The following is a 144,179-nucleotide window of genomic DNA, read 5'->3' on the forward strand; positions in this document are numbered from 1 at the left end:
TATTGTTTTATTATGATTTTTAGCTTCTTTGCATTTGGTTACAAATAATTGTGTATTTTATGTGACACAAAGTAATATTTTGATACATGTACATATTATAATGATGAAATAAGTGTAATTAGTATATCCATAACCTGAGATACTTATCTGTGACAGGAACATTTAAAATTATCTCTTTTAGGTATTTTGAGATACACAATACATTATTCTTAACTATAGTCACCTTGCTGTGCAGTTGAACATCAGAACTTTTATCTCTTATCTAAATATAACTATACCCATTGACCAACATCTCTAATTTCTCCATCCAAACTCTTACCCCCACAGCCTCTGGTAACCACCATTCAACTATCTACTTCTATGAATTTGACTTTTTTTAGATTTCATATATAAGAGATATTATACAGTATTTGTCTCTTTGTGCCAGGCTTATTTCACTTAACATAGGTTCATTCATGTCTCAAATTAGAGAAATTTCTGTTAGTTTTAATCTTAATGACTGAATCATATTCATTTTGTATATATAGTACACTACCGTTTAAAATGTCCATTGATGGACATTTAGGTTATTTTCATATCTTAGTTATTGTGAATAGTGCTACAATAAACATGGGTGTGCAGAAATACCTTTGTCATATTGATTTTATTTCCTTTGGGCATATACAGAGTAGTGGAATTTTATAATTATATCATCATTCTATTTTGAGTTCTTTTTAAATTTTTAATATTTAATTTTTGTCAGTACATAGTAGGTGCATATATTTATAGGGTACATGAGATACTTTGATATAGGCATGCAATGTGTAACAATCACATCCTGGCAAATGGAGTATCCATCACCTCAAGCATTTATCCTTTGTGTTACAAACACTCCAGTTATACTCGTTTTTATTTTAAAATGTATAAATAAACTATTATTAACCACAGTCATGCTGTTTTCCTGTCAAATACTAGGTCTTTATTCATTCTATTTTTTTTTTTTTTACTCATTAACCATCCTCACTTCCCCCCACCCCTGACACACACTGAGTACCATTCCCAGACTCTGGTAAATGTCCTTCTACTGTCTATCTCCATTAATTTGATTGTTTTAGTTTCTAGCTGCCACATATAAGTGAGAACATGTGAAGTTTCTATTTTCATTCCTGGCTTATTTCAATTGTCATAACCCCCAGTCCCATCCATGTTGTAGCAAATGACAGGATCTCATTCTTTTTATGGCTGAATAGTACTCCATTGTGTATATGTACCTACTACATTGTCTTTATCCATTCATTTGTTGATGAAAATTAAGATTGCTTCTCAATCTTGGATATTGTGAACAGTGCTGCAACAAACATGGGAGTGCAGATATCTCTTTGATATACTGATTTACTTTCTTCTGCATCTATACCCAGCATTTGAAGTACTGGATTATACAATAGCTCTAATTTTAGACTTTTAAGAAACTTACATACTGTTTTCCAAAATGGCTATGCTAATGTACAATACCACCAAGAGTGTATAAGGGCTCTCTTCCATATATCTTTGTCAATGTTTGTTATTTTTCACTTTTTGAAAATAGCCAATCTAACAGATGGGAGGTAAAACTAATTATGGTTATAATTTGCATTTCTCTGATGATTAAAGACATTGAACATTTTTTTTCATATATCTGTTGGCCATTCGTATGTCTTCTTTTGAGAAAAGTCTATTCAAGTTCTTTATCAATTTATAAGAGTTGTATTTGTTTTATTGTTATTAAGTAGTTTGAGTTACTTGTATATTTTCGATATTAGCCACTTACTGGATATATAATTTGCATATATTTTTCCCATCCTGTGTGTAATCTCTTCACTCTATTAATTGTTTCATTTGCTGTGCAAATGATTTTTAGGTTGATTCAGTGTCTTTTGTCTATTTTTGTTTTTGTTGCTCAAACTTTTATAATCATATCTAAGTATTCTGCCCAATGCAATATTGTGTTTCTTTATTGTATTGCTCTAAAGAAATATCTGAGACTTGGAAATTCATAAAGAAAAAGGTTTAATTGACTGACAGTTCTGTAGCTTTTATAGGAAGAATGGTACTGGCATCTGCTTGGCTCCTGGTGATGCCTCAGGAAGCTTTAGTCATGGTGGAAGGCAAAGCTGGAGTAGTCATCTCATATGGTGAAAAATGTGAGCAAGAGAGAGAGTGGGGGAGGTGCCATACATAAACAATCAGTTCATTATCACAAAGACAGTACCAAGCCATGCAAGATCTGCTTCCACAACATAAACATCTCCCACCAGGCCCCACCTCTAACACTGGGATTATGTCCTTCTTAAATTTCAAAATATAATCATGCCTTTTCAATAGTACCCAAATTGTCAATGCATTTTTGAATTAACTCAAAAGTCCAAAGTCTAAGGTCTCATTTGAGACAAGGCAGCTTCCTTCCACTTATGAGTCTGTGAAATCAAAAAGAAGTTACGTACTTCCAAGATACAATGAGGTATAGCTATTGAATAAACATTCCCATTGAAATTGAAGAAGTCAGCCAAAGGGAAGGCCCTGTGCAAGTTCAAAATCAAATAGGGCCATAATTAAATCTTAAAGTTTCAAAATAATCTCCGTTGAATACATGTAATGCATCCGGGGCACACTCGTCAAGGGGTGGGCTCACAAGGCCATAGGCAATTCCACTTACATGGCTTTCCAGGTTTCAGTCCCCATGTCTGCTCTCACAGGTTATTAAGTGGCTGGCAACTTTTCCAGGTACAAGATATTAGCTGCAGGTGGATCTACCATTCTGGGGCCTGGAGGATGGTGGCTCCTTTCCCACAGCTCTACTAAGCAGTACCTCAGTGGGTACACTGTGTGGTGCCTCCAACCCCACATTTTACCTCCACACTGCTCTGTCAGATGTTCTCTGTGAGGGCTGTACTCCTGCAGCACACTTCTTCCTGGGGACCTATGCTTTCTCAAACATCCTCTAAAACCTAGGCAGTTGCTGCCAAGTTTTCTTTGCTCATTCACTCTGTGCACCTGCAAGATTAACAATCACATGGAAACTGTCAATGCTTGTGGCTTAAAATGTCTGAAGCAGTGGCTTGACCTTATCAGCCTGGACTTTACTGTCCATATAACTATCAATATTTTAGTCAAAATCATTTAACCAGTCTCTAAGAAGTTTCACATTTTCCCTCAACTTCCTGTCTTCTTCTAAGTCCTCCAAAGTCTTCCAACCTTTGCCCATTATCCACTTCCAAGGTTGCTTCCACATTTTCAGGTATCTTTATGAAAATAACCCATTCCTGGTACCAACTTTCTGTGTTAAGCTGTTCTTGTTTGCTATAAGGAAATGTCTGACACTGGGGAGTTTATACAAAAGTAGGTTTTATTGCCTCACGTTTCTGCATGCTATGCAAGAAGCATGGTACCAGCATATGCTCAACTTCTCATGAGGCCTCAGGAAGCTTTCACTCATGGCAGAAGGCAAAGGGAAAGCAGGCATTTCACGTGGCAAGAACAAAAGCAAGAAAGAGAGTTGGGGGAAAAGAAGAGATGTCATGCACTTAAACAACCAGATGACCATTACAAAGACAGCACCAAGCCATGAGGGAGCTGTCTCCATGACATAAACCACTCCCACTAGGCTCTACCTTCAACACTGAGGATTACATCACAACATGAGATTTGGAGAGGACATCGAAGCTATATTAAATGTCACACAGGTTTTTTTTCTGTTTTACTCTAGTAATGTTATTATTTTAGATCTTTAAGTTGTTGTTCTATTTTTAGTTGATTCTTATGTAAGGGTGAAATCAGGGTTCATTTTTGTTCTTCTGTATATGAATATCCAGTTTTCCCAACAGCATTTATTGTAGAGATTATCTTTTCTCCAATGTGTATTCTTAGCACCTTTGTTGAAAATCAACTCACACTAGTTACACAGGGTTATTTCTTCTAATCTAATCAATGTGTCTATTTTTATGCCAGTACCATTCTGTTTTGATTACTATAGCTTTGTAATATATTTTGAAAACCATTGTATGATTTCATTAGCTTTGTTCTTTTTGGTCAAGTTTGCTTTAAGTAATAGGTGTTCTGTAGTTTCATATGAATTTTAGGATTTTTTCTAGTTCTGTGAAAATTCACATTGGAATTTTGACATAGATTCCATTGAATTTACAGATCAATTTGGGTAATATAAACATTTTAACAATATTAATTCTACTAATTCATGAACATGGGATATCTTTTCATTTACTTGCACCTTCTTCAATTTCTTTCATCAATGTTTTATAGTTTTCAGCTTACAATTTTTCATTTTCTTGGTAAAATTTACTTATAAATATTTTTATTGTATTATAAATAACACTTTTTAAAAAATTTTTTTCTGGTGAGTTCATTGTTAGGGTGCAGCAACACTACTGATTTTTGTAAGTTGCTGTTTTATTTTGCAGCTTAACCGAACTTTTAAATATGTTGTAACAGGTTCTTGGCGGAGTCTTAGGATTTTCTATGTGTACATACACTGACAAATCCAAAAGACTCTAATTCTGTAATGGTGGTGGATAAATTAATTATATCTCTATTATATAGTGTAAAAGCAAAACTATTAAAAACAACCAAAGCTACAATAATTTGTTAAGAGGCACATATTATAAAAAGATGTAAAGTATAACATCAAAAACAATAAAAAATGGAAGGAGAGTAAAATTACAGAATTTTTCTCTGCAATCAAAATTCAATTATTCTAAACTTGAAATAGCTTGTTACAAGTATAAAATGTTTCTTGTAAACCTCAGGGTAACCATAAAGCAATATTTTATAACAAAACACAAAAGAATAAAAAAGATACCCAAACAACACAGTACAGAAGGCTATGAAACATCAAACCAAAAAAGCTAGACAGAAATTTAAAAAGACCTTAATAAAACAACAGAAAACAGTTTATAAAATGGCAGTAGTAAATCCTTACCTGTCAATAATTACAAAAAAAAAGTATATGAATTAAGTTTTTCAGTCAAAGGGCATAGTGTAGCTGAAGGAATAAAAAAACAAAGCCCAGTTATATGCTGCCTACAATAGACTCATCTCAACCTAAAGGCCACTCATATTAAAAGTGAACTGATGGAAAAACACATTAAAGGAAGACAGAAACTAAAAGAGATCAGGGTAGCTATATTAATTTATAAAAAAAGAGACTTTAGGTCAAAAACTTTAAAAAGGGACAAAAAGTTAATGATAAAGTGGTAAGTTCATAAAGAGGAACTAACAATTATATTTGCTCCCAAATGGAGTGCTTAAATACAAAAAATTAATAAATCTGAAAGGAGACATAGAATGTGACACAATAGTAATAGGGTATTTCAACACTCCACTTTCAGCAATAGACAGATCATTCAGACAGAAAATCAACAAGAAGACATCAGACTTAAACTACACATAAGACCAAATGGACCTAACGGATATATACAGGACATTTCGCCCAATAGCAACAGGATACATATTTTTCTCAAGTGCACAAGGAACATTCTCCAGGATGGATTATATTTTAAGCAACAACACAATTCTTAACAAATTGAAATAAAAAGAAATCATATCAGGTATCATTTTCCATCACAATGGTATGAAACTGAAAATCAATAACAGGAGTCATGGAAAATTCATAAATAAGTGAAACATAAATAATATGCTCCTCAACAACTGTTTAGTCAAAGAATAAACTAAACAGGAAATTTAAATAATACCTTGAGAAGACAAAAATGAAAACAGAACATACCAAGGCTTATGGGATGCAGCAAAAGTAGTTCTAAGAAGGGAGTTTACAACAATTAAAATCTACATCAAAAAAGAAGGCAGCTCTCAGATAAATAGCTTAACATTACATCTTAAGCAATTAGTAAAAGAAGAACAGACTGGCCCCAAGGATAGCAGAAGAAAGAAAATAACAAAGGTCAGAGCAAAAATAAGTGCAATAAATACTTGAAAAAAAATAGAAATAAGGAGAATAAGAGTTGGCTTTTTGAAAAGGTGAGTAAAATTGACAAAACCTTAGCTAAACTAACTAAGAATAAAAGAAAGAAGACAAATACATAACATCATAAATGAAGAATGAGACATTACAACTGATAATACAGAAATACAAAGGATCATAAGAGACTACTGTGAAAAATTATACGCTAACACGTTGAAAAACCTGGAAGACATGAATCACTTCCTAGAGGCATATAACTTACTAAGACTTAATCATGATAAGATGGGAAATCTTAATAGACCAATAACAAGTAAAGAGATTAAATAAAAAATGAAAAGTCTGATCAAGGAAAAGCACACATCCAAATAGCTTCATGGATGAATTCTAACTAACGTTTAAAGAACTAATGCCAATCATTCTGAAACTCTTCCAAAAAACTGAAGAGAAAAAAAGTACTTCCAAACTAATTTTACAAGGCCAGCCTCACCATGATACCAAAGCTAATACAGTACACTACAAGAAAAGAAAAACTGCAGGCTAATATTTCTGATAAACATAGATGCAAAAATCTTCAACAATATGCATATGGTCTCCAACTTAGGGTGGTTCAATTTAAGATTTTTTAACTTTATCATAGGGTTATGAGGATAGTATCTTCAACAATACATTACCAGTGTCATCATTTACCACGATCAAGTGGGATTTATCCCTGGGATGCAAGATTGGTTGAACATACACAAATCAATAAATGTGATATGTCACATCAAAAGAATGAAGAACAAAATCAACACAATCATCTCAATAGATACAAATAAAGCATTTGACAAAATTTAACATCATTTTATGATAAAGTCTATTAACAAATTAGGTAAAGAAGAAATATTCCTCAACATAATAAAGACTGTATATGACAAGTCCACAGCTAACATTGTACTCAGGAATTAAAATTGAAGGCTTTTACTTTAAAATCAGGAAAAACTAAGTATGCCCACTGTCACTACTTCTGTTAAATATAGTACTGGAAGTCCTAGCCAGAGCAATTAGGCAAGAGATAGAAATAAAGGACATCCAAATAAAAGAGGATGAAGTAAAATTATCTCTGTTTCTTTGCAACCACACTGTTTTAATTGCCAGCAATGACATGATTTTAAATGTCAGTAAAAGGCAAATATGAATTTTTCTTCAAGTACAACAAAATCAAGGAAACTATGTAGTTACTCATCGTGTTTTTCAAAAGTTTAATAGAAATTCATGAGACAAAATTAATAAAATAAAAATATAACTCAAGGCCTCAAAAATTTATAATGATTAAGCAATAGAATTATCTACATCCAATCTAATTTATTTACCTCTACTTATCTCCCCATTGTCCAAAGAACCATCATCTCAGACCTAAATTATTTCAAAAAAACTTCTAAATGCTACCCATGCTTCTTCCCTTGCTACTCTCACAGATGATTTTTTACACCACAGGCCAGTCTCGCTAAAACGTAGGTCAGAGAATGGTTCTTTGTTAAAAATGTTCAGTGTTTTTCTATTTCACTTTTAAAGAAACAAATACATTATAGATAAATTCTAACTAATAGTTAAAGAACCACCACATGAAAAATCTCACAGTTTTTAACATCTCTGAATTCATTAATTACTTCTTTGACCATGCTGGCCTCTCTTGAAAAACTAAAATAAAATAATGTTCTAGGCATGTTTCTACCTCATAGCCCTCTCACTTGCTCTTCCTGCTGTCTGGAACAATCTTCTCTCAGATATCCTCATGACTTTCCTCCTTATTAGATTCTCATCTTTACTCAAATGCCACCTTTTTGTTGCAGTCTTCCCTGTCCATGCTACTAAATTATCCTGCCCTTTTATCTTCCTTTTCTACTTTACTGTTTGATAGCCTTTATTCCATCAACTACACTATCTATTGCATTTATTTATTTTCTGTCTACTCTAACACTACAATATAATCTGCACGAGTATGTTCTATGCACTTATGTAAGTGACCAAATGGCTTAAATTTAGTAGACACTTAAATTTCAATTGAATTAATAAATTTCTTTGGTCCTCTCTAGTGTTAATATTCTGATAGCTAATAATATTATACATAATTGTTTTGTTGATGAAACTACCCTGTTAGACATGATTTTAAATTTATTTACATGTTCAGTCCTGGTAAGTGTTTAACACCAATATTTCTAATGAAAAATGCCCTTATTTGTAGAATTTGATGAATTCCATGGTGAACATTCTTTCACCATGAACACGGGATTGAGATAAAGTGCACAAAACTGCTTTTTATGAGCTGATGTTAGCACAAATTATAGCACAAATTGCATTAACTTATTTCTTGTGCTCAACCACCATGGGAGACAGGTGTTACTACTTTGGCCATTTTTCAAATGAGAAACTACAACACAGAGAAGTTAAGCATGTACCCAAGGTCACATAGTCAGAAAGGAATCTACCTGGGATATGCCTGGTGATTGACCCGAGAGCTTGTGCTTAGAAAAATTCAGCTATACTTCAGGCCTTTGATAAATTACTTTAAATAAAATTCAGGTTTTAAAGTGAAAAAAAAAAAAAAATCATAGCCATGCTTATTCTTTGAGCGTCAGTCAAGGACCTGTAAATATTTTTTAATTTTTTGACTATTTAAAAAATACGTTAGTTTTCCAAGCAAAGGGCAAAGACTGTGTGCTTTGCCTAGTCCATTTTATTTGCAGAACACTGAAAATATCTGTAAAAATGATAATACCTCACTCTGGTTAGCCAGAGCCAATTAGATTTGTCAGTATCAGTCTATATCTTATTGATCGAAACTGCAGGTAGTAAAAAACATTCTTGGTTTTCTAAGTGTTCTGTCTTGTTTTGGATTCCTTGTTAAATCAGAATCTTACTGAACTAGAAATAAGAAAGTTTAGACTCCCTCCTTGTTTTTAGGAATATAATGTACCCAGCTGAGTGGATTTCTATTTTTCAAAGGCACAATAATCCAGTTAAAATGCAGTGATCTTCTTAGGTACTACATAGATTTCACAATGTATAATCATTGCATTCAGCCACCAAATCAATAACTCTCATTAGAAAGCTGTGTTTCTTTTAATACCATTAATTTAGCCTGTTTTGAAGTCCTTATTAAGAATTCACCTAGCTAAACGATGACAGTTATATGGATTAGACAAACTTGCTCTATTGCCTCTAGTTCTGAAAATAGGTTTTAATTATCACATAAGATTAATTAAAAGAAAAATTTAATTCAGTATGACCTTTATTTTTTACATCATGAAGCACTGAGTAACAACATCTATATACTATGCAGATTATGTATAAAATCAATGAATTTATAATGCTGTATGGAAAACAGGTTTAAATCTAAACAAATGAACCTCAGCACTAAAAAATTAAGCAAATGTTTATTACATTATTTTGGATATTGACCTTTGGATACAGAAAGAAAACATTTTGAAGAAGAATCTGAGTCTCCAGATTTTATTTTTAGAGGAGTAGATACTTCTGGACACCATCTGGTCAGCCCATGGCATTCAAAATAAAACAGTGTTTGGAATATTGAAATTAATTATTAAAATGACAAGGAGAATTTTAAATTTTAACTTGCAGACTTGGGATAATTTTGACTATTCCTGGTATAAAATGACAGGGGGTGTATCTTTCTGGCAGAGTTTTGATCTTGTGAAACAGCTGCAACAGAAACACATGAATGTTCTTCTAAAAAATACATTTCAATCTCCACTTCAACTTACTGGATCAATATACATAAGTAAGACTCTTCAAACCTAGAATGCAAGGAATTAATTACACTGCTATTAAAAATAATAGAGTAACTAATTTCTTTCACATAAATCATTATTTATTAATTTTCAAATGGATTATACACTCACATTTTATTTCTTTTTGGAATTAAAAATGGATTTAGGGCCAAGATTTCAGTAGAAAAGAGGTTTCTTTGTAGAAAAAAAAAATTGCAGAAAAATATTGGTAAAAACATTGGACACAAAAGTGTTAGTAAAAACATTGGACGCGATAGAAACAGAAGTGTTAAAAGAAATAAAGAAGAAATCGGGGTGTGGAAAATGTATTTCTTCTTAAAAAGTATTTATAAAAGCATGAGATGCAGCTATCTTTACAAATAAATTAAATGTGTATAAATGGAGAAGACTGAACTATAATCCAAATAGTAAGTCTAGTGAAATTTGACATATGATAGATCAACATTTGTGAAAAGAATAGTTTAATCACAATACTAGGTCATGTCTCCTCGCAGTTTTTCTTTACATAGTTGAAATTAAGAGGGACAGCCTGGAGGATATTCTAAGTTTGGTTGGGCCTATAATCACAAAAAAATATTGATCTGCTTTCTCAGATGATGGCATTTTGGGTGCACACCACTCTAAGAAACTAATAATACAAAAGCAATAAATGTTCGTTTGTGAGATAGTATGTACAATTCTGATAGAATTTGGTCACCTATTGTTCATTGTTAACGTTAAGGAATAAAGAAACAGTCTATGGAAAGTTTCAGATAAAAACCAAATGATAGACTAAATATAAAGCTGAGCATTAGTGTTACTTGACATGCTCAGGCAACCTGCAATGTGTTATGAGGCCCTTACTTAATTTTCAGTTTAGATAAGAAAGTTAAATAAATTATCATTCATAAAAGTCATTAAAACAAACTTTACCCATGCATTTTCCAACCAGAATTCCCTGTAAAATTTTCATTATGTGAAAAAACCTGACGAATAAGAATAATGACTTTTGCCACAAGTTGGCACATTTCCCAGGCTTGAACACAGAGAACCTATCTATCAAAAGCTATGTCCTTCTACCCCCTTCAGTGAATAAACTATTGTTTTTTGTTTGTTTGTTTGTTTTTAAGTTTATTTCTCTCACATATTAACAAAGACTGAAAGGAAACAGTTGAAGATTTCCTTGGCAACTCTGTGATTATCGGATTATACTTCTTCTTTCAAAATGTCACTTCCAATTTCTGGACCAAGATGGCTGCCTGAGGGCTAGTCATCAGAGCTGCAGTATGATGAACAGGAAAGAAGAAAGGATGAAAAAGGGAGCATCTGTCCTTTAATGACTCTTTCACAATGTTGCAAACATCAAAGAGTGAACTGATCTTAATCCTTCAAAATAAACAAGAGTCAGGAGGATTTGAATTTGAATCCCAAGTCTAGTTTGGGAATATTTTATAAGACTAAAACAAAGTGTTTTATGTTCTGTGCCTCATTTTCTCTAGCTACAATGAAAATATAAAATGTTATATTATTCATCTTCCTTACTCGGGGCTAGAGGTGATAGCAAGAAGAGATTGATATGCACTTCAAATATAGACATGTGATACTGATGCTTCATACCATAACAACAATATTTTATGACTAATGGACAGAATAAATCCTTTGTCTTTCTGGCACAAGATGCATAACTTTAAAAGAGTGTCAGAGAAAAAAAACAACAACATTAGAATGGAAGATGTTAAGAACTATTTAAATGACTTTATAACCGTGTATAAACTTACTTAGACTAGGGATGCATTGAATTGTTTTAAATAAAAAATTTTCTTAGGTCAGAAGGGAAATCATTTTTGTGACTGTGTGAAAAATACATTCTAACATTGGATACAATTCCACAATTAATCTATTGCCCCTTTTCCTTATGCCCATTATATTATGTATGTGTTCTTGGCATTCAAAGACTGCACATGGTATTACCCTGTTTTGCCTATACTTTTAACACAATATATTTCAGGACCTTTTTACTGTGATTCTTCAGGATATTTCAAAAAGAATTATGAAAGATGGTAGACCTGCCTGCTGGATATCTATATTACTGACAATAAAAATTGGTCCTCTTAAATTTTAAGGAGATAAGATAATCTCAAATGAAATGTAAAACCAATAACTGGTGCATTTTTATCTGACATAATAGCTAAGCCACATATTAGAGATGAAAGTTAGAAATTAAAATGAACACAATATGGTCATTTCTTTTTGGGTGTTAGATACTCTTTCCTCAACAGAAGAGATGTGTTCTGGCCATTTATTGTGCGAAATGAATTTATGTTAAGTGAACCTTCCTTTCTGATAGAAAATTAAATTTTTTCTGTTGATTATAAAACAAGTTCTTATGGACTATTTTGTTTACTTTTCTTTACCCTATACCTCCTTCCCCCCTTGCCATCTGCAGAACCAAAAAACTCTAGAGAAGGCTTCTAATGACCTGAACCCCTTTAAAGAATGCAGAATAAAGGCTCCACTTACCCCTTTTGGGGTGTTTTGTTTGTGGAGTTTCACGGCTCATGGACAGATGATTCTTCTTAGGTCTAAATCTCTGTTTTTCTGTATTGCAAGACCTGACCTCTTTGGCTTGGGGGGTACCAGAGATAAACTTGCATTGTGAGAGGACTCGACCTTGGCATGAATAATGGCAGACGAGAGCTACAAAGTTACTCTGAGTAACTTTCTACTTTGAGTACAGTTTACAAGAAGTTGTTTAGGCCATTTGGTTTCCTTTCCTTGTCTCTCCTAGGAATTTAATCTGAATCTGGTTTGTCTATGTGTATTTGAATGAGAAACTGAACTGTTGTTTTTACAGATAAATGAGAGACAGTTTTCTCAGCTCCGAAGAGAAAGGACATTTGCTCTCTGCTCCAAAAGGCACCCCTGGGTGACTGGGAGGCTTGTGCGAATGTTGGGGGGTGGGGTGACCCCCACAGGATGTGCAGTGGCCCTGAAGAAAAATCCCCAACAAATATTAATTTAAAAAATGGCTCATCCAGGAAACGCATGTAAGGGCTGATCACCCAGCATTTTGTGCCCTCTCAGAGGTTGTAGACCTCTGGAGAAAGTGAGACATATAAGAGGGTGGAAATTACTCAGTGGTGACACACTGTAGACTCCTGTCCACAAGCAGCACACATTGATCCACTACACAAAAACTGTAGGCCACAGCTCAATTTTTCCTTTTATGAAAAAAAAATAATAATAAGCAGGAAACAAATAATCTAAGAATGAGGAGAAAACCAGGAGAATGACCCTGTCAGGACTCTGAGCTCAAGCCAAGCCATCGCATCCCCTGTGACTTGCATGTCTGCCCAGATGGCCTGAAGTAACTGAAGAATCGCAAAAGAAGTGCAAATGCCCTGCCCCGCCTTAACTGATGACATTCCACCACAAAAGAAGTGCAAATGGCCGGTCCTTGCCTTAAGTGATGACATTACCTTGTAAAATTCCTTTTCCTGGCTCATCCTGGCTCAAAAAGCTCCCCCACTGAGCACCTTGTGACCCCCACTCCTGCCCACCAGGGAACAACCCCCTTTGACTGTAATTTTCCTTTACCTACCCAAATCCTATAAAACATCCCCCCCCCAATCTCCCTTCGCTGACTCTCCTTTGGGACTCAGCCCGCCTGCACCCAGGTGATTAAGAAGCTTTATTGCTCACACAAAGCCTGTTTGGTGGTCTCTTCACACGGATGTGCATGACAGACCCCCTTTTGAGCACTCTGCATGTTTTATGTCACCTCTGCTTGCCCGAGTGAATTGGAATATGGTCATTGTTCATATTTACATTAAGGAAAAAGAGTCCTAAGGTCGACCTGCCAACTATAGAGGTTTTTGGTCCCCTTTTTCTCTATTTTGTTTTCTGCCTGCTTTAAATCTACTGTTACTTTTCTATACTGAGATAAAAACCACTGTTTAGACGTAACAGGTTTTTTTATTGCAAGCCAGCAAATTTGTATTTTATGGCTAAAACACTGAAGTCAAAGTTCTAGGATCTTTGTGTGTGTATGTGTATGTGTGTATGTATGGCTGTGTGTGCATAGATTTGAAGGCTTTTATAATAGACTTCTATAAGTTTATGTTTGATTGGGAATTAAATCATTTTAATTTCCATCTAGTTCACCAGACTTTCTCTTTGTACCTTATGATGTACATTTTGCTATCTGATTTTCACTTGAGCTGTTTCCTTTAATATGCAAATTTTAGACTATTTAGCTGACAACTGCTTACGGTAAGATAGAAAAAAAGGGGAAAAAGGAGGTCTTTATAAATCTATAAGATGTACTTCTCTTGACATGCCTATACATTTATATATTTATGTGTGTGTACACAGGATTTAACTACTAAAAATATATAAAAGAACTCTCACTAATTGGCTTTTGAAAAGCACTTAAATCAGATACTAAAGAAAAGAGGATAGTCAAATGCTTTTTCAAGTTCACATGACTTAAGTAAAATATTTATTAAATAAGCTGACTTTAAAATTATTGGCATAGCAATATTAGAAATGCCTCAAGAATTTGCCAGCATATATATCTGTTTGCATTTATTAATCAAGCAATTTCATACTTATCTCTGCTAAATACTGCAAAGTTTTGAGGTTTGGCATAGGGATTCCAAAACTAAACCCAGCCCAAAACAGAATGATCTTTGCTTGTGTAATGTTTAATAAATAAGAAATTGGTATTGGTTTAACTTTCAATGGGTATATTATTAGACCAGTTTAGTAAATGGTGTGCCAATATCCTGCAGAAGTAACAGTCTCCACGCTAGCAATTTCACAAGGCTCTTCCTCACCTGCAGATCACCTAACCCATGTTACTATTGTCAGAGGTGTTCAAACCAGAGTGACTCCATCTTGAGTGAGGGCTAGGAAAAATAAGGCTGGGACTTACCGGACCGCATTCCCAGGAAGTTAGGTATTCCTAGCCTCTAGATAGTTAAGGTTAAGGGAACAGATTGATAATCTTTACTAAACAGATCCAGACTTAGGGTCTTGATATCCTGATATCTTGAGAACAGAAGCATTCCTAATTTTGCTTTAAAGATAATAATAATATAAATTCTTGCAAAATATAGTATTAAGACATTTAATCCTTCATCACAAACCCTTGTAGCAGAGCACATCCCCCATGATCTTTTTTTATCCCATATATAAGCAATTTCCTCCTCTTACTTTCAGGAACACCCCGCTCTGTCTATAGGGTAGCTGTTCTTTCACCACTTTACTTTCTTAATAAACTTGTTTTTGCTTTGCACTGTGGACTTGCCCTGAATTCTTTTTTGTGCAAGATTCAAGTACCCTCTCTTGGGTCTGGATCAGGACCCCTTTCTGGTAACACTATTAAAACACGGAAAAGTATGGATGCTGCACCATTCACATTACCTGAACTTATTGGTCTGTTTTAAGGCATTTCTTGAGATTATGCTTGAATTTTTACAATTGGCTTGGAAGGGAGGCAATTGAAGTATGAAAGTGAAGTGTAAGAAAATACATGCTGAACTGGTAGTGGCCTGGCAATTGTCTGCTAACCATTAGTATATGAAAGGACCCTGCTTGTGTTGAGTCCTGTTCTCCTAATGTAAAGACTTGTTATTTGACATTCAGAGGTATCATCATTAGGACGTATTAGCAAATTAGTGTTTTTGATATTGACAAAAGATTATCGTGATGCTAAGACTAGCAAAATATTGAGAATTAGCTAGCTTCAACAAGTCCTGAAGTGAAGTTATATATGCATATATTAGTTAGCGTTGCTTTCAGGAAAATGAGTAAGTTAGATATTAGCCAGTTATGAATGTATCATTTTAACTAATGCAAGTGACATTACAGAGTTTTCAACTGAATACATGCTGTTGATATATTTATTAATATTTGAAAGTAGAATTTGAGACTATTTGATTTCCTGAAGTTTGAAATATGTTTTCATAAATCCTTACTGACAAACATGTGTGTGTCTAAAATATGTGTTTTAATTAGTTTAATATTTATTAATGTAACTTTTGACTATACTATAAAAAATCAAAGAGCACTAAAGTGCTTCTGGAGAATAGCAGTCCCATGTGCCACCCCTCCAGAGCAAGCACTTTTAAGTTTTATCTCTTGATTCATGTGTTTGCTTCCACATTTTTGGATAATAGCTTTGATTGCTATGTTTGCATTTTTTCTTTCCATATAATATGTATTGACTTCCTTTTTTGGTAGATGAGAATTTAGTTACCTCACTCTACTTTATCTCTTTTTCAACATTATCAATAGAATTACATTTCATTTTTTAAAAATTATTATTCAGTGGTTCATTTGTCAGGATTATGTAAATATTGCCCACAATTGGGGTACATAGAGTGCTGTAATTACATTTGCTTTTATGTACAACTTTTGTCATATCCCAGTGTTAACTTTCCATCTTTTTATTGGCCTAATTCAATTTAATTTAAACATTATTAAATATGTTAGATCTGTAAAAGACCTTTTAATATTATTTTTTCAGGCATTCAAACAAATGAACTAATTGATTCATTTCTTTTCTTTCTTTTTCTCTCTGGGATTTCTTCTGACATTCTCTGGTCTTCTTGATCTCAGCTGGATCTGGAGCTCTCTAAGATGAATTGTAGCTGACAATGACTTTCCTTATAAGTCTATAGGAAGCTTAATATAAGCCTAAAAAAGCTCATAAAGGGCTTTCTATATTAAGCACCTATTCTTTGTATTGCTTACCTTCTCTTTTCCTAATTTACTACCTGATTTTATGAAGCCCTATGTGGTTGGCAAAATTATTTGAAGGCCTCGAAGATTCCTGACCCCTTATTCCTGTTATTTATCTTGTCCCAGTTATTCAATCAAATTTCAATCTAGGTACTGCTGTGAAAGGATATGACAGATATATTTCAGTGTTTAAATCAGTTGATCTTAAGATAGGGAGATTATCTGGGTATGTCAGGCCTAATTACAAAAGCCCTTTAAAATCAGAGCCTTTTCTCCAACTGATCATAGAAAAGAAAGTGAGAGTTATGAAGCACAGGAAGACCTCAAATCAGTGTTGCTGGTTTGAAGATGAAGAAGGCCACATGCTAAGGTATATGGGAATACGGGCAGCCTCCAGGACATGAAAACAGGGACATTACATCTACTACCATGAAAATTTGATTTTTGCCAACAACCTCAATAAACTGGAAAGCAGATTCCCCCGCAGAGCTTTCAGATAAGACCAGTCTTTCTGGCAACATTGATTTCAGTTTCATGGGACCTTAATCAGAGAATTCAGCTAACTCCAGCCAACCCCAGTTCAGACTTCTCACCTACAGAAATTTGAGATAATAAATGAATATTCTTTTAAGCTGCTAAATTTGTGGTAGCTTATTATGCAACAGTATGAAACTAACATGGCATCAATCATCAGTTTCCTGAGATGATTTATAATTTCTTAAAGGCTTAAATCTAAATTCGATACTGTGTTTAATATCTTAGTTTTTACTTGTCAACATATTCCGTATTTGAATATCAAGATACATCTAATGGTCACATACTAAAATAGATTTCTCAGGTGTGTTTGAGGTGAGTACCTTTTTAATCACCTAAAATATGGTGATGGGGTCTGTATAGTGTTGATTCAACTAAAGATTACATGCCATCAAATGTACCTAAACTTAAACAAGGAAAAGTGGTAGCAGCATCTTGAAGATACTGTGTTACATTTTTTGTATACGTTTACCTATCATTTATAAATACCTGTTGTGTTCTAAACATCATGATATAACCTGTGAGGAAACAGAGATTAACAAGAGTAAGTGTGGACTCTAATGACCAGAATATACTTTGCTTCAGTGTTTTAATAATTATGCAAGCTTTTTTGAAGAATATGGAATGCATTGTATACTCATACCTTCTTTCAAAAAGTTGAGCAGTGAAAAAAACTAATCAAAGAATGTATAGTTTTGACTCTATAATGTTAAACAATCAATTTATTTTTTTTCTTACTAAATGACTTTGTTGGTGAAACGTAGCAGTCATATTATGACTTCTCTTGCTTCAGAAATTAATGAAAAACACACTAGTCTCCTGAACAAGTCATCTCAGATAACTTTAACAAATCTGTTGAAAATAACACCTTGGTTTTTATTGATATTTGAAACAGCATTGGATAAATAAATGCATAAACCTTGTCAGTTTCCCATTACTCTAAATGGAAAAGTTGTAAAACCACTCCTTTATATTTGCCACAATGGCAGATTTGTTCCATGAATGGTAATGCATGTTTTAAGGTATGAACAAAATTGATTATGTAACCCTAGATATACAATGGAACAGAAGGCTAATGCTTATGCTGATTCTGCCTTAAGTAAAATCCATCTGTTTACTACTGAGGTAGCATGCAATTCAGCTTTGTTTGAAAAGAACAAGGTAAATACTTGAGGCTGTTTTGTATCTGCTAATACAAAAGTGTAGGGAAACACACAGTAAAACTTATATTTTTAAGACACGGTTCCCAGCAAACTCTAAGTATTTACTGTCTCTCAAATGTGATCAACCCAGAAAAGCCACATGATAGGATACCTGCAAATCTTCCCATAAACCCTAGTCAGCAATCATGTGCATACAAGTATTGGAGACACTCACAGAGAAGCAACTGATTATTGAATTTTATGTGGAAGAAATTGAGATGAACAGTTAAAAGGAAATTTATATTAGATTTTTTTCTTATAGGTCTGCAGATGTTTTCTTTTTGAAGCATTATAAAAGCATGAAGCATAGCTTTGAAAATGTCATTAAAAATATGTTTCTGACATAATCATTTATTTCAGAAGAAAATGCTTCGTTCATATTATAGTTGATATTTTCAATGAGGTGTTTTGATCAGCCTTATCAACTCTTCAGTATTTGCCAAATACCCTCCACCAAAAGTCATGTTTCTTTTGTCTATACATAGCTCTATTAAAGTCTGGTAAATTTGTGATCAAGATCAAACAATATTTCATTTGTGAAACTTTCTATAACTGCTGTGTTTTCCTCTGCACTTGACTGTATTTGCTTAATCCTCTAACAGAGTGATTATTTCCTTTTTCCTTGCTATGTTTTTAATGATGTATATTTTCCTCAACTCGGTCAAATTGCAAGCTCCTTGAAAACAATGATATGCATCAGAACCAGAACCTTCATACAAGACTGACATAGTGGTGACTTCATAAATGCCCTGTTGAATTGAATCTTAGAAAGTAATCCACATCATCCATCAGCAAGGAAAGAACAATTAGTATATCTCGATTGAGGATCATTTGTTTCCTTAAAATTACCCAGGCAGTAAAAAACGGATGAGGCCAAGAGTGTTCCTCATAGTCTGCTAAATATAGCCACAACCAAGGGTTTCATAGAAATAGCAAGAAAAGCTCTTGGACACTTGAAAGAGAAGGAGAAGATACAGCAATGCAGGACTGAGGCTGATAATAATCAGCAAATTTGCAAAAGATAGAAATGTTTAAAACCCATAGATTTTATCTCTTTGAATTACTGTTTTATATTTATGTCTTATGTATTACTTACCAGAATGTTGTTCATATTCACATTATATAATATGTGAAAATACTTTGCGAAATTCTAAGGTTACACTGAAATGACTTCTATCATTATTATATTACCTAACCAAATATTGGCTTTGTAAACATCTCTTTCTGACTTCTCAACAATCAGTCCCCAAAGGAACAATTTCTTTTGTAGTATCCTGCTCTTTAAAAGCACCAAATTATAGGTCCATACTGTTTCACTGGCAAAAGGTCCCAAAGAAGTTATTAAACATCCCCTCACAGGAGAGACCCTGAAGAAATATCCGTTTGAAGTGACGGCAAACGTAATAATTGGCTTGGTAATTAAGGTTTTGTATTCATGTAACAAAGTTTTCAGTAAAGCATTTATTAGCATCTATCAGTACTTAAAGAGGAGTACTCTCAGTTTCAAGAAGACTTCACTGTTGTCAGAATATATAATTAAACCAATACATAATTTGCACCGTAGTATATAACAAATCTCTTTTAGAAACAAGACACCCTGCAGCTTTTATTTTTTATATTTCAGTTAAAATAATATATGAGTGGAAAGCCATTTAAGAATTTCCAAGAGTCGAGGCCGGGCGCGGTGGCTCAAGCCTGTAATCCCAGCAGTTTGGGAGGCCGAGACGGGCGGATCACGAGGTCAGGAGATTGAGACCATCCTGGCTAACACGGTGAAACCCCGTTTCTACTAAAAAATACCAAAAACTAGCCGGGCGAGGTGGCGGGCGCCTGTAGTCCCAGCTCCTCGGGAGGCTGAGGCAGGAGAATGGCATGAACCCGGGAGGCGGAGCTTGCAGTGAGCTGAGATCCAGTCACTGCACTCCAGCCCGGGCGACAGAGCGAGACTCCATCTCAAAAAATAAATAAATAAATAAAAAAGAATTTACAAGAGTTACATATACAAACAAATTCATACTGATAACACTGTTGCTTTTGTGCATTTACAAAACACAACACATTTAGTTAGTCTTCTGCCTGAAAATCCAGTTAAAGTAGCTTGTTATTAAAAATGTGTTTCAGGAGTTGCCCAGCTCCCTTATAACTTACAAAACTTAACCATTTGTTACCTAAACTAAAAAAAGTAGATCAATAATTGTTTTATGTGGAGGGAAGAGTAGTTTCCATGTTAAGAAATGATATCTAAAAGAATATATCTTTACATCAATGCTAAGCTCTGTTTCTGCATCTGTGAGTTAAAGTCTGTTAAAATTGCTTCATTATAAATGATTCAATGACTGAATATCTATGCAAGAGGGGAAAATGGAGTTCTAAAAAGCCACTGGTACATGCTGAACAGTTCAGACCACTAAGCAATCATTTTGCCAAACAACTGTTTTACTTATGCCAAATTTCTGTCAGGTTCTCGAGGCACACTTAATGTCTTTTTATTTTTAAAACAATTTTTGCTTTATTTTATTTTATTTTTTTAGGTTCCAGGGTACCTGTGCAAAATGTGCAGGTTTGTTACATAGGTAAACATGTTTCATGATGATCTGCTGCACCTATCAACCCATCACATAGGTATTAAGCCCAGCATGCATTAGCTGTTTTCCCTAAAACTCTCTCCCCCAACAGTCTCCCCCGACAGGCCCCGCTGTGTGGTGTTCCCCTCTGTGTGTCCATGTGTCCTCATTGTTCAGCTCCCACTTACAAGTGAGAACACACAGTGTTTAGTTTTCTGTTCCTGCGTTAGTTTGCTGAGAATAATGGTTTTCTTGAATTTAATACAAGAGAACTTATCTCAAGAGAAAATACGGATAACCTCTTTTGCTAAACAGTGAGAATTATGCAACAAAGACAGGGTTGCATTCTAGATATTCCAGGAAAGTTTCAATTTTATGATTTACGTAATTTTCAGATATTAGGTTTCCATTTGTGTTCAGCATATAGAACTGATACACCTCAACATTTCTCCTATTTTCTCTTTTAACTGATAAGAACTCAGAATAGTTAATTCAGAGTCCAATTATTGTATGCAATTATCTTCTATGATTAGTAATATCAAAGTCATCATTTTCATTTTCTTGATTTTGTTGTAACTGTATTTTTGATGATTCTCTTTTGCATTATGTGTAAATTTAAAAGTAACAAATCATTTTTCAAAAGACTCTAGGACGTCATAATAAATAACTTCCAGAATTCTCTGGAAATTTCCTGAACTCTTTTGTTTCTTGGCCTATTTAATAAAGGCTATGTACTTTCATAGAATTCATATTTCGTACTTTAATTTTAATCCTAGAATTTGGTTTCTCAGACTTCAATTAATGATTCCTGCAGGGCAGTAAGAAAGAGACAACCTCTGATTTCACAAAGTCATTGTTCTATTTGATGATTTGTTATAATCAAATAAGTATTTTTCAAAAATTTACTTATGTCTTTGAGATCTATAAGTAGATAAGCGGTGATGGAACTTAAACATTACTGTATACATTTGAACAAATATATTTCATTGCTAGTTAATAGTGTTAGGTTTTGTGTTCCTACCCAAACCTCATATTGAATTTTAATCCCCATAATCCTCACATGTCGTGGGAGGGACGTAGTGGGAGGTAATTGAATAATGGGGGCAGTTTCTCCCATGCTGTTCTCATGATAGCGAGTTCTCAGGAAATCTGATGGTTTTATAAGCGTGTGGCATTTGCCCTACTGGCACGCACTCTTACTCCTGCAGCCCTGTGAAGAGGTGACTTCCGCCACGACTGGAAGTTTCCCAAGACCTCCTCAGTCATGCAAAACTGTGAGTCAATTAAACCTTTTCTTCTGTATAAATTATCCAGTCTTGGGTATTTCTTTATAGTAGCCTGCGAATGGACTAATACAGTAAATTGGTATTGAGGTAGTGGGGTGCTGCGGTAAGGATACCTGAAAAATGTGAAAGCGACTTTGGAACTGAGTAACAGGCAGAGTTTGAAACAATTTGGAAGGCTCAGAGGAAGACAGAAAAATGTGGGAAACTTTGGAACTTCTAGAGACTTGGAGGCCTCAGAAAATAGGAAGTTGTGGGAAAGGTGGGAACTTCCTAGAGACTTGTTGGCTTTGATCAAAATGCTGATAGTGATATGGACAATGAAGTCCAGGCTGAGGTGATCTCAGATGGAGATGAGAAACTTGTTGGAATTGGAATAAAGGTGATTCTTGCAGTGCTTAGCAAAGAGGCTGGTGGCATTTTGCCTCTGCCTTAGAGATCTGTGGAACTTTGAACTTGAGAGAGATGATTTAGGGTATCTGGGGGAAGAAAATTCTAAGTGGCAAAGCATCAAAGAGGAAGCAGAGCACAAATGTTTGGAAAATATGCAGCCTGATGATGGGATAAAAAAGAAAAACCCATTTTCTGGGAGAAATTCAAGCCTGCTGCAGAAATTTGCATAAGTAATGAGGAGCCAAATGTTAATCACCAAAGGGGAGAATGTCTCCAGGGCATGTCAGAATCCTTCACAGCAGCATCTCCCATCACAGGCCTGGAGGCCTAGGAAGGAAAAATGGTTTCTTGGGCTAGGCCCAGGGCCCGTGCTTTGTGCAGCCTTGGGCCACCGCCCTCCAGATCCTAGAATGGTAGGTTAACCAACAACTTGTGCTGCGCTATGCACCTGGAAAAGCCACAGACACTTGATGCCAGCCAACAAAAGCAGCCAGGAGAGGGGATGTACACTGCAAAGTCACAGGTGCGGAGCTGCCCAAAACCATGAGAGCCCAACTCCTAACATCAGGGTGACCTGGATGGGAGACATGGAGTCAAAGGAGACTTTTTTGGAACTTTAAGGTTTAATGATTGCCCCACTAGATTTCGAACTTGCATGGGGCCTGTACACCCTTTGTTTTGGCCAATTTCTACCATTTGGAGCAGGTATATTTGCCCAAAGCCTGTATAGCATTGTATCTAGGAAGTAACTTGCTTTTGATTTCACAGGCTCATAGGCAGAAGGGACTTGCCTTGTCTCAGATAAGACTTTGGACTTGGACATTTGGGTTAATACTGGAATGAGTTAAGGCTTTGGAGGATTATTGGGAAGTCATGATTGCTTTGAAATGTGAGGACATGAGATTTGGGAGGGGTCAGGTGTGAATGATACATTTAGGCTTTGTGTCCCCACCCAAATCTCATCTTGAATTATAATCCCCATAATTCCCAAGTGTCCTGAGAATGACCCAGTGGGATGTAATTGAGTCAAGGGGATGGTTTCCCCTATGCTGTTCTCATGATAGTGAGGAGTGAGTTCTCATGAGATTTGATGGTTTTATAAGCATGTGGCATATCTCCTGCTGGAACTCATTTTTTCTCCTGTTGCCCTGTAAAGAGGTGCCTTGGGCTATGATTGTAAGTTCTCTGAGGCCTCCTCAGCCATGAGGAACTGTAAGTCGATTATACCACTTTTCTTAATAAGTTACCCAGTCTCAGGTATTTCTTTATAGCAGTGTGAGAACCCACTAATATCCTAGTTTAAATTAGCAAACATGTAGAATCAACTACCCCAATATGGTGAATCATAACTTTAGCCCAGATATTTCCTCTGAATACCAAGGACATGTTTCAATGGGCCTATTCAACAAAAGCCTATGTATCTTTTTCAAAAAGCTGCCTATGTAGCTTTTTGAAACATAGCCTATGTAGCTTATTCAAAATCTCCACTTGGATGTATCCAGGGCTTCATATGCTTAAACTCCTGGTAGATGCTATTATCATGATCATCTTTCTCATGTAGTACTCCAACAGTCCCCTAAATATTCTACCTTCCAATTTATTATCCCTGCAGTAACAGGACTGCCTTTTATTCAAATTGCAAATCTAACGAAACCTCATCATCATCTACAATCTTCTACAATTAAATAGCTTCACATCACTCTGTGGTTAAAAGAACAAAAATAAAAACTTTTGATCATGACCTTCAAGTACCCATGGCTTCCCCTTACCACTTTAGCTTCATCTTCAACTATTTCTCTATGATTTCTACTCTAGTCATGCTGGTCTTCTCATATGCCCTTGTACTTTGAAAGTTCCTGCCCACTATGGATTCTGGAACAGTCTTCCCTTCCTCTTTATCTTCTTCTTCATTCTTACTTTATAGATATCAACTCCATCAGCACAGTCCCAGAACTTCACCGCCCCTGAATTCCAAGGCTAGGCCAAAACCACTCATGACATCAGGTCCTTCTTTTTGTGGTTATTTTATTAATCTATCTCTTCTTATGAGATTTTAAGTAATAACATAAGGAATTGTGTCTATTTTTTTCGAAAAGTTGTTTCTAATTTCCAAGCCTAATGGTTGATTTATAGTAGGTATTCAATATAACATTCATTGGATGACTGAATTGGAGTTAATAGAAAGATGCCAATCATTCTAAATGTAACAATCATTCTAAATAAAAAAATTAGTAATGATGTTTAATGAAATCTTATTACTTTATTTCTAAAACCTAGCTCCTAGAAAATTGACACTAAGGTGAAGAGAAAAAATATGTTTTAGAAATATGGGTTTAAAGCGATGATTTGAATAAAGCATTGGGGTAAGCAAGAAAGGGTTTTGGATAAGTCCAGGATAACATGACAGGTGCTAGATATTTGGAGATGGAGGAATTCTAAATGAAACTCCACCTCTTTATAACTCTCTGGAGGCTCAGTTCTCTGTTGATGCTTGCAGTGAAACAGCATCCTTTAATAGCTATATGAATTTTTAAACCATTGAGTAATTTGTAGCAGCTTTCTGTACAAGTTAGTGGTCTCAGTTGTCAGTGGGTAAGACAAGTTCTACTAGCTTCTGTCTTAAAACATAATTTTAGAAATGAAAATTCTGGAAACTGTAAGTATTTGATGAATGTAAGTATAGCCTGGCTGAAACTCTAAGCCATTGGAACTCTGATTCTCCTTGAAGAGAAACTGCCATTTTCTACAGAGAATAAAATACATGGAGATTAAAATATGCTAGGTTGGTGATTTTAAAAAGCCATCAAGAGAATGAAGTTAAAAATCAAAGATGAAACAGATGAAAGCCAGACCCCTGACTCATTGGGTACTCCTCTCCAGGGTAGTTAAGATACCTGGATGGCCAAAAGAAAAAGCTACATAGGCTATGTTCAGAGAATGTGAAAATAGTATTTCTGAATAATAGGATCTTTCCAAATTGTATTTTATTAGTGGAAGTCTTGCATTAATTCCCAGTATTCTGCTTTCATCTATAATTTTCCCTCAGATGGCCGCCTACATTAAATAAAACAAATGGTACTATAGTGTCACTGACTGAGAACTGTGAAGAATTTGGGGATCTAGAGTTGGAAGAACTCTAATCTAATTTAATCAACATCAGTGTGCAAATATGCACATGGACTGAATTAGATTACGGTTCTCCTTCAGGTGTTAGCATTTAACCTTGGAAGGAGGGGAAAATGTGATTTTTAAACATTCAAGTATTCTGGGACTTCTTGAAGACTGTGAGGTATTGTGAAGCTTAGTTATAGTAATAAAGATATTGGTAATGCATTTGCAACTGTGATTTTGTAGAAACCTTGCAGACAAGAAGATACTAATTAAAATGTAGATATGAAGTCTAGATGCAAATACAAAAATTGCTCATATTAACATATTATCGTATTTAATAATGCACCCTAGTAAAGCATGGTTTTAAATGTTGAAGTGGAACAAATTACTTTTTATCATATGAAATAGTTTTATTTTTCATTTATTCCTTTACACTGAAAATACAGCAATTAAATTACACTTAACGATGTAACATAATAAAAATATTTCTTGCCTTTAGTTTGATACGTAGGTACAGATGGTTGTTATCCTTTTAAATAGTGTTCCGCTTTCTAACTCTTGCTTTGGCAAACACGGAAAATATTAGGAGGAAATGCCTTTGAGAATTACTATTATATAGTGTGAATTTTAGGACATGGTTACTAATAGAACTGAGCATTTAATTATAAGATAGCTGGTGATGGTAAGAGAGGAGAATGAAAAAAACAATCATTAATGTAATTATTTCCAAAATAGATAGAGATCATTAAAGTTTAGAATCTATTAATAATCATTTTTATTCAAACTTCAAATCTTATATTAATTAATTTTGCCTTTATTCTAGCTAGAATAGTGTAATATAGCAGACCCTTTCTGAATAATAAAATGTGGCATAAATGAGGTGCTGCCACAGCATGCATTGGATTAACAGAGGATAACTTGGGACCCTGACATCTTAGGCCAGGATAACAGATGCAGGCTACATTCACCTAAGTAGAGATGAAAACACTAATCATTATAGCCATTTGCTTTTAACGGATTCCTTACAGTATTTATTGCTTTTCTCCAAGAATGGCTTCATAACAAACATTATAAACACATTGCAGACCCATGGGAAAGATTTGCAGTTAAATGCTGTCTCACACTAAATTAGACTAACAGCTTCTTACTCGTCTCTAGGCTACCCCCCACTTTGTATATATACCAGCTCATCTCATGTCCTTAGCAAATACCGTTTATTTTTACACTCTCAGAATTATAATACATATGCCAAGATCAACAAATAGAGAGAAAGTGAGCTGCAGGTTCTTAGATCCAGACATATGATAAGTATTAATAATTGAGTACAACATTCCTTTCCACTGATCTCATCTGATCTTCATGCCAAAACCTTTCTCAGTATAGTATTCCAGGAAGCTACTAACAAAGGATTCAACCTCATATGTTGAAACCTCTTTGCTATTATGGGTCTATGCCAGTACTTTCAAGTCTCTTTGACTTTATAGCACATGTAGGTCATGAAAAATGTGGACAACACTACGCTTTAACAGATAAGGCTGCCCATAACTAGAGATCATGAATCTGTGGGTTAGAGACCACCTAGAATGCTCATGAGATACGATAGCTCAGTACCCACTTGCTGAGCTCTGACTGATCAAGGTATTGGCACAGTCTATCCAAAACTAGAAACAACACTGGCAGGGCAGGATCTGATGTCAAGTAAGGTTTTCTTTATTCTGTATTTGCTGTGAGTGTTATTAGCTGTCAAGCTGTCTGCATAATTGTAAGACAGTTCACAACATCACGAAAAACTTATTTTCCGAAGCCGTGGATTAGATAAAATAAGATCTTTGGATTCATTAATCTGATACAGGTATGACAAAGCATTCTCTTTTCAAACAATCAGTTTGTCTTAGAGATACCTACAGAATTTCTATTAGCATATATTTCTATCTACTTTAGCGCTAATGATCCCATTATCTGGCTATGTGTTGCTGTAATTGAAATTAGCCACAGTTATATCCATCATCTTAGCCCTCATAGTCACAGATAAACAATGCGGATTTATAGCAATTCTATGTTGGCATTAAAAAGGTATCCCTTTCAGTTTCTGCCTTCAGGTAAAATGTGTACTATGTGGCTTATTAATTCTGATGTATTGATTCTATATTCCTTTGAAACTTTTTTTTTTTTTGAAATTAGTATTTTGGATCTGATACTAACATTTGTTCTGACCTCAAAGTCATTTGCATTACCAAGTAGTATTTCCTCCCCATAATTTATGTCATATGTGATCTAGAAGGGGAGATATGTATTAAAATAATCATCTCATTCAATGCAGATAATAGTTTTAGAATATATCGACATGCTTTTCCTTACAATTTTTTGTATTCAGCTTGAGCCTTCCCCTCCCTCGACAAAGAGACACCTATTGTTTCCTGAAAGGAGGGGGTGGTGGGTATATTACGATTATTATATAAAGAAAGCAAAGACAGATAGTTTGGTTTTTAGATTTTGGTTCCCAAAATAGGGCACAGTGGGTATATTGGCTTCTTCCTCTGTATGGACACACTACAAAGGAGTGTTTGGCAGTATTCTCAGAGCAGGGAAAGTCTGACAGTAGCCTGGGGAAATCGAAATAATCATAAAGATTCCCCACATTAGCCAAACTCTGGAGCAACGAGGTGCCACACAGGTGTTAAGTTAGGAATGCCCGAGAAAGATGTCTTGGATCTGCATTTAAGGGCAGACTCAAAACAACCCTATTCATTCCAGATTGATATGGAGAAAGTTGCCAAGATATTTTTACCAGACCCCTAAGGGTTGGGAAAACTGGTAAATCAAAATTAGTCTAGGACTGATTAAAAGAAGTCACAAAATACAGAGATCTCACAGTCATAGGTCATGGCAGGAACATGAACTTCGGCAACATATATCTGTGTGGAGGACAAAATTTTGTAGGAGGTGCAGCCGCATTTCAGTGTGCACTGTCACAGGACAGGAACGGAGACACCTCCCTGAACTGGAGACCAGTAGATATTCAGAGCACATTCTGCAGTTCACAGGATTCTTCCCTAAGATACTAACTTTGAAATAGAGAATATGGCAGGCCTACTGAAAGCAGGAAAGGGCATCCTGATAGGGAATTTGAATGTTGTATTAAATCCGAAGTGTCAGGTCTATGTGAAACAAACACCAGGTAAAAACAAAATAAGACAAAAACTGTTTCAACACGAGTAAAACAAATCCTTTAAGAAAAAATCAATGGAGCTATAATTTATATGCCACCAAATGTATTCATTTTCAGTGTACAATTCAATCATTTTTAGTAAATTTGCAGAGCTGTACAGCCATTACCAATTCCGATGGTGAGGAGGGATGGAATGGCGGCAGGGAAATTAGCAATTAAAGGTAACTCACTTTTACAACATTTCAATCACTTATTATACATATGCGTAAAGTTATGCATATATACACAGATTACATTTATGAAAATGTATATATATAAACATGATCCTCTTCTGTAAAAAAGTGTTCATTTTTCATTATTTTATCAATTATTTGTATCATTCATTCATTTAATGATTTTTATATTGAGAAATATGGAGAACACAAGGTAGAATAAAATTGTCTTTCTGTTTAAGAATTTCACAGCTTGGTGTGAAAGATGGTCACAAAAACAAACAATGACAGTACATGATGAAAAGTTTTATGACAGATGAATTCCCTGGAATCCCTTTATCTCTTTCATACTCCTTACAGCTCTATGAAATAAGCCAAGCATTATGAATATCTACATTATATAGATAAAGACTCTGCAGACCACAGCAGTTATAGTAGCAAACATAGTGAGAGGAAAAACCAGAAGTTTTTATGTTTTTTGATACTTAAAACATTTACATATATTTGGCCTTAAAGACAGTAGATTTTCTCTACCGAAATGTAACCCAGTTTTTATAAATGTTACTGAGGTATGCTTTTTTTTTATTTTTTGGGGAATTTGTTATTATTTTTCAACCTACAATAATCTATTCAGTACTCCCTCTGCCAAATACTGTGCTAGCCATTGTGGCGCCTGCAGGATTAAAAGTTCCTTTGCTATTATCAGTTCTTATAGAGTGATGTTGAATTGTAGGAATGTGAGAATTTGGCTTCCTTACTGATTAGAAAGATTATTAGGAAACTTTCCAACCTGTTGGAGGCAAATGAGGGTTAATGCAAAAAGTTGACTTAGAAAAAGCTTTATTCTAATTCCAGCTTGGCCATTTTCTAGTTGTGTGAATTTCAGCAATTTGCTTTGTCTCTCTAAGCCTATTTTTGCTTTTACAATGGGGATACAAATAGCTGTCTAAGAGGTGAAAATTAAATGTTATATAATAAAAGTGCTCTTTATAGTACCTTCCTCATAGGAGGTGACTTCTGATTATTTTTAATGAATGCATTAGTACACTTAAATCACCTGCATATATTTCGGAACCCTCTAAGCGGTATATTGTGCCTTGATTTAAAAATAATAATAATAACCTGTAATCATAGCACTTTGGGAGGCTTAGGCCCAGCTACTCAGGAGGCTGAGGTGGGAAGAGCACCTGAGCCCAGGGAGGTTGAGGCTGCAGTGAGCCATGATTGCACCACTGAACTCCGGCCTGGATGACAGAGTGAGACATGTCTCAAAAAATAAATATACAAGTATAAAATAATAATGCAGTCCCTGCCTTCTGGCAGCTTTCATTTGATAAATTAAACTGAAAAACATTGTGGGTATGAAATAGGAAACAAGTAGACAAGTTACAGTGAGTCACTTAGAACTTGAGTTCTTCTTATAATATGGGTTAAAATTACCTGTTGCCAGGTTTAAGGTGAATGGTTTACCATACTGTTTTATTTCCCATGGTTTGGACTGAAATGTATCTACTAAGGTCAGGGAACCAAATATTAGCTTTAATTACTCAACAGATATATTAGAGAATGCCACAGATTTTTTACGATTTTCTTTAGCCTTTACAAGTCTAAACCTTGGCCTACAAGTCTAAACATGTGGGGATAATTGAGTTTTCAATCTAGCTGCTTGTATAATCCCAGCTTGCCTTACAGTGTAGTGAGAGCTCCAGGTAAAGAGCACAAGTGAGCTTCAACATTTATTCATTTTCCCCTCACACTGGGGAAACTCACACCAAGGGGTCAGATTCTTGCCGTCTAACCAATCAGATGAATCAGATGAATCTGCCAGTCAGATTCTTGCCATCTAACCAACCAGATGATCAGATGAATCTGCCAGTCAGATTCTTGCCATCTAACCAATCAGATGAATCACTCCTGCTCACATAAGGAGAAGCTTGTGAGAGGTAGGAAGAGCAACAATTTCTACCTACAGAAATTATTTTACAGCCTTCTATTAGGTGATTAGGTGTGCAAAGAGAGAGAGGGAAAGTTTCACTCTATACATCTGAGGTAGAAGTTTGATAAGAATTAATGAGGGTGTGTATAAAACGCCGAGCACTCTGCTGCCCATATATTACCTGCTCAGTCAAAGGTCTCATCTCTGGGGAAGAAGGGATTGCTGTGGGCTGTAGGAACTGTGAGGGCCTCAGAGAAGTCGTACTTTGAACTGATGAGTCAAACCTTGAGGAAAATGTTAACATAAAGAGCTTCTCCTGTCTCCGTCAAGAGACGTACCTCTCTAGTCTCCGAGGTAATTGAGGGGCTTGAACCAGTGGCCTTGGGTTAATTTCGAGCTCCAACATCCAGAGGTGGCATTTGTATTGGGTTACCTGACAATGACTGGACTAACTTCCCCCTCCGACACACACCAGCAGGTGACTGGGCCTCCCTGAACACCTCCTGATTCCTCTTCCACAGCCTAGCTTTTGAGTAGGACTTATTCCACAACTGAACAGTTGGAATTGCTTCTGATCGTATGTGCTGAACTGCTTAGCATTTATTTAATTCTCATTTCTTACTGTGTCCTTAAATCTCTCCATTCTTAACTAGACTAGCAGAAGTCAAGAGGGAGCACTTCTTTGATTGTCTCTACCCATTTCAAAATGTCAGAAGGTAATAAAGGGAGCTGTCTGAAGCCTGAGGAGCTTCTGTACTGTTTCTGACTGAGAAGTAGGGATCAGAGCTGAGCCTCAGGTATGAAATTATTTTCAGTCTCTGGCTTGCTCAGCCTTCAAGTTCTGTTCACATCGTGCCTTCTCAGACTATTAATAGAAGGAAAAGCTGAGGTGTTTTTGTTGTTCTTTGTTTTGTTTTTTTAAATAAAGTAAAAACAGAATGATCAGAACGTAACACTGCTGCTGAATGCACAGGAACCATCTTCTCAAAGGTCCTAAGAGTCAGAGACGTAGCATGATTTGGATTTTCTCCCATGAGGAGCATTGCTGATTTGCTCTGGGTCTCAGGATTCTCCCTGCAAATGTAGACTGTGTACACATCAGAGCATTGGCTGCCACAATCAGAGGGAATGTAGGAATTTCAAAGAGTTTTCAGTTTATGCGTCAGCAATTGCTGAAAACTCACCCTTTAAAGTACAGATATTACTAATTCCCTGTTTCTGCGCTTAATTGCTAATTATACAATCTGTGTAAATGCAAGATATGTGACTTCTCCAGCTCTGCAAATGTCCTTGCAGCTGCCTATACACTCAAATTAAAGCCCAATACAGCTGTCCTAGAGGTAGTTTTATGTGATTTCCTGAATGGACAAATTCCATTTTGAATGTTGTTTGGAAGTCTGTCCCTGCACCACTCCAAAGTCACTTACATTATGGTTCCTTTCTTCCTGTTCAGCATGTCTTCTCTTCCTGGATGAAGTGAGAAATTGCCATTTTGCTGTTCCTTGCTCACTTAAATGTAAGTTACACAAGACTTTTTAAAATTTCATTTCCTCTCAGGAAATGTTTTAAAATATCTAATTTATTTCTTTTGGTATCCATCCAGAAAAGTATATTTAGCTCTTTTTAATGCATTGCCTATATAGAATGTGATTTTTTTCTTGAAAGCCTTATTTCATTGAGTACAAACCTCCCTTTATATTTCTAGCACATTAACGTTATAAAAATTAGTACTTTCCCATACCCTGAATAATCCAGATGTCAGCAAGTGTTACCAAAACTTGGGCATATGATTAATTGGCTTGAGCCCGGATGACACACCCTGTGGCAGCCTAAGATACTCTTCAAGATGTTCACCAGTTCATGGAGACGTTTTAAGGATCACCACTGACATGGGAATCTTGCTCCAATGAGTCCTGTCTCTCTGTCTCTGTTCTCTCACAGTATCCATTCAAATATATAACACAGCTTCTCTCTTGGTTTTCATGAAACATACCACAAACTCTTTGGAAATGTAGTAGAGTTTATTCAAGGTTTGTGAAGGAAAAGACTGAGAGAAATAATTTGCATTTTCAAAGTACCAAAAAGCTTAATTTCAGTATTAGATATCTGTATTCTAAAAATGCTCACCAACCACCCATCTCTGGAGTATTTGCATAGACATTTTCATTCCATGCAGTTTCTAACCTCACACCATCATGCCATACTGGCTAGTTTCTCTTCTCTTCCTCTTCCCACTTCTCATACCCTCCATCCAGGATTGCATGGAGAAATCCAGATTCTTTGCCTCATGTTAGGCAGATGTATTTGTCTCTCTCAGCCTTGATTTTCAAGCCTGCATATCCAAACCTATACAGCTACGCAGATGTGAAAAATGAATTTCTAAGTAGAAATAGACAGGATTCATCTTTTTAGAGGAGACTTGTAGGTATAAATAATTATTTTTCTTTCGTTGTTTTACTTGCATCAACCTTTTGTTATGAGTTCTTTTATTCATTCAGCAAATACAGCTGTACCCTCATTCTCTGTATCCACTGATTTCACATCTTTGTATACAATTAAGCACAAATTGAAAATATTTTAAAACCCCAACAAAATAGCAATTACAGTATAAAAAATATACAGATAATAAATGATGGAGTACAATAACTATTTAAATAGCAGTTATGTTGTATTAGATATTATACATAACCTAGAGATAATTAAAGTATACAGAGAATGTGTGCGGGTTATTTGCAGATACTACATACTACACCATTTCATATAAGGGACTTGAGCATTCCTGGCTTTTGGTATCCACAGGGATCCTAGAAACAATTTCCCATGAACAATGAGAGATGATGGTATTCTTTTAATGCCTATTATGCAGCAACTTTCAAGTTAGCACTTGTTCTGGGATAAATTTGTACCTGCTAATAGGAGGCAGTATAAACATAGTAGAAGAAAGCCTTAGACACAGAGGAATTTGATTCCAGATCTGATTGATTCATATTTTCACTTATTCTTTCCAAAAACGGTTGATGTAACCTACTCTGGTTCAGTAAGATATTAGATACAGGGAATGCTGAAATTATTTAGAGCCCATACTCTCAAACATAGTGGAACAGAGTAGGGAAGAGAGATGCATATGCTGGACCGTAAACTGAGGAATCTGACCTCTATACAAATCAAGGTTGAATGTGTCTTTTTTTTTTTTTTCAGAGTCTGTGTTTACTTTTGACTAGCGAAGAGCTTTCAGAAAATTAATGTTTTCTCAAATGAAATCGATTGGCAGAAATCAGAGGGATAGAGGAAATTTACTCAACGCAGAGTTGACTTAAACTGTGGTGAATATTGACTTTCTGGGGTCAAAAATGGATGCATTGGTTTCTTTTTTGTTAACATTTAATATTTCCTGTTATTAATAAGGAAATGTTGCACCCTAAGTAAATTAAATCAAGATGGAATTTATAATTTCTTTGAAAACAATAAAATTGCTATTGCAGATGTTATTAGTCAATGTAATTTTGTCAGGATTATTTACTATTGATTAGGAAATAACCTGATGAATCATTTGGAAGGACGCCTTTTATTTTTAGCTTTGACTAACAAGAGTGTTTGACAGAAGCAAGTTAAAATAGTGTGTTATACTGCTATAGCTATGCGAATTTATATTAAATGCTTTATTTCAGTATTTTAGTATTTGCTGTTAATAAAGAAAATTATGAATCTGAACACATGTTAGTTGGCCTTTGAACACTTTATGAGTTTGAAAACAACTTCAAATTAAAGATACATTGGGATTTCATTGGGGCCCTTTGGGTCTTTAAAAATTAATCTGATGGAGCATGGTACAGTTAGGCCAAGTTTGCAAAGACATATGAATCCGGATCATATGGACCAAAACATTTGCTTCTAAAGTAAAATCTAATCTAGTTAGTTCCTTTTTCCCATGTTACATATGTCTGAATTTAAACAATCCATGTTTTCCATCTCAAAGATATGACGTGGCTTTTTTTTAAGCTCTGAATTGTTTCCACCCATTATCTTTTTAAAGAATTATTTGATTATGTTTCCCTTTTATTATAAAAGCACTATTTTGTAACTTTTAGATACCAATCTGTCTCCAGTATGAGTACTACCTCTTTTATGAACAACCTTTGTTTAGCTATTATATCTTATTCACTTATGTACCTATGTGCCTTTGCATATTTTCAACTCTCAATAAATGCTTTTTGAATAGAATTCCCATAGCTAATTAAAAGTGTCAGCTGTTAAAATGGACTTCACACTTCTTTCTTTTGAGGTGAACAATGCACGCTGGGGTCTGAGAAGGTGGTTTCTTAATCTCTTACTCTTAGGAGGATACCTACCTTTTCTTAAGTGCATACTAAGTTTCTGGAGATATATAGGATTGCAGTCCAGAAGCTGTGCTATAACTACCAATTCTCCTTAGATTTGAGTGAGGTTAACAGAGTTAAAACATGCTGTTTTGTGAATGCACCTTCTGCATATATGGCACCTTTCTTTATCTTCAAACAGGATCAGTGTTAGTAGATATGGGTTTTCCGTGAAGATAATTAAAAGCCATATAATCTCACAGGTATATATTTGGAGAGGTTTTAAAGACCACATCTCCAAATATATAAGCTTTTGTTTCCACAAAGTCTTGATCCACTCCTTGTGATTAGTCCCATTTTACAGCTGAGAGACATTAAGAGATTATGACTGATCCAGAATTCCAGAGCAACGTATTGAGAAAAATAGAAATAATACCTTGATTGATGTTTCTTAGTTTCTAGGAGAGGGAAATTATATTAATCCATTATGAAAAGAAGACAGAAGATAAAATTTAGAATCTATATCAAATTATTTATCTCTAAGTCAAATTTCATCTGAAAGCATATTATGTTCTAGGTGTTTGCCATTGGGACAATAAAATGTGTTTAATCAGAAAATATATTTTAAAATATTACTAGGTTGCTCAGCTGTCAAAATTATGTAAATAAAATGGTAAGTGCAAATAATTATAAAAATATTTAAATGTTCTTATATGACTTTTTAGGAAATGTGCTTCATTTTCTTTTTACACATAGAAATAAAATTTTCCTGGGTTCTTTGGGAATGTGATTGTTATAGTTACATATGTATGCATATTTTTTAAAGAAAATAAGGTTGAGTTTCAGCCTAAGCAAACTGCTGAACCGAAAAATCACTGTGAGAATTTTGATTAATATTCTGTAGATAATTTTCAATCTATTTTTGATATTTTAGCTTACACTTTGGAAGACAATTGAGAAAGTATTGTTTAACAAAGAGAAATTCATTATCCCAAAATTAAAAGATGAAGAGTGGAGAGTAGATGTATGGTTGACATTTTACAAAGAAAATACTTTAGAGTTAATAATTTCTTGCTGCCACTCTATGTAACACAGCATTCAATGATGGCAATTTGTTGTGTTTCCTGGTCACCGTTAAGCTATTATATTTTTTAAATTTTAATTATTTTATTATTTTCTGCCATGCTAATTGCTTAAAGAAGAAGAGCAGTGACTTGAGTGGTGAAATAAAACACAATGAAACACAGACAGTTTATTGTCATATTTCTAAATTGGAAGTAAGTGTAGCTGAATGCCTCTTATACAAGGAGTCAGAAGATTTGCAGTTGGTTTCACATTTAAAAACCTCAGCATCCTTGCACAAGTCACATTGCTTTTCTGACTTTTCAATTCTTCATCTATAAGAATAAATATAGACAACCGAGCAAGATGGCCGAATAGGAACAGCTCCAGTCTCCAACTCCCAGCGCGAGTAACACAGAAGACCGGTGATTTCTGCATTTTCAACTGAGGTACTGGGGTCATCTCTCTAGGGAGTGCCGGACAATCGGTGCTGGTCAGCTGCTGCAGCCTGACCAGCGTGAGCTGAAGCAGGGCGAGGCATCGCCTCACCTGGAAGCGCAAGGGGGAAGGAAATCCGTTTTCCTAGCCAGGAGAACTGAGACACATAACACCTGGAAAATCACGTAACTCCCACCCCAATACTGCGCTTTAGGAAACAGGCACACCAGGAGAATATATCCCACACCTGGCGGGAGGGTCCCCGCCCACGGAGCCTCCCTCACTGCTAACACAGCCGTCTGCGGCGATCTATCCGCAAGGCAGCAGCGAGGCTGGGGGAGGGGCGCCCGCCATTGCTGAGGCTTAAGTAGGTAAACAAAGCCGCTGGGAAGCTCGAACTGGGTGGAGCTCACAGCAGCTCAAGGAAACCTGCCTGTCTCTGTAGACTCCACCTCTGGGGACAGCCCACAGCTGAGGTCCAATAGGGAAAGCAGCGGGGGCGGTGCAGAGGCGAACGACTCTGTCTGACAGCTTTGGGGAGAGCCGTGGATCTCCTAACACGGAGGTTGAGATCCGAGAACGGACAGACTGCCTGCTCAGGTGGGTCCCTGACCCCTGAGTAGCCTAGCTGGGAGACATCCCCCACTAGGGGCAGTCTGACACCCCACACCTCACAGGGTGGAGTCATCCCTGAGAGGAAACTTCCAAAGGAAGAATCAGACAGGTACACTCGCTGCTCAGCAATATTCTATCTTTGGCAACCTCTGCTGCTGATACCCAGGCAAACAGGGTCTGGAGTGGACCTCAAGCAATCTCCAACAGACCAACAGACAGTCCTTCTGACTGTCAGACGGAAAACTATCAAACAGGAAGGACACCTATACCAAAACCCCATCAGTACGTCACCATCATCAAAGACCAGAGACAGATAAAACCACAAAGATGGGGAAAAAGCAGGGCAGAAAAGCTGGAAATTCAAAAAATAAGAGCGCATCTCCCCCTGCAAAGGAGCGCAGCCCATCGCCAGCAACGGATCAAAGCTGGTCAGAGAATGACTTTGACGAGATGAGAGAAGAAGGCTTCAGTCCATCAAACTTCTCAGAGCTAAAGGAGGAATTACGTACCCAGCGCAAAGAAACTAAAAATCTTGAAAAAAAAGTGGAAGAATTGACAGCTAGACTAATTAATGCAGAGAAGATCATAAACGAATGACAGAGATGAAAACCATGACACGAGAAATACGTGACAAATGCACAAGCTTCAGTAACCGACTCGATCAACTGGAAGAAAGAGTATCAGCGATTGAGGATCAAATGAATGAAATGAAGCGAGAAGAGAAACCAAAAGAAAAAAGAAGAAAAAGAAATGAACAAAGCCTGCAAGAAGTATGGGATTATGTAAAAAGACCAAATCTACGTCTGATTGGGGTGCCTGAAAGTGAGGGGGAAAATGGAACCAAGTTGGAAAACACTCTTCAGGATATCATCCAGGAGAACTTCCCCAACCTAGTAGGGCAGGCCAACATTCAAATTCAGGAAATACAGAGAACGCCACAAAGATACTCCTCCAGAAGAGCAACTCCAAGACACATAATTGCCAGATTCACCAAAGTTGAAATGAAGGAAAAAATCTTAAGGGCAGCCAGAGAGAAAGGTCGGGTTACCCACAAAGGGAAGCCCATCAGACTAACAGCAGATCTCTCAGCAGAAACTCTACAAGCCAGAAGAGAGTGGGGGCCAATATTCAATGTTCTTAAAGAAAAGAATTTTCAACCCAGAATTTCATATCCAGCCAAACTAAGTTTATCAGTGAAGGAGAAATAAAATCCTTTACAGATAAGCAAATGCTTAGAGATTTTGTCACCACCAGGCCTGCCTTACAAGAGACCCTGAAGGAAGCCCTAAACATGGAAAGGAACAAGCGGTACCAGCCATTGCAAAAACATGGCAAAATGTAAAGACCATCGAGGCTAGGAAGAAACTGCATCAACTAACGAGCAAAATAACCAGTTAATATCATAATGACAGGATCAAGTTCACACATAACAATATTAACCTTAAATGTCAATGGACTAAATGCTCCAATTAAAAGACACAGACTGGCAAACTGGATCAAGAGTCAAGACCCATCAGTCTGCTGTATTCAGGAGACCCATCTCACATGCAGAGACATACATAGGCTCAAAATAAAGGGATGGAGAAGATCTACCAAGCAAATGGAGAACAAAAAAAAGCAGGGGTTGCAATCCTAGTCTCTGATAAAACAGACTTTAAACCATCAAAGATCAAAAGAGACAAAGAAGGCCATTACATATGGTAAAGGGATCAATTCAACAGGAAGAGCTAACTCTCCTAAATATATATGCACCCAATACAGGAGCACCCAGATTCATAAAGCAAGTCCTTAGAGACCTACAAAGAGACTTAGACTCCCATACAATAATAATGGGAGATTTCAACACTCCACTGTCAACATTAGACAGATCAACGAGACAGAAAGTTAACAAGGATATCCAGGAATTGAACTCATCTCTGCACCAAGCGGACCTAATAGACATCTATAGAACTCTCCACCCCAAATCAACAGAATATACATTCTTCTCAGCACCACATCGCACTTATTCCAAAATTGACCACATAATTGGAAGTAAAGCACTCCTCAGCAAATGTACAAGAACAGAAATTATAACAAACTGTCTCTCAGACCACAGTGCAATCAAACTAGAACTCAGGACTAAGAAACTCAATCCAAACCGCTCAACTACATGGAAACTGAATAACCTGCTCCTGAATGACTACTGGGTACATAACGAAATGAAAGCAGAAATAAAGATGTTCTTTGAAACCAATGAGAACAAAGATACAACATACCAGAATCTCTGGGACACATTTAAAGCAGTGTGTAGAGGGAAATTTATAGCACTAAATGCCCACAAGAGAAAGCAGGAAAGATCTAAAATTGACACTTTAACATCACAATTAAAAGAACTAGAGAGGCAAGAGCAAACACATTCAAAAGCTAGCAGAAGGCAAGAAATAACTAAGATCAGAGCAGAACTGAAGGAGATAGAGTCACAAAAAACCCTCCAAAAAATCAATGAATCCAGGAGTTGGTTTTTTGAAAAGATCAACAAAATTGACAGACCGCTAGCAAGACTAATAAAGAAGAAAAGAGAGAGGAATCAAATAGACGCAATAAAAAATGATAAAGGGGATATCACCACCGACCCCACAGAAATACAAACAACCATCAGAGAATACTATAAATGCCTCTACGCAAATCGACTAGAAAATCTAGAAGAAATGGATAATTTCCTGGACACTTACACTCTCCCAAGACTGAACCAGGAAGAAGTTGAATCCCTGAATAGACCAATAACAGGCTCTGAAATTGAGGCAACAATTAATAGCCTACCCACGAAAAAAAGTCCAGGACCAGATGGATTCACAGCTGAATTCTACCAGAGGTACAAGGAGGAGCTGGTACCATTCCTTCTGAAACTATTCCAATCAATAGAAAAAGAGGGAATCCTCCCTAACTCTTTTATGAGGCCAACATCATCCTGATACCAAAGCCTGGCAGAGACACAACAAAAAAAGAGAATTTTAGACCAATATCCCTGATGAACATCGATGCAAAAATTCTCAATAAAATACTGGCAAACCGGATTCAGCAGCACATCAAAAAGCTTATCCACCATGATCAAGTGGGCTTCATCCCTGGGATGCAAGGCTGGTTCAACATTCGCAAATCAATAAACGTAATCCAGCATATAAACAGAACCAAAGACAAGAACCACATGATTATCTCAATAGATGCAGAAAAGGCTTTTGACAAAATTCAACAGCCCTTTATGCTAAAAACGCTCAATAAATTTGGTATTGATGGAACGTACCTCAAAATAATAAGAGCTATTTACGACAAACCCACAGCTAATATCATACTGAATGGGCAAAAACTGGAAAAATTCCCTTTGAAAACTGGCACAAGACAGGGATGCCCTCTCTCACCACTCCTATTCAACATAGTGTTGGAAGTTCTGGCTAGGGCAATCAGGCAAGAGAAAGAAATCAAGGGTATCCAGTTAGGAAAAGAAGAAGTCAAATTGTCCCTGTTTGCAGATGACATGATTGTATATTTAGAAAAACCCATCGTCTCAGCCAAAATCTCCTTAAGCTGATAAGCAACTTCAGCAAAGTCTCAGGATACAAAATTAATGTGCAAAAATCACAAGCATTCTTATACACCAGTAACAGACAAGCAGAGAGCCAAGTCAGGAATGAACTTCCATTCACAATTGCTTCAAAGAGAATAAAATACCTAGGAATCCAGCTTACAAGGGATGTAAAGGACCTCTTCAAGGAGAACTACAAACCACTGCTCAGTGAAATCAAAGAGGACACAAACAAATGGAAGAACATACCATGCTCATGGATAGGAAGAATCAATATCGTGAAAATGGCCATACTGCCCAAGGTGATTTATAGATTCAATGCCATCCCCATCAAGCTACCAATGAGTTTCTTCACAGAATTGGAAAAAACTGCTTTAAAGTTCATATGGAACCAAAAAAGAGCCCGCATTGCCAAGACAATCCTAGGTCAAAAAGACAAAGCTGGAGGCGTCACGCTACCTGACTTCAAACTATACTACAAGGCTACAGTAACCAAAACAGCATGGTACTGGTACCACAACAGAGAATAGACCAGTGGAACAGAACAGAGTCCTCAGAAATAATACCACACATCTACAGCCATCTGATCTTTGACAAACCTGACAAAAACAAGAAATGGGGAAAGGATTCCCTATTTAATAAATGGTGCTGGGAAAATGGCTAGCCATAAGTAGAAAGCTGAAACTGGATCCTTTCCTTACCCCTTATACGAAAATTAATTCAAGATGGATTAGAGACTTAAATGTTAGACCTAATACCATAAAAACCCTAGAAGAAAATCTAGGTAGTACCATTCAGGACATAGGCATGGGCAAGGACTTCATGTCTAAAACACCAAAAGCAACGGCAGCAAAAGCCAAAATTGACAAATGGGATCTCATTAAACTAAAGAGCTTTTGCACAGCAAAAGAAACTACCATCAGAGTGAACAGGCAACCTACAGAATGGGAGAAAATTTTTGCAACCTACTCATCTGACAAAGGGCTAATATCCAGAATCTACAAAGAACTCAAACAAATATACAAGAAAAAAACAAACAACCCCATCAAAAAGTGGGCAAAGGATATGAACAGACATTTCTCAAAAGAAGACATCCATACAGCCAACAGACACATGAAAAAATGCTCGTCATCACTCGCCATCAGAGAAATGCTAATCAAAACCACAATGAGATACCATCTCACACCAGTTAGAATGGCAATCATTAAGAAGTCAGGAAACAATAGATGTTGGAGAGGATGTGGAGAAATAGGAACACTTTTACACTGTTGGTGGGATTGTAAACTAGTTCAACCATTATGGAAAACAGTATGGCGATTCCTCAAGGATCTAGAACTAGATGTACCATATGACCCAGCCATCCCACTACTGGGTATATACCCAAAGGATTATAAATTACTCTACTACAAAGACACATGCACACGTATGTTTATTGCGGCACTATTCACAATAGCAAAGACTTGGAATCAACCCAAATGTCCATCTGTGACAGACTGGATTAAGAAAATGTGGCACATATACACCATGGAATACTATGCAGCCATCAAAAAGGATGAGTTTGCGTCCTTTGTAGGGACATGGATGCAGCTGGAAACCATCATTCTTAGCAAACTATCACAAGAACAGAAAACCAAACACCGCATGTTCTCACTCATAGGTGGGAACTGAACAATGAGATCACTTGGACTCGGGAAGGGGAACATCACACACTGGGGCCTATCATGGGGAGGGGGGAGGAGGGAGGGATTGCATTGGGGAGTTATACATGATATAAACGTTATGCACATGTACCCTAGAACTTAAAGTATAATAAAAAATAAAAAAAGAAAAAAAAAAAAAAAAAAAAAAAAAAGATAAATATATATTACTCTTACCTTATCTTCATAGCTATTGTTAATGTCAAATGAGTAATGGAAATGAATAATCTATACAATTGTAAATTAATAATGATGCGGTTGAAGATGATTCAAGGAAATTTTAACACTCTGTGTAGTGATCCGAATTTGGCTATTCTAAACAACTTTCTAATATTTAAGTTGTAAGCCATGCATATTTCATGATTTAAATATCAATCATATGTCCACTTATTCGGCTAATATTTATTTAGCACTTACTGTGGTCCAGGCATGATGCAAAGCATTAAGGGCTCCATGACCCACCTATACCACATATTATCATCTTCTAGTGGAAAGAGCTGGAGAGTAACCTGTGTGAATCTCATATTATTATTTTACCAGAAAAGAGTATGAACATATATGTCTACTTTTATATCTTATCATAATATCCTCTAACTGAAAAACTTATCCAGTAGTTTCTTCTCTATTTTGTATACAGGTCTTTGGCCTCATATAAGTAGGACATGGACCCAGGAGTTTAATAATCACTCAACTGAGTATTTTAATTAGGAATTAAGTAATTGTATTAACAATTTTTTGATTGAAACTAGATTGAGGGCAAAAATTATATAAATATGTGAGATCACCAAATACCTAGAGAAGTCCTGGGAATAACAGTAGATCAGTAAATGTGGAATTTGCATTTTAAAAAGGAAACTTGTCTGAGGCAGGTAGATCACCTAAGGTTGGGAGTTGGAGACCAGCCTGATCAACATGGAGAAACCCCGTTTCTACTAAATATACAAAATTAGCCAGATGTGGTGGCGTATGCCTGTAATCCCAGCTACTCGGGAGGCTGTGGCAGGAGAATTGCTTGAACCCAGGAGGGTTGCAGTCAGCCAAGATAGTGCCATTGCACTACAGCCTGGGCAATGAGATTTGCTAAACTCCATCTCAAAAAATAAAATAAAATAAGTAAAATAAATAAAAAGGAAACTTGTTTATACAATGAAGTACTTAGACCCTGTTATTTTTGCCCTGATATATTTTACTTAAAGAGTTTTCTAAATAAATAAATATATTTACATGTATATACATATGTATATGTGTGTGTGTGTATGTATGTACATCTCCCTTTTCAACTATATTCCACTATCTCCAAACAGTATGTCTAATATAGTCACTTGTTCTGTCGAGATCCCCATTGTTTTCTTGTTACAGCAATGTGCATAACTCTCTGTGATATGGAGCACAGAAAACTATAATGCTTCTGTTCAGTAAAAGTGGAGAAAGAAGCCATTTTAGGATATATATAGCACTAATCACAATGCCTAAATATCTTAATTATAAATAACATATAAAGAACAATGAAAAGGTAGAAGGAAAGAAGAAGGAAGTGAGGGAGGAAGGGAAGGGAAGAGAGAAAGGCAAACTACAGTGGTGTGTACAGAGGTTCATTAAGTGATAGGTAAACAGTGCTCCCTACTAAAACTTTACATTCTAGCCCCCCAAAATATTAGTGTGGCATCAGCCAATTTCATATCTAAAAAATTGTCTCAGTTTATTACTAATCATGCCAAGAAGCAAGTGTGTTAATAATTTATAATCTATCTTCGAGACAAGCTTTTACTGTTTTACATTATTTAAAATGATCTGTTTTCTTTGTTTGCCTGTTTATTTAATCAATTTAATTCTTATATATTATTCCAATTAAAACTTAGCTAGTTGACATTTAGTCATGTGCTATCCCAAGTTTGAGTTGAAGGATGGAATTTTTAATGTGATCCTTTCAATCATCCAACAAATATTTTTTATCACCTATACTTCCGGATACTTAGCATATAGCAGTGGAATAAAATGGAGGAAAAAAAATTATTATTGTTTTCATTGAAGTTATTTACTAGTAGGGGAAGTGACATGGTTTGGATCTGTGTCGCTGTGCAAATCTCATGTCAAACTGTAATCCCCAATGTTGAAGGTGGGGCCCGGTGGGGGTGATTAAATAATGGGGATGGATTTTGCCTTTGTGCTGTTCTAGTGATGAGTGAGTTCTTATGAGTTCTGGTCATTTAAAAGTGTGTTGCAGCTTCACCCTCATCTCTCGTTCTCCTGCTCCAGCCATGTGAAGTGGTTCACTCCCTTTTTGCCTTCTACCATGATTGGAAGCTTCTTGAGGCCCCCCCAGAATCAGAAGCCACAATGCTTCCTGTACAACCTGCAGAACCATGAGCCAATTAAACCTCTTTTCTTTATAAATGACCCAGTCTCAAGAATGTCTTTATAGCAGTGCAAGAATGGACTAATACAGGGAGACGTACCAAACAGATGAACGAGTGAAATATTTAAAATGTCAGAAGAAAATAAATACTATGCATACAAATGAACACAGTAAGGAAGATAGCCTGTGACAATGGAGTGATTTTAAGTAGGGTGGCCAAAGGATGCTTATTTGATTTAATATTTCAGTAGTGACTTGATGAAAGTGAGGAACTGACACGTGCAAATATCTAAGGTAAAATGTTACAGGTGGAGGACACAATGACTGAAGCTCCAAGGTGAAAATGTACTTGGAATATTGAGGTAAGGCAAGGAGGTGAGTCCAGCTGGAGCTCAGTAAGCGAAAAGGAAAAGGGAAGAGGTAAAGGCAGGAAGTCAGAAAAAAAAATTATATATATATATATATATATATAATATATGTAATATATATATAATATATGTTTTATATATTTTATATATATATAATGGGGATGGATTTTGCCCTTGGTGCTGTTTATAGTGACAGTGAGTGAGTTCTTATGAGTTCTGGTCATTTAAAAGTGTGTTACAGCTTCACCCTCGTCTCTCTTTCTCCTGCTCCAGCCATATAAAGTGGCTCGCTCCCTTTTTGCCTTCTACCATGATTGGAAGCTTCTTGAGGCCTCCCCAGAATCAGAATATATATATATATATATATATATATATATATATGTGTGTGTGTGTGTCTGTGTGTGTGTGTGTGTGTGTATGTTATTATAAAGACATCATCTTCTACTGAATGAAAGTGGAAGCCATTGAAGGGTTTGGAATAGAGGAATGATAGCATCTGACAGGATTTTACTTTTGTTTTCAGAGACAAGGTCTCACTGTGTTTCCTGGGCTGGAATGAAGTGGTGTGATCATAGATCACTGTAATCTTGAACACCTGGGCTCAAGCTATTCTCCTGCCTTGGTATCCCAAAGCTCTGGGATTACATGTATGAGTCACCATGCCTGGCCAGATCTTACTTTTTAATGTAATGATTCTGGGTTTTCATTTAAGATAGACTCAAGGGTAGTAAAGACTGAAGTTAGGAGACTAGTGAAGGGGCTATAGCAAGACATGGTGGTGACTTACACCAGTACCGTAGCTGCAGAAGCAATGAGAAGAATTTCATCACACTCATTCTTGTGTACGACACACACACACAATGTTTCAAAGATGACTTAAAGAGTTTTGCCTTGAGGAAATGAAAAAATGTAGTTGTCATTTAATAAAACATGTAAAATTTCAGGAGGAATAATTTTCTGGCATTTTGGAATGGAAATCAGGATTTGGTAGCAGTCATGCTAATGTTCAGATGTTTACAACTTCATAACGTAGTCTCTATCAACCTTACAAGTCATGTGGTATTGAACATAACTCTCTATCATCCTTAAGAAGCTTCAAAGCACTAATATTTTATAACCATTAATTTTTACTTGAAACTTTTTTGGATCAAATTTCGTACCGTTTTGTTTTTCTACTTTTCACACAGAACTCAAAAAATGTACTTTTAACCTTGGTAGTAATCATAGAGACTCTTGAATTCGAAGTGATACTAAACACCCACACTTCATTTGCATTCGTTTACTACCTTTACTTTTGCAATTTTTAATTTCATAAAGTGTCTCAGGACTTCCTATAAAGTTGTACATATAAAAAAACTCATATAATCACACCATGCAGAGATAACTATTGCTTTCATTCATATTCCTTCTTATCACTCCCTAATCCATTCACAACTCACACTTGTGTATATATTGTGAGAATGTTATATACCCGGGAACTGTACTAAATGCTTTCCATGGATTAGCTAGTTTAAGTTATACAACAGCCTTTTATCAGTCATGTTATTACTTGCAAATAGTGAAAGCAAACTACGTACTTTAAACATTTAAAAAACAAATTTATTAAAGAATATCAACTTAAAGATTTCCCAGAATTTGCAAATCATGCTGGGGTGCTGTACAGATGGACAATGTCCAAGACTGCAGGACATATTTGGTGTGATAGAAAGATCGTAATTGCTTCTGTGATTCACAGAGAATGCATGTGACACCACCAATTCTCCCAGCACTGGACACTGGATATTACCTCTGAAATGTTTGGATCTGCTTTCCATGGACATTCATACATGACAAATTTTCCTCAAATAGAGTAAGTGTGTTAAAATTCTGGGAAATCAAAAATACTACTGGAATGATCCATGTCTTAGACTGCCCAATACCAGTATATTAATTTTTTATATGCTTAAACCTTCAAATAACAAAAGCGCAGTAATAGAGACTCACATAAGAAAACCAACCCTTGATAGGCAGGCAAATAGGAAAGCAAGACTAATTTATTGTCTCTCCAAAAGAGGGTCATCCAAATTATTATTATTTTTATGTTAAGCTACAGCTCTCATCAGCAGGTGATTGTGATTCTTCTATAATTTCATTACAATGAATCTCAGTGGACTAAATTGGGAAGGTCACCACCACCAATGAACTCTTTTTTAAAAAATTTACGAGGGAAAAGAGAGGAGAAACACACACGCAGACGCACACACACACCCACCACACACACGCACACTCACACTCACAATAGTTAGCATAGCCAATCATATACAAGACCCTGCACAGAATCCATGCTGGCAAGGGTGGTGGCAGTCACCTCCAGTATTCAAAAGCATCAAAATTACATAGTAATTAGGTTATTAAACAGAAGTACCAAAATGTATAATAAGCACTGCTGAGGAGTGGGTTATATTTCTAGCTCTGAAATCTAGGATCCTTCACTTACATGTTCTGTGTGCTGGGGAAAGTTGCTTAACCTCACGAGCCTTCAGTTTCTTCATCTCTAAAATAGAGATATCAATAATATACCTATCTCATAGAACTATTATTGTAATAATATGAAATAATGCATGTCTCCTATTCAAATGTAACTTGTTTGTGAATTAAATTTCACTATGGGTATACCTGATTATCTGACTGGTCTGAAGAGGACTATGTTTGGCTGCTCTTGCGAGTAAATCAGTAACTCAACAGTGGCAGTAGCCAAATGAGCAATAATGAGGTGAAGTTTCAACAGCGGAGGTTGCAATACTCTACATGTTGTATATAACTCAGGATTATTTCAGCAAAAGAATTGTTATGCCTATAAAAATAAGAAAACAGATTTTAAAAGTTTTCTAGTGCAAAAATGCAAAGATACATTTTATACAATATCTGTTTTGCTTTTGTATTGTATATAATAGAGAAGTAGTGTGGGAAAGGGCACACATTGGTATAGCAGAAGCATTGGAATAATAATTATGTCTAGCAATTAGCAAGCATCTATCATAGTTCAGATACTATACTAAGCACTTTACATATATAATTTCATGTAATGAACATAGCAATTTTTGAAAGTTGTAAAACTGAATATTAGAGAATATAAGTACCTTGCCCTAAAGTACACAATTTAAAATGGCCATCTAACTTCTATATTATCATGGTAAATCAGGGCCTTAAGGATCAGATATGTAATATCTACTTTCTGCCATAGTGCATCTTATAAACTGCAAGACAAAGCAAATAATTATAAAATGAATAGTATTTTCACAAAGAAACAATGCCATTATTGAAAATTGTATTCTTTTTTTTTTTTTGAGACGGAGTCTCGCTCTGTCACCCAGGCTGGAGTGCTGTGGCCGGATCTCAGCTCACTGCAAGCTCCGCCTCCCGGGTTCACGCCATTCTCCTGCCTCAGCCTCCCGGGTAGCTGGGACTACAGGCGCCGCCACCTCGCCCGGCTAGTTTTTTGTATTTTTTAGTAGAGACGGGGTTTCACCGTGTTAGCCAGGATGGTCTCGATCTCCTGACCTCGTGATCCGCCCGTCTCGGCCTCCCAAAGTGCTGGGATTACAGGCTTGAGCCACCGCGCCCGGCCGAAAATTGTATTCTTAACCAATAATATGACATTGGAAATGTCATGCATATATATCAAGAATATGTCATAAGAACAAAGAAACCCTGACCATAAAATGTGCTAAATCTAATGGATATTAATTCATTATGTATTTGATGAATAATAATGCTGCTTCTCTTTTTTGAACTTAGAAAGGATCTTGAGGAATATTTTCAGTGGCTTCTGTCTCTAAGAAAACTCTCAAGTGATGAAAAAAAAAAAAGCAACTTCAAAGCTTTCTTCTTTCTTGATAAATGTCCTTTACTTTTGTAGTCATTTGGATCTACTCCATTGACTATTATTTTAAGTTGCTATGATAGCATCTAATATTGGGAAAAAAAAGAAAAAACAAAAAGCTTTAAATTTAGTGATTTAGAAGACCTAATTTCTAGCTTTGTCTCTGCTGGAAATTACCTATAATGCCCAAGCAGTATTGCTTCTTTTCTGTTCCTGACTTTCTCCATCTCTATGAAGATACTAGATTTGGTGAACTATAAAGGCTCCTTCAGGGATAGAACTTTCTAGAAACTGGTATAGCGTACCCAGTCCTTGGATATTGATCTAAGTTGTTGGAGAGCGGATGTTTTCTCAGTCTGGTTCTGTTGACTATTGATTCTTATTTGTCTGTTCTTACCACAGGATCAAATTATGAAGGGAATCTCTTCCAGGTTATATGACTTGCTTTGGTCATATCTAGTGTTTACAGACACATAGTATGATACGTCATAGTAAAATAAGAAGGAATCTAGATGTTCTGAATTCAAATCCTGTTTCTTCATTTACTGAGTGACCTTCAACTAAGTCCCTTAACCTCCTTAAACCTAGAATTTCCCATTAATATAACAGAGGGGATAGTTCTTTTCCTACAGGGTAATGATAAAGATTATGTGAAATAATGTATGAAAACATCTTGTGTGTATCTATTTCCTTATAATAGTTAGAGGCTGATGTAGAAACTCAAACCCAAGGGCATCTTGATAATTTGTTAGAAAGCTACTCCCTCATGGGACAATGTGCCTAGACAAAAGAGTTTAGAAGTAGGGTAGAGATGCTAATTAGCTGTCAACTGATTTTGAACTGATCAACATAACAAAGCTCAAATAGACTGTATTGCTATTATCAGTGCCTATTAATTCACTCAGAGGTTGTGAGCAAACTATAAACCTGCAAAGGATTACAGAGGATGCCTAGTGCAGTGAAGCCCTGTACTGAATGAACAAATAAGCCCCCAGGGAAACTTTTAAAAATTACCAGTTTCTAGAGCCGGTCCCTGGACATTATGATACAATAGATGAAGTGTGCTGGCTAGGAGTTTGCATGTTAAAGAATCTTCCTAGAATATCAATGAACAGCCAAGACTGAGGACAGTTGAACTGATCAGATTCCTCATTTTACAAGTGAGGAATATCTGGCAGAGGGAGGAAGATTGAGATCCCAAAGCAGGAACTTGAAAAAAGTTCTGATACTTAATCCTTTGTTCTTTCCATAATATCACATGGCAAAAGGCAGATAGCAGAGTCCGTGGTATTTCCTGCAAGCCAGGACCACTGTAGGCGGTACCCTGGCTGTCTATGCTGAAGTCAGGTTTATGTTCTCAGGCACATAATGCGAGCCATGGAGTGCTGGGGCCATTTGTCCGAGACAACCTTCTACAATGTCACATTACCAGGTTGTTAATAGTGTACACTCACCTGAGGTAGGTTGCCACATTAAAATGGAACACAATGACAAGGGAGAATCTAGATGTAAAATTGAAAGGGTCAGAAACTGCTCAGAAGTCAGAGGAAGAAATAAGAAGTGGAAGCCTAGAGGCGTTTTCTGAAATTGCCTTGGTATTTGATTGGGATTCTGTTTCTAGACATAGTAAAAGGAAACAAGACCAACTTGATGGTCAAGGTGCTGTAAGTAGAAGATCAGCTGGCTTCCCCAATTTTTTTGAAACCAGAAAAGTAGGCTGGGCATGGTGGCTCACGCTTGTAATCCCAGCACTTTGGGAGGCTGAGGTGGGTGGATCACGAGGTCAGGAGTTCGAGACAAGCCTGGTCAACATGGTGAAACCCCGTCTCCACTAAAAATACAAAAAATTAGCCGGGCGTGGTGGCACGCGCTTGTAGTCCCAGCTACTCAGAAGGCTGAAGCAGAAGAATCCCTTGAACCTGGGAGGCGGAGGTTGCAGTGAGCCAAGATCAAGCCACTGTACTCCAGCCTGGGCGACAGAGCTAGACTTCATCTCAGAAAAAAAAAAAAAAAGTAATAGGTTTATATGTATAGCAACTAAGATAGTATAAAGTTCATTACTAGAAAGTTTATATCTTGGTCAAATATATTTACCTAATAAGTGGAACATGAATATTAAGATACAGTATTAACAAAGTCATTAAAACTCATGATTTGAGAGAAACTAGATCTGTAGTTAGGGGCAACAGCAGTTTATTGAATGGAAAAATCTTTCCAACTTTTAGTTCTGGTTAAAATCCTTCTGGGGTAGCAGCTTTTTGTTTCTAACTTTAAAAAGCTCCCATACACAATCAATTGTACTATTTTATTCATTTTGTAATGTTTGACAGTGGAAGGACTGGGAATTGAAAGACTTTGATTGCAATCCTGACTTGCCATGGACCAATGCCATGACCTTGCAGAAGTTCCTTTTCCCCAGACTGGTCCCCATAGTACTCACTGGAAAGACATGATCTCAAAGGGCTCTTCAACTCTAAGAGTCAGTGAGAGCAAAGGTTTGGGCAGAGATGAAAATAAGATAGCAGGGTGCATCTGGGAGGTGGAGGATGGAATTGAATCTGATCCTAATGCATCTGCGGGGATCAGAGTTAAAATCAATAATGTATGCTGTTGTTTCTCTTTATCTTTTTTTCTTTTTTTCTCCTACTGTCTTTCCCCATCTATTCCTGCCTTTTTAATATTATGTCTCCTAACCCTAGCTTTAACTCCTGAATTATATTAGGATTTTGCTGAAGTTCATAAATTTTAAGCAAAGAGATGTAGAAAATTGTTAAGGCTTAAAATGAATTTCAATGATTGCATATCCTATGCTTCCTACTGGAAGGGAAAGAAACTTTTCGTGGAGTGGAGGGCAGGAGAATGATAAACAATCTGTGTCCTTCAAATTTCTATGAAAATGTGAAAGCATTCATAGGAAGACAAAAATAAAGTAGAAACCCTGATAATCCTTCTAGAGCAGTGCTTTTTCTTTGATGAAAGGCATTGTGAACCTTCACCCATAGAAACATTTCAAGCACAATTGAATGCATTTGTAATTTTTGAATCCTATATTTGAAAACCATTTGAAAGCCAAAGTACTAAAATCTAAAGAAAATGCTTTTCTATCGGCCTCCTATCATATTTTATACTGTGATAGTTACATAACTTGAAACATGGTGTTTTTAATGTAGTATTCTCAAGCAATTGTTCAGGGAACAAATACTCACCGTATGGTACACTGGAAAATGCAGCAGAAATTTTGAAATCAGAACAAATTGGACTGCAATCTCCCTCCCACTTCATAGGTAAAACAATTTTGGAAAATCACTAACCCCCTAGTTTTCTTACTTGCTTCTCGTGAAGGTAGAGTGTAATATATGTAAAAGTACTTTATGAAGAATACAGGTTATAAGAGAAGGGAAACGTGTTGTTGGCCCATCAGCTCCTCAAATGTGCTTTCATTGGGTGATAACATCTCTAATGTGAAACTGATATTATCTATATGTGATTACTAAGATTATGATGGAGGTGATTCTTTTGAAGTATCCTCAGTGCAGGGTTTGGCACAGACTGGTTACTCAATACATATATATTATTCTAGACTTTTTTTTTTTTTTGCTTGCAAAACGTTAACTTATGAGTATAATAGTTTAATTATCACATAATCACACTTGAGTTGTTATTCAGAATAATTTTGTCCTCAGCAAATAATCAGAACATTAATAGGCAATGCAGATAAAGAGTTTATGAGTGAATGACAGCAACTGGCCCAACTTCTTCAGCACTAGGTTTCTAATTATTCAAGCCTGCAGATTGTGCCATATTTTTATTCATTTGCACTGCAAAGTTTTTTTTTTTTTTCTGTTAAATCCTTGTTATTCGGCCTTGCATCATTTCAGTAAAATAAATTTCATTCCATCAAATTCATTAGATAAGCTGTGATGTGGGAAAAGTCAAAATTTATCTTCGCTGAAGCTACTTTCAGACAGTACCTTAAGCTGGGCATTTGAAAGTGGTGTCGGATAAACTTGGCAGCCGTTTCTTTCCACAGACATTCTTAGTTGAAGCCTTTGGTCTCTCTTCTTCACTCATGGGATGGTTCCTCTTGTCCTGGTTGCAGAACAGGGCTCCAGCAGTGAGGATTCTCAGCTTTTCTGTTTTACAGCCCTAGAGACTTGGCTGCTGCAGCTGGGTATGAAGCAGTGATTTTCACATGCCTTTTTCATCACTTTTTTCCTATGAGAAGATTGCTTTTGACATTCATTTTTAAGTTACATATCGTTTTCCAAGAATATATCTCTCACAAAAGCTGTAGAATGCCAGTAATAAATGTATTAGTAGCTAAGAAGCTCAGTCTGGAAACTACCTTGTCTGCTTTAAGTCAGAGTGAAATACTTCCAATAATTTAACTATTCTTAAACAATCACTTGATGTAATATTTAAATCTAAACACTAACATCTTCTGTGGTTTTTGATCTGTATTAGTTCAGTACTACATAGATAAAATGTTTGATATCTGTACCTGAATTTGATCTATACGAAGCCAGCATGAGAAATTGAAGGGGGGATTAGATACTTGTTTATTTATTTTAATTTATTCTGGAATATGATTAACTTATTTATTTGTCAGAATTGAATGTTTAAATGAATTGACTGATTGTACTCTTTTTTGGGGTTTCAGTTAGAATACCCTCAATCGATCGAGTCATTGGTCCAGCATCTTACAAGTATCATCAAAATGGCTATCATACATAGGAAAGGCAGTAAAGCAATGATATTCACCGGGAGCCCCTTGTGTAGATCAGGAACTATGTTAATTATTATATCTTATTTCACTTAATTCTTGCAATAATCTTAAAAGGTAAATATTATCCTAATTTTTGAAGGAGGCATTGGAAGCAGAGAGCATGAGTAACTTCCGCAATACTCTAGAGTCAGGATTCACACGTAAGTAGACTCCAGTCTACAGGAATGTGCCACAACACCAAGCTCCTCAATGACTTGTTTTGCTCTTGTCCTATCTTTTTTTTTTTTGAGACGGAGTCTCGCTCTGCCGCCCAGGCTGGAGTGCAGTGGCCGGGTCTCAGCTCACTGCAAGCTCCGCCTCCTGGGTTTACGCCATTCTCCTGCCTCAGCCTCCCAAGCAGCTGGGACTACAGGCGCCCGCCATGTCGCCCGGCTAGTTTTTTTTGTATTTTTTAGTAGAGACGGGGTTTCACCATGTTAGCCAGGATGGTCTCGATCTCCTGACCTCGTGATCCACCCGTCTCGGCCTCCCAAAGTGCTGGGATTACAGGCTTGAGCCACCGCGCCCGGCCTTGTCCTATCTTTTGTGCACTTAACATCTTTATCACTATGTTCAAAACTAAAATACAATTTTAGTGCTTATTTATCCAGTTTTATTTTTTCAAGTTAATACCAGCCACAGACCATTTTAGTTTCCCCATCTCTCTTTGAAAACTATACTTAATGGGCAAAAACTGGAAGCATTCCCTTTGGAAACTGGCACAAGACAGGGATGCCCTCTCTCACCACTCCTATTCAACATAGTGTTGGAAGTTCTGGCAAGGGCAATCAGGCAAGAGAAAGAAATCAAGGGTATCCAGTTAGGAAAAGAAGAAGTCAAATTGTCCCTGTTTGCAGATGACATGATTGTATATTTAGAAAACCCCATCGTCTGAGCCCAAAATCTCCTTAAGCTGATAAGCAACTTCAGCAAAGTCTCGGGATATAAAATCAATGTGCAAAAATCACAAGCATTCTTATACACCAGTAACAGACAAACAGAGAGCCAAATCATGAATGAACTCCCATTCACAATAGCTTCAAAGAGAATAAAATACCTAGGAATCCAACTTACAAGGGATGTAAAGGACCTCTTCAAGGAGAACTACAAACCACTGCTCAGTGAAATAAAAGAGGACACAAACAAATGGAAGAACATACCATGCTCATGGATAGGAAGAATCAATATCGTGAAAATGGCCATACTGCCCAAGGTAATTTATAGAATCAATGCCATCCCCATTAAGCTACCAATGACTTTCTTCACAGAATTGGAAAAAATTGCTTTAAAGTTCACATGGAACCAAAAAAGAGCCTGCATTGCCAAGACAATCCTAAGTCAAAAGAACAAAGCTGGAGGCATCACGCTACCTGACTTCAAACTATACTACAAGGCTACAGTAACCAAAACAGCACGGTATTGGTACCAAAACAGAGACATAGACCAAAGGAACAGAACAGAGCCCTCAGAAATAATACCACACATCTACAGCCATCTGATCTTTGACAAACCTGACAAAAACAAGACATGGGGAAAGGATTCCCTATTTAATAAATGGTGCTGGGAAAATTGGCTAGCCATAAGTAGAAAGCTGATACTGGATCCTTTCCTTACTCCTTATATGAAAATTAATTCAAGATGGATTAGAGACTTAAATGTTAGACCTAAAACCATAAAAACCCTAGAAGAAAACCTAGGTAAGAAAACCTATTCAGGACATAGGCATGGGCAAGGACTTCATATCTAAAACACCAAAAGCAATGGCAACAAAAGCCAAAATTGACAAATGGGATCTAATTAAACTAAAGAGCTTCTGCACAGGAAAAGAAACTACCATCAGAGTGAACAGGCAACCTACAGAATGGGAGAAGAGTTTTGTAATCTACTCATCTGGCAAAGGGCTAATATCTAGAACCTATAAAGAACTCAATCAAATTTACAAGAAAAAAAAACAACCCCATGAACAAGTGGGCAAATGATATGAACAGACACTTCTCAAAAGAAGACATTCATACAGCCAACAGACACATGAAAAAATGCTCATCACTTGCCATCAGAGAAATGCAAATCAAAACCACAGTGAGATACCATCTCACACCAGTTAGAATGGCAATCATTAAAAAATCTGGAAACAACAGGTGTTGGAGAGGATGTGGAGAAATAGGAACACTTTTACACTGTTGGTGGGACTGTAAACTAGTTCAACCATTGTGGAAAACAGTGTGGCGATTCCTCAAGGATCTAGAACTAGAAATACCATATGACCCAGCCATCCCATTACTGGGGATATACCCAAAGGATTATAAGTCATGCTGCTATAAAAACACATGCACACGTATGTTTATTGCGGCACTATTCACAATAGCAAAGACTTGGAACCAACCCAAATGTCCTTCAGTGACAGACTGAATTAAGAAAATGTGGCATATATGCACCATGGAATACTAGGCAGCCATTAAAAAGGATGAGTTCATGTCCTTTGTAGGGACATGATGCAGCTGGAAACCATCATTCTCAGCAAGCTATCGGAAGAACAGAAAATCAAATACTGCATGTTCTCACTCACAGGTGGGAATTGAACAATGAGATCACTTGGACACTGGAAGGGGAACATCACACACCGGGGCCTATTGTGGGGAAGAGCGGGGGAGGGATAGCATTAGGAGATATACCTAATGTACATGACGAGTTAATGGGTGCAGCACACCAACATGGCACATGTATACATATGTAACAAACCTGCACGTTGTGCACATGTACCCTAGAACTTAAAGTATAATAAAAAAATAAAAATAAAAAAAAAATAACAGTGGTTAGCAATTCCCAGTCTAGTAGTCTAACAAATAGATACCTTGTACATTCAATGTTTTATTTTACTTTTCATTGTGTTAAATAATGTTTACTAACATTCACAAATTTCAAATGAGGACAATTTAAAAATACAATTATCTCAGAGCGGAATTCCACAAAATTAGTCCTTCATGCTTGAGCTGAGTGACCTGTTCATGTACCAACAAATATGTCAGTGTCCATCTCTGAAGGGGAAGATTTCAAGTCTCAAAGCTTCTCACATTGCATGTACTGAGAAACTATACTTCTATGTGATTGTCTTAAAACTGAGTCCTACCAATGGAGATGAAATGGTAAGAAATGTATAAGTCCTCCTCAGAGACAGAAAGTACATTCCCACCCTTATCACTTCCCATAAGGATGACAATTATTATAGTCATTTTTATTGAACTCATATTATGTGCCAGTAATTGTGCTTTATATACACTCTACTAGCTGCCTTTTTAGGAAGTATAATTAACCTTATATTCTTTGATTCAGTAATTTCAAATGCTGAAGCTTACAACATTTGTCATTCAAAAAGAATCACTGACTGACTCTAAAGTCCATGTTTTTTCACCATGTTATAGCTGCTCCATTTAAATAAAGGTGAGAGGAGTTGAGAGATGTGTCTGCTATGTATAGCATCTGAGATTAAAGAAAATAAAACCACAGAACAACTAAGAAGTGTCCTTATATTTGTATATTCAGAATCAATCAGTGATGGTTTGTAAACATCTACAGATTTGCTTTGCTTCTTTGTATTGCTTGGGGTGTTGAGAGTTACAGTTTATAGTATCATGTCTTTTTTTTAAGAAAAATACCAATTCTGTCTTTGGAAAAAAAGGAAACTTACTTATAGTTTAAAAGCATCATTTCTATAAAAGCACATAGAGCTAGTTCCTGAGAATTTTCACTGATTTTGTGTATGACTTTCCAGAAAAGCCTTGTCCATTCCAATAGGTGACACAAGAAAAAGTAATATTCTGACATTTTCTATTTGCTAGAGATAAATGATTATTAAAATAAATTCACATTGTATTCATTTTTAAATAATTCGGTAATGTCATTTAATGTCAATTAGTTAAATCGTATAAGCTTATTTGTAACTGTTCCTTATATTTTAGAAATGTTAATCCATTATTATTTGTTCTTTTTACTTTTGAGGGTTTTATTTAACTTTTAAGTTCAGGGGTACAAGTGCAGGTTTCTTACATAAGTAAACTTATGTCATGGGGGTTTGTTGTGCAGATTATTTCATCACTCAAGTATTAAGCCTAGTACCCATTAGTTATTTTTCCTGATTCTCTCCCTCCTGCCACCTTCTGCCCTCCAATAGGCCCGAGTGTGTGTTGTTCCTCTCTATGTGTCTATGTCTTCTCATTTTTTCACTCCCACTTATAAATGAGAACATGCAGTATTTGGTTGTCTGTTCCTGCATTAGTTTGCTAAAGATAATGGCCCCTAACTCCATCCATGTTCCTACAAAGGACATGATCTCATTCCTTTTGTCTGCATAGTATTCCATGGTCTATATGTACCACATTTTGTTTGTCCAGTCTATCATTGATAGGCATTTAGGTTTTTTCCATGTCTTTTCTCTTGTGAATAATGCTGCAATGAACATACACATGTATGTATCTTTTCAATAGAATAATTTATATTCCTTTGAGTATATGCCCAGAAATAGGATTGTTGGGATGAATGGCATTTCCATCTTTAAGTCTTTGAAGAATCACCACACTGTCTTTCACAATGGTCGAACTAATTTACACTCCCACCAACATTGTATAGGCCTTCCCTTTTCTCTACAACTTCACCAGCATCTGTTATTTTTTGACTTTTTATTAATAGTCATTCTGACTGGTGTGAGATGGTATCTCATGGTGGTTTTGATTTGCATTTCTCCAGTGATCAGTGATGTTGAGCTTCATCGGATTGTGTGGGTCACATGTATGTCTTCTTTTGAGAAGTGTCTGTTCATGTCCTTTGCCCACCTTTTAATGAGGTGTTTTTTTTGTTTTTTTTTTCTTGTAAATGTATTAACTTTCTTACACATTCAGGATACTCAACCTTTGCTGGATGCATAGTTTGCAGATATTTTCTCCCATTCTGTAGGTTGTCAGGTTACTCTACTGATAGTATCCTTGACTGTGGAGAAGCTCTTAATTTTAATTAGATTCCATTTGTCAATTTTTGCTTTTGTTGCAATTGGTTTTGGCATCTTCCTCATGAAATCTTTGCCCATGCCTACATCCTGAATAATATTGCCTAGCTTGTCTTCCAGGGTTTTTATAGTTTTGGGTTTTACATTTCAGTCTTTAATCCATCTTGAGTTGATTTTTGTCTAAAGTGTAAGAAAGGGGTCCAGTTTTAATCTTCCACACACATGGAATCCTTTCACGATTGCTTGTTTTTGTCAAGTTTGTCAAAGATCAGATAGCTGTGGGTGTGTGGTCTTATTTCTGAGTTCTATATTCTGTTCCCTTGATCTATTTGCCTGTTTTTGTACAAGTGTTGTGCTGTTTTGGTTACTGTAGCTCTGTAGTGTATTGTGTGGAAGTCTAAGTGTCTTTGAAGATCTCTATGAATCTGAGTGCTTCCATGTTGGGCGCATATATATTTAGGATACTTAGATCTTCACGTTGAATTGAAACCTTTACCATTATGTAATGCCCTTCTTTGTCTTTTTTAATCTTTATTGGTTTTACATCTGTTATGTCAGAAACTAGCCTAGCAACTTCTGTTTTTTTTCTGTTTTTCATGTTCTTGGAAAGAATAGAATTTTCCTCCATTTTTTTTGTGAACCTATGTGTGTCTTAGCATGTGAGATGGGTCTCTTGAAGACAGCATGGCAATGGATCTTGGTTCTTTATCTAGTTTGTCATTCTGTGTCTTTTAATTGGGTCATTTAGCCCATTTACATTTAGTATTACTATTGTTATTTATGGATTAGATCCTGTCATCATGATGTTAGCTGGCTATTTTGCAGACTTGTTTATGTGTTTGCTTCATAATGTCACTTGTCTGTGTACTTCAGTGTGTTTTTTTAGTGGCTGATAATGGTCTTCCTTTCCATATTTAGTGATTTCTTCAGGAGCTCTTGTAAGGCAGTTATGGTGGTAATAAATTTCTTCAGCATTTGCTTCCCTGGAAAGAATCTTATTTCTCCTTTCATTATGAAGCTTAGTTTGTCCAGATATAAAATTCTGGGCTGGAGATTTTTTCTTCAAGAACATTGAATTTTTTTTTCTTCTGATTTATAGGGCTTCAGCTCAGAGGTCTGCTGTTAGTCTGATGTACTTCCCTTTGTAGGTGACATGGCCTTTCTCTCTGGCTGCCTTTAACATTTTTTCTTTCATTTTGACCTTAGAAAACCAGGTGGTTATGTGTCTTGTTGATGATCTTTTCATAGAGTATCTTACTGGGGTGCTCTGCATTTCCTCAATTTGAATGCTGTCCTCTCTAGCTAGGTTGGGGAAGGTTTCATGGATGATATTCTGAAATATGTTTTCTAAGTTGGTTCCATTCTCCCCATCTATTTCAGGTGCACCAGTCATATATTCAGTCTCATTACATAATCTCATATTTCTCAGAGGTTTTATTCATTCATTTTCACTGTTTTTTCTTTATTCTTGTGTGCCTGTCTTATTTCAGAAAGGAAGTCTTGAGCTCTAAGATTCATTAGTTTGCTTTGTCTATTCTGCTATTATTACTTGTGACTGTACTGTGAAATTCTTGTAGTGTGTTTTTCAGTCCTATCAAGTCAATTACATTATTCTCTATACTGGCTATTTTGTCTGTTGGCTTCTGCAATGTTTCTTTTTTATTATTTGAACGAATATTTATTTAAAGTTTCCAAAGTATTACGAAGACACTGTGCTAAGCTAAAGGTGGAATATGCAATATAAAAGCAGACATAGTCCCTGTCCTCAGGGAGCTTACCATCTTATTGGGGACACAATTAATCAGTAGGCAAATAAAAATAAAATTAGTGTCTTAATAGATAGCAAAGTCAATTCTTTAGGAAGAAATCATATTCTTCTTTAATTTTCTTTGTAATGAGATATTTAGTTATTTATTTAAATTTCAATAGTTTTGAAGAAACAAGTGTTGTTTCAGAAAGGTAGTCTTTAAGCACTGAGGTTCTTTCCTCCACTTGGTCTTTTCTGCTATTACTACTTATGACTGCATTATGAAATTCTTGTAGTGTGTTTTTCAGCTCTATCAGGTCAGTTACATTTCCTGGCTATTTTGTCTATGAGCTCCAGTAAGATTTTATCATGATTTTTGTCTTCCTTGCATTGGGTTACAGTGTACTGTTTTAACTCAGTAAACTTCATTCCTCTCCATATTCTGAATTCTACTTCTGTCATTTCAGCCATCTCAGCCTCAGCATGTTGTAAACACATTCTTTAATCCAATATATCATGTAACTGTAATATTTGTTTATAGTTGTTAGTGTTTGTTCATGAGTTTTGCAATTTGCATTGCTTAAATTCTTACTATGTGGTCAAAACTAGGTATCTCTTTCTGTATTAAATTTGACTTAGGTATTAAGCTTAAAATCCATTTCCCATCCATTTAAAAATAAAACCATTCATGAATATATTATCCTTGCACTTTAATAGTTTAACATTTAAATTAAATTTAATAACTTTTGAAAATGTCTTTTCAGATGTATCCTTAGTCATATATACATCATGTCTGAGGATGTAGACATGAAAAGTAAACATTTCTCAATATTTATAGCAATCTTTTAGAATATATATAAAGCAATTTTAAACTACAATATTTTTTAGGTCAAAAATTCAAACTCTAGAAATATATAATATATTCTCCTTGTACTTTAATGGTTTAACATTTAAAATAAATTTAATAACTCTTCATCAGATTATAAAAATTGATATGTAATCATTGTGAAAAATTCAAACAACACAGAGAATTATAATAAAGAAAGTAAAAGGAGCCAAAAATAGTAGCATTAAAAATTTTCAGTGTGTTGATAATGTCTTTTCAGATGTATCCTTAGTCATATATACACCATGTCTGAGGATGTAGGTGTGTGTGTTGTCCTAAATGCTCCATGCACTCTGCTATTGCCACCCCAAAATATGTTGTGGTGCCTTTTTATGTCAATTAATACAAATATTTTTCATTACTACCAACAGTTACATGGTGCACCATTTTATGGACTTGTTAAAATACATTTCATTAACCATCTGTTTCCAGTTTTTTATTATTTAGACAGTTATTTGATAAGATCATTTGTGTGCATATGTGTGTGCATGTATACCCTCAGCTAATTGTCAGGTTAATCCATTATTATATATTTCTAGACTTTGAATTTTTGACCTAAAAAACATTGCATTTTAAAATTGTTGCATATATATTTCTAAAAGATTGCTATAAATATTGAGAAATGTTTACTTCTAACATCTGCTTAATCTTTACAAATTTGATACTTAAAAACTTATACATCTCATTAAAAGTATATTTGAATGTCAGAGAAGTTAGCACATATACTCCCAAGTATAACATTTTATTAAATTCTCAATTTAATTTTCGAAGCATAAGAAGTTTTTACTTGAAGTGAAATGGCAACACAAGGTAAGAACAGATGTAGCGTATTTTGATGTATTTTTTTTGACTCCATGCAGTTGCAGTTATACTTTCTTTACAAATTTGCATCTTGTTGGCCGGGCGCGGTGGCTCAAGCCTGTAATCCCAGCACTTTGGGAGGCCGAGACGGGCGGATCACGAGGTCAGGAGATCGAGACCATCCTGGCTAATACGGTGAAACCCCGTCTCTACTAAAAATACAAAAACTAGCCGGGCGAGGTGGCGGGCGCCTGTAGTCCCAGCTACTTGGGAGGCTGAGGCAGGAGAATGGCGGAAACCCAGGAGGCGGAGCTTGCAGTGAGCTGAGATCTGGCCACTGCACTCCAGTCCGGGCGACAGAGCGAGACTCCGCCTCAAAAAAAAAAAAAAAACAAATTGCATCTTGCTTGATTTGTGAAGTTCCAGACTTTCTTTCCCACTCCTCTTTTATTCGCAGAGCTAGTAATTTTATTGCAAAAGAACAGAGCAAAACAGTGTATCCTAGACCATTTCAGGGCATGTGTGCATGGTTTTAAAACCAAAATTAGTTAAAACCAAAATTAGTATCAGAAAAGCTACATTCTCATTCAGGTGGTGGTAAGGGAGGGATTGAAAAATTTGAATGCATCAATATAGGATCCTGATATCATTAAACAGTATCTGCCTCTATCTTTCTGGTATTTCTAGATGAAAATAAACAAAGAGGGTATCCCATGAAAAGAAATAAAAATATGACAAAAATTATGAAATATTAGAGAGAATATTGGTATCTACAAATGCTATTATCCCAGTACATATGGTTGTACACAACCACATGCTATGGCTGTATGAACTTAATTGCTGCAGTGGTATAAAATATAAGTCAAGAAGCTTTAAAAAATGATGATTAGAAAAGCTTTTACTCTATTTTAAAAGGTTTGAATTTATTCAACAGGTAATGGGAAATATTAAATAATTTTAACCAATGAAGTAATACGTGCATGTTTGAATTTCAGACCTGATATTTTTGTGGAGACTGGATTAGAGAAGTACTCACATAAAGAAAAAGTAGAGAGTGAAGAGGCTGTTGAAATAACACTGGCAAAAATTAATGGTTGAATGAAGAAAATAAACTTTTAAGAGGCAAAAGTGATAGGACTTTGTAAAAGATGTTATAAATAAAGAAGGGAAAAGTGTCAAAGATTACCAGTTCATATGTTGAACAGGAAACAGGATTTAATACAAGTTTTACTTTTATCAAGAATATATTACAAAGTGATAAGTTCAAGAGTATTGAAGATGTGTGCAAATGGTGATCATTATCATGCAAAATCAAATTTAAGATAGACAAGAAGGAAAGAAAACATATCAAATACATGATAGTCAAAAGATAGTAATATTTGTGGTCCTGGTGGGAGCAAAGAATGTTGGAATTGTAGTTCTAGAGGAATTGAGCCAGAAAGATAGGAAATGGCAGTCAGAGAGTGGGTTGTTTGCCATTGAGATTACCTAGTATTTGCAGTTATTGGTAGTTATTTTCAGATATGAGTGGGAGTGAGTGGCTGAAGTGGGATGGAAGGTATAATCATTGGAAGAGAGAAAGTTCAGGAACTGAGAACCCTTGGTGTTGAGAGAATTTTCCATATGAATGTTAAAATCATTGAGGATCAAGACAGGAATAGGGACTACAAAGCACAGAGCTGCATGGAACATAGTTCTGAATTAGCCAAAATTCTAATGGTATTAAAACTTTAAAAGGCAATCATGGCATTGTTTCTTAGAGATTCCCAGTGTGATCATACAACCTATATCATCACTTTTAAAAATATTCCCAGTCCATAGCCTATAATAAGGGCAAGTTTACACATGTGCCATTTAATGAAATCAATCTCTCATCACAAGTGAATGGAATACAGATGGACACCTGACCATTCTATTCTCATCAGACCACTCAAATACTCTTCACTAGAAACTTTAACTGGGGTCCAGTGACTGGGTCAGTCATTAGTAGGAAATTTAGTTCAAGAGTCATGTAGAGTCATGGGCGGAGGCTCCAATTCTGGGGTATCCCTGATTAGTCATGTGTATTTGCTGAGAGTTAAGGAGAGGAGGCTTCTCTGAGAGAGAAGCAGGAGAATGGAGCAGCACACAGACACACAGACATAAACACACACATACACACACACAGAAAAATTATCTTGATTCTAAATTCTCATGAAGTCATGTTACATTTCCTATTACTATATTCTGTAAATTCTCATGTATCCTTACGATACTTCTAATATTTAGCTATGCTATTTTGATGGGATTCCTCCTCCATGCAATCACATTTGCTTTATGAGAGCAGCTACAATTTACTCATTCATTCAATAAGCATTAAATGAGCACTTACTAAGGGTCTGGACTGTGGGAAGCACTATGGAAGATAAAAACATGAGCAAAATATGGTTTCTGTCAGTCAGAAAATCAATAGTGGAGAAAACAAATATAAAATATAATTAAAACACAAAGTAATGAGTGCTAAAGTAGAGATGAGTGGTAAATATTATGATCTCATTAGGCAAAAATTCTATATGTTAGTTAACCTAAAAGATCTGGTAGAGTCAGAAAAACCCAGTAGAGTCAGGTCAAATGAGACAAAATTTCAATTTGTCTTGAGCAATAAGCACATATTTGCAAAGTGAAAAAGTTTGAATGTCTAGATGGAGAAGTGAAGGTCACTTAGAACAAGAGTCTTGAATAATTCCAGAATTCAATGATGTGTTCATCTGTTTTGCCTTGGCCATAAAGACTATTACTGGAGACTGGGCAAATAATAAAGAAAAAAGTTGTATTCAGCTCAAGGTTCTGCAGGCTGTATGAGCATGGCACCAGCATCTGCTTCTGGTGAAGCCTCAGGAAACTTACAACCGTGAAGAAAGACAAAGGGAGAGTAGGCAGGTCACATGATGAAGAAAGGAGCAAGAGAGAGATGGGGGAGGTCTCAGACTCTTTTCAACAAATATATCTCATATTCACCCATTACTTCAGGAAGGCGCCAAGCCATTTGCCAGGGATCTTCCCCCATGGCATGACTCAAATACCTCCCATTAGTCCCCACCTCAGACGTTTCAAGATGAGATTTGGAGGGGACAAACATCCAAACTATATTAGAGGGTTACGTAGATTGGACAAATTAGCAAAGGAAATGTGAAAGAAAAGGCAAAGGTAAGAAGCTAGGAGACTGTGATGTCATACAAACTCAGGGCAAAGAGTGCTTCAAGGAGGTAGGTGTCAATTACATTGGACATTACTGCGACATTAAGAAATACAATTTTTGAAGGTTTATATTACATTACTGATACTGGTTTCCTCAGTAACCTTATTTGGAGAAGTTTCAGTACAGCAGTGAGAGTAAAATCCGGTTGAAACGCCTTAGTAGTATGTGGGAAGTAAGGGATTGGAGAGAGTTAATACCGACAATTAATTTTAAAAAATGGCTTTGAAGGTCAACAGAGCAGTAGCTGAAGACAGAAGTAAAATCACAGGATAATTTTTTTAAAGATGTAAATATTTTCATGCGTTGAAATGGAGCTAAAGATTGCATCATATGTCCGTGAGTAGAGAAAGAATAACTAAATGATCTTGTGACAATCAGTAAAATGTTATAGAAAGAGTAATTAAATGAGAGTGTGACAATTAGTAAAAGGTTATGCACAGAGATGTTAAGCTTGGCTTTATTTACAATAGCCTGGAAAGAAATGAGCCTTAATGTCACAAAATGTCCCAAAATAAACTATGAAAATCTTGAAGACTTTTCATAGGATTTGGATAGATTATTATGAAGAATTTAAAAATAATGTTTCACAGTAACATTAATGAGAAAAATTATAGTGGCCAAAAATTAATGAAGTGAAAAATAAAAAGTACAGGGTAATATATAAAGCATATTAACTATGATTCCTATTTTGCCATTCAAATACACACAAACACTGGAAAAAGACTGGAATAAAAGAAAAGAAATTGTTGAGCAGTGATCTGGGTAGTAAGATTACTGGTGATTTTACTTTAAAAAACTCAATTTTTTAACTTTCAATAATAAGCATGCATTATTTTTATAATCAGAAAGAAACAAGTGCTGATCTATACTAGATGAGTTAAGTATGTTATATATTTCTCTAGGAGACAAAAATCCTACGCTTCTAAGAATGAGACTTATTCTCCCATCATCAATTTATTATATTATTATCATCGCCACCATCTCTCTTTTTAAAATTTATCTCCTACGTCACCCAGAGTGCATAATCCAAATATTTTAAAACTCTGAACATGAACTACTAGGCTTTTCAAAAGGTATGTGTAGCGTGTGTGTGCATGTTTGCATTTAGATGATGGCAAAAATGTGTTTCAGGGTCTTTTTTAAACTCAATTTCACACCTACTTTAATTTTTCAATCCTGCATTCAGAAGCTAATATATTTAGAATAAATTCTAATGAAGCTATGGAAACTATTTAATGTTATGTCAATTATTGGTGATTGTGTGGGCAAAAATGGAGCCTGTATGGCTGATTGGAAATTTTTTCTCTTTTATAAAAGAAGAAATCTTGAAGGGTTCCAATTTGCTATGATTAACGATACAAGTAAGCTTAATTTATAACTCCAATAAGAGCAAAGAAAGATATTTTTTCAATGTGAACTGGAAAAACTGTGAAAATCATGACACCAAGATGTTACCTTCCCATTATATTCTTAAAGATTTCAGTTTCTTATTTTTGAAATAATTTGAGGTGAAAATACCCAGTATTAACATTTAAAGTAGTAAACTTTTCTGAAGTGTCATATTGTCTGAAAGCCTTTAACTGAACTTAGAGCCTCAATGTGAACACTATCAGGGTCACATGTTGTCCCTAGCACCATCTGGTCACACAGAGAAGTCCTTTAGAACTACTGCAGACTTGGGATTGGAAACACATACTGTGTTCTATCTGAAACTGTTAGCTTTCATTGTGAATTACCCATATGTATCTATGAAATCCAAGATGGTCATTCATGGTGGGTGACTCTGAAATGAACCAGATCAGCAATCTAATATGACAGCATATCTCACAATGAAGATGATGACAGCCCAGGATTTTCTGGATTTATTTAGTATAGAAATGAGACAGAGAGAGAGAAGAGAAGAGAGAGAACTCAGGATGGTCTTTCACAAAATGGATTAAGGACAAACTATTTACTTGATTGTGCTGTCTGAGTCAGTCATTTAATAGAAAGATCAGAAAATTTAAATTTAAAAATCAGCCCATTCGTAACACGTAAACGAAATGAGTTAGGGAACCTCAACTACTCCCTAATATTCATTAAGAGCATGAACATTTTCACATTTCAAAGAAAAACAAAGAAACGAAACTAGTAAAAGTCGATATGAAATTAGTATTTGAAACCATTACAAAGGAATAACACATTTGATAAAGATGGCACAGCAAGTGTCCAATTTAACTAACCACTTGTGTCCCAAGCATATGGAAATGACTGATAAACTATCAGAAGGAAAGACAAACAAAAATATAGCAAATTCAAAAGCAATATAATTTCTCTATGAACCAAAAGGACAACAGAAAAACACAGTGTTAAAATGGGCTGAAGGTGCAGCTGTGCCAAGCTTTCTGTTTGTAAGCAGACAAATGGAACGAGCACTTGTGCTCCTGTGTAGTGTTAGGAACTTAGCGTCCTCTGTAAAGACAGGTTACCAAAGCCAAGTTCATTGCTAGAAATCAGACCCTGAATTATCACTTCCCATCTTCTTTAGCTGGGAAAATGTTTGGGACTATGAAATTTTAAAGAACTCAAGAACTAAGAAATTGAAAATACAAAGATAGGATCTATGACCAGAAACCTTTGTTATCCGCTTGACAGCTCTGTGATTTTCTCTTGTTTATGATTAGTGAACAGCATCATAAGAAAAACTAGAGTCTACGTGGCACTTAAGGGGTTCAGTAGATAAAATTATACAAACAAGCAAAGGGAGTTCATTCGAGATAAATTTTCTGAGTTTTGTATGTATGTGTGTGTGTGTGTGTGTGAGAGAGAGAGAGAGAGAGAGAGAGAGAGAGAGAAAGAAAGAGAAAGAGAGACAGGAAGAAAATGAGAAAGAAAAAATGTTTCCATTAAAGATAAGCCTGCACAGAAAAATTCTAAAACATAATAAGAAATTTCATGCTAAGAAAGGCAAACAAAATAATCAGTATTATGAATATATATTTATTACAAATTAAATCAATTTAAAGAGACAATATGTAAAGACTATGAAACTGATAGGTTTAAACAAAGGAAAATTACAAATCAATATCCACAATGTCATTTTCTGCCACTTTTCTACAGAGATCAATAGTACTGTTTTGAAGAACAAAGAACGGGGACTTGTCCTATTATATATCAACATTTATCAAAAAGTGGCAATTATGACAGAGAGGTATTGTTGAAATGATTACAAATGGACAAGTAGAACAGAATAGACATCCTAGAAACTGGTCTACTTATGTATGAAAACTGAAAATATGAAATAGATGGCAATTCAAACATGTGTGGGAAAGAATAAATGATACCGGAAAAATTAGTTATTCATGTGGAAAAAATAAAATTAGATTGTGCATCACAGCAGGTCAAAACTAAATCCAGGTGGATAAAAGAACTGGATGCGAAAATCAAAATTGCAACACGTTTGGAATACTATATAGAAAACTGTCTCAATGACTACAAGATGGGAAATGTACATTACAAATGATGAAAAAATGATAATATGAAGAAAATAATTCTATCACTGGCTTAGGTTGTAAGAAAAAATATTTGGTAACATTACCATAAATGAAGCGGAATGAAAAGTGGAATCTTGGGAAATTTTATTTGAAAAAATGAATAGCTTGAAAAAGATTAATATATAGAATTGGTAAATAGCTACCAATAAAAATAATGGTTAGTTTATAGTACACCCGTAAAATGTGAAACTCTGCAGCTGTTAAACAATAGAACAGTTCTATATATTTGATAAAGAAATATATCTATGAAATGCTATTAATGAAATCAAGCAAGATTTAGAACAGTGTGTATAGTATGCTACCTTTGAATATGTACATTTGAAAAGCACATACATTTTCTGTACTCAATAGGTTACAAGATGCAACAACAACAAAAATACTCTTAGGAAAGGAATTTGGCTAAAAAATAAAAGGTAAGACAATACCGGGGGCTAGAAATGGGGTACTTCATATACTGCCAATGTAAACTTAAAATGGCATCAACAGGTAGCAATTTCATAGTTTCTAATTAAGTTGAATATGTGCATTTGTTTGATCCATCAGTTTCACTGTAAGTCATACACCTGGAACAGTAGTTCTCAGAGTGAGCTGGGGACCCTTGGGGAGGTCCTTGAGATGCTTGTAGATGGTCAGGAAAGGACAAGTTATATTTATATTATTACTAACGTATTATTTGCCTTCTTTACCATATTGACTTGTGTACTAATGGAGTAAAATCAATGATGAGTAAAACTGACAGCATATTAACATGAATCAAGATGGAGTAACAAAACATACTAGTAAACATCTTATCTTTCATGATCACATATTCACAGTGGAAAATAAAAGACAAGAAGAAACAAGCAAGTTTTATTTAACAATATCTTCAACGAAACAGAAAAAATTAGTAATTGCACTAAATCTTAAACCTTGAGAATGTATCTTTAAAAAATATTATTGGTGACAAAATGGGAGGTACATACAAAGTACTTCTACTTTATACCAAAGTATATAATGTCTTAAAGAAACGCACTTCTGTGATTGAGTTCCAAATTAAACTAACTGCCTTTATTCATAGACTGCCATTTTAATTGAAGAGATAAATGACAAAGCATTGTTTTCTACTTACTAGTTTTTCCTTCTATGTTTAGTTGACATATAATACTTGTATATATTATGGGATACTGAGTGGCACTTTGATACATGTATACAATGTGTAATGATCAAATCAGGGTAATTAACATTTTTGTCACTACAAACATTTATAATTTCTTTGTGATGGGACATTTAAAATCCTCTTTTCTAGCTTTTTGAAAATGCACAATAAATTACTGTTAACCGTATTGACACTATAGTGCCACAGAGCACTAGAAATTATTCCTCCTATCTAGCTGCAAGTTTGCATCTGTTAACCAGCCTCTCGTCTATTCCTCCTCCTCATTACCCTCCCAGTCCCTAATAACTACTATTCTATTCTCTACTTTTATGAGCTCAGAGCTGTTTTTCAACTCCAACATGTGAGTGCAAATATGTGCTATTTATCTTTCTGTGTCTGTCTCATTTCATTTAGCACAATGTCCTCCAGGTTTACCCATGTGCTTGCAAATAACAGGATTTCATTCATTTTTATGCCCAAGTAGTATTTCATTATGTATACATACTGAATTTTTTTTTGCCTTAATCTGCTGATGGATATTGCATATCTTGGCTATTGTAAATAGTGCTTCAATACACATGGGGGTTTGGATACCTCTTTGATATATGGATTTTTTAAAAATAAATACCCAATAGTAGAATTGCTGGATCATGTGGTAGTTTTATTTTTAGTTTTTTGAGAAACCTCCATACTATTTTCAATAATGACTTAAAAATGTACATTCCCACCAACAGTATACAAGGGTTACCTTTTTTCCACATATTCACCAGCCTTTGTGGTTTCTTTTTTTTTTTTTTTTTTTTTTTGAGACGGAGTCTCACTCTGTCGCCCGGGCTGGAGTGCAGTGGCCGGATCTCAGCTCACTGCAAGCTCTGCCTTCCGGTTTACGCCATTCTCTAGCCTCAGCCTCCCGAGTAACTGGGACTACTACAGGCGCCCGTCACCTCGCCTGGCTAGGTTTTTGTATTTTTTTTAGTAGAGACGGGGTTTCACAGTGTTAGCCAGGATGGTCTCCATCTCCTGACCTCGTGATCCGCCCGTCTCGGCCTCCCAAAGTGCTGGGATTACAGGCTTGAGCCACCGCGCCCGGCCTCTTTTGTGGTCTTTTTGTCTTTTTGATAATAGTAATTTTAACTGGGATGAGATGATATCTCATTGTGGTTTTAATTTACATTCACTAATGATTATTGCTCCTGTACTTTTTTTTCATATACTTTTGGCTATTTGTATGTATTTTTTTTTTAAATATCTATTCAGATTCTTTGCCCATTTTGTAATTAGAATTTTGTTTTATTTTGTTTCGTTAGGTTGTGGGTGTTTTGTTTCTTGTTTGTTTTGCTTTTGAGTTGTTTGAGTTCCTTGTATACTCTGGATATCAGTTCCTTGCTGGATATATAGTTTGTAAATACAGCCCCCATTCTTCAGATTGTCTCTTTGCTCTGTTGATTGTTTCTTTTGCTGTGCAGAAGCTTTTTAGCTTAATGTAGCCTTATTTGTCTATTTGTGTTTTTGTTGCCCAAGCTTTTGAAGTCTTTCCTATAGCATCTTTGCCTACAACAATGTCATGGAGCTTTCCCTCTATGTTTTCTTCTAGTAGTTTTACAGTTTCAGGTCTCATATTAAAGCCTTTTGTGTAATTTGAGGTGATTTGTGTATATGGTGAGAAGTAGACGTACAGTTTCATTCTTCTGCATATGAGTATCCGGTTTTCCCACCATCGTTTATTGAATAAGTTGTTCTTTTTCTAATATATAATCTTGAAATAAATGGATTTATTTCTGTGTTCTCTATTTTATTGAACTGGTCTATGTTTTCTGTTTCAATACCAATTTCGTGGTGTTTTGGCTACCATCACTTTGTCAAACTATTGTTATTTAGATAGGCTTTTGGCAGACATTTTCTGAGAAGTGAAGGGAGTGTACCACGTCAAGGAAAACAAATGAGAGTGGTTGTTGCCAATGATCTTACTTGAAAATTCAAGCAAAAATGGGAATTTTTCAAAATGTTTTATCTACCATGCAATCTTGACCATTTCCTAATACTTAAAGACTTTTCTGATGAGTTTGGCAATGAAATTCATAAATATAATTTTTTATATTGTATAAATGAAAAGATGTGCTTTTGGAAGGTCTACATACTTCAGGGAACCACTGTTTTCTAAATCACCAATTGAAGATGCTACAAATTAGTCATCAGTAAAAATCCAAAGTACATGAAAAACAAATGGAGTTTAATGTAAATAAGTATACAACTTTTTATTGATTTGGTTTCAGATTCTACATTGCAAATAACCTTTAAGAAACTACCACCTATTGAGTTTTGGTGTAATGTCAGAGAATATCCTTAATTACCCAAAAAGGCTATTAACACACTGCTCTCTTTTCTTACCTCATTTCTGCCTGGGGCTGGATTTTATTGATATACTTGAAAGAAGGCATTTCACTCCAGATTGAATTAGGAAAATTCAGATGGCTCTTTTTTATTTTTATTTTTATTTTTTGGTCAGAAATCAAAGATAGTTTCCAAAATATAAAATGATGTCACCTTTCTCACTACATGTCTTATTTTATAAATATAATTATTTCTCATAAGTGTCATGTATTTTAATGTGTAATTGGTTTATTATTGTTATATTTAAATTAGTTAAAACATAAATATATTAACTTTTTTAGTTTTAATTCTTAAAACTAAATACTGATACATATAATCCACATAAACAAAAGAAAGTCTCTTTGAGGTCCACAATAATTTTTAAGAGAGTAAACTGTTCCTGAGACCAAAACATGTTAGAACTGCTGCTCTAGAGAAAATATGATTTTCAATTGTTGTAAAATACACAAAATTTACCATCTTATTTCAAGTTTATAGTTCAGTAGTGTTCCGTATATTCACATTGTTGTGTAAACTACATAAATTCTTGAACAGGAACACAAAAAAATGAAAAAGATATTCAATGAAGCATCATTTATGACATTGTTTATAACTGTACTTAGATTGTTTATGTAGGAAACAATGTATCTATCAAGAAGAAAAGTTAATTTAATATTAATATCTATAAATGCTGTTGTGTGTTTATACAATGCAATTATATGTTTCCATTGAAATGAACAAATTACATCTACATATATCAACATGGAGAAATTCCAAAATGGTAGTGCCATGCAAGAAAGCAAGCTACTGAATAAAGTGTATAGGTGAATATAATTTATCAAAATATGTAATGTATGTAAAGCTTGAAAATATGCAAACAGTGTTGAATATTGATTATTGGCACATACACAGGAAGTAATAATATATAGATGTGTGTAGGAATGATTTATACTTATTCAGAAAAATGATTACTTCTGGAGGGGCATGGAGAAAGATGAATTCAGGCAGGACCACACTAGGGTTTAACCATATCTATATATCTTTTCCAAAAAAGAAAAGAAGAAAATAACTGAATATAATTAACCAATGTTAATTAACCAAAATTAACCACTCTGTCACCCAGGCTGGAGTGCAGTGGTGCAATCATGGCTTACTGCAGCCTCAATCTCTCGAGTTCAACCAATCCTCCCACCTCAGCCTAATGAGCACCTGAGACCACCGGCACCCGCCACCATGGTGGTTTTTTTATCTTTATTTTTTTGTAGAGACAGGATCTCTCAATGTTGCCCAGGCTGGTCTGGAACTCCTGGCCTCAAGAAATCCTCCTGCCTTGGCCTCCTAAAGTGTTAGAATTATAGGAATGAACCACTGTGTCCAGCTAGAATTTTCCAAAGATGGAAAGCTGGGTAGTAGTAAAAATATGTTCTCCATGTATCCAAAATACTATTCTGTATATCCCCAGTGAGAGAGATTGACAGCAAATAAAAGTATCCTCCTTTCCTTCATTCAATTGACAAATATTCCTTGAGCACAGGGGATACAATTGTGAGCTGAAATGCATTTCCTAATCTCAAGGGGCTGACATTCCAACAGAACAACCTATATAGACCCAGGCATTGTTCTTATGTTAATGTATTTAAAGATGATCTTTATTTTGAGATGAATGGGAAGTAGCTTTAAATGGTTTTGAATTTCATCAGGTTCTTTTGATCACTGGGCTGAATTGTTGCCCTGGGACTCAGTCCCTACCTGTTCCTTATCACACAATTCAATAAAAAGGTACAGGTATTCATTCATCAGATATTTGTTGAGTGCTTCCTATGTTCCACACACTGTTCTATGTAATATAGATACAGCAGTGAACAAGACAAAGTTCCTCTCTTAGTGGAGCTTGAAATCAAGTTCAAAATCATATAAAATTCAACTATCAATTAGTTTATGCATTTATTTATTCAATAAATATTTATTGAATGATCATTATGTGCCAGACACTCTTCTAGAAACTGAGAATAAGAGTGAACAAGACAGACTAAGTTTTTGTTTGTTTGTTTGTCTTTTTTCTTTATGATATTTCCCTCAAGGGGAGACATAAGACACCAAAAAATAGATACTTGGTAAGCAAGTACACAAGGTAACATATAGTTGTAAGTAATATGAAGATAACAGAACAGAGTGATGGTTGTGAGACTGATGGGTAAGAGTTGAGAAACCCTTTCTAATGAGATATTTACACAGTAATATGAAATACGTGAACAAATGAACCATGGATTTCTGGCAGAGAAGAGGAAATGCAAATGCCCCAGGAGGAACATGCTTGGTGCATTTGAGGAGCAGCTAGGAAGCCAGTGTGACTGTCACTGAGTAATCAAGAGTCTTGGAGCTCAGACCAGTGTGGTAGGAAAGAGCTGGATCATGGAGGAGACTGTCTCAAAGAACATCTCTGTAAATGACTGTGACACAATTGTATGCTATAAATATTGCAATGAACTTTCTTCATTTAGTCATTCAAAGGCCTTTGCCCCTGACCTTTTGGTCAGATTGAGTGGTTAATGGGGTTATAATCCCAGAGACTGAAAGTAGAATGGGGTAAAAAATTCCTCTTCAGTTGGGCTTTCACTCTTAGACACTGTTACAGTAAATGAGAGAGAGCCAGGACACAAGAGGTGCACTCAGCTCCATAGGCCAGGTCACCACACAACCTAGCACAGAGTTCAACCCTCATATTTGATTATAATCACCTAGTTGCACAAAATGTAAACCTTACCATGACCATTAACTCCTCCTTGTGCTCAAATAATGGGGTTAAAAGAAAGGACTTAGAACTACAGTATCTATACTATTAGTGAGAGGAGGGGCCAGCTGGGCTTCCTGAGGCTCAGAAAGCTGTGAAACTCACTCATTTCCCGTATCAGGACTTACTTCGGTCCTGGATGGATAACATTGAAGATATATGCTTAAACTATTCCTAACCCCAGGATTTGTGCATGTGCTTTCTTCCCCAAGAAAGCTATAAACAGTGAATTTTTTGCTGTAAGTTTCCCTGTGTCCTCATTCCCTCTCTCCCTTCCCCCTCCCCCCAAAACTAAAGTATAAGGAATGTGAACTGCCCGTTTTTCTGTGATCGGCAGACCTTATCTATGCTCCCAATTCCAACTCCTTGTAAACATACTTTGTAAAGTCCTGTGAGATCCTGTCTCCTTTGCTATGCCACCGCAAGGTCATAAAGTAGATAAAACCTAAGTTGCAATTGTGGTTTTCCTCAAGATCTAAGGCATGTCACAAATGGTTAAATGTCTTTGTTTCTCCATCTGGTAGTGAGAGACAGGACCAGCTGGATTTCCTAGGCTGACTGAGAATCCCTAAGCCTAGCTGGGAAGGTGACCGCATTCACCTTTAAACACAGGGAGTGCAACTTAGCCCACACCCGACCAATCAGAGAGCTCACTAAAATGCTAATTAGGCAAAAACAGGAGGTAAAGAAATAGCCAATCATCTATTGCCTGAGAGCACAGTGGGAGGGACAAGGATCAGGATATAAACCCAGGCATTGGAGCCAGCAACGGCAACCCCCTTTGGGTCCCCTACCCTTATACGGGAGCTCTGTTTTCACTCTATTTCACTCTATTTTACTCTATTAAATCCTGCAAATGCACTCTTCTGGTCCGTGTTTTGTTATGGCTGGAGCTGAGCTTTCGCTGGCGTCCACCACTGCTGTTTGCCACCATCACAGACCCGCCACTGACTTCCATCCCTCTGGATCCGGCAGGGTGTCCTCTGTGCTCCCGATGGGGCAAGGCACCCATTGCCGCTCCTGATTGGGCTAAAGGCTTGCCATTTTTCATGCATGGCTAACTGCCTGGGTTTGTCCTAATCGAGCTGAACACTAGTCACTGGGTTCCACAGTTCTCTTCTGTGACCCACAGCTTCTAATAGAGCTATAACACCCACTGCATGGCCCAAGATTCCATTCCTTGGAATCTGTGAGGCCAAGAACCCCAGGTCAGAGAACACGACGCTTGCCACCATCTTGGAAGTGGCCCACCGCCATTTTGGAAGCAGCCCGCCACCATCTTGGGAGCTCTGGGAGCAAGGACCCCCATAACAGTAACATCTTCCTGCCGCACATATTTCCCGTGTTAAAGAATTTAAAAGGCAATCGTACAATCAAACTCTGGCTACCCATTGGGGACCCCTTCCACACTGTGGAAGCTTTGTACTGTCACTCTGCTCAATAAAGCCTACAGCTTTTTCTCTCTCTCGGTCGGTGTCTCCATCACTCCCGGCAATCCGCAGCCACACCAATTTTTGGCACGGCTAGGCAAGAACCTCAAGCGTTACATAGGTTGGTGCAAAAGTAGTTGTGGTTTTTCCTGTTAAAGGTAATGGATTAATAGGATTTTGAATTCACATTTCTTAGCTGTGTGACATTAGGCAAATGGCTACATTTCTCTACTTCTCATTCTCCTTACTTGTAAAATGGGGCTAATAATCAAATGTTTGCCATAGGGCTGCTGTGAGAGTTACACGTAATAATTCATGTAAACTCTTAGACTCATGCATGCCCCATAGTGTTTTAAAATACTGGCTATCATCATCATTATTGATCTTATTATATTTTAATGACAATGTTTGTGTGCTTTTCTTTTTTTTTTTTTTTTGAGATGGAGTTTCACTCCAGCCCAGGCTGGAGTGCAATGGCACAATCTCGGCTCATCGCAACCTCTGCCTCCCGGGTACAAGTGATTTGCCTGCCTCAGCCTCCCCAGTAGCTGGGATTTCAGGCGTGTGCCACCACGCCCTGCTAATTTCGTATTTTTAGTAGAGATGGGGTTTCTCCATGTTGGTCAGGCTGGTCTCGAACTTCCGACCTCAGGTGATCCACTCGCCTTAGCCTCCCAAAGTGCTGGGATTACAGGCGTGAGCCACCGTGCCCAGCGGCAATTATTGTTAACCCAATATGCATTAGCTTAATTCATCTTTCATGTGATATATGAATTTCCTAAATCTGCTTGTTGGGGATCTGCCCTCAACTTTAGTCAATTCTAGACATTCCAGCTAGTGTGGTCTTTTTGAAGTTTCATAATGATAATGTACATGCTCTTGCTTAAAAGCAGTGTTTTTGCAGAGAGCAGTGGCTCACACCTGTAATCCCAGAACTTTGAGAGGTCAGAGTGGGCAGATTTCCTGAGTCCAGAAGTCCAAGACCAGCCTGGAAAATATGGTGAAACCTCTTCTCTACTGAAAACACAAAACATTAGCTGGATGTGGTGGCAGGCGCCTGTAATCTCAGCTACTCAAGGGGCTGAGGTGGGAGAAACACCTGAGCCCAGGAGGTCCAGACTATAGTGAGCAGAGATCGCACCACTGCACTTTCAGCCTGGGCAACCAGAGTGAGATTGTCTGAAAAAAAAAAAAAAAAGCAATGTCTCCACTGCCCTTACGATATAAAGATCAACTTCTTAACATGACTTTCAATGTGTGTCATGATCTGTTCATGGTTTTCTAATTTCATTTCTCACCACTATTTTCCTCAGATACTTAGTGTCAGCCTCTCTTAACTATGTTCAATATTCTAAGTGCATGATGCTCATCTGTCTTGGCCTAGAGAAGTTGTTCTTAAACTATGATCTATGGACCAGCCACATCAGTATCAGCACCACCAGGGAACTCATAAGAAATGGAAATTATTAGGCTCCACCCCCAAACTATTGAATCAGAAATTATGGGGGTGGGTTCTGGTATATGTTCTTTATGAAAACCAGTAGAAGATTCTGTTGCACAATCAAGTTTGAGAACTGCTAGTCTGGATATCTCTCTTTTTCCAAGGTCCTCAAGATTTTGCTTGAAGAATGTACAAGAAATTTTCAAGACCTCATCGTAGATCTTACCTCTTACTCTCTAGGAAGGCTCCTTGCATGCACTTTCCATTGTATTTGTTCATCTCTCCCTTTAGACTATGATGGTTTGGAAAGCATAGAAGTGTTTGCATAGGTTTTGCATACCCAAAATATAGCATAGTACCTTAATGTATCACATGTGGTTCAATAAATTATATAGAAATAAGTGAATGAATAGATAAATAAACAGGTAGTATGAGAAAATATTATCTTAACAGTGGGCACTATTAGAAAGAGAACCATGTTTAGGAAAATGTTTTCACATGCCACTTATGGGTAAAAAGTGACATCCTGAAGGCATGAATTAGAATGGAAGGGGAAAAAAAAAAAAAACAGTTAAACTGCTCTGCATAAGAGGTGAACAAGAATATCTGAAGTTGGATAAATAAAAGAGGAGATAACCAAAAGAGAGAGGTTAGCCAATATGACAGAAAGATGAAGAATTTTAGAGAAAAGTTTCGAGTGAGAAAAGTCCAGTGAGGCTTTTAAGAATAGATACATACAATGTTCATGTCTAGGTTTGTGATACTGCAATAAGAGATGTCCTCTGTTGGTCATCAATTATACATTAAAGTATAATGAAGCTGAACAGCTTGTGTCACCATGTTCCAGAGATTAATATGGCACACCAATACAAGAAACTATGTGCTACCCTACAGTAACCTCTCTATGATGTCTCTAGAGATAACCTACTTGTCAGGAAAAAGGCAGTGGTCCAGAAGTCCCAGGCAGTGGAGTCAAGGAAGGTGCACGAAGCTGCTTCCACATAAAAATAATTCAATCATAGATATATCTTTTTTCTTGTTATTCTTGTCATTGTTGCTGCTGCTGCATCCCTCAAATATATTAGACGGAGGCCATCTTAGTAGGTGGAGGACGGTTAATATCAGTGTTACATATTTGATAACTTTAAATTATATTCACAAATTCTTTGACAGGCTTCCCTTCAAGAAGTGAAGCTGAACTCATTTTCAGTATGAGCTAGACTTAGTGACTTGCTTCCAGTGGTGAGAATATGGCAGAAGTGATGACATGTCACTTCCAGTGGTACAGAAGGACTGTGACTTCCTTCTTGCTGTTCTCCTGCACCACCCCCGCAACAATCAACTCTCTTCCTTTGCCCTCTATCCAGTAGCCAGTGAGGAACTGAGGCCACATAAGTGGGCTTGGAAATGAGTCCCTTAATCCCAGTGAAGCCTTCAGATGATTGAAGCCTTCAGATGATTGATTGACGCACTGTCCAGCAGCTTGACTTGCAAGATCGTGAGACACTCTTGAGCTGGAACCACTCAGCTAAGTAGCTTTTGGATTTCTGACCCATAGAAATTGTGATGTAGCAAGCATTTGTTTTTTAAGATTCGAATATGTAGATAATGCGTTACACAGCAATAGATCATGGATACACATATGGTTATCCTATCTTATGAGGAATAAACTGAAATCTCAAGAGGTCAATGGGTTTGTCCCATGAACAAAAAGCTATAAATTCTTAGAACTGTCATTCAAACCCTAGCCTTTTAACTCCTAATTCATTAGTCCTACCATTATATCAGACTGCCATCAGTCATGTGTAACTTATTTATTATATTCCCAAACCTAGAATATAATTCTAAAGGCATTATTAAATCTTAATCAGAAATATCAAAATATGAAGATCCCTGATTTAATCATTCTCTTTGTGTATCCTAACCAAGAGCATGCATACCAACTCCAAAACTCCAAAAACTAATTATTAGAACAAGAAAGTACCAAGGGACCTTTGAGATATCTGTAATAAAGATTCACTATGTACACAGAGAGAATTAACCCCTGAGAGAGGAAAATTACTGGAAAATGTCACAGCCTGAGTTAGAGATGGTACAAAGATTCACCTCAACTGTACAAAGACAACGTTTTTGAAATTTAGTTTTAATGTAGTTACAAGTTGATTTGCTCAAGACTTGGCACAATGGCTGGCACAGAATGTCAAAACACTCTTTTGACGCAGAGTCTCGCCCTGTCACCCAGGCTGGAGTGCAATGGCATGATCTTGGCTCACTGAAACCTCTGCCTCCCCGGTTCAAGCAATTCTCCTACTTCAGCCTCCTAAGTAGCTGGGATTACAGGTGTGCACCACCACACCCGGCTAATTTTTTTATGTTTAGTAGAGACAGGGTTTTACCATGTTGGCCAGGCTGGTCTCAAACTCCTGACTTGTGATCTGCCTGCCTCAGCCTCCCAAAGTGCTGGGATAACAGGTGTGAGCCACCACGCCAGGCCCAAAACACTGTTATCTAACCTCTTGCTAAATTAATAATGCTCTCTATCACTTCTGTAAAATACAGTGATGCATGCTCTAAGGCCTACTGAGAACTCACAGCTAATTGCCTATCCACCTGTACGCATCTGCTTCACCTGTTGAGTTGTATGCTCACCAACAGCCATTATGTTCATTTCCAAATCACTTTATGCCAAATGTACAAATTATTGAAATAACTTGATTTAATTGAAAATTATAGAAACTAATAAATATAATTTTAAAATGAGGGGTATCCTTTTATGAAACCTCAAACTATTGGAAAAGATTGATAGAAGAAATTTGTTAATTAAAAAATGTTTTAGAATTAGATATGGGAGAGAGATTAGAAAAAACAAGAATCTAGAAGCATTCTGCACCTTAATTGCTTAAGGGGGTGTCCTCAAGTTTCTGCTACGTTTCATAGAAAGTGAAACTTGATATTAGAGATGATGCCTTATCATGTGGTTTACAATGATAAGCTTAGTCAAAGGGCCCACGCACATTTAAAAGGCCACGAGAAAGAAAAATGAGGCCAACACGGAGAAACATAAATGTTTGTTTATATTATGTGAAATTACATAAGTTGTCTAAGATAAATATATGTAATTTATAAATGATTCTCAGCTTCAGCCAATGTTTTTGATTAATCAGCTAAGTATTGGTCACAATTATATCAGATAATAAGGCTTCTGCTGTAATGTATATGAAGTGGGTAATAAATGAATTAATGCAAACTTTGATGTAGATAAAACAAGGCACCCTACAGATGTAAGGCATTTTTCATTTGATTCGGAAATTTGCCAGTACTCACCTAATTTACACCGAAATTTCAACCTTGTTTTCATTGTTGTGTAATTAGAAGACATCTGAACAAAAATAAAGAACTTCAAGTCTTTTTTGTTTGTTTCATGTTGCGCTTATCTCCCTCCTTGGCAGGGTAGGTTTCTTTCTTTGGGTATTTTGTGAAATTTCTCCCTTGGAAGCTCTAGTTGATTGGCTTCCATACTGGGTGAGAGTTTGTAAGCAGAGTAGTTTTTCCAGTGCCATCCACAATGTGATGGTGGTTTCTGACAAGAGTTTCCAGTGCTGCTAAGCAACCATTACTGATGGCTAAAAATAGGGACCAACCATCATATTTATGGGACTCTGAAAGCTTAAGGAGCTTTCACAAGCCAATTGCTTTGATACATAATTACTATAAGATTCAGCTTTTGAAATGGATTAAAATATATTATGTGTGAATCTGCAATAATTTTCTACAGCCAAACTGTTCTTCAGATTAAAGGCTTGTTTGCATTGACTTATTTTCTATTTAAAAATATTAACTGTATTTCATCTGGGTAGACATTTTCTTCACCTGTACTTATTTCCCTGAATTAAAGAGATGCAATAATGTATAAACAATACAAATATGGAAGGTAGATTGGAAACTTCCTTCTGAATGAACTGTTGATTTCTTCACACTTGTGTCTTTATATATTACCATTTTAGCATGAACTCATTTACCTCTGCATTATTTCATATTTGCATTCATTCATTTAACATTAATTACTTATAGTTACCATTTTTCTATCTCTTTTCAACCATCCCTCTTCTCATCTCTGCATTTATTTATTGACCTAGTTGCCCTGCAAGTGTCCATCTTCATCAACTCTTTCTCTCTCTAGCTATTTGTCTAGTATCATATCATGTCCTCTAATTTATTCAGCCATCTCTTTATTTTGAAGTTGTACTTAAAATCATTCCACAACTTACATCACTATCCTTTTCTGACTCCTTATATATAAAAAAATGACTCGTAGCACCTACCACTCCCTGCAAATAATACGTCTAATTTCAAGCTCCAGGAGGGCAGAGGACATATGTCTCTTTGTGCTTACATTGTGTCTGCAATCCTAGCACAGTGAGTGACTGGCCTTTAATAGTTGCTCAATACATATTCATTAAATGAATGCATAAATTTCTCCCATGTGTTTATATACCCATCCATTTCTCACTCTTTTTGCCAACACTCCATCAGTTTCTTTCGCATCATCATCCTTTTTATCAGCTACGTTCACTTCTATAAGCTGTCTGTCAGATTCTTCACTCATCGTCACAACTATTCATCTATCCATTTCTATACCTAAAGCTCCCTATCTGTATCTAAGCAGCTATCTAACATTTTGTTAATATATTACAAGATATTTTTATTGTTCATAATTACATCTATGCCTCTTTCCTCTCCTTGTCATTCATTAATCCATCATTCTCCACCATGCTTTTAACCTAAGTTATATTGTATATCACTTTAATATAGAATGATAAGGTGTGCACAGTTTCCAGTGAAAGGCCCAAAGGAAGGATGACAGAGAGTTTGCACCTTTCTCCATTTATTTTATACAAATTCATTTATATAAATTCAGCAAATAAAAATAAAAAAGAAGAGAAATAAAACACAGCAACTTAAGTAGTGCCTGCCACTTCATTTAATGAATGTAGCCAATAAATGAAACATGAGATATCTATTCCTAAAGTCCTGCAAATGAGATTACAAAATTTAAGAACAGATATTCATACAAACGGCCTTGAAACACAAGCCGACTATTTTTTGTGTGGCTCACCCAGAAAAACAGCAATTTGTTCCAAATTGTCGGTTAAAAATAGCTATGTCGGATCTACTAACCAACAGTAGTATGCTTAAGAGCACATTCCTATCTCTACGCATTCAATGTCGCAGCCACCTAACTGCATATAGTAGAATAATTTTAGAGTCCATTTCAAATGCATTTTTCTTTTCTATAAGCCACAATTGATTTTACCGTGATCTCAAGTTTTTCTAAGCTAACAATCATTTTAATCATTTTATCTAGTCTCTCAGTTTCTTTTGTAATGCAGAATCTTCCATTCTGGATCCCCTGTCCTCACACTGTCAGCTGGACTGCTCTGTAGGACTCTTAAATGGCTGCAATCCTGAAATTTCCTTATTGCTTTATTGGATTCTATGTCTTCATCTACCTGGCTTTGTATTTTTCCTAGAGGATATTCTCAAAAAACATCTGGAAATACATGAAATGAACGTGTTCAAGCCCTTCCTGCTTGGTTTTTTTTTTTTTTTTTTTTTTTTGAGACCAAGTCTCGCTCTGTCGCCCAGGCTGCAGTGCAGTGGCGCTATCTCAGCTCACTGCAAGCTCCGCCTACCGGGTCCACGCCACTCTCCTGCCTCCGCCTCCTGAGTAACTGGGACCACAGGTGCCTGCTGCAACGCCCAGCTATTTTTTTTGTTTTTGTATTTTTAGTAGAGACGGGGTTTCACCGTGTTAACCAGGATGGTCTTGATCTCCTGACCTCGTGATCCGCCCACCTCGGCCTCCCAAAGTGCTGGGATTACAGGCGTGAGCCACCGCACCCAGCCAAAAAGTTCTTTCTTTTACCTTTACATTTGATAGTTTACAGAGCAAAAACTTTCTCACATCCGTGCATTTTCTACTCAAAGTTTGAAGCATTTCTTTGTTGGTTTCTCGTATTCAGCATAATTGATGAAAAGTTTGATGTCAGAACTACACATTCTTTTGTATGTAACTGTCTGCTTCTCAACAACTCCAGCCCTAGCTCCCAGGAAGACTTTGCTTTTGTATTTTCTTTGCTGTTATAAAACTTTACAACTATATAGAAAAGAAAGGTTATCAATTTTCATTTATTGTTCTGGGTATTTTGATATGACGAGTTCTGTATTCTTTGGGAAAGTCTCTTCTATTATTTACTAAATATGTTTTACTCATTGATTATGTATTCTCCCTTTATAGAATGCCTAATAATCATATATTAAAACTACAAACACTAATTTTATATTTTCCACATTTTAAATCTTTTTATTTCATTTTTTTATAAGATGTATTTAAATTGAACTTCAAGTTTTTATATTAAGTAAAATATTTATTTGTTTGGTGATTTAAAATTTGTTGGTGATTTTAAATTTCCAAGACATTTTTCTTTTTCTCTGATTTTTCTTTTTCCATAGTTGTGTATTTCCTTTTTTGGGGGGCGGGGGGGGGATTTTCTATCTTGTTTCACTCTCTAGAAACTTACTATAGATCTTTTTAAAGTAATTTTTATTCTTTTAATTTTGTTTCTTTCGTCTGAACTGATTTGCTTTTTCTTCTCTTATTTTCTTTCTGTACATGTTTTTCTTAGATGTGTGGTGATATTCCTTTGTTCATATTTTAGAAGGAAGCAGCAAAAACCTACTAGAGACTGTTGTTTACTTGGTTGGAGATTTCAAATGATGGGTTTTAGTTTATCACAAAAAAGAGTAGAAGCTTGAATGTATGTTCTGAAACTACTAAATTGCAGAACACCCATTAATTTGCTATGAGCTGAAAATATCCAAATAACCTGTTTTGTTTAACTAATTTTATTTCTTTAGTAAATAATTTTAACTTTTTTCCAAGCAGTTAAATACATTACTACTGGGATTGTTCCACCTCTGGTGTTAAGGGTGAGACTCTTCTTAGACCTGTGACCCAGTGAAATTGTTGAAAATTATACATGTATTATATGTATATGATATATTTATCATATATGCACGTGTGTGTGTACGCATGTGCATGTGTGTATACATTTAAGTCTCAGGAAATGGTACTAAATGTATATGGCAAATTGAGAAACCTTTATTCCAAAAATCTATTAAAATTCTTCAAGAATTGTGAGAGTCTGTGATTATTGAACTAAGAACCATTCTCTTCTTCCTCTGTCAGAGCTCAGTGAGCCAGAAACTCCATTCCAGACTGATGCAGCTCAAAACAGAGGAATAATTCTGCCTCCAGCTTTTAGTCACAGGACTATCCTCCCAGGAAGCACGGGCAGGAAGTCAACATTTCTCATCCGGTCCCCAGCTACCTGTTGCTAAAGGTAAATTCTGGATGAGTGAAACTAAGAAATAGGAGCTTCCTTTTTCTTCCCAGCCCACGCTTGTGAGACTAAAGCTCTATCTTGGGTGAAACACTGCCAAGAATATTGGGTCACTGATTAGCCTTTTCCCCTCTTGCAGGATGGCAACTTCATGCTGGGAGAGGCAAGCAGAAGATCTGAGTCTACTTCGCCCCCCACCCTCCCCCGGAACTGAGCATCCAGCCTTCAACTAGGAGTGTCATTCAGAGGTAAGTGTGACATTGTCTCCATTTTCAACTCCAAAGCCATGGCTCAAGGATTTTTCTTGGGAAAAGAAGCAGGCTATAAACAGAGTGTTCCATATATCGTCCCAAAGAAATGGATTTAATTTGCAACAGACTGTGGAGAAGTTCAAATCTAAACGTGTTACTATGGACTGAATTTAGTCCCACCCAAACTTACAAGATGAAGCCCTAACCCCCAAGGTGATGGCACTTGGAGATGGAGCCTTTGAGAGATAATTAGGTTTAGACAAGGTCACTAGGGTGGGCTCTCATTATGAGATTCATACTGTTATAAGAAGAGACGCAGGTGCTTGCCTGCTCGCTCGCTCTCTCTCTCTCTCTCTCTCTCTCTCTGCCAGCCATGTGAAGACACAGCAAAAAAGCAATCATCTACAAGCCAGAAAGAGAGCCTTTACCAGAAACGTATCATGCTGGCATCTTGACATTATATATAACAGAAATTTATTGCTCACAGTTTTGGTGACTGGGAAGTCCAAGATTAGGACATGGGCAGATTTGTTCTCTGGTGAAGGTCCACTTCCTGGTTCATAGATGGCAGTTCTATGCCGTACCTTCGTATAATGGATGTGAACAAAAGAACTCTTGGGACCTCTTTTATAAAGCCATTAATCCCATTCATGAAGATTCCACTCTCATGACCTAATCACATCCCATAGGCCCCAGCTCTTAATAACACCACATTGGATATTAGATTTTAACGTATTTTGGAGGGGAGTCACAACCATTGTCTATAGCACCAACTTCAGATAATTATTAAAAATCACTTCTTCATTGTGGTTTCCTTCCCATTGTGTGTATTGTTGTGCATTTTTGTCATTTAGGAGGCTATAAAAACAGCTTGTTTGCTGGAGCTTTGCACATCATTGCTTCATTCAAAAGAGAATCTCAGAAAATTACTGTGATGCCTATAATCTAACAAAGAGAATCATGGGTGCACTAAGTATATACCGTGAATTTAACTCAGATGCTCATGAACACATGGTTTCTTTACACTTGTATATCAGCTCCTCTATATTAAAGATGTAGCTAATTAAACATATGTTTATGTTTTATGATTATTTTAGACATTTTTCTTCTTGAGTTTTGTTTGTTCTTTGTTGCTAGCCAAATTGTTTGAAAATTCTTAGGAAAATTACTTATACCTACAAATCATGTATGATGTCTAATTTAAACTCTAAACAGACTCTATTTCTCATGTTACATAGTGGAGGAGGTATAACTCCATATGGTGAATGTCATTTTGAACTTGAAGTCTTAACTTGGTTAACTATATCACCACAGAGTAGCTATTTATCAATCTCATGAGCATAAGCCAGTAATTACTATTTTAAGTATGAACATATTCTTAGTTTCAGGCATTTTTGTATTAATTAGCTAACCAGTTGTTTTGGCTTCTGATACATCTGTTAGTGGGGAATTTTGTTTTAATTCAATACTTAAATAGATTAAAGCCTGTGTGTGGTTGAGAGATGTGGAAATATTCCTGCATATACACCACATATGTGCAGAATTTAAAGGTTAAACATTTCTATCTCCTATTAAAAATGTATGTAATTAAATGCTGAAATTTAAAAAGCTGATTTTTGTTTAAAATGCACATGTTCTAAATTTAGAAATTTTAAAATAATATTTTACTACCTCATTAGTATTTTTCAATTAAATTAATTTTTTTGGTGTGCTTTTTAGTTTTTAAGTTCAGGGATACATGTTTAGGTTTGTTACATATGTGACTTTCAAACTCTAACTGCAGGAAGTCATTACTTCCAGTCTGTTATGTTCTGGTCATTGATTCCTCTATCACTATTACCACCCACAGAGCCCATATAAGCCATGTTGGCCCTCAACATTTCTGATGGAAGAGAATAAAGATATGGTTTTGTTGCTTTCTTTTACAAAATCAAATGTTATTTTACACTAGATCAATGGTTCCTAAGCCTGGCTGTGTACCACAAAGCACACTTGGAGACATTTTTAGTTTGTTTCATTTGTTTGTTGTTAACTATAAGTTTCCAGATTCTATTTCAAATCTATGAAATGGAATCTCTATATGTGGAATTCAGGGATATATATATATATATATATATATATTTCAAGCATGTCCTGTAGTGTTTCTAATGCCACCTTGAGACCACAGAATCATTTGAGGAAACCAATGTAATTGACATTCATTACACTCCTCCACATCAGTATGAAGGGCATGTGAGCCTGGATTTTGTAGTGTTCACCACTAAATTCCCCGTATAAAACATAGTATCTGATAGGTCTTAGTCCTTCATTAAACGTTAGAATGAGAAAGTCAATGAGTTTATGAATTTAATGTCTGTATCACTATAATGCAAGTGGAAGGAACAGAGAACCAGGGAAGACCTCAGTCTGAGAACAAAGGAAGCCAACTTAGTAACAATTACCCTGTTATCAATAGAGAATAATTCCTTAAGGATTTGTCAGGACCATTTGTAGTTGGAAATCTGATTTTAGGAGGCTACAATAGCAGCTTGTGTGCTGGAGCTTTTCAAGTCACTGCTTTATTCAAGAGAGAATCATAGAAACCTACTGTGATGTCAGTAATCTAGCAAAGAGAATCATGGCTGCACTAAGTATATACTGTGAATTTAACTTAGATGTTCATGAACGAATGGTTTCTTTATACTTGTATATCAGATTGTCTATAAAAGATGTAGCTAATTAAACATATGTTTTTATGATCACCATTTTAGGCATTTTACTTCTTGAGTTTTGTGTTTACTCTTTGTTGCTAACCAATTTTTTTTGAAAATTCTCAGGAAAATCACTTTTACATACATATCATGTATGATGTGTAATTTAAACCCTAAACAGATTCTATTTCTGATGTCACACAGTAGATACTACTGCATTCTCGGATGATTCAGTGATTGCTGTACAAAATGATTTCTAAACTCACACATGTCCCCTAAACCATATCAAGCAGGGTTGATTGACTGTATACCAATCAGCTTCATCTTTATTTTTTATCATGTTCAGAAATGGCAGCATAGGTATTAAAAGCATATTAACATCCTTACGAGTTGGCTGCAAAACACGCGATCAACATTAGCTGTGGCCTGTATAGTCACAAAGGTTTTCTGTTCTTTTTAAAAATTGTACTTCCTGAAGCTTAAGAAATTTATATTTTGTAGTTTCTTTCTTGGGGGGTGGGAGGCGTACAAGGAAACAAAACCTCAATTCATAGCCTTTTAAACATAGTTGAGTTTATGTGTCCCTCACAGATGTTTTTGTTTATGTTTCTATTTTTTTATATATTCTTTTTTAACCACTCAATAGAATCAGATGATTCAGTCTTCCTCACCAGCCCAACAGTATTATTCCATTTTTCTACAGATCTTGGTTCTCTTTAAGATATACAGATGGACCATGTGAACTCATTTCTTCCCTCTCTTTCTACTTTTGAAATTGATCTCTTCATTATTCTAAGTGTATTTTGATAATATTCTCTTCATGCAATAATTCCAAACATATTCTTGACATATCTCCTTTGCCCTGAATACCCATAAGCATCATTACTCAAAATAGGGAGGATAGAGCTGGGAGTGGTGACATGGCCTGGATAGGCTATATGTGCCTTTAATATAAATTCAATAATTTAGAACAATAGTTTTCAGAAAAAAAGTGTTGATTTTGGTTTTGACTACAGTAATACGAGCATGCAAACAAATTTGCCCATTGAATGATACAAATTATTCAATATTTTCCTGCCTTATAATTTAGTAGATTTGTATGTGTGCATGCTTAACTTTGCCTTGTAACTTGTTAGCTAGTAACGAAATAAAATAAGAGCCAGTTGGTCAAAAACAGAAACGATGAAATTAAATTGCATTATAAATTAAAGCATACACTCCCCTCCTTTGTTTCAAGCTTCAAAAGCTTGTGTAGGCTCAAGTCCTGTGGCCTTAACTACATATTTGGATCTTTACCTGGGTCTTCAAAGTCCATATGCTAGTAATTGAATTTAACCTATTTCCATGCTCCCAGTCCCAAACTATCTCCTTTCTTATACCCATCTAAGACTATATATGTTATCCTCAAGGAACAGAAGTGAAGAGAAGATCAGACATCGTCTCTCACTACATTGTGAGTGTGTTGAGGTAGAGCCTCCTTATTCAAGGACAGCCTAAACAGAGACCCCAGAGTTACCAGGCTTAACTGAAATACAATTGAACATATATTATGATATTCTAGGTTTATATTATTTCTTTTACAACCTGAGTTAATACCATCTCATATAGAAACCAACATTGAAAATATTCTAGAGAAAACTATCCTATTGATAAAAGTGCACAAAATTCTTACTGATCCCTATAGCCATGCCAAACAAAGTTAATTTAAAAAAAAGGAAGATTACCTTATATTTTTCCTTAAGGTGCCAGTGTCTGACAGGAAAGTTAGATACACACATAGATATTTGCAATGAAATGTGATAAGAGCTCTAGCACAGAGCAAGATCAAGTAACTCAGCTATGAAAGTCTGAGAATTCATATAGGCACTATTACTCTGCAATAACTAGTCTTTACTAGCATATAAGAAAGGAAAGGGTATTCTAGACCTAGTGCACCTGATTTTAAAACATGGACAATTTTGCAAATAAGAAAACGTTCTATGGGCTGAAGTGCAGGACATATACATTGATGATGGGAGAGGGCAAGAGGAGAGCAGTCAAAAGTGCCACCAAAGAGCAGTTAAGCTCAGTTTTTAAGGGACTTTGCATACTACACTACACACTTGAACTCCGTTCTGTGGGCAATCGTGAGCTATTGCAGACATTTAATCTAGATTGTATTTTTGGTGTAGAAATAATTATCTGGATAGAGTGTGGAAGATAGTTCAGAAGTAGGATGAGGCTGCAGACGAGGAAAACTAGGAAGCCTAAAGTATCCTACTACTTCAGGTAAAATTGAGACTAGAGAAAACACTATTAATTGTAATATTATTTCTCAGTTATATTCATTTTCTGTCCTTTCCTTGTGTTTCTTTTCTTCACAGTGTTCTCTCTGCAAGTTTCTTGTTCATATGTTTGGCATTCACATACACTGCTGATTTCTGGAATCTTTTACCAGGCAAATCTGTTGATGCCAATGGATGGTTGCCATGCCCACATCTGACTGCAAAAGCCAGCTTCTCTTTGGAACAAAAGGCCAGATTTGGCTAATCACACTAATAATTTAGAAACAGCTAAATGACTTCCACCTCTTTGCAGGTGGAAAGATAAAGATATTTTCTCTAGAATGCCAAATGCTGAGTCGTGTTTCTGATGAAGTTCCTTTTACTCTTTTACATCAGTAATCTGACAAGTCTCACAGTTTTTTCCTCTTGGTTGTCTTCAAAACCCTTGATGAAATTCCTCTTTGTTATACTGCGATTTATTCTGCAGTGTGATAAGATATTTTTCCCCAGTACAAGCACTTTGCAGGGTTTTGTCTGACCAAAATGATAAAGGTACTTAACTGTTCAAGGATTTAAACAAGCACTCCCATCCCCTAAGTACGGCTAATCCTTTTTTAGTATGTTGTTTGCCTCAGTTAACAATAGTATTTTGACAGTGTTATGGACTTAACTTCTTTATGACTGTGGTGAGCTACTGCCCAAGAAAAATATCAATATTCAAATTGCGTTCTTAGAGACCCTCCTGTCCTCTCCTTTCCTGTTCTTCCTGTGTCTCTATGATTACCTTTTTCAATTATATCTCTGTGTATGAATAACTAGGGACTAAGTTTTATAATTCATGATTACACATGAATTTGGTCCTGTGAGAATGGGTAGTTGTTAAATCCAAATGCTAACATATTTCAAGAAAAAAAGTGGTGCTAAAAACCAAGGCTAGAGGGAAAAATGCAGCTTATGTTTTTTTGGAGAGTTCACCCAGGAAACTGAGAAAGGTTGATATCATTATTGAATATCTTTATTCCTTTCCATCTGCCAAAATGCGCCAAGGGAATAATTTTTCCCTTGCTTGATATTTTGGTCTATGTGCCGTGTCCCATCAGACATTTCAGGTAGACATTTAAATGGACAAGTGCAATAACTCATAATATCTGTTCTGCACACAGCTGCTTATCTGCCTTTGTGACTTTATACAAAACCTACTTGCACTCTGACTCGATTTACTTTCCTTTAAAGTTGGCACTAGCACATAGAAATGTTTCTGATATTATGAGACTGTGTTTATTGTTATTGTCTGTGAAACACATCAAAATGATCCCTAAAGAGAGGGATGATTAACTTCTTAGAGAAAACAAGAGGGCATGATATCATAATAACTCATTCTTTAATTTATTCAACTAATATTTGTTGAGTGTCTGGTATTGCTAGGCATATAGCTGTTTTCATTAATCTGACAAAATGTCACACGGAGACAGGAATGTTGAGGGTTTCTGGTTTTCTAAAGGTCCAATAAAGGGCCTGATTGTAAAAGGCATTATTTTCTTTTTTGTGTACATATTACTTAAATAACATTAAACAAGCGATAGACAAGCAGATTTCAGATCAGTTGCAAAGAATACTTGAACAGAGGTAAAAAAGAGCTGTCAAAAAAAAAAAAAAGAAAAAACTGATGGACTTCCTAGTGATGTGTGCCTGCCATCAATTGACATACTCATACAGGATCAATTTTTGAAGAGTCTGATGGATTTACTTCCATGTGGGAAGTTAGACTACATGATGACTCTCAACTATCAGATTCCTTTATGCTATTTATGTCTGTAAGGATCTGTGTAGGCAGCCCTTTGTGTCATCTCATACCTGTGTCTTGGAGCAAGCCATAGCACTTATTTTTATTCTCCTCCCAAATAAAGCAATAAACAGTTTACAGAACGTTTGGTTAAAGAATTACAGGAGAGTAGTTTCTATAAGTTGAACATAAAATTTCACTTTAAAATCCCCATCAGATACGTTTCTTCTACCCCAAGCGTCTTTTGTTTAACTCTAATTGCTGGGTTTTCTTTTACTGGCTCCTTCTTTAAGTGGCTGGTACTCCTGATCTTACTTCTTTTCTTCCAAAGACCCAGCACTAGCTCCCGGATCTTCCAAAATATCTGTCTGTTTTTCTCTTTGTTTGTTATGCAAAATTGTTTTAAGACGTAAAGTTCTTTCACTACTCAATTTCCACACCTATTAATTATTACAAGGAAATGTAGATCTCTCAGTCACCAGGATTCATCCTTGGAAAATGGAGAGACATTTAAGAAAAATAAAATATGTGTTTCTCCTGCCATATATAAATCATCTTGCACAGTGTATAGCACATAGTAACCACTACATAAATAGCTACTGCTATCATTGATTTTATTTATGTATTCATTCAAAAATACTTATTTTGTGATTACTATGTGTTTAGCACTGTTCTAAACACTGAGGCCATGTCTATAAGCAAAATAGACAAAATGTCTGTCCTAATCAATATTACATTCTAGTAAAAGCAAACACTTAGAAAACATGATACAATATAATAACAAGTAAAGAGGTAATACATATGAAGAAACAATACAGCATGATAAGGGTACGGGTAGAGATGGAGTTAGCTACTAGGGGGAATATCCAGCAAACTTTCTGATTCAAAACTGCTGTTCATTTGGAGTTAATATGAACAACTGAAATAATTCATTTTATGTAAAATAAAAAAGCATCTTCAAAATAGCTTGTCTAGTCTGGATATATGTCTGTGTGTGTGTGTGTGTGTGTGTACAATTTAAAAACAGGCAAAATTGAATTAAGTGTAAATGATGAATATACATATATATACACATACATATACATATATGCACACACATACACAAATGTATATATTTAAAATATTTTAAAAAATAATCTTTGAAAAGATAATCACGTAGTCAGTGTTCCAAATGCACAACATTTGTGAAGTATTCATGGCAACTCATGGAATACTCTGAAAACTATTCCTTATGTAAAATGTTTGAATGTCAGAAATAAGTATGAGGTCAGGGATAGGTTCTGCTCAATGCGTTTAATATTGCTTCTTTGAGCCCAGCCCAAGATGTACTTTACCCAGGGAACACTAAAACTGTTTGTCATGTCAAGAACCGCTCTGTGGAAAAAGGAAAAATTATGTGTATCAATTCTTGTATATGTAACCAAAAGCCCTGTCCCTAGATAATGGTTTGTACTGATTTGGGCTATTCTTCAATGGTATGCGTGCCAGTGAAGCCCTATTTTCTCACATAGGCAACCTCTATATAGCTGCCCCAAATAGTTTATGGGTAGAAAAATAACAGAATTGGAGATTTAGTATTTGACACAGAACTTGTTCTGATTATACATACCAGGTCTTCCAAAAATGGAAAACTTGCTCACATTAATTTAAAATAAAGCCATCCAGCTTTTCCTTGTTGGCTGGGGTCCCCATGTTGGATCCTTGATTAATTGCTAATACTAAAATTGAGTGAATGGGAAGGCAATTAAAATGCAGACTCCGCTAACCTGTGTTCATCTTGGAGGGCTTGAGGCAATGGACTGTAGTTGATGGGTAACAGTTTTGAACAAGAGTTATCACATTTGACAAAAATGCAGGGTGTTTTATCAAACTAAAATTTCAGATAAACAATAAATGAGTTTTTAGTATGAGCATGGCCCCCATATTGTATAAGGCATTCTTATGGTTAAAAAGCAGCATTTTTAAAATCTGAAATTCAAATTTAACGGGGCATTCTGTATTTCATTTAGAAATCCTATTCACAACCACTGATATTTGACTTGCAGGGCTGAGTAAAGTTGGGCAGCAAAGTGAAGTTCTGAAGAACTGGGGTCAAAGAAGCTGAAGTTTAGAGATCTGGAATCTATACAAACTATGTAAGGGAATGGCAATGGCATGTTCACTGTGTGCCAAGAATTTTGCTGATTGTTTAAATGCATTATCTCATTTAGTCCGCATAAAAATCCTTCCATGAAGGTAATGTTATGAGGAAGGAGATTGAGTCAGTAAAGATTGCAAAGCTAATGAATGGCAGAGAAGGAATCTGAACCCAGGGAATCTGTCTCCAGAGTCCATGTCCTTCATCCTGTAGTCAGTGTCTCCTATTTTGGTTCAACGTTATAAAAAGGCTGGTTTTATAGATTCATTGAAAGTTTCCAAATTCCAGTCTTTTGGATATCTTGAAGAAATAATATGGCCTTAGGCCGGGCGCGGTGGCTCAAGCCTGTAATCCCAGCACTTTGGGAGGCCGAGGCGGGCGGATCAAGAGGTCAGGAGATCGAGACTATCCTGGCTAACACGGTGAAAACCCCGTCTCTACTAAAAAATACAAAAAACTAGCCGGGCGAGGTGGCGGGCGCCTGTAGTCCCAGCTACTTGGGAGGCTGAGGCAGGAGAAGGCCGTAAACCCGGGAGGCAGAGCATGCAGTGAGCTGAGATCTGGCCACTGCACTCCAGCCTGGGTGACAGAGCAAGACTCCGTCTCAAAAAAAAAAAAAAAAAAAAAAAAGAAATAATATGGCCTTAAAGTCGGGAGATGCTTGGGGATTTCCATGAGACTGTTTACAACTCTTCTGAAACATTCTTTGCACCTGGATTTTGTAAAAATAGAGTTGACATATTCCACCAAGTGGGTTCCATGTTTTGAGGCAGTATGGTACACTGACAAATTACTGGTGCCATTTAACACTCTACACTTTAAAAAATAGGATGACTAGCACTCATTTGTCATTTACTTAGCACCTATTTTGTGCAAAACCACTACACTAAAGGCTATAAGACAGTAGGAAATTAAATGTCATAGCCCTTCTTCTCAGAGAATTTACAATTTAACTGGAGAGACAGACAAGTAAACAATTAACTCTTCAAATACCAGGCAATGTAAAATAAGACCTTTAACAGAAGTGCAAGGAGAGTGCATTGGGAAAACAGAGGGGAGTACATTCTCTTTGAGAGACAAAGGCAAAAGACTAGATAAAGGATGAAGTGTAGAGACACAAGGCAAACAAAATGACAAAGTTAAAATAAAATTTAAAAACGCTCAAAAAACCAAGCATCTCTATGGTTATTTTGCTATGGAGAAATCAGTAATTTAAACATGCAAAAAGTTGGCAATCATACAGTAACCCTGGTTTAGGAGTAACATAATGCTCTTATCACATTTTGAATCTAAATCATTTTTCTGATGTCACCTTATAGAAACTTTGTAATTAAATTTCTTTGTATTTTTGGAACTAATAAACTTGGATTTTATTAATCATTTTAAAGTTGTGTAGTCACAGCAAACAGATAGGTAGAAGATATATGACTGAATAATGCATGCTATAAAAACAATCGACAAATAAATGATACAGAGAGTCTGAATTGCATATGTTAAAATAAAGCTGCAATTTTATCTATGTTAACCTAAAAATAAGATCATTCTAGTTTTGAAACATGGTATACATTAATAAATTACATGATGAATTTTTTATATTTGTTCTATTACATCATGATTTGTGTTACATAGTTATAACACATTATTGAACTTTGCTATTTAATGACAATAGTTTTTTATTTGAAAAGCTAGATATGCTTAGGAAATTATGTCTTCCCAGATATTGCTTCTTTCCATTGTGAGAAACTTTCTTTACCATGTATGCTAAGAAAATATTGATCTATTATTCTCAATTCAGATAATCCTTCTTGTTTCAGATACTAGGAACTTTGTAACCACAGCATAGCCAAAGTGACAGCCATTATAATTTCTGAAAGTCTCTGAAATATAAACCATGAAAGCAAATTGGAAATATTATAGATGATTGTTTAACTTGTCTGTGCCCTAATTTTCTCCCATCAAAATGAGAACAATAAGCTTATCTATTTCCTAGGGTGCATTAGGAATTAAATGAGATATATATATGAAGTATATACTACAGTACTTAACACAGAATAAAAAAGCACAACTAAATTATCATCTGCCAGAATATAAACTCCATGTCGACAGGGCTTTTTCTTTTTTTTCACTGCTGTAGCGCCCACCCCCAACCACCCTCCCACAAAAAAGAAACAATCATGAACACATACAGTTGGTCAATAAAAAGTTTTGGAATGAGTGTAGCAGTGTTAGAAATACTCTCCATTTTTCTTCACGGATAAGTGTTTTATAAAAGATAATTATCTCTCAAAATTGTGTCCTCTTCATAAATCTGCCTGTGTTAATATTTTATAGATCATTCAGTAAACATCTATATACCAAATACTTGATCTATTACAATAGAAAAGAGGGCCGAGAGCCCAAAATCTCCTTAAGCTGATAAGCAACTTCAGGAAAGTCTCAGCATACAAAATCAATGTTCAAAAATCGCAAGCATTCCTACATACCATTAACAGACAGAGAGCCAAATCGTGAGTGAACTCCCATTCACAATTGCTTCAAAGACAATAAAATACCTAGGAATCCAACTTACAGGGGATGTGAAGGACCTCTTCAAGGAGAACTACAAACCACTGCTCAAAGAAATAAAAGAGGACACAAACAAATGGAAGAATATTCCATGCTCATGGATAGGAAGAATCAATATCGTGAAAATGGCCATATTTCCCAAAGTAATTTATAGATTCAATGCCATCCCCATCAAGCTACCAATTACTTTCTTCACAGAATTGGAAAAAACTACTTTAAAGTTCATATGAAACCAAAAAAAGAGCCTGCATTGCCAAGACAATCCTAAGCAAATAGAACAAAGCTGGAGACATCATGCTACCTGACTTCAAACTATCCTACAAGGCTACAGTAACCAAAACAGCATGGTACTGGTACTAAAACAGAGATATAGACCAATGGAACAGAACAGAGGCCTCAGAAATAATGCCATACATCTACAACCATCTGATCTTTGACAAACCTGATGAAAACAAGAAATGGGCAAAGGATTCCCTATTTAATAAATGGTGCTGGGAAAACTGACTAGACATATGTAGAAAGTTGAAACTGGATCCCTTCCTTACACCTTATACAAATTAATTCAAGATGGATTTAAGCCTTAAATGTTAGACCTAAAACCATAAAAACCCTAGAAGAAAACCTAGACAATACCATTCAGGACATAGGCATGGGCAAGGACTTCATGACTAAAACACCAAAAGTAATGGCAACAAAAGCCAAAATAGACACATGGGATACAATTAAACTAAAGAGCTTCTGCACGGCAAAAGAAACTACCATCAGAGTGAACAGGCAACCTACAGAATGGGAGAAAAATTTTGCAATCTACCCATCTGACAAAGGGCTAATATCCAGAACCTACAAAGAACTCAAACAAATTTCAAGAAAAAAACAAACAAACCCATCAAAAAGTGGGCAAAGGATATGAACAGACACTTCTCAAAAGAACACATCTATGCAGCCAAGAGACACATGAAAAAATGCTCATCATCACTGGTCATCAGAGAAATGCAAATCAAAACCACAATGAGATACCATCTCACACCAGTTAGAATGGCAATCATTAAAAAGTCAGGAAACAACAGATGCTAGACAGTATGTGGAGAAATAGGAACGCTGTTGATGGGAGTGTAAATTGGTTCAACCATTGTGGAAGACACTGTGGCAGTTCCTCAAGGAACTAGAACTAGAATTACCACTTGACCCAGCAATCCCATTACTGGGTATATACCCAAAGGATTATAAATCATGCTACTATAAAGACATGCACACGTATGTTTATTGCGGCACTATTCTCAATAGCAAAGACTTGGAACACACCCAAATGTCCATCAGTGATAGACTGAATTAAGAGAATATGGCACATATATACCATGGAATACTATGCAGCCATCAAAAAGGATGAGTTCATGTTCTTTGCTGGGACATGGATGAAGCTGAAAACCATCATTCTCAGCAAACTATCACAAGGACAGAAAACCAAACACTGCACGTTCTCACTCATAGGTGGGAATTAAACAATGAGATCACTTGGACACAGGGCGGGGAACATCACACACTGGGGCCTGTCAGAGGGTAGGGCGCTGGGGGAGGAATAGCATAGGAGAAATACCTAATGTAAATGATGAGTTGATGGGTGCAGCAAACCAACATGGCACATGTATACCTATGTATCAAACCTGCATGCTGTGCACATGTACACTAGAACTTAAAGTATAATAAAAAATAATTAAAAAAAAAAGAAAAGAGGGCTGAGATAAGATTAAGTCTCCAGCATTATAGATGGTGAGTCCTTCACTCAGTTATCTATTCATTAATTAATTCAACTGATCATATATTAAATGTCAGGCCTTAGGATGATGTTACAGAAATAAAGATGAATAAAAAGGCACTATTCCCCTAGAGGAGCTCTAGGCTTGCATGTTTAGCCAAAAGTAAAAATGTAGTTGCAATATGTGCTATAACAGCTACCTATAAAGGTAGAAATGCTGAACAAGGGATAGAGGGACCACGTTTGCTTGGAAGCATTGATCTGGGTTCTCATACAATCAACAAATGATTGAAGGCAGGAAGGGCATGGGCACCACACTTAATTGAAGGAACACTTTTAGGAATATCATATTCCAAAAGCCGATATATTTTTCCTCAAAACAGTCTTCAGTTGGCGAAATATCTCTGCAATCTATTATTTCACTTTGAAGCTCTTTCCACACTCTGATGAAGAAACCTGAATAGTCATTCATGTCGGTGCATCAGATAACTTAGAAGGCTTTGGAGGTTACCTATTTCAGTTGTATTAGTACTTTACATTGAGAAAAAAATAATCAAAGATAGAAGGAAGGTGATATCCCTTGGGCAGGGATTTGTAGAAAGGCTTTACCTGAAGCCTGAATCCATAGCCTCATTGGATCTTGGAACCAAGTCCAATTTTTCTTTAGCTCATCAGTTGCTTTCTAGAAATAGAGATGAAGATAAATCAAGTGTCTGGGGCTCAAACATGTGATTCATTTGCAAATGGTAGTGTTTTCTAAATGAAACCTCAGTTTAAATTTTCTGGGGATGGATTTTGCTCTCTATGTGCTTAGAATTTTTGTCTAACACCTTTCAAGCCTAGTTTCCCAGCTTTGACACTACTGAACCATGATCAAGATAATTCCATACTATGTCCATCAATTCAAGTGTAATATATGTGACATTTTCAGCCAAACAATGACATTATTTTCTCATTTTCTATTTGAGAACATAATAGCTTTGTTGGTGCCCTGAGTGCAAAATAAAGTTCAAGTATTTTACTTACACCATGAGTTCTAGCTTCTCTGAAACCATACTGTTTAGTTCATCAGGGAAAACATATCTCACAACTGCCAAAATTGTCCTGAAACATAATAGCAGAGAAGCTTTCAAATGGTGAGCAAAGACTTATGGCAACATGAAAGGAGGCACATTTTTAAAACAAATATGTATATAAAACATAAAGTTTAATTCTAAAAGCATAATATTACTAAACTCCAATCTGATTTTTCAGATACACTTTGGACTCCACATTTTTAATCGTTCAATAGATCTTGGTAGAATATAGTGCCAGAAGCCATTATTCACGTGTTTTTGCCTTGTGGAAATTTCAAACTGTTAAGTTGAAGGTTTGGTAAATAAAAGTTAAATCACACATACTGGAATTTGGCCCATACTTGAACAAAGCTCAAATTTTAACAACAGTACTCAGGATGCAAGAAGATAGTAAAATTTATTTAGTTGAAATCTTGCAAAGAACCTCATAAATGTCATGTGCTGGAAATATATACCAAACAATTAGCATATACTATGTCTAGGGTAATGGTTGATAATAGCGCCATGGCTTCTGCCTTGTTTTGTAACATAAATACAAGGTATAATGGCTCCGGAAAGAATATCTGAGATGGCAAATTTGTCTCAATGGCCAAGAGGTAATAATATATTAAAAAGCAGCCAAGATCCCATGAATTTTGATTGGTTACAAATTCAGTTATTTTACGATCACAGGTGCTGTCCTTGGCCCCCACTCCAACATAATGAATCACCACAGAATTCAAGTGAGAACTGCCAATACCATTAAGAAACATTTGACATAATTCAAACATCTTTTATTTTGTCTCTAAATCCCTGCTTCTGAAATAGAAACTTCTTTTTTTCACATTTATTGTTCTCACATTATAAACCATTTTTCTTTCTTCCATTAGGCAGGACTCGAAGCACGTCACATTATTTTTCTCTCTTATAAGCAAGTTTTACCTTACAACACTGTGTTCTTTTGACATAATAAATAAATGGTACCACCAAAATCTTGCTGGCCTTGTAAAAGGCCACATTGGAAATGAGTTGCAGGGTCAGAAGTGGAGCATAGGTTATCCAAATAATACTCATGAGAAAATCACACTCATCTTTATATTACAAAATAATAGAGAACAGAACTTGTGGACTGCTTTCAGGAACAGAAGGCAAAGGTAAAAGAAAGCAGCACACAGTGATGATTTATTTTCTAATGAACCATTTAACTTTCATAACATTATTTCTCAACAGGAGCTTTTTGAAAGCACAGATATGTACAGCATAAAACAGACATTTGGTACCTCTTTGGTTTTACAATTTAATGGGGAGGTTATTAGAAATAAAAACAAGTACAAAAAGTCTCCTTACAAGGGTGGTAATGAATAAATAAACAAAACGGCTTAGAAACACCATTATAGAACATGTTCTAGGTCTGGACCAGAAAAATAAACAGACATATATTAGCTCCCACATATGAGTGAGAACATAAGATGTTTGGTTTCTCATTCCTGAGTTACCTCACTTAAAATAAGAGTCTCCAGTTCCACCCAGGTTGCTGTGGATGCCATTATTTCATTCCTTTTTATTGCTGAGTAGTATACCATTTCATATATATATATATATATATGGCATTTTCTTCATCCACTCATTGATTGATGGGCTTTTACTTTTTGCAATTGCAAATCGTGCTGCTATAAACATGCGTGTGCAAGTATCTTTTTCATATAACGACATCTTTTCCTCTAGATAGATACCTAGTAGTGGGATTGCTGGAGCAAATGGTAGATCTACCTTTAGTTGTTTAAGGAACCTCCACTCTGTTTTTCATAGTGGTTGCATTAGTTTACATGCTTATCAATAGTGTAAAAGTGCTCCCTTTTCACTGCATCCATGCCAACGTTTCGTATTTTTAAATTTTTAAGTTATGGCCATTCTTGCAGGAGTGAGGTGATATCACATTGTGGTTCTGATATTCTTTTCCCTGATCATTGGTGATGCTGAGTATTTTTTCAAATGTTTGCTGGCTGTTTGTATACTTTCTTTTGAGAATTGTCTATTCATATCCTTAGCACACTTTTTGATGGCATTGTTTGTTTTTTCTTGTTGATTTGAGTTCTTTGCAGATTCTGGATATTTGTGTTTCGCTAGATGTATAGACTGTGAATATTTTCTCCCACTCTATGGGTTGTCTGTTAACTCTGCTATTTCTTTTGCTATGAAGAATTTTTTCAGTTTAATTAAATTCTATCTATCTTTGTTTTTTGTTGCATTTGTTTTTGGGTTCTTTATCATGAAGTCTTTGCCTAAGCCAATGTCTAGAAGGGTTTTTTGATGTTATTTTCTAAAATTTTTATGATTTTGGGGCTTAGATTTAAGTTTTTGATCAATGTTAAGGTGATTTTTATATAAGGTAAGAGATGAGGATCCAGCTTCACTCTTCTACATGTGGCTTGCCAATTATCCAGAATCATTTGTTGAATCTACATGGGGTTAGCCAATTATCCCAGCATCATCTGTTGAAAAACCTTACATTTTTGTTTGCTTTGTTGAAGATCAGTTGGCTGTAAGTATTTGGCTTAATTTCTGGGTTCTCTATTCTGTCTCATTAGTGTATATGACTATTTTTTATACTAGTATCATACTGTTTTGGTGACTATGACCTTATAGTGTAGTTTGATATCAGGTAATGTGATGCCTCCAAATTTGCTATTTTTGCTTAATCTTGCTTTAGCAATGCAGGTTCTTTTGTGATTCCATATGAATTTTGGGATTATTTGTCTAGTTTTGTGAATAATTATGGTGGTATTTTGATGGGAATTGCATCAAATTTGTAGAGTGCTTTTGGCAGTATGTTCATTTTCACAATATTTATTCTACCCATCCACGAGCATGGGATGTGCTTTCATTTGTTTGTGTCATCTATGATTTCTTTCAGCAGTGTTTTGTAGTTTTCATTGTTGAGGTCTTTTACCTCCTTGGTTAGGTATATTCCTAAGTATTTTGGGGGTTTTTTGCAATTCTTCTAAAAGGGGTTGATTTATTTATTTGATTCTCAGCTTGGTCATTGTTGGTATATAGCAAAGCTACTGATTTGTGTACATTAACTTTGTATCCTGAAACTTTGCTGAATTCATTTACCAGTTCTAGGACATTTTCAGATGAATCTTTAGGGTTTTCTAGATATATGATCATATTATCAACAAACAGCAAAAGTTTGACTTCCTCTTTACCGATTTGGATGCCCTTTATTTTTTTTTCTCTTGTCTGATTGCTTTGGCTACGACTTCCAGTACTATGTTGAATAGAAATGGTGACACTGGGCATTCTTGTCTTGTTCCATTTCTCAGGGGGAATGCTTTAAACTTTTCCCAGTTCACTATAATGTTGGCCATAGATTTGTCATAGGTCACTTTTATTATTTTAAGGTATGTCCCTTCTATGCTGTTTTTGCTGAGACTTTTAATCATAAAGTGATGCTGGATTTTGCCAAATGCTTTTTCTACGTCTATTTAAATAATCATATGATTTTTGTTTTTAATTCTGTTTACGTGGTATATTACCTTTATTGACTTATGTATATTTGAAGCATCCCTGCATCCTTTCTCACTTAATTATGGTGAATTATCTTTTTGATATGCTGTTGGATTCAGTTCATTAGTATTTTGTTAAGGATATTCACATGTATGTTCATCAGGGATATTGGTCTCTAGTTTTCTTTTTTTGTTATATCCTTCCCTGGTTTTGGGAATAGGGTAATACTGGCTCATATAATGATCTAGGAAGAATGCCCTCTTCGTCTATCTTTTGGAATAGTGTCAATAGCATTACTACAAATTCTTCTTTGAATATGTGATTGAATTCAGCTGTGAATCCATCTGGTCCTGGACCTTTCTGGTGACAATTTTTCTTTTTATCATTTTGATCTCACTTCTTGTTATTGGTCTGTTCAGAGATTCTATATCTTCCTGGTTTAATCTAGAAGGATTGTATATTTCCATGAATTTATCTATTTTCTCTAGGTTTTCCAGTTTATGTGCATAAAGGTATTCATAAGTAGTCTTTCATAATATTTTATATTTCTGTGGTATAGGCTGTAATATCTCCTGTTTCATTTCTAATTGAGTTTATTTGGATCTTCTCTCTTCTTGGTCATCTCACTAATTGTCTATAAATTTCATTTACATTTTCAAAGAACTGGGTTTTTTTTTTTCATTTATTTGTTGTATTGTTTTGTTTCGATTTCCTTTAGTTCTGCCCTGATCTTCGTTATTCTTTTCTTCTGCTGGGTTTGAATTTGGATTTCTCTTGTTTCTCCAGTTACGTGAGGTGTGACCTTAGATTGTCTATTTGTGCTTTTTCAGACTTTGTGATATAGGCATTTAAGACAATGAACTTGCCTCTTAGCACCACCTTTGCTGTATTCCAGAGGATTGATAGGTTGTGTCTCTATTATCATTCAGTTCAAATAATTTTTAAATTTTCATCTTGATTTCATTGTTGATCCAATTATCATTCAGAAGCAGATCCTTTAATTTCCATGCATTTGCATGGCTTTGAAGGTTCCTTTTGGAATTGATTTCCAATTTTATTACACTGTGGTCTGAGAGAGTACATGATATAATTTTGATGTTTTTAAATTTAATGAGACTTGTTTTGTGGCCTATCATATGATCTGTCTTGGAGAATGTTCCACGTACTAATGAATAGAATGAGTATTCTGCAGCTGTTGGGTAGAATATTCTGTAAGTATCTGTTAAGTCCATTTGTTGTAGGGAATAGTTTAAATATACTGTTTCTTTGTTGACTTTCTGTCTTGATGACCTGTCTAGTGCTGTCAGTGGAGTATTAAAGTCCCTGACTATTATCGTGTTGCCATCTATCTCATTTCTTAGGCCCAGTACTAATTGTTTTATAAATTTGGGAGCTCCACTATTAGGTGCATATATATTTAGAAGTGTGATATTTTTCTATTGGACTAATCCTTTTAACATTATATGGTGTCCCTCTTTGTCTTTTTTAAACTATTATTGCTTTAAAGTTTGTTTTGTCTGATACAAGAATAGCTACTCCTGCTCATGTTTGGTGTCCATTTACATGAAATATATTTTTCCAAACCCTTTACCTTAAGTTTGTATGAGTCTTTATGTGTTATTTGAGTCTCTTGAAGACAGCAGAAACTTGGTTGGTGAATTTTTATCCATTCCGCCATTCTGTATCTTTTACATGGAGCATTTAGGCCATTTACATTTAATGTTAGTATTGAGATATGAGGTACTATTCTCTTCATTGTGCCATCTGTTGCCTGAATACCTTGGGTTCTGTTGTTGTTGTTGTGTGTGTTTGTTTGTTTGTTTGTTTGTTTGTTTGTTTTGAGATAGAGTCTCACTCTGTCACCCAGGCTGGAGTGCAATGGTGCAATTTTGGCTCACTGTAACCTCCGCCTCCTGGGTTCAAGCGATTCTCCTGCCTCAGCCTCCTGAGTAGCTGGGATTACAGGTGCACGCCACCACACCTGGCTACTTTTGTATTTTTAGTAGAGATGAGGTTTCACTATGTTGGCCAGGCTGGTCTCAAACTCCTGACCTCGTGATCCACCTGCCTCGGCCTCCCAAAGTGCTGGGATTACAGGCATGAGTCACCACACTCAGCCTGTTTTTTTCTTTTTTTTTTAAATTGTGTTATTGTTATATAGGTCCTGTGAGATTTATGCTTTAAGGAGTTTCTATTTTGGTGCATTTCAATTATTTGTTTCAAGATTTAGAACTCCTTTTAGCAGTTCTTGTACTGCTGGCTTGGTAGTGGCAAATTCTCTCAGCATTTGCATGTCTGGAAATGACTGTATCTTTCCTTCATTTATGAAGTGTAGTTTTGCTGCACACAAAATTCTTGGCTGATAATTGTTTTGCTTAAAAATAATAAAGATAGGACCCCCATACTTTCTGGCTTCTAGGGTTTCTGCTGAGACATCCACTGTTAATGTGATAGGTTTATAGTTTTGTTTTTTTTGTTGTTGTTGTTTTTTGAGACGGAGTCTCACCCTGTTGCCCAGGCTAGAGTGCAGGGGCGCGATCTGAGCTCACTGCTGAAAGCTCCACCTCCTGGGTTCACGACATTCTCCTGCCTCAGCCTCCCCAATAGCTGGGACTACAGGCACCCGCCACCATGCCCAGCTAATTTTTTGTATTTTTAGTAGAGGCGAGGTTTCACTGTATTAGTCCTTTAGGATGCTCTCAATCTCCTGACCTCGTGATTCGCCCGCCTCAGCCTCCCAAAGTGCTGGAATTACAGGCATTAGCCACTGTGCCCGGCCCTGATAGGTTTTTCTTTATAGATTACTTGATACTTTTGCCTCATAGCTCTTAAGATTCTTTCCTTCATCTTGACTTTAGATAACATGATGACTATGTGCCCAGGCAATTATCTTTTTGTGGCTGCTTTTGTATTTTTAGTAGAGATGGCATTTCACCATGTTGTCCAGGCTGGTCTTTGAGTTTCTTGTATTTGGATGTCTCGATCTCTAGCAAGACCAGGGAAGTTTTCCTCAATTATTCCTTCAAATATGTTTACCCAACTTTTAGATTTCTGTTCTTCCTCGGGAACACCAATTATTCTTAGGTTTGTACATTTAACATAGTCCCAAACTTCTTGGAGTCTTTGTTTATTTTTTAAAATTCTCGACGGCGGAGCAAGATGGCCGAATAGGAACAGCTCCAGTCTCCAACTCCCAGCGCGAGCGACACAGAAGACCGGTGATTTCTGCATTTTCAACTGAGGTACTGGGGTCATCTCTCTAGGGAGTGCCAGACAAAAAGACACAGACTGGCAAACTGGATCAAGAGTCAAGACCCATCATTCTGCTGTATTCAGGAGACCCATCTCACATGCAGAGACATACATAGGCTCAAAATAAGGGATGGAGGAAGATCTACCAAGCAAATGGAGAACAAAAAAAAAAGCAGGGGTTGCAATCCTAGTCTCTGATAAAACAGACTTTAAACCATCAAAGATCAAAAGAGACAAAGAAGGCCATTACATAATGGTAAAGGGATCAATTCAACAGGAAGAGCTAACTCTCCTAAATATATATGCACCCAATACAGGAGCACCCAGATTCATAAGCAAGTCCTTAGAGACTTACAAAGAGACTTAGACTCCCATACAATAATAATGGGAGACTTCAACACTCCACTGTCAACATTAGACAGATCAACGAGACAGAAAGTTAACAAGGATATCCAGGAATTGAACTCATCTCTGCACCAAGCAGACCTAATAGACATCTATAGAACTCTCCACCCCAAATCAACAGAATATACATTCTTCTCAGCACCACATCACGCTTATTCAAAATTGACCACATAATTGGAAGTAAAGCACTCCTCAGCAAATGTCAAAGAACAGAAATTATAACAAACTGTCTCTCAGACCACAGTGCAATCAAACTAGAACTCAGGACTAAGAAACTCAATCAAAACCACTCAACTACATGGAAACTGAACAACCTGCTCCTGAATGACTACTGGGTACATAACGAAATGAAAGCAGAAATAAAGGTTCTTTGAAACCAATGAGAACAAAGATACAACATACCAGAATCTCTGGGACACATTTAAAGCAGTGTGTAGAGGGAAATTATAGCAATAAATGCCCACAAGAGAAAGCAGGAAAGATCTAAAATTGACACTCTAACATCACAATTACAAGAACTAGAGAGGCAAGAGCAAACACATTCAAAAGCTAGCAGAAGGCAAGAAATAACTAAGATCAGAGCAGAACTGAAGGAGATAGAGACACAAAAAACCCTCCAAAAAATCAATGAATCCAGGAGTTGGTTTTTTGAAAAGATCAACAAAATTGACAGACCGCTAGCAAGACTAATAAAGAAAAAAGAGAGAGGAATCAAATAGACGCAATAAAAAATGATAAAGGGGATATCACCACGGACCCCACAGAAATACAAACTACCATCAGAGAATACTATAAATGCCTCTATGCAAATATACTAGAAAACCTAGAAGAAATGGATAATTCCTGGACACTTACACTCTCCCAAGACTAAACCAGGAAGAAGTTGAATCCCTGAATAGACCAATAGCAGGCTCTGAAATTGAGGCAACAATTAATAGCCTACCACGAAAAAAAGTCCAGGACCAGATGGATTCACAGCTGAATTCTACCAGAGGTACAAGGAGGAGCTGCTACCATTCCTTCTGAAACTATTCCAATCAATAAAAAAGAGGGAATCCTCCCTAACTCATTTTATGAGGCCAACATCATCCTGATACCAAAGCCTGGCAGAGACACAACAAAAAAAGAGAATTTTAGACCAATATCCCTGATGAACATCGATGCAAAAATTCTCAATAAAATACTGGCAAACCGGATTCAGCAGCACATCAAAAAGCTTATCCACCATGATCAAGTGGGCTTCATCCCTGGGATGCAAGGCTGGTTCAACATTCGCAAATCAATAAACGTAATCCAGCATATAAACAGAACCAAAGACAAGAACCACATGATTATCTCAATAGATGCAGAAAAGGCTTTTGACAAAATTCAACAGCCTTTATGCTAAAAATGCTCAATAAATCGGTATTGATGGAACGTACCTCAAAATAATAACAGCTATTTATGACAAACCCACAGCTAATATCATACTGAATGGGCAACAACTGGAAAAATTCCCTTTGAAAACTGGCACAAGACAGGGATGCCCTCTCTCACCACTCCTATTCAACATAGTGTTGGAAGTTCTGGCTAGGGCAATCAGGCAAGAGAAAGAAATCAAGGGTATCCAGTTAGGAAAAGAAGAAGTCAAATTGTCCCTGTTTGCAGATGACATGATTGTATATTTAGAAAACCCCATCGTCTCAGCCCAAAATCTCCTGAAGCTGATAAGCAACTTCAGCAAAGTCTCAGGATACAAAATTAATGTGCAAAAATCACAAGCATTCTTATACACCAGTAACAGACAAGCAGAGCCAAATCAGGAATGAACTTCCATTCACAATTGCTTCAAAGAGAATAAAATACCTAGGAATCCAGCTTACAAGGGATGTAAAGGACCTCTTCAAGGAGAACTACAAACCACTGCTCAGTGAAATAAAAGAGGACACAAACAAATGGAAGAACATACCATGCTCATGGATAGGAAGAATCAATATCGTGAAAATGGCCATACTGCCCAAGGTAATTTATAGATTCAATGCCATCCCCATCAAGCTACCAATGACTTTCTTCACAGAATTGGAAAAAAACGGCTTAAAGTTCATATGGAACCAAAAAAGAGCCCGCATTGCCAAGACAATCCTAAGTCAAAAGAACAAAGCTGGAGGCGTCACGCTACCTGACTTCAAACTATACTACAAGGCTACAGTAACCAAAACAGCATGGTACTGGTACCACAACAGAGATATAGACCAATGGAACAGAACAGAGTCCTCAGAAATAACACCACACATCTACAGCCATCTGATCTTTGATAACCTGAGAGAAACAAGAAATGGGGAAAGGATGCCCTATTTAATAAATGGTGCTGGGAAAATTGGCTAGCCATAAGTAGAAAGCTGAAACTGGATCCTTTCCTTACCCCTTATACGAAGATTAATTCAAGATGGATTAGAGACTTAAAGATTAGACCTAATACCATAAAAATCCTAGAAAAAAATCTAGGTAGTACCATTCAGGACATAGGCATGGGCAAGGACTTCATGTCTAAAACACCAAAAGCAACGGCAGCAAAAGCCAAAATTGACAAATGGGATCTCATTAAACTAAGAGCTTTTGCACAGCAAAAGAAACTACCATCAGAGTGAACAGGCAACCTACAGAATGGGAGAAAATTTTTGCAACCTACTCATCTGACAAAGGGCTAATATCCAGAATCTACAAAGAACTCAAACAAATATACAAGAAAAAAACAAACAACCCCATCAAAAAATGGGCAAAGGATATGAACAGACATTTCTCCAAAGAAGACATCCATACAGCCAACAGACACATGAAAAAATGCTCATCATCACTCGCCATCAGAGAAATGCAAATCAAAACCACAATGAGATACCATCTCACACCAGACAGAATGGCAATCATTAAGAAGTCAGGAAACAACAGGTGTTGGAGAGGATGTGGAGAAATAGGAACACTTTTACACTGTTGGTGGGATTGTAAACTAGTTCAACCATTATGGAAAACAGTATGGCGATTCCTCAAGGATCTAGAACTAGATGTACCATATGACCCAGCCATCCCACTACTGGGTATATACCAAAGGATTATAAATATTCTACTACAAAGACACATGCACACGTATGTTTATTGCGGCACTATTCACAATAGCAAAGACTTGGAATCAACCCAAATGTCCATCTGTGACAGACTGGATTAAGAAAATGTGGCATATATACACCATGGAATACTATGCAGCCATAAAAAAGGATGAGTTTGCATCCTTTGTAGGGACATGGATGCAGCTGGAAACCATCATTCTTAGTAAACTATCACAAGAAGAGTAAACCAAACACCGCATGTTCTCACTCATAGGTGGGAACTGAACAATGAGATCACTTGGACTGGGGAAGGGGAACATCACACACTGGGGCCTATCATGGGGAGGGGGGAGGAGGAGGGATTGCATTGGGGAGTTATACATGATATAGATGATGAATTGATGGGTGCTGGCGAGTTGATGGGTGCAGCACACCAACATGGCATAAGTATACATATGTAACAAACCTGCACGTTATGCACATGTACCCTAGAACTTAAAGTATAATAAAAAAAAAAAAAGAAAATATATTTATATTCATCTAGTTACTGATTCAAAAATATCCCAGTGTTTCTCTACTTATAAGGTATTATGACATTCCTCAAATTAAATACTTTAAACTTAAAATAAAATAAAATAAAATAAAATAAAATAAAATTCTCTCTTTATCTTTGATGGATTGGGTTAATTCGAAAGCCTTGTCTTTGAGCTCTGAAGTTCTTTCTTCTGCTTGTCTGATTCTATTGCTGAGACTTTACAATGCATTTTGCATTTCTTTAAGTGTGTTCTTGATTTCCAGAAGCTGTAATTGTTATTGATGCTATCTATTTCACTGAATAATTTTCCTTTCATAATCTATATCATTTTTTATATTTCTTTAAGTTCAACTTCACCTTTCTCTGATGCTTCCTTAATTAGCTTAATAATCAACCTTCTTAATTCTTTTTCTTCCAATGCAGAGATTTCATCTTGGTTTCGATCCATTGCTGATGAGTTGGTATGATCTTTTGGAGATGTTAAAGGACATTGTTTTGTCATATTACCAGAATTGTTTTTCTGGTTCCTTCTCATTTGGGTAGACTATGTCAGAGGGAAGATCTGGGATTCAAAGGCTGCAGTTCAGATTATTTTGTCTCATGGGGTGCTCCCCTGATGTGGTTTCCCTAGGAATGGGTTTTCCTGAGAGCTGAACTGTAGTTACTGTTTTTGCTCTTCTGGATCTAGCCACCCAGCGGAGGTACCAGGCTCCGGGCTGGTACTGGGGAGTTTTTGCAAAGAGTCCTGTGATGTGATATAGCTTCAGGTCTTGCAGCTGTGTTTACCAGCACCTGCTGTGGTTGAGGTAGCAGAGGAGTGAATTGGACTCTGTGAGGGTCCTTGGTTTAGTGTGCTGGTTTTGTGTTGGTTGGCCTCCAGCCAGAAGGTGAGTGCTTTCAAGAGTGCATCAGCTGTGGTCTTATAAGAAGGGTGGAAACTTGTTCTAGGGACACTTGGTTAAGTATCAGGTTTCTCAGATTGTGGGCAGGGCCATAGAGCTCCCAAACGATTATGACCTTTGTCTTCAGCTTCCCGAGTGGTAGAGAAAGACCACTAGGTAGGGTCAAGGATAGGCATGTCTGAGCTCAGCCTCTCCTTGGGTGGGGCTTCCCAGTCAAAGAGAGTTATGTTCCCAGGGGGATTATGGTTGTCTCTGCTGAGATAGACAGGTCACCAGGGAAGTGAGGGAAAGCCAGCAGTCACAGGCCTCACCCCTCTCCCACCCAGCCTGGAGTCCTAAAAGCTGGTCTCACTCCCACTCTTCTCCCTTCAAATAGCACTGAGTTGATTTCCAGGCAGCTGGTGACCAAGGCTGAGAACTTGCCCTAGACCAGGGGCATCCCCATTGAGAGAGGAAGCCTACTCACAGTTTTTTCGGCATCTCAGAGAGCCTGCAGCATGGATCCAGTTCCTTCAAGGTCTGTGGATTCTCATGGCTTTCCTGGTATGTTCCTGCCATAGTTCTTGGAGCAAAAGTTCACGATATGAGGTTGCACACATTGCTCTGTCCATCCGAGTGGGAGCCGCAAGCTAGTACTGCTTCCTATCCATCATATTAATCCATTCTCCTTCTTGAACCTTTTATTTGTCACTTTATTCTCCAGAGAATAATGTCAATTATTTCACTGTTACGTCAATTTATTTTGCTTATCTGGATTTCAACTAGTTTGTATGATGGATTATTATATTATTCATTCATTACCACATCAAATATAAATTCATGAGCTGTATAATCATAATGAAAATCATTATAATTTTCCATGTTGTCACATTAAATGGAAGGCTTTCAAACTGGTGCCACTATGCTGGTAAGGCCAGTGCTCTCTCTCAAAAGCAACAGTGGAAATGGTTTTACATGTCCAGCCTTCCTATTAGCTTTAAGTGAATCCACTCCAAAATTGGCTGTACTTAAGCACTCTTACTCAATTCCAGATGATCTCCAGGAAATCTCATTTATCTTCATTTCTACTGATAATAGACACAGATTTTTGGAAAAAATCAGAATGAATTGTGCATGCAGAAGAGCTCTTCAAAAACACCTGGATATATCTGTGCAAGGAATATCTTTTGAAATAGCTATTGGAAACTAAAAGCCACCAATGGAGCTTTTTCTCTCGTCTCCAACTTAAAACTTTTAAATAGAAGCTACTCATCAAAAGTTGCCCGCATGATGAATCAATAGAAGTTTACTTCCCAGGTTGAGTCTCTTCTATCACAGAACACATGCCTAAACTGCAGTAAGTTACAGTTCCCCCTAACAAGCACGATTAAGTGGGAATACTGTATGTAAATATTAGCCCAAGTCAAGTATTATTAGGTGGAAATCTACAATAGATGACTCACTATCTGTGGGAAATATTTATTGCCACACTCCACTGGTTTGAAATATTTGATTATTCAAACTTACATTTACCTAGGTATTTATTTGCAGTATCTAATGACCAATTCGTGGACTAAATTAGGTGGCAACAGCTCAGTGTGTGATTTTTAAAACCTCCTAAGAAAGTTTGACTTGCTAGAGTTTTAGCATATTGAATGATGGAAAGAACCAGAAGGGCCTTTTTTGAATACTAATAACATTTATAAATTCAAGCTCTATATATGTTTATTGACTATCTATTCTAGCAGACACTGCTAGTTATTGAGAATAAATGAGACAAGGAATAACACCTGTTTAGGAATACCTCATAGTTTTGTAGAAAAAAATGAACAGCTATAGCATGTAAAGCACTGTAATAAAATATGAAAAATGTTATATGAAACCGCAAAGAAGAAAGAATCTAAATATGCCCAGAAAAACAAAATAGACCTTCACAGGTAAATGGCATTTTATTCTTTCATTCATTCATCAGATAACTAATTTGTACCCATTAATCACTAAGCAGGAGTGCTAAGAAATGGCCTTTGCTTATTTGCCCTGAGGCACCAGAACTTGACTTAAACCTCACGGTCATCTACTCTATAACTAACATGAATCCAATAAATAAAAACAGTCTATAGAAATCATACCTTCTCACTGAGTTCCCATTATGATTTTCTAAATTAGATTAAACAGACCTAACAACCAACTATGTGCCAGTCACATAAGATGTTTTATATGAAATGTGTAATCTAATCTTCAATATTAATCATAGTTTGAAAGACAATCAAATTTTACAAACATTTACTTATTAAGCAGTTCCCCAAGAGCAGGCATTGTAGTGGATGCTGGGGTCCCAAGAGTAAGATGACATGAATTCTATCTTCATGTAACCCTTGGTCCAGTGAGAAACATGCATGTGTATATAATTCCGATATGCTATGTGAAGTGCTAAGATAAAAATATGGCAAATGTTACTGTGGAAGCATTCCAATGTGTGGGCTACCAGAAGGTCTTCTTGAGGGGTACTTGCTTGAATGAGACTTGAAAGGTGGGTGAGTTGGGGTTAGTTAAACGCAGATATAGAGGAGGGACATTCCAGAAGAGAGGTCAGGCTGATGTTATGCATAGAGGTATGATAATGAGAGCTAAGACGACAGGTGTCATTATCTCCAATACAAAGATGAAGGCACTGAGGCTCAATGAAGTTAAAGAACACCTCCCGATACTCCCCACAGGATTATTCCATTACTAAGTGGTAGAGTCAGGAATAAAAACCCAGCCAGTGTGTCTGCAAAGTTCATATTCTTTCCATCACTTTAAGCTACTTCTTCATCAGAATTTAACATTTAATCCTGGAGACTTGGAAGTCTATGCACTCTAGGGGGAGGAATTAAATTGACTATAAATGCCAAGAAGAAAGGCATAAGACAGTTAAAGGAAATTTAACAACAAAAAGACAAAGAGCAAGTCACAGAAAGTAAACAAAGAAGAAGCAGTGAGAATCTAAGTTATAACATAAATAGTTGTTAGTAAAACCTCTTAAGTGCTGTTATTGAGAGAGCTTGAGTTGGTCCAAATTCAGCCTTCTCTAATTTTCACTATCTCTTTGCCTAGTGAACACATTGTCTATCTCAATCATTGCAACATTTGTGTTTCAATAATGTGAAGTCCAATGGAAGCCCTGACTCTTTGATTTACAATTCTTTTTCTTTATTGATATATGTCACACATGCAAAAGGCTGCACACTAATTTTCCTGACATTTGTTCATTGATACAACATGTTTTATAAAATAATGACTGAATTGGTGGTCTTGAAAGACAGAAGTTCTCCCTGAACATTAATGGAACCAATCATTATAAACACTAGGCCTTTCCATCACTTTTTTGGTACCTGTTTGTCATTATGTAAAGTCAGACAAAACACAGCCAAACCAAAATGCACACCATCATATTTCCAGTAGGGAGAACAAAGAAAGCTGGAGATCTTACGTTTGCAGGTAAGTCCATTTTGAGGTGGTAGCCAGCTGTTCTTTGATGCATCTACTGGATTGATGATTGGATAATTGAGGAATGGAATTAGTGTGAAGTATCTATGTAGCCCATTGCTGTCCCTACTGATAGTTGATTTTTAGGATTTGGTGTTGTTTTGCTGCATAATATTACAGAAATGTGATGCACTGTCTTACATTCAAGTAAAAAAGGAATAAAAGTTAATGAGCTATTTAGCTCAGTATTGGGGAAATTTATTTGTAAATTGATGTATTGAAAGTGATGCATCCACAATCAGAAACAGCCTAGCACCAGCTAAATATACCACAGTAGAAATAAATTCTAACCAGTTTTCCACTTCTGAACATCTTTTGTTTTGTCACAAGAGTGTGTGTTAATTTTTCTTAATCACCTGGCTTCATTGCTGTTGTATTTTAACTTTTCTCTCTTTCAGTTCATGAAACAACTTTTGTCTCTTTATTTTCTTGTTAACAAAGGGCTGTACATTCTCTGTTAGAAGCCAGAGAATGCAATTCAGCCTTTTCTCTTACAGTCAGTAAACACAAATAAGACAAGAGTAGATGCTGTGGAAATTTGTAAAGTAAAAACGAAAACAAGTGTTTACTGTATGCTTTCTTCCCCTGCTCTCTCACCACGGCTCCCTCCCTACCTTACAATGAAAGCCAGCATCAGCTACTTACATGTTATCCACAAGGAAGCTATATTTAACTTTTGCTTGCACCAAAAATAGCTTTAGCAAATAGTGTTTTGGCATCATACAATATTACCAATGTATACTGCATGATTATGTCCCATCCTCACCACTACCACACAAACACACACATTTTTTACAAGTCTTGGGGCTCTGTGTCCAAAATATCAAAAACACTTCTTTAAAAACTTTCCTCAATTAACCAATTTGAAGAAAATGCAAATTACTTAACTAATAATAGAGGCGTATTCCCTCAGATACAGTGGTCAGAAGTGTCTGCGGCAGATATGGATGCTGAATGGAAATTGAGGCAAGTCTCAATAGAATTAAGGTAGAGGCCTCTTGAATGTTCAGCAGGGTTATGACCATTTCACCAATTAACTATCTTTTCATAAAAAGTCCTGGCATATTAAGGAGTTTAATGGAGGTTGGTCACAGGGCATTATATGACCATGTAATCTAATTTTTCCACCATAAACTATATACTATTCAAACTTGAAGTGATAGAAATCAGGCCCAGCAATAAATACGTTACCATCAGGTAGAAGTATTACTACTACTACTACTACTACTATTATTATTATTATATTATTATTATTATTATATTATTATTTTGAGATGGGCTGGAGTGCAATGGCGTGATCTCAGCTCACTGCAACCTCCGCCTCCTGAGTTCAAGCGATTCTCCTGCCTCAGCCTCCTGAGTAAAGACGTATGAGTTATAAGGCAAGTCTGAGCAGATCCAGCAGGAAAAATAAGCTGTAGGAGCAGATAACTTATATTACCAATGTAACTACTCCTGCTAGATGGCTATCACTCTCTCAGCCCACACCTATGTTCTCCTAGCTAGTCCCTAATGGCCAGTTCACTGCAGAAAATTAAGTATTTGTGGCTGTTACAGATGGAGCCCCACTAGTAGAAAGTGGACGGTGGAGGTGCTGAACCCCCACTCAGGAGTGGCCCTAAAAGACACAGATGAATGAAATCCTCCAAATAGACATAATTTTAAACATTACATTTTGTTGTCCCATTTTTCTAGAAGGAGAGAAAGCTTAAAATATAAATTCATGGCCATTCCTGTATGATCAGGGATTTGGAAGGAATAGAATTGGAAGTTTGGTGACAAGAAGTTCTACAGAAGAGGTATGTACATAGACCTCTCAGAATGGGCACCTAGGAATCGCTGTCCTTCTGCTGTTTGCTGAACGGACTCACAAACAAAGAAGACATAATGCCTAGAATGAAGGTAATTTATAGGCTTTCCTTCACCAAGATGATCTAGTTACCACAATTCCTGAGTTCCCAAAGTGCCAATAATAAAGCTTAACACTCTGTCTTTTTTATGGTACTACAAATAACCCAGCTATCTGAAGCAAGATTAGTTTTTCTAGATTCCTTCCATCACTGTGGAGCTATAATATTCACATTGGAATGAAATTTATTTGGGATTTGCATATTGTTACCCTGCTGGTCTGAAAATTTATCAATTACTTTAATGTTTTATGATGCTTTCCAAAATAATGGCTATCTCTTCCTAAAAAAGTGAAATATGTATTGTTGCCTATGAAATTAAATGGCCTATAGCACAAAAGCAGCTGCCCTTATGAAATGCTAAACTGAACAAATGAAGATCCAATTAAGGAAGCAGCAAGGACATAACTTTTGGAGTTTGGAGGGTTGTCTTACGCAATGCTGTATACGGTGTAAATCAGAAGCAAAATTATAGTGTTGTTTCTCCCATACCAGAATACATGGATCCTGGAATCATGGAATGGGATGAGACAGAAATGAGACATGGTCCATTATTTGAATCTATATCAAGTCACAGACTGCAGCTAATGTCCTCTCTAGTCAAATGGTCAAGGACTTGGGAAGAATAAGATTTGAAGACACATGACAAGGAGATTTGGGGAAGAAGTGTGCATAAGATCACTTCAGAAAACTCTGAGTGTAAGAATATTTGCAGCCCATGTAAATCTCAGAGGAAGACCTTAATTGCAGAGAAGGCTCTAACTTTAATGAACTACTTCATGTGTACAAAAAGGTATTCAAAGATATAACAAAAACCTCTGTACCCACTACCAGAATAAGAAATAAAGCATCACCAGTACTGTTTGTTTTGTTTTGATTTGTTTTGTTTTGAGATGGAGTCTTGTTCCATTGCTCAGGCTGGAATGCAGTGACGTGATCTCGGCTCACTGCAACCTCTGCCTCCCGGGTTCAGGCAATTCTCCTCCCTCAGCCTCCCGAGTAGCTGGGATTACAGGCACACACCACAATGCCTGGATAATTTTTTTTTTGAATTTTTAGTAGAGATGGGATTTCACCATGTTGGCCAGGATGGTCTTGAACTCCTGACCTCAAGTGATCTGCCTGCCTTGGCCTCCCCAAACGCTGGGATAATAGGCATGAGCCACTGTACTCAGCCCATAAGCATCACCAGTACTGTCTAAAGTACGTAGGCAATGTTTCATGATTTCATTATCCATACTCTCTATACACTCCCCAAAAGAAACTATTTTGAATTTATTATTTACCTGTTTATTACATATGAAGATATGGGTGGGAGGATAAATTTTTATTACATCATCAAAAATATATATAACATTTCTTCTTATGTTTTTACATTTTATGTAAATGTGAATATATTATCTGGATCCCTCTGCAAATCAACTTGTTTTTATGTATTTATTCATATATTGTTTGTATGTATTGATTCATACATGTGGGTGTGTGTATTTTTAAACTTTTAAGTTCAGGGGAACAAGTGCATATTTGTTACATAGGTAAGCTTGTATCATGGGAATTTTTTGTACAGATTATTTCTTCATGCAGGTATTAAGCTAGAACCCACTGGCTATTTTTTCTGATTCTCTCCCTCCTCCCACCCTCCACCCTTCAATAGGCCCCAGAGTGTGTTGCCCTCTATGTATGCACAAGTTATCATTATTTAACTACCACTTTTATGTGAAAACATGTATGGTTTGGTTTTCTGTTCCTACATTAGTTTGGTAAGGATAATGACCTCTAATTCCAACCATGCCCCTACAGAGGACATAATCTCGTACTTTTACATGGCTGCATAATATTCCATGGTGTATATGTACCACATTTTCTTTATCCAGTCTTTCATTGACAGGCATTTAGGTTGATTCCATGTCTTCGCTATTGTGAACAGTGCTTCAATGAACATCTGCTTGCATGTGTCTTTAGAATGGAATGATTTATATTCCTTTGGGTTAATGGGATTGCTGAGTCAAATGGCATTTTTGTCTTTATGTGTTTGAGGAATCGCCACACTGTTTTCCACAATGGCTACACTGATTTACACTCCCACCAACAGTGTATAAGTCTTCCTTTTTCTCCAAATCCCCACAAGCATATGTTATTTTTTGACTTTTTAATAATAGCCACTCTTGGAAACCATCATTCTAAGCCAACTATCACAAGGACAGAAAACAAAACACCGCATGTTCTCATTCATAGGTGGGAGTTGAACAATGAGAACACATGGACACAGGGCAGGGAACATCACACACCAGGGCCTGTCAGGTGGTGGGGAGCTGGGGGAGGAATAGCATTAGGAGAAATGCCTAATGTAAATGACGAGTTGATGGGTGCAGCACACGGTGTCACATGTATACCTACATAACAAATCTGCAGGTTGTGCACATGTACCCTAGAACTTAAAGTATAATAATAAAAAAAAAATAGCCATTCACTGGTGCAATATAGTATTTCACTGTGATTTTTATTTTCATTTTTCTAATGATCAGTGACGTTGACATTTTTTCATATGACTGTTGGTTGCATGTATGTCTTCTTTTGAAAAATGTCTCCTCATGTCATTTGCCCACTCTTTAATGGGGTGGTTTGTTATTTTCTTATAAATTTGGTTAACTTCCTTATAGATGCTGGATATTAGACCTTTTTAAGATGCATAGTTTGCAAAAGTCTTCTCCCATTCTGTAGGTTGTCTGTTTACACTGTTGATAGTTTCTTTTGCTGTGCAGAAGCTCTTTAGTTTAATTAGATCCCATTTGTCTAATTTTGCATTTGTTGCAATTGCTTTTGGTGTCGTCAATGTGAAATATTTGCCCATGTCTGTGTCCTGAATGATATAGCCTAAATTTTCTTCCAGGGTTTTTAGCTTTTGGTTTTAAGTCTTTAATCCACCTTGAGTTGATTTTTGTGTATGATGTAAGGACATGGTCCAGTTTCAATCTTCTGCATTTGCCTAGCCAGTTATCATAGCACCATTTATTAAGTAGGGAATGGTTTTCCCATTGCTTGTCTTTGTCAGGTTAGTTAGTAAGTTTGAATAGTTGTAGGTGTGTGGTCTTATTTCTAGATTCTCTATTCTGTTCCATTGGTCTATGCGTCTGTTTTTGTACAAGTACTGTGCTGTTTTGGTTATAGCCCTGTAGTATAGTTTAAAGTCAGGTAGCATGAAGAGTCCAGCTTTGTTCCTTTTGCTTAAAATGTCTTTAGTTATTCAATATTATTTTTGGTTCCATATGGATTTCAAAGTAGTTTTCTCTAATTCTGTGAAGAATATCAATGGTAGTTTGATAGGAATAACATTGCATCTGTAAATTCCTTTGGGTAGTATTATCATTTTAACAATATTGATTCTTACTACCAAGAGCAAGGAAATTTTTTCCATTTGTTTGTGTCATCTCTGATTTTTTTGAGCAGTGCTTTGTAGTTCGCCTATTAGAGATCTTTTACCTCCCTAGATAGCTGTGTTTCTAAACATTTTGCTTTTCTTGTCACAATCGTGAATGAGAGTTTGTTCCTAATTTGGCTCTAAGCTTGACTGTTATTGGTGTATAGAAATGCTAGTGATATTTTCAGTCTGATTTTTGTATACAGAGATATTGCTGAAGTGGTGTATCAGCTTAAGAAGCTTTCGGTCTGAGCCTATGGGGTTTTCTAGATAGAGAGTGATGTCATCTGCAAACAGGGATAGTTTGACTTTCTCTCTTTCTATTTGGATGTCCTCTATTGTTTTTTTCTTTTGCCTGATTGCCCTGGCCATGAATTCCAATAATATGTTAAATATGAGTGGTGAGAGAAGACATCTTTGACTTGTGCCAGTTTTCAAGGGCAATGATTTCAACTTTGGCCCATTGAGTATGATGTTGGCTGTGGTGTGTCACAGATTGCTCTTATTGTTTTGAGGTATGTTCCTTCAATATCTAGCTTATAGAGAGTTTTTAACAAGAATAGATGCTAAATATTATCAAAAGCAATTACTGCATCTATTGAGAAAATCATGTTTGTTTGTTTTTTTATTCAGTTCTGTTCATGTGGTGAATCACAATTGCTGATTTGCTTATGTTGAGCCCACCTTGCATACTGTGGATGAAGCCTATTTGATCATGGTGAATAAGCTTTTTGATGTGTTGCTGGATTCGTTTGCCACTATTTTGTTAAGGATTTTTGCATCCATGTTCATCAAGGATATGGGCCTGAAGTTTTCTTTTTTGTTGTTGTATCTCTGCCAGGTTTTGCTTTCATGATAATGCTGGTCTCATACAATGAGTAAGGGAGGAGTCCCTCCTCCTCAAATATTTGGAATAGTTTCAGGAGAAATGATTCCAGCTCCTCTTGGTATATCTGGTAGAATTCAGGTGGGAATTCATCTTGTCCTGGGCTTCTTTTTTTGGTTGGTAGATTACTTATTACTGGCTCAGTTTCAGAACCAGTTTTGTTATTTTTCTGTTAAGGTATTCAATTTCTTCCTAGTTCAGTTTTGAAAAGGTGTATGTGCCTAGGAATGTATCAATTTCTTGTAGATTTTCTAGTTTATGTGCAGAGAGGTTTTCATAATATTGTTTGATGGTTGTTTTTATTTCTGTGGGGTCAGTGGTAATATCCGCCTTGTTGTTTTTTATTGGGTTCATTTGAATCTTTTCTCTTCTCTTCTTTAGTAGTCCAGCTAGCAATCTATTTTATTGATTTAAAAAAACAAAACACAACAAAACAAAACAAACAGCTCCTGGATCCATTGAGTTTTTGAATGGCTTTCCATGTCTCTATCTCCTTCAGTTCAGCTCTGATTTTGGTTATTTCTTGTTTTCTGCTAACTTTGGGTTTTGTTTACTCTTGTTTCTCTAGTTCTTTTAGTTGTGACATTAGGTTGTTAACTTGAGATATTTCTAACATTTTGGTTTGGGCATTTAGTGCTTGAAATTTCCCTTTTGACCCTACCTTAGCTGTGTCCCAGAGATTCTGGTACATTTTATCTTTGTTCTCATTAGTTTTGAAATATTTTTTCATTGCTGCCTTGATTTCATTATTTACCCCAAAGTTATTCAGGAGTAGGTTGTTCAATTCCCATGTAATTGTATTGTTTTGAGTGAATTTCTTAGTTTTGATTTCTAATTTGATTGTGCTGTGGTCTGAGAGAGTGGTTGTTATGATTTCAGTTCTTTTGCATTTGCTAAGCAGTATATTACTTCTGATTATGTGAACTGTTTTACCATAAGTGCCACGGGGCGATGAGAAGAATGTATTTTCTGTTGTTTTTGGGTGGAGAGTTCTGTAGATATCTATCAGGTCAATTTGATCCAGTGCTGAACATCTTTGTTAATTTCCCATCTCAATGATCTGTCTAATATTGTCAGTGGGGTGTTAAAATCTCCCATTATAAATGGGTGGAAGTCTAAGTCTCTTTGAAGTACTCTTAGAACTTGCTTTTATGAATCTGGGCTCTCCTGTACTGGGTGCATATCTATTTAGGATATTTGTTGAATATCCTTGTTGAATTGAACCCTTTACCATTATATAATGTCCTTCTTCTTCTTTTTTGATGTTTTCTGGTTTAAAGTCTGTTTCTTCAGAAACTACGATTGTGACCCCTAATTTTTTCTGTTTTTCATGTTCTTGGTAAATTTTCCTCCATTCCTTTATTTTGAGCCTATATATGTACTTTACATGTGAAATGGGTCTCTTGAGACACCATGCCAGTGGATCCTATTTATTTATTTATTTATTTATTTGTTTGTTTATTTTTGAGACAGAGTCTCACTCTGTCACCCAGGCAGGAGGACAGTGGCGTGATCTCGGCTCGCTGCAAGCTCCGCCTCCCAGGTTCACACCATTCTCTTGCCTCAGCCTCCCGAGTAGCTGGGACTACAGGTGCTCATCACCACACCTGGCTAATTTTTTTATTTTTTTTATTTTTTTTATTTTTAGTAGAGATGGGGTTTCACCATGTTAGCCAGGATGGTCTTGATCTCCTGACCTCGTGATCCACCCGCCTCGGCCTTACAAAGTTCTGGGGATTACAGGCGTGAGCCATGGCACCCAGCCTGGGTCTTAATTCTTTATCCAGCTTGTTACTCTGTGTCTTTTTTTTTTTTTTTTTTTTTTTTTTGAGACTGAGTCTCGCTGTGTCACCCAGGCTGGAGTGCAGTGGCCGGATCTCAGCTCACTGCAAGCTCCACCTCCCGGGTTCACGCCATTCTCCTGCCTCAGCCTCCCCAGTAGCTGGGACTACAGGCGCCCACCACCTCACCCAGCTAGTTTTTTTTTTTTGCATTTTTTAGTAGAGACGGGGTTTCACCGTGTTAGCCAGGATGGTCTCGATCTCCTGACCTCGTGATCTGCCCGTCTCGGCCTCCCAAAGTGCTGGGATTACAGGCTTGAGCCACCGCGCCCGGCCTACTCTGTGTCTTTTAGTTGGGTCATTTAGCCCATTTACATTTAATATTAGTATTGATATGGGTGAATTAGATCCTGTCTCCATGATGTTAGCTGGTTATTTTGCAGAATTGTTTATGTGGTTTCTTCATAGTATCATTGGTCTGTGTACTTCAGTGTGTTTTCTTTAGTGGCTGGTAATGGTCTTACCTTTCCATATTTAGTGCTCCCTTCAGGAGCTCCTGTAAGGCAGTTCTGGTGGTAATAAATTCTCTCAGCATTTGCTTGTCTGAAAAGAATCTTATTTCTCCTTTGCTTATGAAGCTTAGTTTGGCTGGATATATAATTCTGGAAAGGAATTTCTCTTCTTTAAAAATGTTAAACGGTGCCCTCCAATCTCTTCTGGCTTTTATGGTTTCAGCTGAGAGGTCTGCTGTTAGTCTGATTGGTTTCCATTTGTAAGTGACTTGGCCTTTCTTTCTAGCTGCCTTTAACATTTTTTCTTTCTTTTCAACCTTGGAGAATCTGATGATTATGTGTGTTGGTGACGGTCTGCTCCTACAGTATCTTACTAGGGTCTCTGCATTTCCTGAATTTGAAAGTTGGCCTCTCTAGCTATGTTGGGGAAGGTTTTATGAATGATACTCTAAAATATGTTTTCTAAGTTGGTTCCATTTTCCCCATCTCTTTCAGGAAAACCAGTCAGTCATAGATTCAGTCTCATCACATAATCACACATTTCTCAGTGGTTTTGTTATTTCCTTTTTATTCTTTTTTCTCTATTCTTGTCTGCCTGTCTCATTTCAGAAAGGAAGTCTTCAAGCTCTGAGACTCATTCCTCTGCTTGGTCTATTCTGCTATTACTAGTTGTGATTGCATTGTGAAATTCTTGTAGTGTGCTTTTCAGCTCTATCAGGTCATTTTCATTCTTCTCTATACTGGCTATTTTGTCTTTTAGATTCTGCAAGTTTTTTTCATTATTTTAACAAATATTTATTTAAAGTTTCCAAAGCAATACCATGACACTGTGCTAAGCTGCAGGTGAAAGACGCAGCCAGAAAGCAGACACCTGTCCTCATGGAGCTTACCATCTCATTGGGGAAACAATTAATAGGTAGACAAATAAATATCAAGTTAGTGTCTTAATAGACAGCTAAGTCAATTTTTAGGGAGAAATTATATTCTTCTTTAATCTTCTTTGTGATGATAGTTTTTTTTAATTTTTAAATTTTATGTCAATAGTTTTGGGGAAACAGGCAGTGCTTGGTTGCATGGAAGAGTTCTTTAGTGGTGATTTCTGAGATTTTGGTTCGCCTATCACCCAAGCAGTGCACACTGTACCCATTGTGTAGTCTTTTATTACTAACCACCTCCTCATTTCCCCCCGAGTCCCCAAAGTCCATTATAATAGTCTTATGTCTTTGTACCCTCATAGCTTAGCTCCTGCTTATAAGTCAGGACATACAAAGTTTGGTTTTCCATTCCCAAGTTACTTCACTTACAATAATGGTCTCCATCTCCATTCAGGTTACTGCAAATGCCATTATTTCATTCCTTTTTATGGTTGAATAGTATTACATGGTGTATATATGCCATTTTTCCTTTATTCATTTGTTGCTTGATGAGCATTTAGGCTGGTTCTATATTTTTGCAACTGTGAATTTTGCTGCTATAAATATGCCTGTACAAGTGTATTTTTTATATAATGACTGTTTTTCCCCTCTGGGTAGATACCTAGTAGTGGGATTGCTGGATCAAATGGTGATTCTACTTTTAGTTCTTTAAGGAATTTCCATACTGTTTTCCATAGTGGTTGTACTAGTTTACATTCCCACCAGCAGTGTAAAAGTGTTCCCTTTTCACCACATCTATGCCAACATGTGTTATTTATTTATTTTTTAATTAAGGTCATTTTTGCAGGAGTAAGGTCATATCTCATTGTGGTTTTGAGTTGGATTTCCCTGATAATTAGTAATGTTGAGCATGTTTTTCCTATCTTTGTTAGCCATTTGTATATCTTCTTTTGAGAATTGACCATTCATGTCCTTTGTCCACTTTTTGGTAGGTTCATTTGTGTTCTTGCTGATTTGTGTGATTTCCTTGTAGAATCTAGATGTTAGTCTTTTGTCAGATGCATCATTTGTGAATATTTCCTCTCACTCTGTAGGTTGTCTGTTAACTCTGCTGATTATTTCTTTTGCTGTGCAGAAGCTTTTTAATTTAATTAAGTCCCATCTATTTATCTTTGTTTCATTGCATTTGCTTTTGGATTATTGGTCATGAAGTCTTTTCCTAAGCCAATGTATAGAAATGGTGCTTTCTATGTTATCCTCTGTAATTTTTATGTTTTTAGGTCTTAGATGTAAGTCTTTGATCCATGTTGAATTGGTTTTTCCATAAGGTGAGAGATGAGGATCCAGCTTCACTCTTCTACATGTGGCTTGCCAATTTTACCAGCACCATTTGTTGAGTAGGGTGTCCTTTTCCCATTTTACTTTTTTGTTTGCTTTGTCAAAGATCAGTTAGCTGCAAATATTTGGCTTATTTCTGGCTTCTCTATTCTGTTCCATTGATCAATGTGCCTATTTTTATACCAGTAGCATGCTGTTTTGGTAACTATAGTCTTGTAGTATAGTTTGACATTGGTTAATATAATGCCTACAGATTTGTTCTTTTGCTTAGTCTTGCTTTGGCTATGTGGAATCTCTTTTGGTTCCGTATGAATTTTAGAATTGTTTTTTCTAGTTCTTTGAAGAATGATTGTGGTATTTTGATGGTAATTGCATTGAATTTGTCAATTGCTTTTGACACTGTGCTCATTTTCAAAATATGATTCTAACCACCCATGAGCATGGGATGTGTTTCCATTTGTTTGTGTCATCTGTGTTTTCTTTCAGCAGTGTTTTGCAGTTTTCCTTGTAGAGATCTTTCACTTGTTTGGTTAGGTATATTTCTGAGTATTTCAAAAATTTTGCAGCTGTTGTAATGTATTATCATGATTTTTACCTTCCTTGCATCGAGCTCAGTGAACTTTCTTTTTATTTATATTCTACTTCCGTCATTTCAGTCATCTCAGTTTCAGCTCAGTTTCCAACCCTAGTTGGAGAGGTAATGCAGTTATTTGGAGGGAAAAGGAACTGGAATGGCTGCTCTCTTGAGACTCTACATAACTCTGGGTATCAGACTGAAGGCCTTAGTGGAGTGGGTTCATGAGGGGATCTCCTGACATGTGGGTTGCAAAGATCTATGGGAGAATCATGGTTTCCTGGGTCACACATTCACTCACCACTTTCCTGGGTTGAGGAGGTTCCCTTGGTTCTGTGTTGCTCCCAGGTGGGTCGTCACGCTGCCTTGCTTTTCTCCATTCTCTGAGTTGAGTTGCTTCCTTGATTAGTCCAAATGTGAGTACCGGGATGTTTCATTTGAAGGTGCTGTATGTACTCACCCCTTCCATTCCTCTCCATGAGAGTCATGCACCCTAGCTTCTTCTGGTTGGCCACCTTGGCCACTCATCCAATGAATCTCTTATTTATTTATATTTTTGCTCAAGATAAGAACAACCCATGATTAATGTTCACTTATGTATAGAATTCCAATATGTTAATTTATTATGATTCTAGTCACTCATGTTCCTTTTGAGTGCCATATAGGTTGTTTTAATTTATTTTTGCCATCACAAATAATTCTGTGTTGTTTTATTTTTTACCTGTCTTCTTGTGAATTAAACTTATCTTTGGTATTCTCTGTAACTTATTATATTGTTTGAGTGAAAATCCTTCCTTTCTCACCACCAATTTGTACTTAATACAGTGCATTATAAATACACACACATATATGTGCATATATGTGTGCAGCCTAGCTGCTACTGCAAATAGACAAGATAAGCCAGTAGACAAACTTTATGCATGAACTGCAACCATGCCTTTGGCTCGACTTCAACCTTCTGAACATAAAAACAATACAATTTATGTTAAATTTCTGCCTTACAAATGACATGCAAGATACCTTGTAAAGCCCATGGTAACTGAGACCTATGGTGGGAGGAAGATCCTGGGAAACATAGTTCAACTTTTAGTAATAAAATACAATATAAATTTACCAGATTAACCATATTTTATATTCCTTCCTTTTTTGTCTCAGTTTTTAATCTCCATTTCTCCTACTATTGACATAGGTTTACTGATGGTAATCACATTTCACAAATTAGTCCATGAGTTGAAGAGCACTGTGAATGGCCACAGGAGTATCAGGAATGGAAGGAAAAACACCAAGAGATCGTGACTTGAAAATGAAAGAAAGAATTCAGGAGAATTTGAGTCTTCATTCAGAGAGGAGATAAGTAGGTTTTGGGTTGTATAATGAAGAGTTGCATCATGTTGAGAAGGACACTGTTTTGGAAAGATTAAGGAAAGAGCAGTACAACGTGTGGATCATGTTGGACACTATCATCTAGCGATTGTGTACAAGAAAAGGGGAAAAATTTCCTTTTGGGAAACTTTCTCTTTGTGAATAGATTCAGTGGGAAGGAGTTTCTTCATGTCTGACTCCTACTGTTTATAAAAAAATAGTAAAGTCCTTCTAACTACTTTAAAATCATTATTGGCACTCTGAAACTTCAGTGAATTTTATAATGATGGAACAAACATGTAGAAGTCATTCAATGAAATAAAATAAGTTGTACACAGTAACCCCAAAAAGAAACAGCAGATTTGTAATACCTTAAGTGAATAATAATGAACACTCAACAAATAATATTCATTTACCAAGTGTTATTAGTAACAGACTTCAGGAATTTTCTTTCTCTCTAGAAAAACCAACCAATCATCCATTCAAATATTCAGTGTATTTGAATGTTATAATTTATTTCTACCTGTTTATAATGTCCCGTCTGAGACATTTATCTTTTGTACAGTTTTCTCATTGATAACAGATACCTAAATGGTGTTCTATAGCCCAGATTTAATTTTCCTAACCCAAAGCTTTGTTACATAGAATTCTGCTTTGATTCCCTTTTCTCTTCATCCTTGGTTTTTCTTTAGTCTAAGTCCATCAGAAGTGAGATAACATCCCTGTGTTATTAGTAAAATATACAAATACAAATTTGTGCATACCACAATTTTCCACAATAGCTTGACTCCATTCTAGGCATATTTCTAAGTTAATAGTGAGAACTTATTGTAGGGGAGTGACCTTCTTTATTTTTGGCTAATATATCAGATAATAAAATTTCTAGGGGAAGTAGTTCTCAATTCAAAAATGTTATCTATTATATACACACATATTTGTGTACCTATCAGAGATTGGGTGAGTGTAGAAGTAATTACGTAGTGATATTTAGCTAATGGTCTGAACCTTGATAGTTATAGTAGCTAAAGTTGCTGCCATAACTTACTTATTGTTAGACTGCTTTATCATCAACACTGACAGTGTCCTGGCTAATTAGAATGTCATAGGAAGCTGGTAACCATTTTAATGTAATAGCATAAAATCTGAAATTGCAATAGGAGAGTGCCTGACTGCCTAGCTCATTAATGACTCGCCCTTAAATATCAGAGGCAGCAAAGATTTTTAGATATTCCCGTAGAAAAAGGCAAAATTAAATAAACTTCAAGTAGAACATTTTACCTCAATGTGGCCTGTAAAAACAGAGTGAAACAGAAAAATACATGATAATGAATTAAAAGTATTAAGAAAGTCAAAAGTACATTGCTTTCTGAATACTGATTTCTACTATTTGTGAAAAGTTTTGTAATGAAGAACTCTAAATTTTCTCCTTCAGCTGTCAAAAGCCAATTATGGACAGTAAATTACCTGTATAACAACACTGCATAAATATTGCCAGAGTATGTTAAATAAAGTGACATCAACAATGGCAGCTTATTTTTCTCCAAAGGCATATTATATGTGAAAGAAAAAAAATCATTTTTTCTCTTTAGAAATGGCAAGCAAATTATGGCTATCAATTTATAAATAAATATAACATTGGTATGAAAACTGTCAAATTAACAATAATAGCTACTGCGAATCAGGCACCTACCTACTTTGTGTTAGCCAGTGTATCAGGTCCTTGATAAATAGTACCAGCAATCCTTACAGCTTCTGTGAGGCAGATAGCTATTTTCCCTATTCACAAGTAAGTACACTAGAGCCCATAGAGGTCAATTTTCTTGCCAAAGGTTGCAAAGATAATTATTGGTAAACCTAGTATTTCAACATTCTCGGTCTGATTCCAGAAAGCTTGCTCTTAACCCATTGCACTATACTGCTCTTTCCATTTAAGCATGCTGTTCCACTGTGGTTCTATCACAGGGAGCAACATGAATAAAATAAAACCAGTCTACTCTCTGAATGAATGGGACTTTTTTTTGTGTAGAATTTGGAATTCCATGTAATGTAAATATCTCAAGATCAACTTACAGAGAATTATTGGATTCAGCCAATTTTCAATGAATTCTTAAAGAGTTTGATCATCCAAGTTTCTTTATCTTATAGGAAGCAGAAAGGAATAAAATTGAATCTATACATCTAGATTTTTAAGATCATGATATAGAGTTAGATTTGCAAAACTAAGAAGATAGTAGATGTTTTAATTTAAGAGTACAATTAGAATGAATACGGGGAGACTTGAGTGTGGAAAGTTTTCAGTAGATAATCTGTTTCTCAGATTGTCATCACTTTAAATATCAACAGGAGAATATGTTGCAGGCATGGCATAATTGGGAGTCCATGATGCCAAGTTTCTACATTACGGTATCAGATTCAGATAGGTCCAAGCTAAAGATTTGTCAGCTGTCTTCGTCATCAAAAATCGGGAAGATTAGACTCCAAAGTTGAAGATATGTTCTACTTTTATGCTGACATCAGAATAACATCGAGCTTCAGTGACTTACATGGCAAAGATCTGTGGACCATCATGTAATATATGTGATAGTGATTGTAACGTGATTACAACTGTGTGTGCTTTTTAGCTTTTAGCAACTTCCTTTGGACACATTCCTACACTGAATTATTCAGAAAGTGTTGATCAGTTTCTTATATTAATAGCACGGTTCTCTCTCTCTCTCTCTTTCTCTCTCTCTCGGCCTCTAGGCTGCACTTAGATTCTTCTTCAGATTAAACCAGCTATAAATTCGGTTATACATTTACGACAAAGATGGATTTTTAAAAGCTGATATGACTTAGACACAGAACCCACTTAAGAGACAAAAACTTTAATAAAATTCATTTCAAAATATTTCTTGTGTCTTCTGAAATGTAATTTCCATTTGCCCTATTCCCTAGTATAAAACTACATTCTCCTTTTTCAAATCTCCCTCTTAGCACATAATTCATCTGTTAATTTTAATAAAATACACACTTTCCAGCCAAAAGAGAAGATTACCAAGGAGAAGTACTCATTTTCCTGTTCCTCCATTAAAAAATCATAATATTATGATATTTATAATGGATATGTAAAGGTTTATTATAATTAAGGCAGTTCCATTGCTGAGATGATGTTAAGGAAAAAACGAATTGGGATGACTCCAATAAAACTGATGGTTTTCTAAACCCAGAAATTTTAACCAAGTAGCATACTCCTCACTCTAGAGAAGCTACAGATGAGATGCTATGTTCACTGACTTTTTTGAATAGCTAGTGAATATTGACATGTGAAAATTTATCATCAAAATAGTCATGAATGAAAAAAATGTGATAGGACATTCAATTTTATGAAGAGACAGTTTCAAAATAAGAAGCTAATGAAGTTATTTAACAACTCTAAGCAATACTATTTCCACAGCTCTAACAAGCACACTCCAAAAATATACCCTTTGCTATAGAATTAATTTGTAACAAAGACTCCATGAAATTTAAGCTATTGAATAAAGAATTTCAGGAATGTTAAATCAAATAAACAGGTTTTACTAAATAGGCATGGTGTTGCTTTACTTGTTTTACTATTACTTCCTTTTTCCACGATACCGACTACTCTACTTGCACATTCAGTGAACATGTTGGCATCTTATTTATGGTTTGTAACTTTCATGGTTGGGTTAATCTATTAAAACTTGACTATTGTCAGCCAAATTTTAGTGGGAAGATACAAAATCAGAGAACCATCATTATTTTTTCACATCTACTAACTACTCTGGCCCCGTTTTGCCGGGGTGACTAATATAACATGAAAATCTATGCCATGTCACCCCCCAAGTTAAAATATTTGCTTAATTCATTTATTCAGTTAGTATTTGCTAAGCTCTTACATCCTGAACACTTCAAGGTGCTAGAGATAAGAGGTACTCACAGTTCATTTAGCAGACAAACAAGAATACAGTTGATGAGAGTGTACTCTAAAATTAGTGTTCCAACACAGGACAATGAAGGATGCTATGTGAACATCTGGAAGAGGATCCTAAAGCAAGGATCCCCATTTGCCGCAGAATAAAATCAACTTCCTTAATGTGACTTGAAAAGCCACCATGACCTGGTTCCTTTTTACCTCTGGATTCTCATAGCCTCACATTCTGTGCTCCAGCAACACTAGATAGTTTGTTATTGTGCCTAAAATACTATGCTGTTTCCTACTTTTCCTCATTTTATCCCTTCTGCTTAGAATATTCTGCCCGATCCTATCTGCCTGGTAAGCACCCACGTTAGCTTAAGTATCAAGATGTAGCTCCATGGCTACTGCCTCCACAGTGTCTTCCCGGCTTTCCCCACCTCTCCCACTTTGTGCCCCATGTTCTCTCTTCTGTCAGTCCTACCACAGCACTCGTGGTGCTTTGTGTTGTTAATGCCAATATTTACAAGACCTCCTCACTAGACTCTTAGTTGCATGAGATTAGAAATGAGGAATACTGACTCATGCCTGTAATTCCAGCACTTTGGGAGGCCGAGGCAGGTGGATAACCTGAGGTCAGGAGTTCAAGACCAGTCTGAAAAACATGATGAAACCCCATCTCTACTAAAAATACAAAAATTAGCCGGGCATGGTGGCAGATGCCTGTAATCCCAGCTACTCAGGAGGCTGAGGCCCATGAATCACTTGAATCCGGGAGGTGGAGGTTGCAGTGAGCCGAAATCAGGCCATTGCACTCTGGCCTGGGTGACAGAGAGAGACTCCACCTCAAAAAAAAAAAAACAAAAAAAAAAACAGAAAACAGAAATGAGGAGTTCTAACCATGTTATCAGATTAGTTAATATTAATACATAAATTTCCCGTGACTATAGTACTATCATGTCCATTATCTCCTCAACAAATCTCCAAGGCAGGAGTAGCAGGAATCTAGGAATCTCCCCCTTTTATTTTACAGACAAGAAACTGATGATCAATGCACTTTAAGTGACTTGCTTAAGTTTACACAATTAGTAAGTGGACAAATCAGTTGTGAATCCCATTTCTAGCCAGTTCTTATTTCAATGTCCTGGCTTCCACGTCCTGCTGATGTCTATCACATAAATGAATACAGTTCTTCCATACCAACGCATCTCTTTTCACAGCAGAATGTTCAATCCTGTGGCACAATGATAAGACAAAGAAGCAAAGCAGCTAATCAGCCCAAATTCATTCCTCCAGGACAGAGAACTATTTCCTAGGAAACCAAACCTGGGCAATTTTCTCAAACATCAAAAGGAACAAATAGATGGCATTTAGTTATTAGAGGCTATTCAGGAAGGAAGCCAAAATTATTCATTAAGGTCTTAAAAAAATCCTTCTATTGAACCACCAAATCAAAAAGCATTAATATTATACAATACTCATACTGGGCTTTATTCAGTGGTAAAACCCTAACATCAAGAGAAAAATAGATTTAAGTGGAAAATAATTAAATAGTGAATGTTTAATAATGCTCTAATGTCCCTAACTTGAAAGTATTATTTTCTAAGTAAATAATCAAGTTAACCCTCAACTAAAAATAAAGTTTGCCTTGTCTTTTATTTTCCCTTTTAGAAAAATCCATCATATGGTAATGAACTTGCCCTTTATCAGCATAACACCACAATGCTAGAAAAGAAAAGGAAAAAGAAAATGCAGTTGTTCTGTGTTTGTGTGTATATATATACACACACACACATATAAGTTATATATACATATATATGCTTTGTAACTTATGGATATGTATGCATATGTATGTAACTTATGTATATGTAATATATGTCTTTTTTGTTGAGAAAATTTATGTATACATAAAAGCAGGTTTTTTTTCTCTCTGAGACCTCCCCAACAACACACACACACTACAAGCACATGACATATGCACTCACAGATACGATTTTTACATATAAAATGTTTAAGAAAAATTGCCCCAGACATATTTGTTTGAGCCATGTATAATACGAGGCATGCTTCAAGAGGAATGACAGGGCTGTGTGAATTGCAGAGAATTCTGTTCGCTTATAGGAAGTTGGTGCAATGAGGCTGTCCAAGGAAAGGTAGGCTTTCGTGCTTGCACCTTAGCCCAGGTTTTCTGCAATGTTGTTAACTTGCTCTTTGTTTTGTTTTTATTGTACCTCTGGAATCTTATAATTTATTGTTGTCCACTTGGAGAACTTTGAAATTTTAGAGAAAAAAAATTAAAAGGTGACTATGAGAGACTTCTCTATATTTATATTGTATCTGTTTACTCCATTGTAGTATTCAATCTAAAGTTGTTTTCTATTGGGCATAAGGGCATATTAGCCTTAGGGTCTTTTATGATCCTTAGCATCCTAGGAGTCATCTGCTCTTCTGAAGATGACTGCAACTTGTAACCCACAAGATCTACACAGTCACAAGAGCCTCACTAAGCAATTGATTATCAAGTGCTGCCTCTCTTCTCGACACTACAAGATGGGGCTTTCCCAGACCTTACAGATGAAAACTCAGAAGAATGTTTAAGCATTTGACTGAAAGATCAGGTACACATCCCAAAGCAGGGCCAAATATTAGCACCAGATTAGTAATTCATGTAACTCCCTTCCATGTACTCTCATGCCACCTCCTGTTCACGGGGGTAGGAAGCAAGAAGGAATAGAGGACTCATCTTGCCACATGGACAACAAAGCCCTTAGAACTTAGTATCATTTTATAGATAGATGTCAATAAGGAGAGGCTGTAGTGCTAATTTCAAGGTTTAGTCCCCTCTGGGCCAAAGGCTGGGTATTTCAAAATCAAAAATGACATAAAAGTAGGTACAGAGGCAGTCGTGATAGGACCCAATGTTATTCATCCTGTAAAATTACAAGAACTCTTCATATTCATCAAAGCCTCTGAGGCCTAAGTGCTGTCACTTATTTCATTTTTGCAGCATGCAGAAGTATAGCCAACTAGTAGGTATTCTGTTTTCTTTATAGCCTTCTGCTTTCTTAGTGGTGAATTAAGCTGATTTTAATATCTGCTAGCAACTAGCCATTTACCTTGATCTGCTGCCTGAAAGTGTATGGTTCCATTCCGTTCCGATCCTTTAGGACCCTCTTCCAAATGTTCACATAGCATCCTTCACTGTTCCTTTCAGTTCACCCTGAAGATCCCTCCAGTCTTTCGAAGTCACTGAGGGGGCAAGCCTGACCAGTTCTCCTTAACATGTGAATTTTCCTCAGCACAATATTGCAAGTGTCCATTGGATCATGGCTTTGACAGTAGTTTTGATTTAAACTTAATTCTCTGAAGTTTCTTATAGGTAAATGGGGGTAGTAAAGGCTTTATTTACTTTGGAGAGAACATATTAGAAAAATGAATCCAATTTATGTAGTTAATATTTCTCCACTGACCCCAGAACCAAGTTTGTATTTCTTTTTTTTTTTTTTTTTTTTTTTTTTTTTTTGAGATGGAGTCTTGCTCATCACCCAGGCTGGAGTGCAGTGGCGCGATCTCGGCTCACTGCAAGCTCAGCCTCCCGAGTTCACGCCATTCTCCTGTCTCAGCCTCCCGAGTAGCTGGGACTACAGGCGCCTGCCAACGCGCCCGGCTAATTTTTTTGTATTTTTAGCAGAGACGGGGTTTCACCGTCTTAGCCAGGATGATCTCGATCTCCTGACCTTGTGATCTGCCCGCCTCGGCCTCCCAAAGTGCTGGGATTACAGGCGTGAGCCACCGCGCCCAGCCCAAAGTTTGTATTTCTGCACATGGTTTTCAAGCACCTCACTGATCTGATGTCATTCATCTTCTACTGCTCTTAGCTCCACCTTGCTTGGATTTTTGTAGATCTTATTCTCCAGCATGCCTTCATTTATTTTCTTAAATTAAAATTAAGTGACTTATATCGTTCCTTTGCTTAAATCTTTTCAATGCCTTTCCATTAACCTCAGGATAAAGTAACAAATCTAAAATATGACCATGAAAATCACACATGATCTGACACCTGCCCACTTTCCTATTAATAATTCCTGCTTCACGACCCTTTAAATTCCTCTAACATTCCCTACTTTTTCCCCATTTTACAATCTTTACATAGTCTTATATTTCTGCTTGGGATACTTTTTACTAACATATATAACATCACTTTAATTTATCATTAAATATCACTTTGTCACAGAGCCCTTCTCTGACCACCTACCTAACCTACATTCATTCTGCTGTATACTGTATTATAAGACACAATCTCTCCAGCTGTAAATCTGTGAAATCAGAAAAGTTGTGTGCTTTCATAATACAAGGATGAGACATGCATAGAATAGACATTCTCATTTCAAAAGGGAGAAATATAAAAGGAATGATCCCAAGTAAATTCAAAACCTAATAGTACATACTCCATTAAATATTAATGCTTAAGATTAAGCATTAAGCGTTAAGACTGGGCGTCTTTGGCTTAATGCTTTGCCTGCCAGACTACGGTGGCTTTCCCAACTTCTGGACACACTGGGTTTGCAATGTCACCCTGACAGCTCAGCAGGGTGCTGTTGTGGTTTTCTGGGGTGGCCCTATGAATCCTGCAGTTCTCAATTAAGGTTGAAGTTGTGCCTCCGGGGTTTTACAAAATGGCTACACCTTTTGAAATCAAAGTGAAGGCATCCCTCCCCAACCCTCCTGCCACACCCCTGTGCATTTTGGGCCTGTGTAGGAGTGGCAGAATTACTGATCTCTGAATTGCCTTTGGAATCCTTCTTCTCTTGTGTTAAAGATAGCAGGTGTTCACAGTATCCATAGTTCCATAATCCAGTCCTATATGGTCTAGGAAGTCCAAGTTTTCCTTCACTTTCATTTTCTGTTTCCTTCAGTCCCAGTATAATCTCATCTACTAGTATAATCTAAACTAGTATAATCTCATCTCTATTCCTTGTTTTTGTTCAGGTGGTTGATTAGATCCCTGGTGGTTCACACCCACACTAACCTTCTTATGAAATGGTCTGCTTACCCCACCCTTAATTTTGTTTCCTGAACATCCTTTATTGTTTTAGCAATATTAAAATGCCGAGAATTGTCCAAGTCTTTAATTTCTAGTTTCTTTTTGCTTAGCATATTTATGTTTAATTCATTTCCTTCTTCTCAACTTCTACTATAATCTGGCAGGAGGAACCACAAACTTCAACCCTTTTTGCTTAGAAATCTCCTTAGCTAAATATTCAATTGTCATATTCTTTGCCAGTTTATTACAAGGATTGCTTTTCTTACAGTTTCCAATAATATGTTTCATTTTCATTTGCATGTAAGATCTTATCAGACTGGCCTTTACCATTCATATTTCTGCCAACACTCTACTTATGGTTATTTAAGTATTATTTGAGAAGACAGAAGATTTCTCCACAGCTCTGTTATTTTCTCTATAAGCTCTCACCATAATTGCCTTTAAAAGTACATTCACAGCAATCTAGGTTTTCTCTAACATGTACCTCATCCCAGTCTCTACCCATTATTCAGGTGCAAAGCTGCTTTCATATTTTTAGTTGTGTATTACAGCGGTTGTCCCATCACCAAGGCTCATTACTAATTTCTCTCTTAGTCAGTTTGGATCGCTATAAGAAAACACCAGAGCCTGTATGTCTTATAAACAATGGAAATGTATTTCTCACTGTTCTGGAGCCTGGAAGTCTGCGATCAGGATGTCAGTATGATTTAGTTCTAATAAGGGCTTTCTTCTGGGATGCAGGCTGCTGACTTCTCATATTTTCACACGGTAGAAAGAGGATGAGACTTTTGTAAGGGCACTAATCCCATTTATGTGGGCTCGCCCTTCTGAGCTTACTGCTTCCCATATTGGGACTTAGTATTGCAACATATGATTTTGCAGGGACATAAATATTTAATCCAAAACAATACCCAGCATAATACTTGTGATACTATTCTTGTGTGTAAATATCTGTTATTGTTTGTTTTCTTAACTGCACAGTAAGACCCCTGAAGGCAGAGTTTATGTCAGTATTCCCAGGGCTCATGAGCACATAATCTGGCACACAGCAAGTAGGTGGTAAATAATATGAGATACATAAATGAATAAATAAATAAGAACGCAGAAGAAGCAATAATTCGCTACAAACAGTATGTTTGTAGTACAAACATATGTACAGTATGTGTGTACTACAAACATATGTACAGTATGTGTGTACTACAAACATACTGAAAGAATGAATGAAATCTAAACTTGCCAAATTAAATTCGTCCTGGGTTTTTCCAAAAAAACTTTTCTGATTATGTTTTCCCTGGGAAGTCCTTCTAACCAATCTTCATCTGTTGATAATGAATAATTTGTATTTCCCCAGTTACTATCTTAAATGTGTCCAATTATATAATGTCTATTCAGTTTCCCTGTCAGAACTGATTTCCTTCTCACATGTAGCATGTGCTTATAGTATTGCTTTTTTGCTTCTTTCTTAGAGAGATTATTTATCACATTCTACTGCAAACTATGCTCAAAAGTCTGTATATTTCCCCCAGTTTAGACTTTATGCTCCTGGGGAACCTGAATCAGTACTGTTAATATTTATTGAAGGAGACTATAGTTGACAGCTGTCTCCTCTGTATACATTTCTTCCTCCTTCCAATGAAATGAATGTTTAATTGGGTACATAGACACCAAGACAAGTAATATATTTCTCAGCCTCCTTTTTAGATAGGAGTGAAATGCTGCTCACGTAGCTTATAGAAAGTTGGGCATTCCTTTGAAAAGTATGTAAACTGCAAAGTTTCTAATTACATTTGTATTAATGAATATGTACAGTGAGCTGCATGCAACTGAGGTGCAAACATAACGATGGCAGAAATTAGATAAAAATTTGCTTTTTCTGCATGACAAAGTCTGAAATAGTCGGGTAAATCTTCTCCATGAAGTTCTCTGAGTTGGTATGCTTGGACTATAATCCATGATGCTAGGCCTTGAACTCTCTCCAGCTTCTTGCTCTGTCCTTCGTGAGATGTTGTACCTCTCTGCTTGCTTGAGATGACTCTAAAATGACTCCTACTTAGTACTACTAAGTAGGAGTGCCACCATTTTGGATACCTTTAAATGCTTTAGCTTCATTTGTTTAGACATTTGACTTAGGTGGTTGTGCTCTCAAAAAATAATTACACTTTTACAAATAAGTATATGAATCTGGCCAGTCTGTCACATTTTCAAATACAGAAAATTTCATAGCATTTGCCATACTTCCCAGTCAGTCACTTAACTACTTACTGCTTGTGAACATGATTTGCAAATATATGTGTGTGTGTGTGTGTGTGTGTGACTTAGTTTTAGTCTATAATGTAAAATCATGAGAAATATAAGAGAAGTCCTCTTTATGGTTTCTAGCTTTAAATTTATGTTAATGGGAGACAGAATACTGCTCACAAATTTGGAAGGTAAATGATTTTTAGTCAACCATAGATATGCATTGCAAACTAAGTATATAAACACAATTCATTTTTAGCAATAAATGACCATGAATCTAGGCAGACATGGTATAAACAATAATGCTACCTGTCTCCCGAGGTAGTTAATTAATAATAATCCATTTGCCCCTCAAAAATGCCACTGTTTGGTTAATAAAGAATAACATGTTCATCTTTGCACATCCCAAAACTTGTAGCTGAAACACAAAGCTATCAGGTTGGAATAAAATGAAGTTCATTTATTAGCATAGTCTAATGGGCCTGAGAGTGCAGGAACAGAAGATGGTGACAGAAGATTATGATAAGTAGTTCCAAATAGGGAAGAAATGTATGGAAAGGAATGGAAGACAAATATCTCCCATCCAGCAAGGTGTATCTATTAAAGACAAGTTCAAAAATAAGTGGTCAATCCCTGTTGCTGGAACATAGGGTAAGATGCTGAGAAGATGATTTATCTTAGTGCCTTTTAGATTATAGAGCTGATTTCTGAATATCAGAGATGGAAACAGAAATTTGATCTCCATTATTACCATAATTTAATTTTTAAAGGGTTACATCAATATACTATCAAAAATTGTTCCCCAGTATAATCTTATATAGGGTCCTCTGGTACTTTTAAACTAACTCAACTATAATTATTAGTATTTAGTAACATATGCAGATAGTTAAAAACAAATGGTACATAATAGCCCTAGAAGAGAAGTCTAGGTTTTCATCCTTGACCTTCTCATCATGGTCAACAGTTTATACATTCACGTTCACACACACACACCACAAACCCACACACACCTTTTTGGTGGTAATAGACAACATAAATGATAGGATTAGAACGTCATTTCTTTAACTTTAGGCAATTGTCTTGCTTGAAAAATGAGAGATTTAGCTTAATTTTGCTAACTTCCATCTCCTGCCTTCCTTTTTCCTGAGAATGTTACTGATTATATTATTATATTTAATTCTTCTGTTACCTTTATACTTTTTTTTTTTTTTTTTTATTGTGAGACAGAATCTCGTTCTGTCTCCCAGGCTGGAGTGCAATGGTGCGATCTTGGCACACTGCAAGCTCCGCCTCCTGGGTTCACGCCATTCTCCTGCCTCAGCCTCCGAAGTAGCTGGGACTACAGGCGTTCGCCGCCACGCCCAGCTAATTTTTTTGTATTTTTTTAATGGAGATGGGGTTTCACCGTGTTAGCCAGGATGGTCTTGATCTCCTGACCTCGTGATCCACCCGCCTTGGCCTCCCAAAGTGCTGGGATTACAGGCGTGAGCCACCGAGCCCGGCCACCTTTATACATTAATAATATGCTTAAATAGTTATCATTTGTTCTACGAAATGTACTTTGAAATATTTTATGGTGAAATAAAACACACATTTGGAAAGGTACATGGAAGAAAAACATACAGCTCAACGATGTCAATACCCGTGTGCTTACCACAAAAAGTAAATAAAACAGTGGTAATAACCCAGAAGCACTCACATACTGTTTTCCGGGAACGTGCCTCTACATTCTCCATAAACGTTACTGCAGCCCTGACATTTATGTTAATAATTTCTTAGTTTTTCTTTTCTTTTTTTTTTTTACCACTTGCAATCTTAAAGACCATAATTTTGTTTCCCCTACTTCGTGTTTTATAGAAATGGAATCACACCTTATGCTTTATTTCGTGTTGTGTTTGGCTTCTCTAACCCAACATTATATTTATGCCACTGTTGCTATGTGTTTATTCATTTTCATAACTGTTTATTATTCTACCTTAAAAACATGCACAATTATTCCATTGTGGTGTTGATAGGTACTTAGTTTATTTATAGATTTGGCACAATTCATGTTCATTGGCCATTTTGGATATCCTCTTTTGTGAAATGTGTGTTAAAGTTTCTCAAATATTTTAGAATATTTGAGATTGAGAGTCTTTGTCTTTAGAATATTTGGTCTTTAGAATATTTGTCTTTAGAATAGTTGGATTGACTGTCTTTGTCTTATCAATTTTGAGGAATTTCTATTCTGCATGAAAGCCTTTTGTCAGTTATGTGTGTTAAAGATATCTTCTATTCTGTGGCTTAACTTTTCAACTTTAAAAAATATATTTATCTCCATCTCTATCTCTTTTCATGTCTTTGGCATTTAGGTCTACAATTTACCCGGATTTGAATTTTTGTATATTTATAGGGTGAGGCGAATGTCTCATTTCATTTTTATATGGTTATCCAATTTTCTCAGTTGAAATACAATTATTTCCTCCCTATTTTGAAGTGTCATCTTTACCATAAATTAAGAGTTCAAAATTGTATAGGACTTTTCCTGGACTGCATATTTCACTTAGGAAGTCGATTTATCTCTACTTACTCTTTTTTTTTTTTTTTTTTTTTTTTTTTTTTTGAGGCTGAGTCTTGCTCTGTCGCCCAGGCTGGAGTGCAGTGGCCGGATCTCAGCTCACTGCAAGCTCCGCCTCCCGGTTCCCGCCATTCTCCTGCCTCAGCCTCCCGAGTAGCTGGGACTACAGGCGCCCGCCACCTCGCCCGGCTAGTTTTTTGTATTTTTAGTAGAGACGGGGTTTCACTGTGTTCGCCAGGATGGTCTCGATCTCCTGACCTTGTGATCCGCCCGTCTCAGCCTCCCAAATCTACTTACTCTTATAGTACCATGCTATCTTCATTATTGTCATTTTATAAGTAAGTTTTGATGTCCAGTAAAACAAATTCTCCCATCTTGTTCTTTAAGATCACCTTAGTTTTCCTATATGCTTTTGCATTTTCATTTACATTTTAGAATCATTTTGTCAAGTCCAACAAGTGGAGGTCATTTTTGTTAGTGTCATATTTAATCTATAGATCCATTTGTAGGAACCTGGGATCCTCACATAGTTTAGTGTTTTCATCCATTAATATAGCATAATCATCCATGTATTTAAATTTTCATTCATTGTGCACAATATGAATTATAAATTTCTGTATAGAAATCTTGAACATATTTAGTTACTTATTCTAGGTATTTGACATATTTGATGCTATTGTAAATGATAACATTAAAATTTATTTTTGTTGCTTCTGCAGTTAAAAAGACATTACATCCAATGATTTAGTTAAATTAACTAAGTAATTAAAATAACAGATCTATAGATTCTTAGATTTTCTTAACTATATTAATTTCATCCAAAAATATGGCAGTTTGTTTCCATTCTAATATTTATATACTATATTTTTCTTGTTTTATTGTACTTTCTAGAACCTGTAGTAAAATATTGAATGAAAGTGGTAACGGTAGGCACCCTTTCCTTTTAATTGACATCAATATTTCAACATTATAACATTAAGTATAATGTACATTGATTTTGTGTTTCTGTTTGTTTGAGTTACCCTATATCATATTAAGAATTTTGTCTTTTTAGCTTGTTGAGGATTCTTTTCTTGCATGTATGTTGAATTTCTCAGATGTTATTTTCTGTATAAAAATTGAGATTATTTAATGATTTTTCCCTGTAAAAGCTGAGATTATTTAATTATTTTGTTAACAAAATATGTCCCATAGATTTTGTTTTCTTTTTTCTTATTATGGTAAAACACACATACCATAATTGTTACCATCTTATTCATTGTTGACAGTTCGGTGGTATTAAATACATTCACAATGCTGTGCAATCATCACCATCATCAGTCTCCATAACTCTTTTCATCATGTAATACTCAAACTGTATATCCATTAAAAGATCACTGTCCATTGCCGCCTCCCCTCTAGGGCATGACAACCACCATTCTACTTACTCTCTGTCTCTATGATTTTAACTACTCAAGTTATTTCACATAAGTGGAATCATACAGTATTTGTCTGTTTTGACTGGCTTATTTTATTTAGCATAATGTCCTCGAAGTTCATTCATGTTGTAGCATATTGCAAATTGCCTTCTTTTAAAGACAGAGTATCAGTCCATTGTATAAATATGGCTATAACTCATTTTGCTTATTTATTCAGCCAAATAAACACACTTGGATATTTTCCCATGTTTTAGCAATTGTGAAAAATGCCGCTATAAACAAGGATGTACAAATGTCTCTTCAAGACTCAAAAGGACTCTGCATTACTGAAAAAATTGCAACTTGATATCTTAGTCATCTAATGCTGGATTCTGTTGGTTAATATTATTTAGAATGTTTGAATTTATGTTTAAAAATAATACCAGCCCATAATTTTCTTTTCATATAATTTTTTAGCCAATTGTTTTGGTATCAATTTAGGCCGGTTACATAAAATGAAGAGTCTTTAGTTTGCAGGTTTTTTTTTTTTTTTTTTCATTCTATGGAAGAATTTATTTAGTATTGAGGCTGTTTCTTCCTTAAATATCTGTTAAAATTATCAGATGAAATACGTTGGTATTAGCATTCTCTTTGTAGTAGTGCTTTGCATTATAGAGTCAATGTCTCAGTAGTGATATGATTATTCAGGTTATCATTGTATTTCTGGGTCAATTTTAGAATCATGTGCTTTCTTAAGGATTTGTCCTCTTCACATAAATTTTTACTAAATCTAATCATAGTTGTTTGTAATATCTTTGTTAAATTTGTGCAGCATTCATAGTGATGCATAATTATATGTACATACATATTTCCTTTCTACAGCAGGCTTCTGCCTGGATACCCAGGTTTTCTCATACATCCTCTGAAATCTAGGCAGAGGCTTCCAAGTCTTAACTCTTGCATTCTGTGCACCTGCAAACTTAACACGACATGGAAGCTACCAAGGTTTCCAGC

This window comes from Trachypithecus francoisi, unplaced genomic scaffold (assembly GCF_009764315.1).
Source record: "Trachypithecus francoisi isolate TF-2019V2 unplaced genomic scaffold, Tfra_2.0 Lachesis_group6, whole genome shotgun sequence".
NCBI lineage: Eukaryota > Metazoa > Chordata > Mammalia > Primates > Cercopithecidae > Trachypithecus > Trachypithecus francoisi.